Genomic DNA, 129,173 nt, shown 5'->3' on the forward strand with positions numbered 1-129,173 from the left:
CGGGCCCATCACCCTACTTTATTTTCTTCACTGACTTTATCATTATATAAAATTATCTTATTTATTTGTTTCCATATTTAGGGGCTGTCTCTCCCCACTGGAATGCAAGTTCTGTGACGGCAGAGATCTTCGTGCCTAACTCATGGCTGTATCCCAGGACCTAGAATAGAGTTGGCTCAGAGTAGGTACTCAGTGCATAAATGCTGAATGAATTAATATTAATTAATATAAACAGTGATGCAGTGAGAGCTCTGGAAATATAAAGTATACAGGTGGTCTTGTGTGTGTTATCTCAAAAGAACTTAATATTATCCCATTTCTACTTAATGAATGTTTGCTGAACGAATGAGGGAATGAATTTGTATGTCCACACACGAAGGGAAATTGTCAAAGACTGAAAAAGCCAACGTCTGAATGATTTCTCACGCCAGGTGCTCAGTTTCATCCCCACAGTAATAAAGGACCCGAGAACTTCCAACCAGGATGACCAACCCAGCAGTGGCGAGATCAGCGGCCTCAGCAAACAGGAACCTGAGAGCTGAGTCTTGCTTCAGGATTGGCCATCAGCGGGCTTTGAAACCTCAGGAAAGTGGCATCTCTCCGTGATTCCCATTCCTCCTCCAAAAACTGGGGCATTTGAAGTAGATTACTTCTGAAGGCCATTCTACCACTAACAAGAAATCTGGTGATTCCAACCTCTCATAAAATCCCATACTTTGATTGAAAGCTGCTTGCTGTTCCCTGAAGGAACCCCACACTCAGCGACCTGCCCCTCCCACAGCTGGAGCCTTGGAGCCCCAGCCTTGCTGCCTAACACTGCAGCAGGGGCTCCCCATGTGCAGAGCCCCCCACTCAAAAGGGCAGCACCTGTCATCCAAGCCCCACGGCCTCAGAATTAATTCATATGTTTGTTTGGCTTTGGATTTCCTTTGTGTGACTCTAAATAGCACTTAAAAGAAAAAAGTCAAACTCGACGACAAAGTTTTCTTTCTCTCTAGTGGAATAAGACTGTCTCCCTGTTTTTCAGCTGACCCAGAATTGCTAATTCTGCTGATTTCCGACTGTAACTGCCTCCTCATTTACCGCGCAGTGGAGGTCTGATTCCTTCCTACTGAGACAAGTAGTTTGGCCTGCTCCTTTGGGTTTTTAGTATTCTTCCAAATTATTCTGATTGATATAGACCTCCATCCATGCTAATTATGCATAGCTTCTCTTATAAAGTGTGGTTTCCATGGCAACAGTGAAGGCAGAACAGGTGTGCGGAAAGCTGTGATATATTAAATGACAGTTACCCTCTGCCTCTCCTATGCAGATTGCTTTTCTCTGCGTTTATTTATAGCAGGCAGTAATTAATCTGTGTGAATCTCATTGCTGGGGGTGGGGGTAGGGAGAGGGATACAGAATGATTAACAAGAGTCCTAATTATCCTCATACCTTTGAATCTGAGGATTTTGTCACCATTGGATAATTCCAAAGTGGAATTGTTGAATTCTCACTTGTACAGAGATGCTGTTGCACAGAACTTGAGGCTATCATCTGTAAAAGGAAGCATTCTTCTAGCTGCCGTGGTGCTGATGCCGGCACCTGCGTCAAGGCATTTTGCAGAGGGCTCCAAAAGTAGACCCCCAGGCTCTCTCAAATGACCTGTCAAGGTATAAAATTAAAGCAGTCCAGTGACCCAGACTCCGGGGACAGCCTGGCCCCACACACTCCACAGCAGAAATACTACCAAAAAGCAGAGAGGAAAAGCAGGGCAGCATCATGGGAGGCTAGCCTCAGGTGGGGCCCAGCATGCTGTTCAAGGAGATAGCGGACCTGGGTGCCAGTCCAGGACCAGTACTGACTCTTTTTGACTTACGCCATTTCCCCTCTCTTAGTCTCAGTGTCTCTATCTGTAAAATGATGGTCTTAAACCACAGAATCTCTCAGGTTTTCTCTAGCTCCCAGAAGTAGCAATCTATATCTCAGATTGAGCTGAGATTTGCTGCAATAACAGACAAACCTAAAATTTTAATGGCTGAAAATAAAGCTTTTCTTCTCACTCCCACTTCCTGTCCATCGTGGGTCACTTGGGGGCTCCTCCGTGACGTTATCTCGCTCAAGGAGCAAGGTTGATGGAATAGCCATGGAAAGAGCATTCTGGAGGATCAGTCATGAATTGATCATTGGCCAGAACTGATCATATGTCCTTACTTAACCACAGGGAGCTATGGATTATAATCCTGCCAGGAAGGCAGAAAACTGGACTATTTGGTGAGCAACGTTAATGACTATGATGTAGCCCTTTGCATCAGTGCTGGGAAAAACCATGTGCTCTGGTTGGACCACTGGGGTAACAATGACAACTTTGTAAGCCACGTAAAAATAGAAGTAGGTAAACTAATGAGAGAATATACCAAAGTGATTGGGACAGCATGCTCGGGTGGTAGATTTACGAGTGATTTTTCTTTCTTTCTTCTATTTTCTAAGCTTGTGACAACGCAGTCAGACAATCGCAGACAATGCAGTCAGTAATTCAAAATATTAATTTCTTCAACTCAATAAATAAGTATTGAAGGCCTATTAACATGGGCATGGTGCTAGTCACTGTGGGAAATGCAAAAACGAATGTCAGGTTCACCAATGACTATTCTCAATGACCTGTGAGTGTGTGGTGCAGGTAGAAGGGTGGAGAAAAATTGGAATGCCGACAGAAGCAGTCAAGGGTAAGGGTTTAGGCAGTGGGAAAAGAATAATGGAAATGCTAGTGTTGGACCAAGAGGCAAAAACATTAAAACTGACCACTACAGCAGGAAATAGCAGGAAGAGAAAGTGATTTGGGGAGAAACATGGCAATCTTGGTTTGGAGCTATTGATGTGTAAAGGCCAGAGGGAGACTGGGCGTGGAGTACATGTTAGAGCTGGATACACAGATGTGGACATTGTCTGTTCATCAATGGTAGATGAATCAATGGAAGGGTGTGAGGTTCTCAAGGGAGAAGAGGAAAGAGGATACACATGGGCAGGATTTAGAGTCAGGGATGGAACAAAGAGTCAATTATGGAACCAGGAGAGGCAGAGCCAGGAAAGTTTTCTATCATGGAAGTCAAGGAAGGTGGAGAGTTTCAAAGAAGGGTTTCAAAAAACACCACAGTGTTTTCAAGACGCAAGAAGGTCAAAGAGGATGAAGAACAGGGACAGTCTTTGGCTGAAGCAATTACAGGACTGCTTAAAAACAACAGAAGCAGGTTCCAGACAGTAGAGAGAGGAAGGGTCAGATGGCAAAATACTGAAGAATGAGTTGGTGGTGTAGATGTGGAAACAGTGAATGTAGACAGCTCTTTCAAGAAGTTTAGGACTCAAAGGAAGGCAGTGTCAGAAAGAGGAAAAGATGTGTTTAAGATAGGTAGGGTAACCCTTGGTATATATAAGCAGAAAGAGTGGAAAAGAATGAAAATGCTCATGGAAATAGAAAAATATATATTTGAGATGCTGGTATTCAAGCAGTTTTGACTTATAAAAACAGCAATTTCATATGATTCAATCTAATAAAAAAGTAATGAAAGCTAACTATTCACTCAGAAAAGAGTCCATTATCCAGGTTTGTTTTGGACTAGCAATATGCGAAACATATATCAAAGATCTTCCTGCCAGGCTCTGGAGATGCTAGATGAATAGTATCCAGTCAACTAGGACTGGATACTATTCATACAGGGAAATTTACAGATACAGAGAAATTTAGGAAACAGACATGAAACAAATCATTTTGATTCACCATGGTAAATGCCCAATGTATGCCACTTTAGACTGACAGTAAGGACTTCCAAGGAACCAGTGAAAATCTGAAAAAATGTCAAGAAAATGCCCAGGCAGGGCATCTGATCAGCCTAGAGGGACAGAGAACATCACCATGTGAAGGATGTGAAGGAAGCCAGCGTCTTCCCTTGAAGATGAAGCAGGAGAGCACGGTGAACTCAGGGAGTTGTAAGCTTTTTGACATTGCTGAAGTTAAAAGTACAAGGGGAGATTGTTAAGAGATTAAAGTGAAGATCAGACAGGGCAGAACATGGAGGTGCAGTGGGCAATAGGAAGGAAGTACTGCAATACACACGCTCCAATACAGCGTCCTCAGTGCACCCACCAAAGACTAGAGTCTCAAAGCTTCTGCAACATTCATGACTCACCGCATCTGCAGCTCTGACCAAAGCCACCTGAAAGGGGCTTAGACTAATGGCAGGAGCATAAACTAGTTGGAAGTGTTTTAATCTGTGTGATCTTGCTGATCAGACACAGATGACCATATGTGTTTGTGGAGATAACACAGCACAATAACTGAAAGAAAGATTCTAGAGGCCACATGACTCCCTCCAAATAGCATTTCTACCACTTACCAGCTGGGTAAGGAAGACGAAGGAAGACTGTTGCCTCAGTTTCCACAATGGCCAAATGAAGATAATAATGCTACCTACAGCAAAGGGCTGTATTCAATATTAAGTGAGATGATAAATGTAGACGTACATTGCCTGACACCCAGTAAGTACTTGACAAACATTGGTTAACAGTAATAAGCATGGTTACAGTAGTAAAAGCATGTGACATTATGTCTCCCACACTTTTTGGCATGAGTTCTGATCTCCCTCCATAATAGTAACCCTTGGACGAGCCAACACGTCCCAAGCATCAATAACGTAAGGAGAGTGTGAGGTCCAATCAGAGCTCATGTTCCGCCCACATTCATCTTTTGGAATTCTCCCACATGCTAGTAGTGTTCTTCCCTCTCCAGGCAACTAAAAGTAACCATAATTAATTGCCTGATTCCGTTGTTCCACACCTCTTAGATTCCATTTTTCACTCATGTTTTGAAGGGACAAAAAAACAGGCTGAGGAGTGGAAATGTTTTCTCACCCCAAAACTCACAGAGAGCATCCCTAAATGGTGATGCCACTTGTGTAAACCAATATGCAAGTGAGAGAATTGGACCTGAACAAAAATTAATGTACTACTACACCCAACAAACACATTCAGACGCACATAAAGAGTAAAGACTGGCGTTTAAAGCCTGCTGTGACAGTGAATAAAGGAAACCATTTAAAATGGAGTAGGGAGGCCAGAAGGGGGAGCTCTCACACACTACCACTGCCTGTCAAATACAGACCCGAACAGGAAGAGATATACATTGCATCCCCAACAAAAAGCGACTACTCCAGCAACTCAGCCAATGAGAAAGTATTACCACCTTTCCACCTATGGATTTTTGTTCAAAACAACAAAATTTTTCTTTCATCAAAGAAGAATTGGGCTTGGTGGGGAGAGAAGGCATGGATTATTTTCAACTTTTCCAAAATCTTAATACCAATAATTTATTTATGATAAGGCCCCACAGAACTCTAAATAATCCTTAACCTATGATCCATGAAGCAAGTAATGAGAGATTCCTTTTAGGTCTAAAATTAAAACATTTTGCAGTAACTAGGTAAGAAGCCTCATCTTAAGGTAAAGAGAACAAGACTCAGAGAGGTGAAGCAGGTTTTCCAAGACTGCACAGCTCCTCAGTTGTAGAACTGGGCCTGGTATCCAGAAGGATTCACACTCCTTGCAAAAACTTTCCACTCCTTTGCACTACTTTCTTCAAAGATGAAATTGGAGCTCATGTGACATAATAACAGTACTACTTGCAATTCCTTTGTTACTCTCAAGCTTTTGGGAGTCAATGCAATAGAGCTGATAAAGTTTTGATGACCCAGTAATCAAATAACATCAGGTAAAAAACGCTTATATCCTGCTACAGCCATGAGAGCAATTCTCATGGGGAGACTGTTTGAATCTTACTCTGGTGGTTTTATTCCCACACCTTTTTTATTTCTAAAATGACTTGGGAAAATGTAATAAAGAACACTATAGCAATAAAAACAAAAGGAGAAAATAAGGAACCGATACATGTACCCTCTAAAAAGGAAACTTGACTTCAAAGTTAGCCTGCTTTGTGCTTTAAAAAAAGAAAGAAAAGGAGAAAATAAAATTCCTGTATAGTTTTAGCACAGAGTTTTAGGACAGAATGGGGAAACACTGAAAATACATATATTTCATCCTCGGTGGATTTCCCAAGCACCACAAGAAACATCAAAAAATTATTAAATTCCCAATTACTGCCATCTGTACATATGTTTTTCACAGCTAGAAAACAAAGTTGAAAATCAACCAAGACAAGTGAGCAGAATATAGATGCTCTTGAGGCCTTTACCAACCCATGTTCCCCAAAGGGGTCAAGCAATTCAAAAGCTGAGCTAACAAGGGAAGATTTCCCACGGGAAATGCCTGCCTTGGAGCACAGGAAACACTGTTTATTTGCCGTTACTCAGAGGTCCTTCAGAGAAACAACGGTCCAATGAGCCAAGCTCAAAACTGACCCAAACAACAAGCAAGGGCCCAGTGTAGTCTAACCAAATGACCCTCTATTGGCGGAAGTGGCTGACACTGACATCCCTCACTCCCTGAATCACTGACACACACCAACTACAGAAACTCACAAGGATCACCTTTCTTTTCTCCCTATGGCTCTGCTGCCTAGAATAGAACAGGCTTAATAAGGGTTTTGGAACCTTAGGATAAAACTCTGAGGTTCCAACAGGTTAATCATTTTGTCCAAGGCCACACTGCTAGTAAGTTTTGACTCCTCGTCCAGTGTTCTCTCTACCCCTTCCACCTGCTTCTCCTCCTGCCTCATGTCATACACAGGCAGATCACATGCCCAGATCACCACACTCTATTAATCACTTATTTTCCTTGAAGATCCCAGAATGAAAAACAACTTGCTTCCAACAATTCCCCTCTCTCTTTCCCTACCTCTTCTCAGTGTCATTTTGCAGTCCCTCCCATTGGGCTGGCTTTGTGACTTGCTTTGACTGAATGGAAAGTGACAGAAGCAGCATTGATACCGGCTGCTTCCACTTGCCGTCTTGGAACTTTGTGCCTGCCACGTGAACAAGCGCCAGTGAGACTGAATGCCTACCACTCCCACCAAATTCGTAGTCTTTCCAGAGTCGGACAGGTTAAGTGAGTTGCCCAAAGGTACACAGCAAGTATAAAGGCAAAACTCTGTATAGAAAGCTTGTCTTGACTCCCCTTTAGGGCTTCTTCCACTGCACCTATGAAAAAATGCCATTTAATGAAGTTAAACAAAGAGTGTTGGATAAAAGAATGAAGCTCACAACAGAAAATTCTCACAATTAAATCTCAGTTCTGCACTTGTCACCCAAGTTCCAGGCCCACATTTCCAATTGTTTACTGAACATCACCACTGGAATGATCCTCCATTCCTCAAATTCCAAGTCAAATTCCATTCCAAGTCAAATCTTATATCCAAAATCAAGCACTGTGGTTTTGTTTTTGTTGTCATCACTGTTGTTTTGTTGTTGTTGTTCATTTTCTTCATATTTCCTGGAATATATGGTGACAGAAAGACTAGGGTTCAAATCCCAACTCAGCCATTTAATTGGCTGTTGCAACATTCTTAAGCCAAGGGCAGAATTTACTGCAAAGAAATACAAATCTGTTTGACCTGAACTTCCCTACAATTAATTTGCTGTCTAAAAATAGTTTCCACTAGAAAAAAAAAAGGGGGCAGGGGGAAGGTGTTAGCCTAACTAACATCTCTGGAGAAACAGCCAGTGGGACTTCATGGAGACAGTTCCTAAAAACGTATCTGCAAGGTACAGGATGTGGCTTTTTCGGATGTGACACGCCACAGGAAAAGCACCTAGAGCCGTTGTGTTTCTGCAACTTCTTCTTCTGTTTAATTAGAATTTGTCTGTCAAAGAAGCAGCTTAAGCAGCAGTTATAAAAAGGGCATAAATATCTCCATATCAACCCTTCTGCCCCAGAATTTAAATAGAACTTAAAAAAAAAAAGGCACAGGAAAATGCCAGAGTGTCATTGCTACCTTATCATGTGAGCCTGTGGGTGGGCCGGTGCACAGCCACCAGGCGCCCGGAGCAGCCCAGGATGGAGGCAGGTTGCCAGATGTCTGTCTGGGGAGCTCCATTCCACTATCACTAAAGCAATTAGTTTAATGTGTCACTCCACTGGTCTCTACTTTTCCTTAAAATTCATTATCTGATATATTCAAATTTGCTGTATCTTCTCTGGCCAAGAAAACTCACAGGTGACAATAACAGATGATCCTTTGCCCATAATGACAACTTTTTACCTTTGGCAGCTATAGCAACAACAAAACGACATAGCCAGATATAGTCTGTTGCTGTTATGTTGTCATTGCTGCTTCTTAAACAGGGAAGTGGATCTTCTTTGTCCCACAATGCATCACTTCAGGGCCTGTCTAACAACATCTTTTTTTTTTAGTAACTTAGCAAAAGCTGCCACTTTATTGGGTTTGCAGAGCTGGAACTTAAAGACTAAGTTTAAATAAGAAGACTGGACGTTCTAGATAGGAAGCAACCAAGACCCCAGCCTTGGATGCTCCAGATTCAAAAGCAAGACAATTCATTAGAACGTCTTCAGGGGCTCCAACCAAGACTCATAGTAGGGCAAGTCAATAATACCTGAGATGAAATTTCTTCTGGAAAGGGAGAGGCCCGTGTAGCATAAGAGCCAGAACACTCCTAGGGAGACACTGATCCCGGCACAGTTAGGTCCAATACTGGACACCCCTCCCCTCACAGAGCCATGCTCTTTCAAGTGCTTGTTGTCTATGGAGACTTTTGCTCTACAAAGACAGAGTTGGGTAGATGCAACAGAGATCATATGGCCTGCAAAGCCTAAAATATTTACTACCTGGCCCTTTCTAAAAAAACTGTGTTGATCTCTGCTTTAAGGAACGGTGGCTGAGCCTATGACATGATGGGGAAAGCTGTAACTTTGGAGGCCAATCCTGGAGCACCAATAGCACATACTGGTATGTGAACTAACATTGACATCACTGCAGATTGTCCAAAGTCATAGAGCTGGTGACTGGCAGAGCTGGGCTCAAATCCACGTCCTTGTGATTCCAAGTCTGTAAACCAAACGAATACAAATTACATTTCATGAGGGAAGGGGTGAGTCCAAATGACTGCTACCAACTTAGGCTTGCATCTCAGGTCTTCCTCTGGGGAGGGTCGGCAAGGGAGTCCTCTTCTCTGAAGGATTTGCTCTCTGGAAGCCTTTAAAGAACTTTCCTGCTTTGCAGCCAGTGAAGCCACTTTGGGGATGGTTGTAGAAGTCAAATATATTCAAAGATTTTACAAGATAAACTACAACCAAGATAGCAGGCCAACTTGGTTGAGTTATTTATTTATAGCCTCTCAGGTCCAAATTCACCCTTCAATACCTGCCCTGTGACGATGGACTGGACTCTCGAAGCATTTCTCCTTTTCAGTGAGCACAATGTTAAGGTTTGTCAGTAGAGGGCACTGGTGGGACATTGCAGGAGGTAGGGGCTTCTGATTCTGCTTGTTCTGTTTTGCTTTTTCTAGCTCCACCTGCATGTCTGTCAGTGGTGCATGTGGGCGGGGACATCCAATGGCACTCTGTCCCAGATGCATGCGCAAATTGGGTAGTTCCCCAGTGACCTAACAGCCTCCGCCTCAGCCCAGGGACCATCTTGCTGCAGGTCTCCGCATGCTCCCAGCCTCCATCCCACAGTGGCACCTCCCCAAGTCCCTCTGCACTTCTAACTCCCAGCCTCAGCTCACTCGCACCCCACAGAGTTGTTGCTGTTTGTCCAGTGACTGTGGATTAGCTCTGGCTTCTACAACCCAGCAAATTCTCCATCACCCAGGGACCTGCACCTCGGCCTTCTTCCGTGAGGTCCGTTCACCCCCTTCCACATTGTCATTGCTTGGGTACCTTTTAGAGCTCTTTTCCATCTTTACACATATTATCTTATTATAGCTTAATAATTCTTTATATTAAACTTCCTCGGTGTTGAAATCACTGAATACAGTGATTGAATGCAGACTAATTCAGAGGGAAAGGTCAACCAGTAACAGGGATGTGCTACTGCTCTCACGAAGTCACCCTGAGAGGCTGGCCACCTGTTTTACTTCTCTGAACATCCCTCAGAATATATGCTATCAAAAGCTATTTGTTAATGAATGAATGAATGAACAAATAAGTAAACAACCCTATGATTGAGAAATAAAATACAGAGGGGATTAAATGGACAACCTAGAAAACAGAAGCCAGTATGACACAGAAACTCAGGAAATTTTACTGACACCACGAAGCCCTCTACACAACATCTCAAGCCTGTTTCTAAAAGGCAGCATTTTTTCTAAGTGTATATAAGCTATGCCTGTCCATATTGGAATATCTACTTCAATTCTTTTCAAATTCAGCATCCTCACGTCACCATGGCAACTCACAGCTCATAATAAACAATCAGCTTTTATTAAGAGAATTATAAAAAGGAAGCTTTTGATATTTTTCTTTAATACTCTTATTTTTCCGTTATGGAAAATCTGGTATTTCACAATGTACACCTTCACAAATTAGGCCACATGAGCTCTAGATGCAGCCAACAACAGCCCAATGTTTTGGTGCCAGAATATACAACTTTAATCCAACTGCGTCCTGCCCCAACATCCAGCAACTACACATCAAGAGTCTCCATTACATGAACGCTGCACGGCAAATAAGGGAAGTGAGAATGCATCTTGCCCTCGCCACGCGCTAATTATAATCCCCAGAGGCCATTGTCATAAGAGCCTCCTTCCAGGTTTTAGATAAGGAGGTGTGATGTCCAGGGAGAGCAAATGCCTCTGCCGGACACAGAGCTGTCACCAGCTGACCAGCCACATTGCCCATGAGCATTAAGACTCCACATTGGTAACAAGTATTTTATTTTCTTCCCTTGAAATAAAGAAAATTGATATTTGTTGAGCTCTTACTAGATGCTAGGCAGTGTGCTTGGTACTTTACATGATTATATCTAATCTTCACAATAGTTCTTCGAAATAGGTATTATTATTCTCATTTTACAGTTGAGAAAACAGGGGCTTGGAGAGATCAAAGAACTCTCCTGATGAGAGACACATCTGGACAGCCCTGAAGGCTCATTTCCCCCCCCACCCCATTTTAGGGGGCTTAACAAAGAGCAAGCTCAGCGGGCTTGAGTTATTTCAACTGAAGAACAGGTCGCTGCCAGCCCAACTCCTGGGCTCCCCAGACCCCTCCTTCCTCATAACACCAAGGAGCTCCCATTGCCATGTAGCTGCACAGACTCTCTCCCCCAGACCTGTCAGTATAGGGAGCCTCATGGAGGGGGTGTCCCTCTCCTCTGGGACTTGGCTGTGGGCCGCGTATCCTAGACCTGCCCCACACTGCAGGAATATGGGAATTCAGGGGATTACCTGCACTCTACTTCTCTGCTTACGATTTTCCCCCAATAAACTCTATTTTATTTCTGCCCCTTGTGGTGCTACAGGTGTGTGACTATGCCCCTTTTACATGGTATTTCCCAGGATTCCAGGATTAGAACAGTTTTTCTGATCTTTGAGCTCATCTTCCTTCCACAATGCTGTATGTGTGTATGTGTGTGTGCAAAATTCTCAGAGATTATTATCCAAGTTATCCCTACCACTTATAGCTCTTTGTTCTAAATAAGGCAAGTGATGGCATCCTTAAAGGTTTCCACTCCGTCATGGGGTGGACTGGGAAGAAGGGGACAACTGTACCCATTGTTTGCACTGATGACTCTCTCTTACTCCGCACTTTTTCTAGCTGCATTCTGCCACCCATCCCCCAGATAATATTCTGATTAATCCATTCTACCTATAAAATCAAAATTTTGTAATGGGCAAAATATTTAGACAGACACTTCACAAAAATTAAAGTAATATGAATGGTCAATAGGCGCAAGTAAAAGTGCTAGCATCATTATTCATCAGGAAAATGCAGCTTAAAACTAATTTGAGATACCACTGGACACCCTCCAGAAGGAATAAAATTTTGAAAGACTGAAAATATTCTGTGTTAGAATTGTCAGGCAGTTTCTGATAAAGTTGAAGATATGTCTATCATATAACTCAATAATCCCATTTCTAAGTATTTATTCAAGAGAAATGAAAACATAAGTCTACAAAAAGATGTGTACAAGAACAGCTACAGCAACTGTACACATAATAGCCAAAGTCTGGAAACAGCCTAGGTGTACATGAACAGGAGAATGGATAAACAAATTGTAGCATATCCATAAATGGAATACTACTCAGCAATGAAAAAGAACAAATTACTGATACACAGCACACCACAGATAAATCTCACAGGCATTTTGCTGGGCAAAACAGCCAGATACAAAATAGTAGATGCCATTTGATTATTTTTACATGAAATACTAGAACAGACTAAAGTAATCCATGGTCTCAGAAGCCAGGACAGTGGTTACTTTAAGGGGTTATTGATTTGGGAAGGGGCACAAGAGGGCCTTCTGGGGTGGCAAAGATGTTCTATGTCTTGATTGGGATGACGTTCATTTAGAGAACATACTTGTAAAATTTCATTAAGCTGAACACTCAAGATAATACACTTTACTAAATAAATAAATATGTGGGCACAAATTTTAGGACAGGCTATGAAGAACAGGTGAAAAGATAAAGCCCACAGCAAGTGGCAGAGATGCAGCAGGAGCCTGGACCTTCTGAAACGCACACATTCCCTGTATATACTACCCTTCTTCTGCAACAGAAAGTAGGGCTTTCTCATCACACAGAGCAAGGCAAGTAGCAAGGTAAGCTTGTTTCCCTAATGGAGTCGGAGTGCCTGCTCAGCAGGCTGTGTGGAATTTGGGGTGTTCATTTGGACAGTGAATCATAGCTCATGGGGATGAGAGTCCTTCAGCAGCTCAGGATTTAAATAATGATGTGTCAACATCTGCCTCTGATGACTCAGATTTAATCTTAACAGTGACCTTGTAAGCTTGCAGGATTATTAGAGCCAGCCACACAGACACAAAGAATATTAAAGTTGTTTGTCAAAAACCTCTCTGCTTCTGTCAAGAAAAACTTCCAGAAGAGAGGAACACACATGCTCAACACAGAAGAACCTCCAACTGGAACCGGAAGGCAGAAGATGCCATTTAAGCCTATTTTGCCAAGAACAATCAATTGGAAGGAGTAAACTTCTGGTGTTTGCAGCTTTAAAGGAATTCAATATCTTTCATGTCGTTCAAGGATCTACTGCGTCGCAATACTTTAAGATTAAAATTATATGCCTCTTGGATACTCTCCTATCTTCTCCACCCTATGCTGAAGTCAAAAATCCTAAGTGATTGCCTCAAATCATATTGGACTTGTGTCCAGGAACCCGATTTCTTATCCTAGCTCCATCATCGCTAGCATAGGTCCTCAGGGAAGCCACATCAGCTTCTCTGTGCCTCAGTTTCCCATCTGTAAAATGGAGATAAATATTAAGGTAGTAATACTAAAAGAGATAACGTTGAGGCTAGAGAGAGACCGGGCACGTGTAGTAGGTACTCAGCAGGCATGAGCTGCATTCAAAGCCTCCACACTACGCAGCCTTCCTCCATCCCATCCAAAACATAGCATCCTCAAGTTCTGCTGGGAACAAGCCTCACCAGGGCTGTGGGGTTGATGGACAGGTGACCCACAGAGCCTCAGAAGGCTCTTTGATTCCCTTATGCCTGACAGTGTACTAAGGGCCAGACACACCACAAGGCACTTTCAAATGGATTGGTTCCCTGCAACCTCACCACACCCCTAGGAGGCCTTATAAGGTCCTATAATAGATGCGAAAGCTGAAGTTCAAAGTTATGTGAATGCACAGCTAATAGGTGGCCGAGGAAAGATTCACACACTACATCACCAGAGTTGTGAAAGCCGGTGTTTTTCTCAATTCAACACAATTCGCAAGGCCTTGGGGAAAAGACACAGAAACCTGGAAGAGAAACAGAGGACCATTTAGTTTTCTATCGCTGGGTTACCAACTACCCCCAAAACTGAGTCTTAACACAATCATTATTTTTTTCACAATTCAGTGTGTTGGGAATTCACAATTCAATGGGTTGGGAATTCAGGAATTCAGTTGGAAATTTCAGGAAGCTGGAGCCGCAAAATTCACTTCCAAGATGGTTTCTTCCCTTGATGTTGACCCAATACAATTGAAAGTAACTTGCAGTGCATCTGGCCCTTAGTATGCTGTCAGGCTAGGTTGGGTACATCTTTCTGCTCTTGGCCTTTCTTTCTCTCCACAGGATACATTATCTGGGAGTCTCAGGACAGTCACACTTCTTGCATGGCAGGTGGCTTCAAGAGTCAGGAGGCAGACATTGCCAGGCTGGCTAAGGGCTACACCCAGTACTGACACAGGGTCACTCTGCCATATGCCATTGGTCAAAGCAGGCATGGGGTCAACCTAGAGTCAAGGGGATGGGGAAATCAGCCACAGTCCTTGAGGGGGGAGCGGTAAGGTCACCCTGAGGAAGCACATGAGTTGGGAGATATTGTTGTGCCATCTTTGGAAGACACAATCCACCAGAAACTCCCTAAGAGTTCTATATTTGCAGAAGTGAGAACCAAGGAATTCATTACTACTATAACCAAGAACAGCAATAAGTTCAGTGGTTTACTGATTATCGAATGCTTTTTATGAGACATGTATCATTAAATGCTCATAAAACCCTGTGAGATCAGCATTGTTTGCAGAAGAAGAGGAGAGAAGAGGCTTGTCCAAAGACCTACAGCAGAAAGGTCTTTGGGGCTCCAAGCCTGCTATGATGGGATGGTGGGGGGTGAGCTGGAGCATGGGGTCTCAGAGGCCTTCCATGTGTTACCACAGGGTGTTTGGGAAGAGCTGTGAGTGTGAGCCTCCTGTACGTACAGGCTAAATCACTATGCCACAGACACTGAAGAATAAATAATGTTTGTGGCTCTTCCTACCTTACTTATGACATAAAACATCAGAACCCCGTCCTAGCAGGTGTAGGGCTCAGGTTTCCAGGCGAGGACTGGAGCTACCAGGGATATAACAAAACCACTGACATCAGTGAGAACAGGAGTCCCAACTGTGGCTGGAATTCACTGTCCCCCAGCTGGCCTTTGGTTTTCCAACAACATAGCCTTGAAGAGCTCCATTTAAAAAAATCTATACCCCACCCTCCACCACTGGTCCCTTGGGTTTTCTTGGTGATAAGGAAGAGTGGTCAACAAAGATGCAAGACATTGACGTGAGATTTGTGTTTCCCACAGGAAGCTGCCTCCTCTTGAGAAGAAATGAAGAAGGAAACATACACTCTCCTTGTTACACACACATATCCACAATCATTCTGTGCATTTCCACAGTACAAGGTTGAACATAGTTACAAAACTTGAACCAGTGAGGAAAGATACCCATGTGGACTGGACCAGTAAGCATCCTTCAAACTGTGTCATCATATTTTTATTTTATGAACTTCTCTGCTTGGCATCTCTCCCCTCTCAGATTATAACCTGCACCAAGGCAAAGGCAGTATCCGTCTTGTTCACCCCGGTATTCCCAATGCCTAGCACAGAGACTATGAAATATCAGGCACTGCGTGAATGTTATTGAACAAATAAATGAATGAATGCAAACTTCTGCGCTCCTATCATATCTATACTAGATGGATATGGACTATATCTATCTTGTTTATCTGGGCTTCCCAGCTCGTGCATAGTAGATGCTCAATAAAGGTCTCATGAGTGAATGAGGAAGGGTGGGGCAGGGGGGAACAAAGGAACTTGGACTAAGAAACAAGAACTGCATCACATGTGTAGCAATAATGTTTTGCTCAAGTCATTCACGCCTGCTCTTGAATTTCTTAGCTTTTGAAAAGCCGAACAGCCACTGCCACTCTGAACAAGCTGCCTATTTTTTACCCTAAGTGAAAATATGATCACAGCAACTGAGAAATATCATTACTGAAGAATGTAGTCTCATTTGCAAAATTTCACAGCAAAGACAAATATAACCAAAGAAACAATTAGAACCAGAAGTTTGTGAGTTTCAAATAAAATGTGGTTTTAAGAAAAAGCCACGAAGCTATTTGCATGTTGTTTAGATGTTAATAGCTACATCTCTGCCTCTCTGGCCCTCCCCAGGGTTTCATCTTACTCCTCTCTCTCCTCTGCCCTCCTCCACCCTCATCTCAACAAGTCTAGTGAAATCTGGGGCTTTTTCCTCTCACAATTTGTCTTGGAGCTGTCTCTCCTCGCCACTTCTATAGGATCGCTGCAGCCCATCCATGTCATTCACATCCCACCTCTGCTAGCTGCCTCCTGGGGGAAGATGCAATGATCCAGCTAAAGCATCCTCCTCTGCTTAGTGCAGGAAAAGGGCATCCTGTGCGATGGAGCCTGTTCTGAGTGAGTCACCTTTCCCCAGAGACCCTCCCCCATGGCTGAGGGAGCTGACACCGACTGAGGTCCTAGCAGCTAGCTCATCTCCCTCCCAGCACAGAGACCCAGCCACAGGGCCCAGCACACAGCGGTTGTTCACTGCCTGGGTGCCGAATGGAGATCAGGGTGGAGAGACCCACGTGAAGCAACTCAGGGGAGGACATTACCCAGAACCTGAAGGGTTTCAAGTAGGCTTGTAATTCCAGATACTGAACTCTCTGTCTTGGTGAATACATTTTACATTTACTCAGATCATTCTCCAAGCTTCAGGGAGAAAAAGGAGGCTGGATCAATGAAGCTATGTGGCTCCACTTACTTAGGCCAGAAGCCTTTAGCATTCCTATTACTAGTGCCCAGATTTGTGCCTCTCCAAAAGGCTGAGGAGGCTTCCCTGGGCGGGGGGCGGGGAGTCACCCCAAGTAATCACGCTCGAGCTAGGGCACCCAATGTCAGAAGAGAAGCATCGGCAGAATGGATCCAGCTGGCCTAGCCATTCACCCACAAACAGTTATTGGGGTCTACTAGGTGCCAGGGTGCACAGATGGCCCTAGACATGCAACAAGGAACAAAGTCCAGAACCCACCTTCATAGTCTCAGGCAGGGGGCACAAACATAAGCATGCAAGTTCTGCACAGGGATCCCAGGCAAGCGTGGCAGGGCCACCTACCTTGACAGCAGGAGGTCAGGAAAGCTTCCCAGAATGAAAAGAATGTTGTACTACCTGGCTTAGAAACTGCCTGCTGCCCCTCATGGAACAGAAGACTTTTGGAGGTAAGGAGTGAGGGCCAACCGTGCACTCTGAGCCAGGAGTTCATTCACAAGCACATGCTCTACTCCCCTAACAAGTGGCAGCTGGGCCAATGCAGGGACACAGGACAAGGGATCAACTCCTAGGCCTATCACCCATCAGCTGTGAGGACCTGGGCAAGTCACTTCAGCTCTCTGGATCGCCTTCTGTTCAACCTGGGCGCTGCACAGTGTGGGCCCTTCAATTCCCTCCTGCCACCGAATTCAGGCATTTAGGACCACCACAAACTGCCAACAGAGGCTGGCTTTTCCACAGCTGAGTCTCCCCAGCCCCAGATCATACGTTGTGGCTGCTCCAGAGAGGAAGTGGGTAGTTCTCATCTTTCCTTCCAAAACCCAGAGCATTCCACCAGCAAGGCAAGGAAAGAAACAGACATTTATGGAGCCTCTTCCATGTCTGGGGGCTTTACCTATGTGATATCTCATTTAACCTTCACCAAAATCCTGTAAGGTAGGCATGGCTGCCCCCATTTTACAGACAAGAAAACTGAGGTTCAGACATGTCCAGAAATGCAGAGCTTGAAAGTGGCAGAGCCTGAACTGAACCCAGCGCTTTCAGGCTCCAAAGCGCCCTATACGGCCAACTCTCTGCGCTTATAAGGCACAGCACAAAGCAGCTGGGACAGGAACAGAGAGCCAGTGGTGTTTGCTAAGGGGCACCCTGCTGCAGAGAACACAAACTCTCAGGGCCCCTTGGACAATGGATTGCATACCTGTCAAAGCCCCCTCAAACCTCCCTCTCTCCACTTTTAAACACCACTTTGGCGTCTTGCTCTCCTCCCTCCACAGCACTCACCTCGGATGAGCCAGGTGGGGGCAAGGGTTGTGCTGATGGACCCTCCCACTTCCTTGTAAATCCTCCAGAAACAGGAGACGCAGAAACATCTCTGGGACTCCTCTGTGATTGCTCTGTAAGGACACTGGGACCTTCTTCTTTTAATATCTTGACCTCAAGGAACAAAAAATAACACTCATTTCAAAACCAGAAGACTGAATTTCTTTCATTCACTCATTCAGAAGATTTTTGTGGGGAGCCCACTCCCCCTCTCCTTCAAATGAAGAGGGAAATATAAAAGTCTCGGACTCTGTCATGTGTTCAAAAGGCTTCCCGCCAGACTGACTTGTCAAAGCTGTTAACCAAGAGGAAGGCCATGTTTCCAGTGCCAGACTGGGGGTCCCTGAAGACAGCAGGCACCAGCTCTACCTCTTCCAGCTTCGCCACAGCCCAGCATGCAGCCAGTACTCCATGCACGTTTGTGGACTCAACCAAACATCTTTCCTACAGAAGGCCACACAAAATAAGTGCAACAAGATGTAAAAAATGGAGGTTTATCCTGAGGCAGATTCCAAAGGAGGTGGGAGAGCATCTGCAGAATTTATAAAGGAGTTGACCAAAAATAATAATAACCACAAGACTCTCATATAAAAGGGCGAAGGGTCGACTCTTGGAAGAGAGTTTTTGAGGATTCCTTGGGAGAGAGCTATGCTGTGACTCATTGAGGAGAGCCCTCTACAGTCTGGGGTCACAGTGGACTGCTGTCTGACTCCTCCTTGATTATTCCCAAGACAAAGGAATGTGCTGGCTAGCAGCTGACAACCAAGTCAAAGGAGGTAGGGCTGGGTAGGGTGGCCTGCACTCCCAAAGATGCCAAAACAGAAAAGCCACCACTGAGTGTTTGCTGGGGACCAGTGGGAACTTTACAAGAAAGAGAGCAGGCAGGGGGCCATCTGATCCTTCCAAGAGATACACCCAAAGGGAGGAAAGAGCCCTCAGAGAGAAACTGGAGGTTTTGTCAGATGCCTGGGGTCTGAGGAAAGAGAACACCGAGAGCTAGGTGAGTGTCATCACCTGCATCAGGTGAATTGCAAGTGAGTGGTCCTCAGGGAAGGGGAGGTGTGGGAGATAGTCAGTGCATCACCATAGTCCTTGGATCCCTTTTACCGTTTCTGTCCGTCCCTTTCCCAGCTTCTGTGTGCTTCCACTTTTAACAGCCCACACCTGCAACTCTCTTTGGAGGCCTTCCCTGGAGCTACTGGAGCTGCTTTGCCTGCTGAAGAAAATTGCAGCAAGTGCCCAGGAGTTTATGCCCTGCACACCCGACTGCCGTGATGGCTCCTAACGAACATCTGTAGGGTAAAGAAGGATGAGAGTCCAGTCCCCTGACCTTAAGTCAAGAGGAACTGAGGTGTAATTTACACTCCAGTGAGGCCCCCTCATGATCAATCTATGTGACTCTCTCTGGAATTTTGCCTGAAGTCGTACATTTGCCTGGCTCCCTCTCCTTGCCCATCCAACTTCCCTTCACTAACATGCACCCAACCTAAGACAGGGTGTCTCTGCAGAACCCCAAGAGAAAGTCAGAAAGAATATCAGCGAGTCTACACTGGTACCAGCCAAGTAAGATATTCCTGTGCCCCCTACCTCTTCTCCGTCCTCTATACCCAAGACCTGTGGAAACTGACATTAACAAATTAGGGTAGTGAGAGTAGACACTGAAGTCTCAGGAAGCAAGAATTGGCAAGCCACATTCCTTTTCTTGACCTCAGGCTTTCTTGTCCTCGGTAGCCCTTAGCTGGCAGAATGAAAAATGGAAAAGACATAACATTAAATCAAGTTCAAAGTTTGGACTCCTACATAGGAAATGGATATTGAATTACTTGTACTACTCAAGAGGGACCGGAGAAGTCATGGACTCCACCTGGATTGTCAACGAAGAGTAGAGGAAGAATTAGTCCCACCAAGTGTATTTAACAAAACAGCGAGGAACAAAAGGAATTCTAATTTCTTTATGATTCTATCCCACAAACATGCCGGTTCAACGCACGCAATTTTATAGGAAAGATCCTCATAGAGATGAGGCCCAACTTTGGAAGTGGAAGTCCTATTTTAGTACATGACACTGTTCTTCCCATTCTCTACAGTGATTCTGTTAAGAGACGTCCCCATAAGAGGACCACATATTTGCCAACCACTGACTTCCCCATGTGCCAGCTGCTGGAGGCACACTACAATCTGGGTTTGGTTTGCCTTTCCAGAATTCTCTCCAGCCACACCACACTGTGTTCCAACACCCCTTAGCTTCCCTGCCTCCAAGCTCTTGTTCCAGACATTCCCCCGCCTCCTTCTCCTGAAGTCTTGCCCAACCTGCCAGGGCTCGCAACCAAGTTCCACAGGGCCTTCATGGGGGTCCTGGTCCCATGGATCATTTCCCCCCAGGAGTCACAGTACACATGGCTTCATTGACAGTTGAAGAGGCTCAACTCATTTCTTCTGGATCTGAGGAAATGGGAAGCAGGCAGAAGGAGGAGCATTTGGGGCAAGACCAGCCCAGGCAGCTGGTAATCTCATGTCTTGCTGCTCTTTGCTTATGTCCGGTTGTTTTCAAACTTCCCTGAGCATCAGAAAATCCTGGGGAATTGGCTGAAAATGCAAATGTCCTGAGCCCTAGAGATTGAGAAAGTCTAGGGCTGAAGGGTGTTGTGGTAGACCGAGAGCTTTAATAGCCCCTGTTCCTCACCCCCTCCTGTATCCTACCCTTTGCCCTGTGATTTTTGCAGTCCCTTCCACTACAGTAGCAGAATCTGGATCCCACTACTACCCTCAAATCTCGGTTCAGCCACGTGACTTTCTTTGGTCAATAGAATAGACAAAAGTGAGGATGTGCCACTTCTAAACCTCGATCTCAGGAGGCCTTGCCGATTTCCCTCTTGTTCTTGCACCTCTGCAATGTCCTAAGAATGACACACCCAAGCTAGCCAACTGGAGGATGAGAGATGGGGGGCACAGCTAAGGATATGCCCTCCAAGGATAGTCTCTTTTGGCCACTAGCCAGCTAACCCCTAGCCATGAAAGCACACCCAGCTGAGGCCAGAGAAACCACCCAGGTGAGCGAAGTCCGAATCTCCAATCTTAGCCTCTTAAACTAAATAAATACTTATTGTTTTAAGACACTAAGTTTTAGGGTGGTTTGTTACATGGCATTATCATCGCAATGGATAGTTGATACACAGAGAAATCTGCATTTGTACCAACTATCCCACAGTTTACTACGGGGCTCATCGAGAACACCACAGCCTCGCCCTCACCAAGCTCGACACAGTCTGCCTTGAACAGTGGTTACTTGTGGCAGGAGAGGAGGCCAGTCTCTACCCTTCCCACACAGATAGGAGCCCCTGGCAGGTAGAGATGCACCTGCAGTATTTATTTGTGTATCCTCCACAGCTTTGGCCCAGTGAGCAGTGAAGCTCCATTTGCTAATTCATTGGGAGGGTGTCAGTCTCTCACCGACTGCAATAAGGATGAAGAGAAAACAGAAGGTGCTAACTTTTACTGACCTCTGAGTAGTTAGCAACTCTGAACAATGCACTGGAGGGAAGGGAGGAGGGGGTCACAGACAGAGAGAAATTAAAATGGAAATTTAAAAGGGAATTTTTCCCCTTTTATTGGCAGCATAATTAGCGAGAGGAGCCCCAACTGATGCTGTTATGACTACTCTGATATGAAAGCGAAATCGAATGGGGGAGAATCAGATGGAAAACAATAACACTTAGCATTTATATGACTTTTTACAAGCAGCACTTTTTGTTCCTTTTGTACCTCATGAACATTAACTAATTAATTGCCATAGCACCCCAGAGTAGACAGGCGGTTTTCCTGTCTATATTTAACAAGGCATAAAAACAAGCGCTTCCTAAGCAAGATAGAAATTGATTCTAAACTCCGGGTACTCATTTTGGGTCTTTTGCATCTTGCCACAACTCTCAGGGCTCACACTTTTTTATGTCTTTGAATCCAGAATTCTAGAGATTCCTATTTATAGACTTAAAATATTAGTATATTTGAACAGGAAGGGACATTAGGGAAGCGCTGATCCAAATCTCTTATCTTACAGATGCTGAAAAGAGGCTTATTTCAGCCAAGGACTGTTTAAGGTCACAAAACAATTCAGGGAAGAAGCAAGTTGGATCTGTGTTGCTCAGTCTGGGTCAACCCTTACATCCCCAAATTCTAGAAGATACGGTTATTAATGTTAGACCCACAAACGACTTTCCCCCAACCTATGTTCACCAATGATTTTGTATATCCTAGTCATTCAGTCATCAGACCTTTATTGAGCATGTGCCATGGGATTCCTGGGGGACTAGGGATTTAGGAATGAATATGGCTTGTGTCAAGCCGGGTGTGGTCAGGAGTTAGTCCTGGCAATGAGCAGAGCACAGAGAAGCTCTGCCCTGGTGGAGCCACAGGAGTCCATGACCTGGGGAACTGTGGTATTTCTCAGCCACATATATTGTTCTGAGCACATAGTAGGTTCTCAGTAATATATGGTGACTAGTCAAAGTGGGTATATTCCAGAACTAGTTCAGAAGCAGCCCAAATTAAAAGCTAGGGAAACTTCCTTGCCCAAGAAAAAAACTCACCCACCAGTGTTTGACTCCTGAAATCCAATCATTGGGAGTTCGAATTCATTGTTATCCCCACTCCCAACAATTACAATTACAATTACAATTGAGAAACATTGCACCTTCGCCCCTTCATATGGATGATCTTAAGGCCCTTTATGGCAGGATCTCTGCCAAGCTCTTCAGCCACATCCTCACCTCAACCCTGACTCCATTCTCCAGCATATCAAACTGTCTGGACAGCCCTGCCCCCTGATGCTGGTTAGACTCCCAAGCCTTTGCACAGGCTATTCCCTCTGCCTAGAAAGCCTTTACCCTACCTGTCTGCCTGTCAAACTCACCAGACTCTCCTGACTCTACCCCCAGCCCCAACACAGGAAAGAGCACCTCCCTCCCTGATACCCTGTGTCCCATGCCCATATCTACTGAAGACACATCTGTCTCACCTATAAAACTCTAAGCTCTGAATCTTCAGCAATTAGCCAATGTCCTCACACACAGAGGTGCTTAACACATTAGAATTTCATTTTAAAATCGAATCCTGTTGTAAAAACAACATGTAAGACAGAGGGATTGAGTGTAGGCAGAAGACACCTATGAGCATTGGCAAAGGGGGAAGAACACAACAGGAGTCTAGAAGCTCCTAGGACACTCATTTTACCTCCTCCTCACTTACCCTGAAGTATCAGATACAGAAGACAAATGATGCACAGCCCCTCAGATTCCCCAGACCCTCATTTGGCTGGTTGATGGGCGTATTCACTCATTTCCCACCTTGCAGCTGCAGCCTCAGAGGCAGCCAGGAAAAGTGTATGCAGTTCCTCAAGTTTCTTTTCTTAGAGACAAGGAGAGTTGATCACCTGGGGAGGCTGTGACTCAACCATCATTCATCCCAGGAAGTGATCACAGCACGTCCCCAAAAGGCTGACATATCCTGGGTCTTGCCAGCTTCTCCACGGCTCAGAAGCATAGTGGGGAGGTCAAGGGTGTCAAGCTGTGCTTGTCCCTGAGCCCCCAGGTAGTTGCCAATAAATGCTGAAATCTCTCTGAAATATCACCCCATTCTCCAGGCTTCTGAGTCTCTGTCACTTCTTTCCTTTCTCTCCATTCACTTCTCTTTCGTTCCCTAAATCCCAAAGTGATCCTCTCAGGACCAAATCCATGCAAATGGCATTTAAAGGAAATTAAACAGTCAGGCTCTCCCAGTAGTACCTGTTCACTTCAAACACACAGTACTGATTTCCCACTGATGGAAATAATTACTAAGCTTAAAGATCATCCAGGTTTTTCTTCCCTTTCCAAGAGGAGCACAACAAAGTGTCTTACACTGTGCCATGTCGGGGGTAAGGAAAAGAAATTTACCATACACTTTGTTTTAAATAAACTTTGTAAAGACATAGATAACCAAAAAATAAGGCTGAAGACTTTCAATTCAGCTGATTGTTGCCTAATTTTCACATGTGGCTCATCAAAGTCTCCCAAGGTCATGATTTAGTCAATGAGTTTGACTTGAGTCTGTAGAGTGAGCAGAGGGCAGAGAGAACAAGGATCACTGAGGCAGGAGACCCAAGACATCAGAGAATGTTGCACATACCTCCGTGTGCCAAGGATGGTGCCAGCCTCCAGGGCTGAGAGGGACAACAGGTGGTCAAGACCAGGTTCCTTTCTCAAGGGGCTCTGTCTCATGAGGCAGACAGGCAACTAAAGAGTCAATGACAATGAGATGACAATGGGATGGCCAAGGGACTAGGGGGAAAGGAGAGGCCAGCTCAGGCTGGATGGCCCAGAAAGGCCTTCACATAAGAAGGAAAAGTGGAATTGACTTTGAGGGACATCCCCTCCAGGGGCAGGAGCTGTCATGGATGTACTATGCTCTAACTAGATCCTGCTTTTTTTACATGGGTGCACCCATGCCCCTGCTGCTGTAAATAATGGCTGGTAACTTCTCACAACTGCCCCTCCTCCAGGTAATTGCTCTGGGCCAAAGGACCTGCCTTGTCCAGGAAGTTACACTCCACGGTGCCCCACAGGGGACAACCTGCACCCAATGGTTGACTGACAGAATGACACAAAATGCTGCCTCGAGAGCTGTAGGGAACTTTATTCTACACTTCCTTCCTGTCACCTCCTTCTGGGTTGGCCCCTCCAAGGACATTTTCCTCTTCTTCCCTATGAAGGTTATCAAAATTTTGCTTCAGAGAGGAAGGAAGAGACTACAGGAATCCCCTGTCTTCTTGCTTTTGCTTTCCATGACATCCCAACACAAAGATGCTCCTAGAGCTACATCCGCCAAAATCCTGTTGGAGACAAAGCATGCCCACTGTTCTATTAAGATGTTGGAAGAGGAGGTGGACAGCCAGGGTCTAAATACACTCTGAGTCTGTCATCACCTGACTGATTAGTGGTCAGCTTAACCTCCCAACCAATGACCTTGCCGCTTTCCGGCAAAGCAGCCACTTGAGCCAGAAATTCCACGATTGTGTCCCTGCTTCTCACCCCGCCCTCTGGGGAATCCTTTCAGATACACTTTAGCTGCAGACTTCAAAGAATGGGAACAAAGTTATCGATTCACTGTTATTAAAAATCAGAATGGGGAGTCACAAGACATTTGGTTCAGTAACATACAAAGTAAATCCGGGACAAAACACTGAATCTTTGAAGGAATCTAACATTATTAAATAAATCTCTAATGGGTTCAGATGGAAAAGTTCAAAAACAATTATTTTGGAGTTCCAAGAGTCAGTATGGTCTCTGGCGTTTTTCCTGTTATACTTTCCCTGAGCTGCTAAGAGTTATTGAACTCTTCCAAGAAGCAAATTCCTGGCCCTTTATAAGGGAGCCACAGCCATCATGGGAACCATCTTCCACCTCAGAGCCATTAGCAAATGTGAGACCCTTTCTGCTGTGCATACACCATGAAATTTTAAAAAATGAAATTAAAAAATCAAACAAAACTAAGAGCTGAATAGAAGAGTATCACATGGGAACTGACTTTAGGTAAAATAGATGGAAACACCTTGCTGAAGAAATCACATTTAAGGTGATGTTTTTAAAAATGGAAGCAGCTATCCAAGCAGGGAGGGCTGAGAAGAGCATCCAAAGTAGAGGAAGACTGTTCGAGAAACTAAAAGAAGACCTGTAAAGGTACATTGAGGCAAGCAACGACAGGATCATCTATGATAAGGCTGACAGCAATGGCTGGGGCCAGAGCATGCAGGTCCTTCTAGGTTTTGGGAAGGGATCTGGATTTTATTATTGAGATAAAGCAGTTGAAGGATTTAAGGCACGAAGAGCACCATGATCTATATTGTATTTTGTTAGAAGAGCAGTCTGAGGGCTGGGTGGAGGAAAGAAAGAATGAAGCAGGGCCAGCCAGGAGGGTTTTGTAAGAATGCAGACTGGAAATGTTAGTGATACGGGTCAAGAAGATGGTATTGGACGAGGAGAGAAGACTGGCCCCCAGTTATGGTTTGCAGATTGAATCAATAAAACTTCCTAATGGATCAGACCCAGGGAGTGAAGGGGAGAGGGGACTCAAGAGTGACACTTTGGTGTCTGGCTCGAACAGCTGGGTGACTGGTGGTGCTGTGAACAGAGATAGAGACAGCTGAGGGAAGTGAGAGGGCAGGTGGGGGGCAGATGCAGACATCTGCTTGGGCAGGTTAAATTTGACATGTCTGGGAAACAATACACTGGAGATGTCAGGTGAACAGTTGGATATGAGAATCTGGAACACAGAGAGAAACATAAATCTGCGACAACACCAGCATAAAATGACATGTAGACCTATGGGAATGGAGGAGATGAAGAAAAAGAATACAGAGAGGAGAAGAAAGACCAGACTAACCTGAAAGAAACCCCAACTTTTTGTGATCTGGTAGAGAAGGAAAATGAAAAAGATAATGAGAAACAACAGCAGGAGAGGGGGTACACAAGAAGCCATGCTAATCTGGTTTGCACCATCACCACTCCACTGAAAATGACCTGTCAAGGTCACCTATGGCCTCTGTGTAAGCAAATCCTAGCACAACCTTCAGTGCTTATCATTTACAGAGTCAATCGCTCCTGGCTTCTTGAAACATTCGCCTCTCTTGGCTTCCGTTAGATGTTCAACTGCAATTAACAACCACCTCAAACCAAACAAAGAAAAGTATTATCTCACATAACAGGAAGCATCTCTAGAGGGAGATCAGCCTTCAGGGCTGTCTGATTCATCAGCTTAACAATGTCTTCAGGGACACAGGCTCTGTCTGTCTCTCTGCTTTGTTGTCTGTGGTACATGAACCTCTGAAAGGAAGGGATAAAAGAGAGAAGTAAAGCAAAAGGTTAGAATCCTCGGATCTCTCCCCAATTTCATCTAGCCATTCTCTGGAGCAACAGTTCTTGAATGTTTAGCCTCAGGACAACTATACAGTCTTCAAAATTATTGAGGACCCCCAAAAAGATTTTATAAGAATTATATATATTGATATCTATCACGTGAGAAATTAAAACTGAGTCATTTAAAACCATTTTTATTTACTCGTTTTTAAAATAATGGCAATAAATAGTAATTATACATTAACAACACATTTTATACAAAAAATTATATTTTCTAACTCAAAAAAATTAGTGAGAAGAGTGGCATTGTTTTACATTTTTCAAATCCCTTTAATATCAGGCTTAATGTAAGATAGTTGGTCTTCTATGTGCTTCTGCATTCAACCTCCTGCAATATCACACATCATGCAGCCTCTGGAAAACCTCACTGTATACTCACGAGAAGAATGAGAGTGAAAAAGGCAAATGAAGTCTCGGTATGATTATGAAAATAGTTTTAATCTTGATGATGCCCTGAAAAGGTCTTAGTGACTCCTAAGGGTCCTCAGATAATACTTTGAGAATCAACGCTGGAAAGAGGGTAAAAGTGGGGAGCTGTGGATGAGATACATCAGAGACAACTGATAGACAAACTTACTGTACCAAAAATACAAAAATTAACTAAAAGATCCACACTGACTGTTGAAACTCCACCCTCCTTCCCCAGACCTCTCAGTCTACCTCAGCTCCCCAGATACTGCCAGTCAGGATAAATCCTCCAACCGGGAGACTAAAACACCTTCTCTGAGGAATCTAGCCAGCCTCATGGAAAAAATCTAAAGATACTGATATTGGGAGTTCCCCAGTGAAACAGTACAGTCTTCACCCTATGGGGAAAGCCATGAAGGGCAACACAGAGCTCCAAATGAGGGGTTTTTTTGATGCTCCTCTTAATTACCAGCAGACAACCAAAGATAACAAGATATTTGAGAAAAGCCTCTAAAATGAATAATTAAAAATAAGACAAACATACAGGGGAAAGAAATAGAGAAAGCAAAGAGTATGCAGGAAAATAAAAACTTTGAAAAACTATGATTAATATCTTCAGAGAAAATACCTAAAAATAAAGGAAATACTAATGAAATATTACCAGAACGCATTTTAAAATATTCAGAGAACAAATAAAAGAGCCCTTTGGAAGTTAAAAATATGACAACAGGAATGAGAAGCCATTAGAAGTGCTGGCAGATAAAGTTGAGGAAACCTCCCAGGTGGTAGAGTAAAAAGACCAAGAAATGGAAAAGATGAAGGTTCAATTCTAAACAGCAGGCACTCTGGAAAGAGAGAACAGAGAACATCAATGGAAAGAAATCATCAATAAAATTATTCAAGAAAATGTCCCAGCACTGAAAGATTTGCATTTCCAAATTGAAAGGCTCACAAAGTACTCAGCACAGGAGATAAAAATAGACCCACACTGAGACCCATCATTTTAAAATTTCAGAACAAGGGGGACAAAGAGAAGATGCTAAAGTTCCTAAGTAGAAAAAAAAAATTATATACAAAGCATCAAGAATCAGAATAGCACTGAACTTCTCAATAGCAACACTGGAAGCTAGAATTCAATAGGCAATGCCATCAGGATTGTGAGAGAAATAGTTTCCAATAGAAAACTTTATAACCAAACTTTAAATGTGAAGGTAAAATAAAGACACTTTCAGACATGAAACACTCTCAGTAAAATCTCTATCACTTCTCAGAAAGCTACTGGAGGATGTGCTCCACAAAAATAAGAAAGTAAGCCAAGAAAGAGGGAGACATAAAAACCCAGGAACATAAGAGAGAAGGAAAGGAAATCCCTAAGGTGATGGTGAAGGGAGATCCCAATGTGATAGCTAGGCAGCAGTCCTGGAGAGCAACCAACTCAGTTTGGTCAGGTGAGAAAATTTGAAGATATTTCTTCAGGAAGAGAAAACTGATAGAATAGCTAATGTGGCTGAGCAAACTGAGAATAAAGCTACACAAGTATGGGAGAGTTTTAAGTTGAATTGGTGATAAATACACAGAAAACTATGCACTGCTAATAAGAGTGTCCACTGGTACAGAATTTGGGAGATCAAACTAGCAGTATTTAGTGAAATCAAATGATGTTCATATTTTATGATCCAACATTCCCATTTTGAGGGACACATCTCAGAGAATGTGTCCTCTCATTGGGGAGCACATGTACAGTGTTTTTTACAGTGGTAAACAACTGGAAACTACAAGGTAACTACAAATTGAGAAATGGATAATTAAAAGATGTAGGTACATATGATGGAATATTATGCAGCAAGCAGAAGAAATGAACAAGATACACATAGCAATAGGGAGAGATCTCAAAAACTTAAGTTGAAATGAAAAATGTAAAGAACAGAGCAAGATCTATCGCACAATACCATTAATTCAAATACTTTAAAATACAACGAACATGGATATATTTATGCAAATAGATGTATGGAAAGTAGAATGGAAGAATATACACAAAGGATAAATACACCAAAATGGAAGTATATGGGAGGTAGGGAAATTGGATTGGAAATGGAAGATAAAATAGGAAAGCAATATATTTAAAATTTAAAAGAGAGCAGCCACAGACCAGCAATGATAGGGTATAATAAACTGAGGAGGAGGATGAACTCAATTTTGTGCACATAAGATACAAACAACCAAATCAACAAAGGCACACGCATACCTCACAGATTCATCTCATCCAGTGTCACCCTCTGCACTCACTGCTCCAGCCACTCATGCCAACCTTCTATTCCTTGAACATTCCGTGCTCTATTACCACCCCCAAAGACTTTTTGGACTTCGATTTCTTCTTCCTGAATTGTTCCTCCCCTGGTTCTTCGCATGGTCAACCCCTTTTCACCTTTCAAGTCTCAATTCAACATTTCGCCACATCAGAGAGGATCTTCTTCACCCTCCTATGCAAATTCATCCCTTCAACCTTATTCATCCCTATCTATCTAGCCTGTCTATTCCTTTAATAGCAACTATCAAAATGAAATTTTCCTGTTTGCTCACTTATTGTTTGCACCCCTCCACCCTTATAAAGTAAAGTCCATGAGGGCAGAGACTATGTCGATCCCATTGCTCCTGTAGCCTTTGAATCTAGAATAGTCCCTGGCAAGCAATCAATGTTCTATCATTTATCTGGAAAATTAAAAGTTCACTGAAGATGAGATCAGGAACCAAGAAGTCGTGGTCTTGGATGAGTCATCAATATGGATGCTAAAGACACTGAGAATGATAACAGTGTTTAGGAGAAGAATAAGAGAGTAAACCAGGTACTGAATTCTCCCATGACTAAGAAAGAAAGATGGGGCAGTCAGTGGATGACACATTAAGGAATAAGAAAGAACATCATTACCAGATGGCACGAGCTTCAAAGGAGCAGATTTTTGTGGGGAGGATGAAAAATACCTGTCTCGATGCAGCAGTGAGGAGAAGGGAGGACACCTACTTCACCTCTTAGCCTTTATTTAGGTAGGTAAGATGTGAGAGCACAAAGAATCTCCATTCGAGACAGCCAAAGGATAGCCAAGTTTCAATTAGAGACATGAGACAGGAAAATTCAGAGAAGGTAGATAACTTTCCTGATGACATTTTAAGAGGGCACAAAGGAAGGCGTAGGTTATATTAGAGCATTTCTCAGTCAGGGCAATTTTGTCCCCCTTTGGAAATTACTAGAGACGTTTTTGGTTGTCATAACTAAGGGAATATTACCGGCATCTTGTGAATAGAGGCACCTGGTGCGTGCTGCTAAAAATGCATGGAACAGCCTTGCATAACAAAGAGTTATCCAGCCCAAAACATCAATAGTGCCAGAAACCCTGGGTTGAGAAACAATAGAATACAGGACGAACAGAACCAGCAAGGACAAAAGACCAGCTGAGGATAGAATGCCAGGGAGCTCAGGCATTTAGCAGAGTAACTGAGGCAAACCAGGTTGGGTGGCATGATGAGATTAGTCCTGATAGATTCTGGGATGGAAATTGAAAACCACACCTGTTGGGGAAGTTGATTCCACATATCTAATGGGATGGCAGCTCCCCAAGGCATCTCCATCTAACATAATGGAGACCCTGTGCAAGACCAGCCCAGGGTAATGGAATGCACATGTGGCATCTCATGGATGTTTGGCTTGGCCAAGTTCCCAGGATGCCCCAGGTCTAAATGCTTGAGTGTCATCTTCTGAGGAACTTAGAAATCCTTGGAAAACATTAACACTCAAGATGCCTTGGGTTCTCTTAATTACCATATTGTTTACTGTCATTTTCTTCAATTACTTCTGTTAACAAAATGGCAAGATGGAAACATTATGGTGAGCTCCATTTAAAGTAACCTTTCTTAAAGGTGCATATCAGTTAATCAGGAACTAAATAAGGAAGATAAAACAAGAGAAACAACTAGTATTTACAGAAGCCTTAAGTATCAGGTATTGTTCCAGGTACATAACAGCCCTATGAGGGAGGGATCTGGAAACCTGTTATAGAGATGAGCAACAGGAGGCTGCAGAGATTGTGAGCTTTGCACATCACACAAACAGCATAAACTTATAGCTGGGATTATAACTCAGGCCAGCATGGCTTTAAAGTCTGTAAGATTTTTATTCTAATATGCAGCTGCCATATCCAAGCTCATGCCTTGCATATATAAGCACACGAAATATTGGATGGATGGATGGATGGATGGATGGATGGATGGATGGATGGATGGATAGAGAGAGTGATGATGGACAAAGCACCTGTATGGTTCACTCACATTTTTTTCCTCCTACTTCATCCCCTAGTTGTGGGGGTAATTTTTGCTCTGTTTTGGCTTGGTTTTTTGAAATATCAACTTCTGATTACCCATGATAACAGAAGAGATAGATAACAGAAATAATTGAAAAACAGAAGACAATCCAGAAATAATTTCTATTTAGTCTGGGGATTTTGCTCATGCCCTTTCAAACAGAAGATTTACCAACCTAATTATATTCTACCTTGACAAATATTAAAATTATTTTTATTCTTTAAACACACACCAACTGGTGTTGAGTAAGGTAAAGCCAGACACAAGCTGGATGGCAGAAAAAGGCAAGCTGGGACATCAAACTTTGGAACACAAAATTTGCAAGCTTTATTACCTTCAAGTGAGTGATGAAGAATTTATTTATAACCCCAGAAAAAACCATTTACATTTAATTAGAAATGATGAGTCATTTCTCTCCGGATGTTTTTCTATAGTACAATCTGTAAAGAGATATTATTCAGAATGTCTTTAGAAAGATTTTGACTTGCCCAGTTCCTTAATAGTAGGTCCCATCTCAATCTTTGGATGAGCACGTGGGAGTATGAAAGAAGCCAAGTTATCTCAAGCTGAATTCATGTGCCTTCTGATCATCCTAACTCAAGCCAGTCCCTCTGGTGATACTTTCCATTCTCTCTCCCATCAAAGTGTAAGTCAGAAGTCTCCTAGCTTTCCTAATCAATGGGCCAGAAGAACACAGGGAGATTCTGGGAGGCAAAGACTAGAAGAGCTTCCTCTTTGTAGAGAGACCCTCTAGATGGCAATGCAGAGGCCCTCGGGAACAATTAAGCAGTGCTGTAAATGAGGTGCAGTGGTGGAACTGGATGCTGGAACACAGACAAATTAACCACCAAGTGCAGAGGGATTGTGGTCCCCTGGGAAAGCAGCAAGGCATGTCCTCTAGAGAAAGGCAGAAGAGGATTGTCTGGGTTCTAAAGGCTGTTGTGCAGTCCAGTGGGCAGTGTGGCCATTGCTCTGTGGCCCACACTGCCCCAAGGAACTTTCACCGTGCTTTTCCCAGCACCTCTGCTCAAGACACTGACAATTTCCACGTCACATCACCACCACTAAGCCATGCATCCATGACTTTTCCTCAAAATCAGGGAGGGAGGGAAGGATCTGGCCTCATTTGGAGCCTGGTTAGGTCCAGGTACTTGAGGGCTTGACTTTATTTCCCCATGGTACCTGCCCAGCCCCAGAGCCTGACCATGATATAGGCTCAGTAAAGATTTGCCAAATGTCTGTTATGAATGTGGGTCTTGGCCTTGAAGAGTTAATTTCACCTTTTGTGGTGGTTGTTTTGAATATGTTGCACAGCAGGAATGAGCTAGCCAGACCCAAGCTATGAGATGATTATGAGGTGATTCCTGTCTCTCCCTGCTGCTTGGAAGTGAGATGAGGTCTGAGACACTCACTCGCTCACTCTCCTGCTAATGGGAGAAGAGGAGAACTTGCCAGGGCTAAGACAGATAACGAGGAACACTCTAGTAGAGAAAGGATTTGGGGGTCCAAGAGGCCATCTGTAGAGGTTTGGGAAAACCAAAAAGGCCTTGGGGCATGAGAAGAGGTGGAATGAGACAATAGAGAGTGTGCCAGAAGATGTTCTGTTTGAATGGCATACACATCATTTCTAATTACATTTTTAATCTGTTGATCAAACTTTATTTTTAGACTGAAAATAAATCAGGGTGCATGTCACAGTAGGGGCAGCTCCTCTTGTGTTCCAGACTCCTAGGGGCAGCAGCTGCCTCTTGCCAAGCCCTTTACCTCTGAGTGTTGTTGATGGCAGAACAACAGCCTCTATCACCCAGACAAGCAGCCATCCATTAGGGAAAGAGATGCTCCAGTGAAGAAAAGATAATGGACAAAGATGTGGCCAACCTGTCCCAGGAATGGAACCAGAGAGTGGGATTGGTCATGGCATCATCCATTTTGGCACCTGTGTTTCAAGTCCCCCTTGTGACTAAATCGTTCATTTCTCTCCAAGATTGGAGGAGGAATACAACACCTCCATACTTCTGCTTTGCTTGGTTCCTTCTTTCTGTAGGTTTACCTCTTCTTTGTTTAGCTTCTCTTAAGCTTCCCCTTTCATCATGACCCAACCTCATCCAACAACACGGCACATCCCAGATGTGACTGTACCATAAAAGGAACAGTACAATGGGAGTCCCCTGACTGTGACTCTGTGAGGAACCAGCATGGGGGCAGGAGTGAGAGTGGAAAGACCTCAGAGCTTTGAGTCAGAAAACCTACATTTGAGTCTCCTATTTACTGGCTTTGTGACCCTGGAAAATCCCTGTTCTGACTTCTCTAAGCCTCGTTTCCTTATTTATAAACTGGAGAAAAAGTGCTCATGAGCAGCTGACATCCTGCAGGCATCTGAAAGGCTAGGCTAAATTATAAAACCAATAAATAATGTATGAGGTCAGTTGTGCAAATGGCACCTCAGAAACAAAATGTTTCCTGTGCAAGCTGCAAAGAGAGAAACAAATTAGCTTCATTTCTATCCATGGTATTAATTCAGAACACCAACAATAACATCAACAAAAGAAGTGTCCGTCAGAAGAGGGAGGGAACTCCACTTAGAATCCAGGAGAGCGAGACTCAGAGAGGCAACAGTTGACAGCCCATGTGGCAAGAAGCGGAGACCCTGGCCCTGAGAGTGCACCCATCCACTGGCTGCCCAGCTGTTAGCCTGATGCCATTAAGCACTAGAATTGTGATCCATTCTCAGTGGGAAAACTTACAGTGAATTGATTACCACATGGTTTCCCCATAGGGAGAGAAGGGACTAGCCAAGTGATAGGTCTGTCCAATCTTGACAATTTCACCTCAGAGGTTCACTATAAGACCCTATGAGAAATCACTTTATAAATTGCCCAGTGCTGTGTACTGCTCTAACATCCTCAAATGCTGAGTTTCACTGGACCTCTATAAGGATAGGTTTATCCATCAGCCATGACATCTGGGTCCATCTGACCTGTTCCAACAGGAGTCCAAACATCTCAATGAATCCAGAAAGGGGAGAAATGCAAAAAAGTGCTGTTGAGTCAAGATCTGCAGCATGCAGGAAGAGCCATCTCTTTGTCCTCAGTCCCTGCTTGCTTGTGCACTCTTAATCCATTTTGCCACAGACATACCACCAGTTTATCTCTGGTTCAGCTAGTCATTTGCCTGCTGGCTTTAATCCCATTCATCTTTAAGGAAGGTTGATTAAAAACCCTGCCAACAGTTAGCTACTTATTCCACCATCCAAATACTACTCTAATATTCCTCTCGAATTTGTGGCAGTCTTTCATACAATTCCATAATCTCTCTTCCTGGGTTCTGGCATTCCAATTTCTTAGATATTGTTTTGAAGCTCTCAGTAGTAATGAAGTCTGCTTTGTACCAGATGGGAACAATTCACAAAACTCGATCTTCTCTCTTGGGTCCTACACCTAAAATTCAGAACTCTCCTCAATGATTAAATATAATTCAGCTTTATTCAACCAAATGGTAATTTATTTATTATTTATACTGGATCAAGAACTAGGACCAGAGTTTGGGTAAAAGCAGTTGTTGTGTGACCCACATCTGTATTCATTCATTGATTCATTCATTTAGCTCTTACTTAATACCTACTAGGCTCCTATGTCACAGAGCCTATGGTGCACTCAGAGAATGGAGAAATGAGGAAAGTGGCTTCTGTTCCAAGTAAACCTGACAATCAGGCTCAAATCCTTCCACTGTCACTTGCTAGTTACTTAATCTTTCTGTGCTTCTAGTTACTTAAACTTTCTGAGCCCTAGAATGGAAATGAAATACTATTTGTAGTCAGCACCTTCTGATATGGCTCCCCACCTCCTGGTGTTCCTGACCTTGTGTAACCCTCTCCCCTTTGCGACATGCTGGACTTAGTGACTTGCTTCTAACCAACAGAAACTGCAAAAGGTAATGGGATGTCACTTCTGTGATTAGGTTACAAAAGACCGTGACTTCCATCTTGTTGGTATTCTCTCGCACGTGCTCACTCTCCCTCTCTCTTGCTCTTATTGCATGCTCTCTTTGATGAGAAGTCCACTTGGCAAGGAACCAAAAGCGATTTCAGGCCAGCGGCCAACAAAGAGCTGAGTCCAAGAGGAAATGAATCCTGCTAACAACCACAAGAATGAACTTGGAAGCAGATCCTGGTCCAGTTGAACCTTGAGGTGATCGCAGTCCCAGCCAACACCTTGATTGCAGCTTTGTGAGAGGAGAGACCGTGAAGCAGAAGTCCCAGCTAAGCCATGCCCAGATTCCTGACCCACAGAAACCACAAAATAATACCTAAAGCTTTGGGGTAACTTGTTATGCAACAATAGATAACTAATTATTAAAGTTTGTGGTACACCTGCGGGACAAGGAGCAAACAGTGTGTGGCAGGAACAATAAGAAAGGGTATAGAAAAGGAGGTACACTGGCAGCCAGATCATGGAGAGCTGAGAACCACATGCTGAATATTTGAGACTTCTCATGGGGTCAAAGGAAGTCACCAAATATTCTGTAAGCAGAGTAGAGACTCAATTTCTTCTTGAACAATAAGACAAATATGGAGTCATAAAGAAAACATCTTTCAAGAAAAGAAGCCACAATGACATCTTGAACTGGTGTTTTATCCAGGATATAAAACTGGAAAACTTCCAGAGAATCGAGATCTCTTATTTTTAGCCCCTTCAGCTGTTAGGCAAATCAGTTGGGATTTATATTACCAAGTTTAATGGTGAAGAAAAGAAACGAAAGTGAAGTTACTGAAATAAACAATTTCATTAACTTCAAAATCAGTGAGTTCAAAATCAATTAAATTGTAATACCCTTATTGAGGACACAAGTAGTGAATTAATAACAGTGAAAATGAGTTTTTAAGAATACAAAAGGCGTGAGGCTTTTGTAAATAACATTTGACGTTTCAGCTTCCTAAATCAATAAAGATACATCATTTTTTACCTGCACACTTGTTTTTAAATCCCATATAAAGACTTTACATATACCTGCCCTTGGACTAGTCCCATAAATCAGCTGGAAAGTGACCCAGTTTTTGTACATGAGCCATAATATCCATGTATCTAGGTCTTGTCATTTTAAGATAAAAGTATGGTCTATAAAATAAGTAAAAGGAAAATATCTCTGAAGTATTTACAATAAGTGTCAGGTTCAAAAGGGAGGGCATAGGGGACGAGGAAGAATGATTGCTAACTTGTAATCCATGAGACAAATCCTAGACCTTACTATTTAAAGTTATCTCATTGACCTTCACACATTCATTTCTTTGACCAGCATTTCCTGGGCACCTACTATGTGATGGGTGCTGTGCTAGGCCTCAGACAACCTCCTACATAACACTGGTACTGGAAATCTGTAGAACTTTGACTTGTTTTTTTTCCTTTAAGGTGTAAGGAAGCCTAGTATAAGAGGAAACTCTCAAAGTGCCCAGAGTCTAAACCTAACCATTAATTTGCTAAATTGTCCATTTCACCTCTCTAGGGCTCATGAGAAAAATGAAGGGGTTGTACACAATTATCTATAAAACTGCCTCCAATTCTAAAAGACTCAAAATCAATAGCTCCTGGGTCCAGCCCCATGGCAGAGGGGTTAAGTTCACGGGCTCCCCTTCAGTGGCCAAGGGTTTTACTGGTTCGGATCCTAGGCGCGGACATGGCACCACTCATCAAGTCATGCTGAGGCAGTGTCCCACACAGCACAACCAGAGGGACCTACAACTAGAATATACAACTATGTACTGGGGAGCTTTGGGGAGAAGAAGATGAAGAAGAAAAAAAAAGATTGGTAACGGATGTTAGCTCAGGTGCCAATCTTTAAAAAAAAATCAATAGCACCTTGAATGCCCAAATTTGGCTCATTCTCAAACTGTGGAGACCATGACTGAAAAGTCAGAGGCTCCATCTCACCATCTCGACAGCCCACTTCAGGAAACAAGAGTCCCCAGCATCCCCAGGACCAGGCTGAGTGTGTTCTATCACCAAGGTGTGGCACTGCCCAGGGAATCCCATAGGATCCTCTCTCAGCACAGCTGCTGATGGAGGACACATTTGGAAGCAGAGGACCTAGAGCCAGAAGAGCAGCCACCTCCTCCTTATTCTAGAGACAAGTCAAGTATGGTCCAGAGAGGGTTTTTGACCTGCACCAGGTCACACAGGGCATCTGTCCCCAGTCTATGCCATCACATCAGCATAGAGCTGGTCTTGAGCTAAAGCATCTGTCTAGATATTGCCACATCTGGTGACTACACTTCTAATTCCTCCAAAACACGGCAATATCCAAGAACCATGGAATATCTATGATCCCCAACCTACCTCTGCTCGTCCTGTTTCACAGAAATGAAATTCAAGGCCATGGGACTCATGTGCTGGGATGCTGAGCACAGATAAAGAGCTAGAACTCAAGTTAGCACTCCATGCAAACTTCACTCTCCTTCCCAAACCCTCTCCCACCTGCTCATTGCAGAGTCATCTACTGAGTGTCCCCTGAGTGCCTAGTATCATGTCTAGTGCTGTAACCAGACTCAAACCAAGACACTGAGCTGAAGCCTCTCATTCTGTACAACTGAGCTGGCCAGGCAGAACCCAGCCTGAGCAAGGCAGGCTCTAAGAGAAGTCCCAGTGGAAAATCTGAAGAGAGAAAGTGACGACAACAACCAAACAAGGCAAACCTATTCCTTTAATATCCCAGATAATTCCTTCCAAGAGTTGAGGACCCTTACTCCAGTTTTCACCCTTCTCCTTTTAGTGTTTTTCACAGCAGCAGGTCAAATCTAATCTTTGCAGATTCCTCCAAGGGAAGTAGCTGGAGAGGAGAATGATATTTGCTGATGAGCTGGAATTAGTTAAACTGATTCCTTGGGTGTGTAACGCCCTTTACTAAATCAGAGATAATGAATTCCACAGAGAGCACATGAGGGGAAGGAAAAAAATAAGCACACAGTGTAAATACACTCCATTTTAAGGGAAGAAAAGGGAGAGTCACAGAAAGTTCACCTTAGAAAGGGCACAGTGCCCTGACTGGACAGAGGGGAACAATGGCCTTCATGATTTGCCTGACTGACAGTGGTCTCTCTTGGCCATCTTCTCCACTCAAATCGTTTTTGTCCTTTCAAAAGCATTTTGGCTTTTGAGAGCCATCCTTCAGTCTCGCTAGGGTCAGCGTTAGCTGTAGCCTGTGTGAGATGAGAACTTCCCTACCAAGGGGAACAAAGACTTGGTCAATGAGAAATCATTTGTCTTCTGCATTCCCCTGGAGTTATTTATCACCATGATGGGGGCTGTCCCTGCCTCAGAAATTACTGAAGGGAGAAAGAATATGTTGAGTGACCCCAGGAAGAACCCTTGAAATACAGACATGGTCATTTTAAAGTGTCTGCAAATCTTTTGACACTACTCCCTTAAGAAGGTGAAGGCTGGTTCTCCTCCAATTGAAAGTGGGCCGCACTTGGGGTTTCACTTCTAACAAAGAGAATGAGGCAAAAATGATGCTATGAGACTTCTGAGGGTAGGTTATAAAAATGACAGCTCCTACCTGGCTCCTACTCTCTCAGCTTGCTTGCTCTGGGAGCCAGACTCCATGTCATGAGGACACTCCAGCAGCCCATGCAGAGGCCCACCTGGAGGATATGGCCTCCCACCACTGTCCCCACCAACTGCCAGAGCCACCTGTGAAGTGGATCCTTCATCCCCAGTCAAGCCTTTAGATGACCTCAGCCCCAGATGACATCTTCATGGCTGCCTCATGATATACTTTGATCTAGAATTGTCCAGTTTGGCTACTCCTCAATTCCTGACCCATAGCAATCATGAAAGATAAATATTTAATGGTTTTTTTAAGCCACAAAGTTTTAGGATAATTTGTTACACAGCAATAGATAACTAACACAGTAGATGAGCCTGGTTCACTCTCACCTTAGGAAGATCCCACACCTAAGATAAGAAGAAGTTGGGTAGAAAATAGGAGAATAGAAAGGAGGAAGGGAAAAAGAGGGAAGGGAGGGAGGGGAAGAGGGCGAAAAGCAACATCTCCACCTACTCCAGCCTACACTTCTCCCTCCTCTGAATTTCTATCCCTCCCTTGCCAACATGCTCTTGCTTGTTCTCATGTGTACTAGCTTTACCTCATCATTTGGCCAGCTGACTTCTTAAGATAAGAAAAGAGCTCATATTTCTTCTATATTGCTTACAATGCCTGGCAGTGTCCTGCACAATGTGAACCAAGACCAGTGGGTAAAACTGGCAGGCCAATTATGACTCAGTATCAGAAGGAACATTCTAACAGAGTTTGGCAAAGAAATTGTGGTTAGGGCATGAAGGTTCAGAGAGGAGCTGAGCCATGTACAATGTTTTGTGTACTGTGGTTACAAAGTGGATTCTTAGAGATGGTAGTAGACTGTTACTGTCACTATTACTTTGGTGGTCCCAAATGAACCACATCTCTCAGTATTTATGTCTTTATGTAGGCCCCTACCATATTGTCTCTGAACTTGGCCATGTAATTACCTTTGTCCACTAGCAAGCATGATGCAAGTGGAAGCTTGATAAATATTTGCATATTAAGGCTTGAAACACCCTTTCTTAGAACCCTACTACCATGCTGTGAGGAAGCCCAAGCAGCCATGTAGAGAGGCCCACATGGAGAAGAACGAAGGCTCCCAGCCAACAACCCCAGCTGAGCCTTCAATCAGCAGGCAACACCAATTCTCATCCATGTGAGTGAAGCTATTTTGGACCTACTTGCCATCCTAGTACCCTAGCTTATATCACGTAAAGCAAGAGAACTGTCTCATCAGCCCACAGAATCATGGGAAATAAATTGTGGTTGCTCTTAGCTGCTAAGTTTTGGGGTGGTGGGTTACACAGCAATGGATAAGCAAAACGAAGGTCAATTTCGAATCTGGGGCAGGACCATTTCTCAGGCCACACAACTTGCTCAGGTGTGACTCAGGAATGGGCTTCAAACCAGAATGTGTCTGTTTGCAAACCTGAGTTCTTTCCACCACTGCCTCCCAAATCATGAGAGTCAGTGGATACAAAAGAACTTTGCAAACTCTAAAGTGTCTGGCAGATATTCTCACTGGTACAGATATCAAAGTTGTTATTGATTTCCTTCCATTGCTGCCTCTAGCTTTTATTTTTGCCTTGCATTTCCTTCTTTTTCTCCATCTTTCTTGCTAAGATCTTTCAGCTTCCTAGTGCACCTTCAAGCATCACTGGAGGCCAAAGGCACTGCTGACCCCTGATAGGGCTCATCTTCTTTCCCAGGCTTGAGTTTGGGACTCAAAGCACAACTATATGGCCTTGAAAAGTTACGCTCTGAGGCTTGGTTTCCCCATCTGCAGAGTCTGGAAATCACAAGCTGTTTCACAGGGTTCCTAAGAAGACCCAGCAAGAAAAAGAACAGAAAACCCTACCCATAACTGAGTCTCTTGGCTTCCTAGGTTTCTCCCCTTCTTCCCCGTCTCCCCTTTCAGCTGCTCATCTGTAATGCATTTCCCTGCACTTGAGTGCCTTTACCACGACAAGACTCAGTCAACTCCTCTACTCCTCACTGGAATCCAGGAACAAGGAAGTTGCAGCTTTCGACGAAGTGATATTTGAAGTTCTTTTACAAATTTACAGAGTGTGAGCCATCCTGAAACCTTTCCCCTTTCCAGAAAAAAACAAATTGCATCCATTTTCCATGACTGCAGAATACAAGTAAACAGACCTCTCCTTTCACTCAAAAGATAGAAGACATTTTGTGACAAAACAATAATGGAAAAGGAGGAGAGAGAGGCGCAACTAATAAGAAATATATTCACAACAATCTGTATTATGAATATATATATATATTTATATCTCAGCAGGCCCTGTGGAGTTACAGATGAGCTAATTAAAATGCTTATGCTTTTAGCAATGATGTTTATTGAAATCATTTTATAACCATCCAAATCGAGATTTGTTTTCAGCTATAATGCAATGCTACCTGTAATATTCCGACCTAAATTATTTATGTGCCTAAAAATAGATTGCCTTCCCCCATTACTGATTTTGTGAATATATCTCAGGATGTGGAAATTTTTGGTGAGCTCAAGTGGCTCCTACAGGCTTTCCCTGCATCTCTTGTGCCTACTAAGACAGGCACTGAGCACACTCATGCAGTAGGAAGCCTGTGAAAGGTTAAGAGGTTGAAATAACCCTGTGGGAAAGGCTGGGCCTTGGTAGATGCTCCTGAGTACAAAAAGATGATCGTAACACAATTGGGATATAAACGGATAGTAATAGTTCTGTCTGGGTTCAGGTTTCCACTCTAGCTCTTCTAGCTCTGTTAGATATGGAAGGAGAGGGTGTGACTACAAAAGAATAGCACTAGGAAGTTTTTCGAGGGTGATGGAACTGTTCTGAATCCTGATTGTGGTGCTAGTTACATAAATCCATAGGTGTTAAAATTCCTAGAACTGTACACTACAAAAAAGTCCATTTTATTCTATGTTCATTTAAAAATAAAAATGTAAAGGGAAAAAATAAATAACACTTAGTATGTTTAGTAATTGATAATTCTACTTTCAAATTTTATCTTGAATCGGTCCACTTCCCTCCATCTCCATCACAAGCAACACCTCTCTCCAGACTTTTGCAGTAACCTCCTAAGTAGTGTTCCTCCTTCCACGTCAGCCCCTATAATCCACTCTCCTTGCTGCAACTGGAGGGTTCAGGTCACCTCCAGGCTTAAAACTTTCAAAGACTTCCCAGCATGCTTTGGTTTAAACCCTTCACCTGCCTGCGGGGCTCAGCACAATCTGGCCTCTGCTTCCCTCTCCGATCTCGTCTACCCACAATTGCACTGGACTCACTAGGTTCCTTTAAATAGCCAAACTCATTCTGGTCACAAGGCTTCTGGAAACAGCTTCCTGGGATGGTCTTCCTGCTTCCTCTTCCTCGCTCTCATTACCTAAGTAAGTCCTCTTCATCTTTCAAGTCTTAGCTTAACTGCCACACCTTCCCTGACCAGCCGCCTAAATTAACTTCACCAATAGCACCTTCTCAGGATCAGATATATCTCATGATATGCATCGCTTAACAACAGGGATACCTTCTAAGACCACGGCATTAGGCGATTTCATCATTGTGCAAACATCATAGAATGTCCTTACACAAACCTAGACAGTATGGCCTACTACACACCTAGGCTATAATGGCACTAATCTTATGGGACCACCATTGTATATGTGGTTTGCCATTGACTGAAACACCATTGTGCAGTGCATGACTGTACACATAATCATACATTTTTTCCTTTCTCTCTTATGTACGTATTTTAATGTATTGATTCACCTCTATACCAAAGTACTGCAAGACCCCCAGAGGATCCTCTAGTTTACAGACATACTCTACCCGGCCTCCTATCATGTAACAGCTGCACCATTTCTCCTGAATAAACTGGATCAATCACCAGCCAACCAATCTGCCTGCTCATTGAGAGGTTGAGGGAAGCATAGAGCAAACCCAGCCTCTCCAGGCTAGGGGTTTGGGGGTGAAAGTAGAGGTGGAGGGCACTTTAGAAATAGGTCCTCTGACTCAAAATACTTCCCCTAGAATCCTCATAATACCTGAAATTCTACTGTTAGGAAAGAGCTGCTTTTTCAATGTCTCTCTTGGTTCATAAACTTTCTAACAGAAACAGCTTCTAAAAAGGAGTTGATTTGTTGCCACAGGGTTTCTTTACCCAAAAAATTAAAACAGAAAAATGGGCGAGTCAAAAACTCAGGAATGGCTTTATATTGTGAAACAGAACAGAAAAGAGGTGCAGCTCTGTGCCTCTTGGGGCAGAAGCCTGTGAGTAGAATAATAGATGTCAAGAGTATGTGAGGGCAGAAGAGAAATCCTTCCCTTTATTTCCCTAGAGACAGCAGCTCAGAGGCCTGGAATTAAAGGTGACAAGCCCAGGTGTCAGATGGCAGATTAGCTTTGTTTGAGGGATCCAGCAGGAATAAGGGATTTACAGAGAGTGACAGTCTGCGGGCAGTGGCTGGTACCAAATGCCATCCAGAGCTCTTGCTATCTTAAAAGCAGACTCCAGGGAGAAACCTGCAGCGGGGAGCCTGAACATCAATAATGGCCACAATCATGGATTATAGTAGGCTGGGTCCTCTGCGAGTCCCTCTTATTTGGAAAGCTTAGCATTCGTCCAAAATTTGATCAGAAACTCCAATTCCACGGGTCTAAGACACTTCTCAAACTAGTCCTGATAACCTAGGAAGTTTATTTCCTGATTAAGATTTTGTTTGGCAGATGCAATCCACTGACATCTCTTAGTATGGGAAGGGTGATAGTCCTGATCAAGTGATCCATACATCAGAAATAGGGAATTTGCACCGACAGCTTAACTTTCCCCCTCGGTGCCTTGCCCAACTGTTCTTCTGCCAAGGGAAAGAGCCTGGTCTGCATGTCATGCAGGGAACCTCACAACTTCTACAATACCTTCCTATGTGGTAATCCCAGCTTGCCCAAGCTCTGCTCAACTCTCTGCCCTAAATCAACTCTGTACCTTGAGATTAGCAGCCTCACCTCCCTGGATGTGCAGAACAGCAGAGACCTGATTCCCCATAAGGACCCAGCCACCTCCATATTTCCCTAAGTCTATGTTTTACTGAAGTTTCTCCACAGCCCCCCACACACACTCTTCCTTCTCAAAGCATATTCAACCATTCTCTCTTCTAGAAATGCAGATCTGACCTTAAGAAACATAACTTAAGAGAAGACCCACACCCAAATCTGGTTTGCTTCTTACCTTTGGCAAAGTTAATATGAGAAATAGTCCATGGCAGCAAATTAGGCCACTACTTAATGGCCTGGAATTCCAATTAAAGGAAGGAGCTTTATGAGGCTGCCTGACAGTGGGGAGGAGTGTCTGACCTAATCTTGGATCCCAGAAAGGCCACCTTAAGAGGGAAAGCAATTGCCCATCAGATTTGCCGTGGGTGGAAGGAAGCCATAAACTACAGGGAGACTGGGCTCGTTAAAATGGTAATGCTCCTGTCTCCACCGGGAAAGCACTCCCTGGACACCTCCAGAAATGAAATTTGGAACAATCAAAGAACCGAGTATTTCCGCCCCTGATCCAATCTAATTATTGTCATTTTATGTTTTGATGCGCAGTGAGGCCCATTAAATCTAGACTTACCACTCCTGAGTGCGTGTCACACTTCCCAGACGCCTGCAGGAAAACAAAAGGCCTAGAATCTCAACTATAGGTTATTAGACGGGGATGTCAGGGAGCAGTCAACAGAGCTCCTTCTCACTGACACCATCTCATCAGTCATTTGAAACTCACTGAAAGGCTAGCCACCCCAAGAAAACTATACAATGTGTACTTGGAGGGGACACACTGTGTAGTCTGTGGTGGGGGAGAAGGCACGGAACCAGGCCTAAGAAGAAACCATGGGATCAGGCAATAAACAAAAATCAGAGAACCTGCAATATCTAAATTCATCATATTCCCCCCAATGACCCATCATCTAATCGATATTCAAAACCAGAATTGTGGTAGTCATCCTTGACTTCTTCAAATGCATAATTCCTTCACTCACTCAACAAGTATTTACGGATTCCTATTATGTGCCAGGCACTGTGTTGAGCACTGGAGACAGCACTGAACACTCCCATCTGTTCTGTCACAGGTCCCATTGGTCTCTGTCTTAGATTGGGCCCTCTAGAATCAGATTCTTAGATAAGAAATTGCATGCAGAAGTTTACTGGGGAGAACTCTCAGGAGCTACACCTGAAAGAAGGGAGGACAGCAGGATCGGGCAGAGGGAGAAGCTGATCCACAATACAGTTGTCACTGACGCCTCAGCTGATCCTATATGGGGCTCTGGAGCTTGGATGGCCCTTCAATGTTGTCCCAAATTGAAGACTTTGTATCCCTACATCAGACACTGGCTAGGAGTGTATCCCTCGGAAGCAGCGTAACCTAGGGCAAGGCAGTCTTGAGGCATTCTCTGTCACTGAGGGTAATTCCCAGCGGCTGTGAGCCATGAACACGATATTCCCAGCAGCTGCCTAAAGAGGGGATCTTGGTGGAGCACGACAGTAACCCCTGGAATGTCACCCATCCACCCCCTGCCAACCTTAAACCTTAGCTCAGTTACTGTCGCTCTTTAGGATGTCTGTCCCAGACTCCTCACTCTTCTCTGCCTGTAGTACGGTCCCCTCCCCTGGTGATCTTCAGGTCTTGTCACTTGAAGTATCCTAAATACCTAAATCATCTGTGGGATTGGCATTCCTAGCTGGAGACTGAAGGTCTTCAGACATAGCAAGGTAGGACTTCAAAATCTTTATGAGAATATTTTTCCTCTTTTCATTTCAATAAAATTTAAATTTTTTAAATATAATTATATTTTGGATCATCTGGATTTTCACTTTAAAATCAAGTACTATCCTGAAATTTTAGTGCCCACATTTGCATTTGCTAACAACTACATGGGCTCCAGGTAGTACAATTTTAATTTCCCCAGGCTAATGAGGGGAAGTCCAGAGACAAACGCTGAATAAATGATGCCTTGGGGCCAAATGAAGGTTGAAGCACTTCACCTCACTGCCCAGATTAAGGTTTTGCAGTGTTTAACAAGAGAAAAATGGTGAATGGTTGAGTCATTTCTGACACACAGCCCAAGTAGGTCAGACTCCAAACACTCTGCCTGATAGCAGTATCATTGTCACATTAAGAGGGGCAATTTTGTTTCCCCAAAACAACTTGATCTGACACATCGAATTAAATTTTTATTTGATATTCTGTTTAGTTTGCAGTTTTGTTTGAATGCAATTTATAAATTTGCTTTGGTTTCATAGTTGCATAAGAGCTATAAATATCAGGACACTAAGCCTAGTTTTACAGTTGTATATATTTAAGTAAAATTACAATGAAATCATTTAAGTCAACACTGGGATATTTTGAGACTTTTTTTTTGCTACAAGATAAAGTTGGAGGGTGTCAAAAATTACTCCAGCGGAAAACAGAGATCTCAACTCCTTCACATGGTCTCTGAGGGCCCTCATGGTCTGGTCCCCGCTTACCTATCCAAACTCTCACACAGCTTCCAGCAGACTAGAGGGTGAGACGATTATGTAATACCTAAAGGGACTGCAGCCACTTTGCCTTCCAGTGGGAAAGGGGCCACATTATTTGTATAACAAGGAATTGCTCAGTTGTTCTATTCCATCTCACTTACAAAAGCTAAGGCTGAAAGGAAAATGGGAAGATTGAAATTTCAAAGCCCCTCCTACATCTTTCTGTGCTTCTACAGCGTGAGGCCCCAAGCATACAGCTCATCTGGTGGAGCTCAGTAAGTAGGGTTTCTCTAACAGGCCTCTTCGCCAAAGGGAAAGCTGATGTTGCAGTAACTCTAGCAATAGGGAGAATCAGACCCAGGAACAATCTAGATGGGTTTTTAAACTGTCCAAGGAGGGTGCCAGACAAGGCCTGTGCAAGTACGGAGTTAGAACAGAGATCCTTTAGACCAAAGCCCTTCTAAGTGTTGCAGGCACAGTGGGAAGCAAAAAAATCCCACCAGTACGTAGAACAACAAGGAAGCTTGTTCCTCCTCAGACTCAGAGTGAAAAAGTCGCCCACGAGGCATCAAAGCTGCAGAGCTCGTGTTGCGCATAGTCTGAGAGGCCAGATTGTCGCTACCCACATTGCTTTTTTACTTTCCACATATAAGTGATGTCATGTGGTATTTGTCTTTCTCTGTCTGACTTATCTCAGCATAATGCCCTCTAGGTCCACCCGTGTTGTCCCAAATGGCAGGATGTCCTTCCTTCTCACGGCTGATTAATTTTCCATTGTGCATATATACATACGACACCTTCTTTAGCTATTCGTCCACAGACAGACTCTTCGGTTGTTTCCATATCCGGGCTATCGCAGATAATGTTGCAATAAACATGAGAGTACAGATATCTCTTCAAGATCCTGATTCATTTCCTTTGGAAATATACCCAGAAGTGGAATTGCTAGATCATATGGTAGTTTTATTTTTAATTTTTTCCATACTGTTTTCCATAGTGGCTGCACCAATTTACATGCCCAGGAGCAGTGCACAGGCCCCTTTTCCCCACGTTCTTCCCAACACTTGTTATCTCTTTGTCTTTTTCATAATAGTCATCCTAACAGGCATGAGGTCACATGTCATTGTGGTTTTGATTTGCATTTCCCTGATGATTAGTGATGTTGAGCAGCTTTTCATGTACCTGTTGGCCATTTGTATGTCTTCTTTGGGAAAAGGTCTCTTCAGATCCTCTGCCCATTTCATAATTAGATTGCTTGTTTCTTTCCTATTGAGTTGCATGAGTTCCTTATATATTTTGAATATTAACCCTTTATCAAATAAACAGTTTGCAAATATTTTTTCCCATTCTATAGATTGCCTTTTCATTTTATTGATTGTTTCTTATGCTGTGCAGAAGCATTTTAGTTTGATATAGTCCACTTATTTATTTTTGCTTTTGTTGCTTGTGTTTTTTGTGTCATAGCCAAAAAGATCATTGCCAAGACCGATGTGAAGGAGCTTCTTCCCTACATTTTCTTCTAGGAGTTTTATGGATTCAGGTCTTATGTATAAGTCTAATCTATTTTGAGTTAATTTTTGTGAGTGATGCAAGACAGGGGTCCAACTTCATTCTTCTGCATGTGATTCTCCAGTTTTCCCAGCACCATTTATTGAAGAGATTGTCCTTTGCCCATTGAGTATTCTTTGTTCCCTTGTCAAATATTAGTTGATCATATATGTATGGATTTATTTCTAGGCTCTTGGTTCTATTCCATTGGTCTGTGTGTCTATTTTTATGCTAGTACCATACTGTTTTGATTATTATAGCTTTGTAATATAGTTTGAAATTAGGAAGTGTGATGCCACCAGCTTTGTTCTTCTTTCTCAGGATTGATTTGGCTATTTGGGGTCTTTTGTGGTTCCATACAAATTTTAGGATTGTCTTTCTACTTCTTTGAAGAATGCCATTGGAATTTCGATAGAGATTGCATTGAATCTGTAGATGGCTTTGGGTAGTGTGGACATCTTAACAATATTAATTCTTCCACTCCCTGAATATGGGATATATTTCCATTTATTTATGTCTTCTTCAATTTCTTTCATCAGTGTCTTATAGCTTTCACTGTACAGTTCTTTCACCTCTTTGGTTAAATTTATTTCTAAGTATTTTATTGTTTTTGATGCTGCTGGGAGTGGTATTGTTTCCTTTATTTCTTTTTCAGATGTTTTGTTATTAGTGTATAAAAATGCAACTGATTTCTACATGTGGATTTTGTATCCTGCAACTTTACTGAACTTGTTGATTAGTTCTAACAGTTCTTTGGTGAAGTCTTCAGAATTTCCATATATAAGACCACATCATCTACAAACAAAGACAATTTTACTTCTTCTTTTCCAATTTGATGCCTTTTGACTCTTCTTCTTGCCTGATTGGTCTAGCTAGGTCTTCCAGTACCATACTGAATAGGAGTGGTGAGAGTGGGCACCCTCATCTTGTTCCTGATCTTAGAGGAAAAGCTTTCAACCTTTCACCATTGAATATGATATTAGCTGTGGGCTTGTCATATATGGCTTTATTACGTTGAGGTATATTTCTTCTATACTCAAGTTGTTGAGAGCTTTTATCATGAAAGGATGTTGTATTTTGGTAAATGCTTTTTCTGCATCTATTGAGACAAATTATACGATTTTTATCTTTCATTTTATTAATGTGGTGTATCACACATTGATTTGTGTATGTTGAACCATTGTATCCCAGGGATAACTCCCATCTAATTGTGATGTATGATCCTTTTAATATGATGTTGAATTTGGTTTGCTAATTATTTTGAGAATTTTTGCATCTATATTCACCAGGGATATTGGCCTGTAGTTTTCTTTTCTTGTAATGTCCTTATCTGGCTCTGGTATCATGGTAAAGCTGGCTTTAAAGATGAGTTTGGGCGTGTTCTCTCCTCTTTGATTTTTTGGCAGAATTTGAGAAGGATTGGCATTATTTCTTCTTTAAACGTTTGGTAGAATTCACCAGTGAAACCATCTTGTCCTGGGCTTTTCTTTTTTGAGACATTGTTGATTGCTAATTCAATCTCCTTACTCACTATTGGTCTGTTCAAATTTTCTATTTCCTCATGATTCAGTCTTGGTAGGTTGTATGTTCCTAGAAATTTCTCCTAGGTTGTTCAATTTGTTGGTGTATAATTGCTCATGGTAGTTTCTTATGATCCTTTGTATATCATAGAATCAGTTGTAATGTCTCCTCTTTCATTTACAATTATATTTATTTGGGTCTTCTCTCTTTTTCTCTTGGTTAGTCTAGCTAAAGGTTTGTCAATTTTGTTTAGGTTTTCAAAGAACCAACTCTTAGTTTTGTAGATCTTTTCTATTGTTTCCTATTCTCTATTTCATTTGTTTCTACTGTAATCTTTATTATTTCCTTCATCTGCTAATTATGGGCTTAGTTTGTTCTTCTTTTTCTAGTTCCTTGAGGTGTGAAATTAGGTTGTTTATTTGAGGAGGGGTTTTTTTTGTTAACATTGGCATTTATCACTATACATTTCTCTCTTAGAACTACCTATTAGTTATTTTTAGTGTCCCTTTACACTATGAAGTGTCTCTGTTTAGGGGCCTGCCCAGTTGCATAGTGGTTATGTTCACGCACTCTGCTTCAGCGGCCCGGGGTTTGCAGGTTCAGATCCCAAGCACAGACCTAGCACTGTTCATCAAGCCATGCTGTGGCAGCATCCCACATAAAATAGAGGAAGATTGGCACGGATGTTAGCTCAGCAACAATCTTCCTCAAGCAAAAAGAGGAAGATTGGCAACAGATGTTAGCTCAGCGCCAATCTTCCTCACACACACACACACAAAAAAGTGTCTCTGTTTGAATGATAAATTATATAGTCACCTTAATTACAAAGGATAAAGAAGGATATTACATAGTATCAAAAGCACAGTTCACAAGGAAAACTTAATTGTTGTTCCTCTATAGTGGAGAAAGAAGGGTGCCAAGTGGCTGAATGATGTTCAAAAACAACTCTTTCTTACTTGGGGTGCCTTTATGGGATTCAAGGAAGTTTCCCCACTAGGACATTTGATTGCATCTCACTTCTTGCAGGTAATACCCCTTCTGCTCCTAGTTGCTTGTGACTCCTTCCTCTACCCATGGGCATCAAGCAGTCTGTCCACACCCTACCGATGGTTCCATAGCTCATCCATGAACCCATTCACCCTCTTAAGCAAAGTTTAAAATTTCACTCCCAAGTCAAGGCACCTTTGATACCCATTGACATTGGTGGAAAGGCTGTTATTTCCCAATATCATCATCTGTCTTCACTCCACTGCCAGGTAGGCTGCTCCACTGATCTCTCTTCTGTTGACCTTTCAGGCATGAGTCAGCCACCAGTCCACTGGAGCCCCAGGAATACATATCAAGGCTCCATGGGGGTCTCCTTAAATTACCTCTCACTAGACATAACCATACTCTCCCTCTTCCCCATGGGGAAATACCAGAGCCCTCCATTGCCTTTCTTCAAAGATATTCTCTCACCCAGCCTTTCCAAACTCCATCATGTTTTATCCTCAAGCTGGAGGTTGATTAAGGATCACAACTCTTGTTCCCAGTTACCTCCTTCACACCCTGTATAGGTGGTCTAGCACCTCATTTTAGAAAGTAGGTTTAGCATGCATTATTTTGTGATTAGATTTACACAGCCTCTACTGAAACTAAGATAGAAAGAGTTCTATTTTAACACCCTCTTAACAGAAGTGTAAATTCTATAAAACCTAGGTATAAATTGAGTAACAGAAGGCTGTCCTCTATAATTACATAGCAGATGATTTCAGAAAGCTTAAGATTCCTTTCTTTAACTCAAGATGAGAATTCTATTTCTAAGAGGACGTGAGACCCTGCCATGAACAGTCAGCATAAGGACTCCAAGAGATCATCTGGAGAGAGAAAATTATACTAAAATGATGGTGGGGTGAGAGAAGGAAAGGGGATCATTGGAGCAGAAGGTAATTTCCTGCTGGGCTGAGAAGGAGGCAACAAATATGGCATATGAGCTGCAAGAGCTCAACATACAAGCAGCACTTCTACACACAAAGTGGCTTCTCATGATGAACAAAACAGCGTAGAAACGGATTTATGGGCGAATTTGGGATGACAGAAAGTAAAATAGGCTTGGAGAACTATGTTTATAACAGCCCTAAACAAATGAGTCTGAACAACAGATGTTCCTCCACACAACAAATAAAACAAAGAAATTGAACTTTACACCATCTCTAACACACAACTACACCCGTTGGGATAAACAAGATCCCTGACTTCCCTGGAATATTCGTCTGAGCCACAAACATGCTCATTAATGACAACTTTCACAGTTCTTAGGGAGTATTCAGGTTTTGGATTTGGAGGAAGACAAATGTCTATGTGGTCAGGGTCTAAATTTCAGAGTTTTCAACAGGAGCAAAGGACACTTAACTTTATTTTTCCTATTTCTGATTGATTTTTTTGTCTGTTGATGTTACAAGAAACTATTTGTTTTCAGTAGAAGATGCTTCTACCGAAGATGCCCCTATTTCTTTGTGCTTCCAAGAAGAGACAAGAGTCTGACTAAATTTGAATGTGGGCCCTTCATCAAAAAACCAAATAAGCTAGAAGGAACCTGAGAGTTGCAGCCAATTCTCATCATTGTGTAAGTCACAAGACAAGTGACCTATCCAGGTATATAACGTATGTGCTTGCAAAGTATTTTCTGAAATGAGAGGGACGCTTCAGAGATGCCATCTCCACATGTGCTTCCCTGATGGCAGCAGCAAGAGAAAGGAAAATGGAGAGTCATACATTGCTCTGAAAAAGTGTGCCTGGAAGTGACAGACGTCCCTTCACATTTCATTGGCCAAAACAAGTCATATGGCTATATCAATTTCCAAGGAAGTAGGGAAGTTTATTTTTACCATGTGCCCCTCTTTGTGGTCTCCTGCAATAAAGGGTGTTTTGAATTTCACCTTATTATTCCCACGTGTGGTAGTAAATGCTGCTGGCAGAAGGGCTCAGTCTTCCAGCCTTGAGTCAACAGTCTCTCTTAACCTGAGGTCCTCCGCTCATTCTCCTAAGTCCAATTCAAATCCACTCACCAAAACGTCTTCCTTGCTACACTCAACCCAAAGTGATTTCTCAAGCCTCTAAACTCTTACTCAATGTATATGTTGTGGGCACTTTTATCAGGCAGTTTCTGCAGACTACCTCATTTTGGTGTGTTTGTCCCACTGCCCAGTTAGACAGCAGGCAGCTTGAGAACAAGATGCCTTCTCATGCCTGAGAATGTGATCCAGTGAACATAGACAGTGAGTCACAGTGTGGAATGATCATGGGAGGTAGAGCTCCCTAGAAATACCCAATTTACATTTAATGCAGACAGCCATAGATTTTATTATTTTTTTTATTGAGTTAATGATAGGTTACAATCTTGTGAAATTTCAGTTGTACATTATTGTCTGTCAGTCGTGTTGTAGGTGCACCCCTTCACCCTTTGTGCCCACCCCCACCCCACCTTTCCCCTGGTAGCCACTAATCTGTTCTCTTTGTCCACGTGTTTAAATTCCTCATATGAGTGGAGTCAGACAGAGATTGCCCTTCTCTATCTGGCTTATTTCACTTAACATAATACCCTCAAGGTCCATCCATGTTGTTGCAAATGGGACGATTTTGTTCTTTTTTATGGCTGAGTAGTATTCCATTGTATATATATACCACATCTTTATCCAATCATCTGTTGATAGGCACTTAGATTGCTTCCATGTCTTGGCTATTGTAAAAAATGCTGCAATGAACATAGAGGTGCATGGGACTTTTGGAATTGCTGATTTCAGGTTCTTTAGATAGATACCCAGTAGTGGGATAGCTGGATCTTATGGTAGTTCTATTTTTAATTTTTTGAGGAATCTCCATACTGTTTTCCATAGTGGCTGCACCAGTTGCATTCCCACTAGCAGCGTGTGAGGGTTCCTTTTTCTCCACAACCTCTCCAACATTTGTTACTATTTGTTTTACTTATTTTTGTCATTCTAATAGGTGTAAGGTGATATCTTAGTGTAGTTTTGATTTGCATTTCCCTGATGCACAGCGATGATGAACATCTTTTCATGTGTCTATTGGCCATCTGTATATCTTCTTTGGAGAAATGTCTGTTCATGTCTCCTGCCCATTTTTTGATTGGGTTGTTTGACTTTTTGTTGTTGACTTGTATGAGTTCTTTATATACTATGGATATTAAGCCTTTGTCAGATGTATTACTTGCAAATATTTTTTCCCAGTTAGTGGGTTGTCTTTCTGTTTCAATCCTGTTTGCCGTTGCCTTGAAGAAGCTCTTTAGTCTGATGAAGTCTCACTTGCTTATTCTTTCTATTGTTTCCCTTGTCTGAGAAGACATGGTGTCCGAAAAGATCCTTTTAATACTGATGTCAAAGAGTGTACTGCCTACATTTTCTTCTAGAAGCCTTATGGTTTCAGGTCTCAGCTTTAGGTCTTTGATCCATTTTGAGTTTATTTTGGTGAATGGTGAAAAAGAATGGTCAATTTTCATTCTTTTACATGTGGCTTTCCAGTTTTCCCAGCACTATTTGTTGAAAAGACTTTCTTTTCTCCATTGTATGCCCTCAGCTCCTTTGTTGAAGATTAGCTCAGACAGCCATAGATTTTAGACCAAAGTTTCAATCAAGAATGTTATGCACAAAATTAATAGTCATCAAGACCAAAGAGATCGCAATTGTCCTTAAGCATGCATTTAAACTGAACGTCAGGACCACATGGAATAAACCACACCCCTTCAGTCTGAGAACAAAAAGCTCTCTGCAAGATCTTTGAAGCAGCTTGAGATGGACCCTGTGAAGCTGGGTTTCCTAAAAGCAGAGCCTGAGACAAGGATTTGTGTCCAAGCAATTTACTGAGGGAGTGCTCTCAGAAGAAATGTATAAGGGAGTAAGAGAGCAGAATATAGACAAGGCAGAAATAAGCAAGAATGAGGCTTTCAGGTGAAATCTCGTCTTAACTTGATCCCATAGGGAGCTCTGGAACACAAATTCTACCTTGGAGTCTGTCCTACCTTTAGACAAGAGAGAAAAGTTTTGTAAACTCCCCCTCACCTAACCCCAGCCAGTTGGTCAGTACTACATGCTGCTCCAGTGTAAGCAAGGGGGCTACAATTCCAAGGCATCTCCAGGTGAAGTGACTCCAGTCATCTAAGAGCAGTCCTCAGGAGAAGGCTGCTACTATGTGCCAATAGCAGCAGCACCCGCAGCAGCTGGAGATGGGCACACCAAACTGAAAAAACAGAACCCAGTGAATCTGGAGAGGCTACCATCATTGTCCGCTCTGTCCTAAAAACCAGGCTGAACATACACAGAGGCCTTAAGATTATCCCTCACTTCCCAAAGTACACAAGAATGAGCAAGTGACCCAGCTGTAAGCTAAGAGTGTGGCAACAGCTTCACTCTCCTGTGGAGGGAGCCTCAATAAGTATGTTCATTATTAAGAGAGTCACTAATTTGAAACCACTGTGTCAGATAGACTCTCCTCTCTGCTCTTCTTCATATCCAGATAACCACACCTGGGAAAGGTCACTCTGACCCTGATAGTCCCTCCTAATTGCTAAGAGGGCAGCAGAGGGCTTTAGGTGGGAAATTCACTGAAAAGTGGGATGAATTTTGCCTTTGGCAGCCACAAAGGATTAGCTTCCATTGCAGGCTATGCTGAGGGATGATATTTTGAGAGAATGCCTTGAATTGATACCTCAAAGGGCTTCTTTCACATGGATGATTTATACATCACAAGACAAAGAGGATTTATATTAAAGAAAATGGATTCCTTTTCTGAACTGTTTTGAGGAAGATGGATAGTTTCCTGTAAACTGCAGTTCCGTGTCTGTGAGCTGAGTGTTTCCAGAAAATTACTAAGGTAATGCTGCCTCTGGGACCCACTACAGCGTCCTTGCCACCGCCCACACTCCGTGTGTGTGGGTGTGCATGTGTGGGTGTGTGGGCATGTGAGTAAAAGAGGCTGTAGAAACAGTTACCTAATGAGACTGCGCTCTCCTAGGCAGTCCTCCGGAGAAAAATTCATATTATTCAAACTAAACATGCATAGAAATTAATGATAATGATGATGAAGGAAATTTTCAGCTTCCTGAGTAGTAGTAGCTGTGGTTGTTGCTGTTGTTGTGTACATATTTGCCCATCCAATTCCTCCTATAAAAGCATTGCTCTTATCTACTAAAACTCTCATTATAAGGGTCATTCTCCATATTTTAAATAATTCTGATGGATTCCCAGATAATCTTTATACCAGCTTTCATACACGTGTGACGGAGAAAACCTAACAGAGTCTAAGATTTGTCAAAGTATGAATAAGGTAAAGGCTTATCATTGCTTACAGGGCCTAGATCCCCGACCCGTGGGGAGGTAGTATCAGAGAAGACACAAGTGGAATCATAGAGGTAGTGAAAAATTTTCCCTGAGAAATAAGAACAACTTCCACTGAGCAATCCAGAAAGCTGTCTGGGGCTTTCTGGCAGACATGGCATCAGCCTTGAGAAAGCAAGAACTACAACTCCCTTTCTTTCATTGAGAAACCAACTACTGAGCTCTCAATTTCATTTAATCCTTACAGTGACTCTCATCCAGTGTTGTGCTGGTAAGCTAGGTTAAGACAGAGGGAAAAAGTTCTGATTTGTAGTGTTTGCTGACTTCTACAGCGTAAATATTCTCATTGTGGCCAATTACAAGCTACCAATGTGATGTCACCAAACAAGGAGTTGGAAAGAGATGCACATGATCAGCTCTCACAAGCCAGAATAAGCTGGCTCTAGATGGGCACAATGAGAGGCACAAAAAAGACGGAAGTTTGGATTGGCAAGCTGTGCAAAGACTTCTGTTCCTGCCTTTCTATCTTCCACCTGCAGTTACACAGATCGCAGAAGAACCCCACTTTCAAATCACGTGCCCTGAGTGCAGGGGTGAGGCTTGTAACTTCCATTAATATGCTAAGCCCACTTTGTCCAACATAGGAAAAGCTTCTTGAGAACTGGGACTATGTGTTATTCAATTCTTTGTAACTCACATACCTAGCACAGTGCTTTGCCCATAGTGATCACTCAGTGATGGTTACTGAGGGAATGGGTTAGTGACCCTTTGTTCTGAAGGCCTCACAAAGGCTGATCACCCAAATCCAGCCTTCCAACACCAGAAGATTTTTTTCCAAAGTTATATGAGAAGTTGAAGACCCTGAAATTTGGAAGGGACGATAAACCCGTATACTCCACTGAACACAACCCTCTATCCAGTAAACAGTCTTTTTTTTCTGTCCCTCTAATAAGTGGTTATTCAGTCTGTAATTGAATATATCCAATGACAAGGAATTCACCAGCTAAAATCATTGCAACTCACTGATCATAGCCAGCCATTGTAGCTCAATGCTATTGATTGTAGTGTACCAAGAGCTCAAACAAAGAAGGTATGATCACCAATGACACCTACAAGAACAAATCCCTCTCAATATGCTTTTGTAGGCTCATTCCTCCTATCATTCCTAACAACATCCCTGCCACTCATATTGAGAGGTGAGTTTTTAATGCTGATAGGGGATGAGGGGGGTGGAAAGTGAACTGAAAAAAGATGATGTGATACCCTGAGTAAAAGTGTGTTACCTAACACACAAAAATCAGTTGCATTTCTATATACTAATAATGAACAATAAAAAAGAAAATTAAGAGAACAATTTCATTTATAATAGCACCAAAATAATGAGATATTTAGGAATAAATTTAACCAAGGAGGTAAAAGACTTGTACACTAGAAAAGGTAAAACATTGCTGAAAGAAATTAAAGAAGACATACATAAATGGAAAAATATCCCCCGTTTATGGATTAGAAGATTGAATATTGCTAGGCTGTTAATACTACCCAAAGAAATCTACAGATTCAATACAATCTTTACCAAAACCCCAATGACATTTTCTGCAGAAACAGAAAAACTCATCCTAAAATTCGCATAGAATCTGAATAGCCAAAACAATTGTGAAAAACAACAGCAAGATGAATAAACTCTAGAGATCTGCTGTGCAACATTGTAGCTATGGTCAACAATAATATGCTGAACACCTAAAAGTTTGTTAAGAAGGCAGATTTCATGTTAAATGTTCTTTCCACAATAAAGAAGAACAAGAACAACAAAGTTGGAGGTCTCACACTTCTTAATTTCAAAATTTACTACAAAGCTACAGTAACCAAAACAACGTGGTCCTGGCAGAAAGACAGACCTAAAGACCAATGGAATAGAATAGACAGCCAATAAATAAACCCTCACATATGTTCAAATGAAGGGTGCCAAGATCATTCAATGGGCAAAGGACAGTCTTTTCAACAAATGGTACCAGGAAAACTGGCTATCCATACGCAAAAGAATAAAATTGGACCCTTACCTTACACTATATACAAAAATTAACTCAAAGTGGATTAAAGACCTAAAAGTAGAAGCTAAAACTATAAACTCTTAGAAGAAAACAGAGGGAAATCTTCGTGACATTGAATTTGGCAAAGGTTCCTTGGATATGACACAAAAAGTACAGACAACAAAGAAAAATTAGGTAATTGGATTTCATCAAAATCAAAAACACTTATGCATCAAAAGTCACTAACAACAGAGTGAAAAGGCAACTCAGAGAATGGGAGAAAATATTTGCAAATCGTATATCCAATAAGGGATTAATGTTCAGAATACATAAAGAACACTTACAACTAAACAACAACAATTTACAAAATCAGCAAAGGACTTAAATAAAAATTTCTCCAAAGAAGATATACAAATGGCCAGTAAGCACATGAAAAAATGGCAACATCACTAATCATTAGGGAAATGCAAACCAAAAGCACAATAAGATACTACTTGGTACCCATTAGGATAGCTAGAATAAAAAAATAATAATAACAATAAAATAAAAAACAGAAAATAACACGTGTTGATGATGATGTAGAGAAATTGTAGCCCTTGTGTACTGCTGGTGCACTCACTGTGGAAAACAGTCCCTCAAAAAATTAAACATAGACTTAACATATGACCCAGCAATTTCACTTGTGGGTGTATACCCAAAAGAATTGAAAGCAAGTAGTCAGACAGATATTTGCACATCAATGTCCATAGCAGCATTATTTACAATAGCCAAAAGGCGGAAATAACCTAAATGTCCACTAATAAATGAACAGATAAACGAAATGGAGCATATACATCACATTAATAAAATGAAAGAAAAGAATCATATAATTATCTCAATAGACACAGAAAAAGCATTTGACAAAATTCAACATCCATTCATAATGAAAACACTTAACAAATTAAGCATAGTAGGAACATATCTCAACATTTACAGGCCACATATGACAAGCCCACAACTAACATCATACTCAACAGTGAAAAATTGCAAGCTTTTCCTCTTAGATCAGGAACAAGACAAGGGTGCTGATTCTCATCACTCTTATTCAACATAGTGCTGGAAGTCCTAGCCAGAGTGATCAAGCAAGGAAAAGAAGTAAAAGGCATCAGAATTGAAAAGGAAGAAGTAAAATTGTCTCTATTCACAGATGACATGTTTTTATATAGAGAAAATCCTAAAGACTCACCAAAACACTGTTAGAACTAATCAAGAAATCCAGTAAAGTTGCTGGATATAAAAGTAACATACAAAAAATCAGTAGCACTTCTATACATTAATAACAAATTTTCTGAAAAAGAAATCAATTGCATTCACAATAGCATCAAAAACAATAAAATACTTATCAGTAAATTTAACCAAGGAGGTGAAAGATCTCTATTCTGAAAACCACAAGACATTGATGAAAGAAATCAAAGAAGACACATAAATAAATGGAAAGGTATCCTGTGTTCACGGATTGGAAGGATTAATATTGTTAAAATACGAACACAACCAAAAGCCATCTATCGATTCAATGAAATCCCTATCAAGATTCCAGTGGCATTTTTTACAGAAATAGAAAAAACACTCCTAAAATTTATATGCTGAAGCCACAAAAGACCCCAAATAGCCAAAGAAATCTTGAGAAAGAAGAAGAAAGCAGGAGGCTTCACATTTCCTGACTTCAAGCTGTCCTATAAAGCTATAGTAATTAAAACAGTATGGAATCTGAAAAAAAAACCTCATATAAAAAGAGATGAGACTTGTGGTTATAAGAGGTGGAGGGTGAGGGCAGGGTGAATTGGAGGAAGATAGTCAAAAAGTAAAAAATTCCAGTTGTAAGATAAATAGGTACTAGGAATGTAATGTACAACATGATGACTATGCTTAACACTGCTGTATGACATATATAGGAAAGCTAAGAGAGAATATCGTAAGAGTTCTCATCACAAGGAGAAAGTTTTTTTCTTTCCTTTTTACTGTATCTATATGATACGATGGATGTTAACTAAACTATTGTAGAAATCATTTCACAATGTATGTAAATCAAGCCACCAAGCTGTACACCTGAAACTTATACAGTGATGTATGTCAATTATTTCTCATTGAAACTGGAAAAAAATGGTCATGTACAGACAATGAAATAGTATTCAGCCTTAAAAAGGAAGGAAACTTTAACACTGCTACAACATAGATGAACCTTGAGAACATCATGCTAAGCGAAATAAACCAGTCACAAAAAGACAAATACTTTATGATTCCACTTATATGAGGTACCTAGGGTAGTCAAATTCACAGACAGAGGTAGAATGGTGGTTGCCAGGGGCCAGGGACTGGGGAGGAGGGGAATGGAAGTTACTGTTTAATGGGTATAGAGTTTCAATTTTGCAAGTTGAAAAGAGTTCTGGAGATTCATTGCACAACAATGTGAATATACTTCACTACTGAATTGTGCACTTAAAAATAATTAAGATGGTAAATTTTGTTATGTATATTTTACAACAATTTTAAAAAAGAAAAGAACAAGTAATGAAATTCTGACACATGCTACAATACAGATAAGCCTTGAAAACATTATACTAAGTAAAATAAGCCAAAAGGACAAATATTGTAGAATTCCACTCATATGAGGTACTTAGAACAGGCAAATTCAAAAGAGACACAAAGTAGAATAATGGTTACCAGAGGCTGGGGAGGAGAGTGGAGTGGGGCGTTATTGCCTGATGGGTATCTAAAAATGGATAGTGGTGATGGCTGCACAACATTGTGAACATAATGCCATTGAACTGCACATTTTCAATGGTTAAAATGGTCAATTTTACCTTATACAGATTTCATTACAATAAAAAAAAATGGATAAAAAGTATGTTTCTCGGAACTGGGCTTGAGCCTTTTCAAGTCTTCTCTCATGATAGCCAAAAGCAACATAAAGTCAATAAGCTTCCCTAAGACTCGGTAAGCACCAATCACACATTAAGTACTCAACAAAGATTATTTCCCTCCCCCAATGTAATGCATTCCTCATTCTGCTTTATGCTGGAGAACAGGACAACTGTTTTCCATTTAACTCATTTATGTCTTCCACCCCTTCTTACATCAAAATTCAGTGATATTCTATAAAAGTTCCTCGGGGAAACTCTTATCAGTCACCACTTTGTTTCAAAACTGCAGTCTGATCTCTAAATGTGCCATCCAAGACCTCTATGAATCTTGCTGTGGGTTTCCTGGGAAGACTAACAGAACATTTGAGAGTTTCACAGGAAAAGGGAACAAGGTGCATTATCATATCATCACAGCAACACAGCTAAAAGATAAAAACGTCTTATACAGGAGCTCGTCTAAGCAGGAAGTAGTCCATTTGGGGTTAAACCAAAAAAGGGATATTTTCTTTTTAGTTTGCAAAAATCCCAAAGTAGGGGACTGACCCAGCGGCATAGCGGTTAAGTTTGTGTGTTCTGCTTCGGCAGCCCAGGGTTCACAGGTTCAGATCCCAGGCATGGACCTAAACACCACTCATCAAGTCATGCTGTGGTGATGTCCCACATATAAAAGTGGAGGAAGATTGGCATAGATGTTAGCTCAGTGACAATCTTCCTCAAGAAAAAAGAAGATTGGCAACAGATTTTAGCTCAGGACCAAAATTCCTCACCAAAAAAAAAAAGAAAGAAAAGAAAATCCAAAGTAGGTGGTTTTTTTTTTTTTTTTTTGGTTTCTTTGTTTTTAATGTGCCAATCTTTACTATATCCAAAATATGTTGAAATAGCCACTTGCAAGCATGCTCACAGCAATTCTAGCAAAATCTAGTCTAATTAAAGTAAGTTTTTAAAAGAAAAATCCAATTCAACCTAGTGTCAAATACTTAGCTAAAATGTTCTATTCAATTAAGCTGGATATCCTCCACCTCTCTCTAAGGTATTACCAAAAATTCAAATATACTAAATTTATTTTTCCTTTAATCCACTAATTTCATAATCCCATCAGTGAGAGGCTATCAGATTTTTTGGCATGATTCTTTTTTTACTGACCTGAACTGCTTGTTGCTGGTGATTCTATTGTCCTCCACATGACTACAGATTTCTTTTATCCCGGTATCTGCTCCATTATTGTACAAGGAAATTAAAATCTATTCCAATAGATATTCATTTTCAGTTTTCAGTATCTTTCCCATTTTTGAAAAACTGTCATTATATCTACCATGATTCCATCTTCCAGCATCTTCTTCATTTCATACCTGCTTCCACCATGATTGCAGGAGTTGATGAGCTAGACCCAGAAAACCTGAAATTAGTCAGAAATGAGCTCAAAGCCCTAGTCCATACCTTCTCAGCTGTATCCACAGAACTTCAGGGACAACGTTTTGTCAGTTTTTTGCTGTTTTGTTTTATTATTTTTTGTTTGCTGTTCTTAGAGGAAACAGTGTTTGACAAATGGTTCAAATTCCCTTTTTGTCTTCACACAACATGAAGCTCAGTGCTTGGACATTCTAATACACTCATTTATTTCATTTTATTAATTTTAATATACTCATTTCTGTTCTTTAATTTTCCCTTGAGGAGGAAAAGGAAAAAACTTACCAGAATTCTGGTTTTATGGGCTGTAGAATTAAACAGACTTGGGTTCAAATCTCAGTTCTACTACCTAATCACTGAATAACCTCTGGTAAATTACTTGACCTCTCAAAGCATCGATCTCACCTGTAACTGAGGGATAACACCATCATCCCTTCAGGACTGTTCGAGATTAGATGAGCTAGCCTCTGTGAAAACCCTTGGAACATAGCAGGTACTTAACACTTTCGCTTAACCCCGTTCCAACTTCTGGTTCCCCAGCTGCATACACCTCCACCTCATGCCAAAATCCCCACTCCAAGGCATCAAACAATCCTTCTAGTAACCTCAAGAAAACACCTATCTAGCCACCACCCCTCCAGTCTATCTGCCTCCCAAACAAAACTTCAATGAGACCAGGAATCCATTTTTACCATAATTAATTCCAATAGTTCTGCAGTGAAAATGGTTTTTCAGCTCCGTGATTATTCCCACTTTTCCAATTGACTCTTTCCTATCCTTTTGCAGTAAAGTTCAGATGACTTCCCATACAACTGATTTATCACACTTCTAGAACATACACTTGCTGTCTTTATTGCTTGTTATTTATAATCCTCCTCCGCTTTCCTAGGAGCTGAGCAGCAGAATTACTATGGAAGGTCTTCTGGCCATGAAATATCTTAAAATATATTCAAGAGGACCTGAGAATTATTATTTGAAGGAGAGATCATGATAGTTACATCCAGGAACTACTTGAGGAGGGCAGCTTAGTCTACTAAAGTAGGCAAATACCACCAGACAATTCCAGCTTGGAAATAATGACACCCCCATCCTCTAATATCAACAGAGTATTTACAATGGCTGGGCATCCTACTTTGTATTTTACATTCACTACCTCATTCTATCCTCACAAAAACTTAGCATATAAGTACAATTATTACATCAGTTTTACAGATAGGAAACTAAAGCTTTAAAAGGCAAAATAACTTGCCCAGTGTCACACAGCTAAGTGATGGATCCAGGATTCAAATCCAGATCAGTCTGACTCAAAAACTCAAGCCCTCAAGCCCAATGAATTTATGTATCCGCAAGTAACCCAGACTTTTTCATAATGATATTCAGGAAGTTCATGGAAGTCTATTTGACATTGTATACCAACAACTACAAGTCTCTCACTTGCAGAGAAAAAGAATAAATTCTCTTTAGCTTATTAGGTGCAAGAGTCTACAAAGCAACTTTAGGGGCCTGGAAATGAATGACAGACTGTCCTCAGAAGACAGTGACTGAATTTTGAAACATGAACACTCCATATGATGTGTTGAAAGAAATGCAAAGATGTAACAGAAGATGTGCCAGCAGCAGAATCCAGAAAATGTTATTACTTTTTTAAATGCCCCTTATCAAAAAAAAAAAAAAAAAACCTGTTAGTTTGTGATCCAGACCAAACTAAATGCTAAATGAAAACTATCGTGAATTTTTCTCCAGGCAATGTAAAGTCCTAAGGCAAAAGAACCCAACTTTTAGCTGAATACACAATATTTTTTATTCATATGAGGCAAGGCAAGTGTGAGCTCAGGAGGCAGTGGCAAGACTAGCAGCTGTGCTCATTCTCCACCAGGAATTCCTTAGGACAGGAAAAGAGGGTACAGACAGAGTCACAAACAGCATCAAGCTCAAAGGTAGGTCACAATCAGCCGGTTGGGAAGTCTTTGCATCAAGCTGTCATCAGAGACCTGGAAATGAAGGAGCAATAATAGCTCCAGACCTATCCTTTGCTGTGTCTCTCCAAACCAAAAGTTATATTGGAAATGGTCATAAATATAGGACACATGTCTCATTGCCCATCTTGCAATAAAATTTCTGCTTTGTAATAAAGCTGCTAAAGTGTTCTTTATGGAAAATTTCCTTTTTCTGTTGCTTTTATCTCGTTTTCGTAATTTCAGTGGTGACACGTTATGAAAGAGCTGGTTGCACTGCTAATAAAAGCATTGCTTCTCCGGCATTTGAGTGACTGCAGTTGTCTCCAGGCTGCTGGCGGGTTAACGCAGCACAGTTCCAACACAGCCTTGAAAAATAACAATAATGTGATTTAGGTCTAGTGTCATTAAACTTGATTAGCTGAGTGAGCTCATGAAAATCTATAATTAACTAGAAAAACAAGAAGACAGATGTTTTTGCCAGGAAATGGAGAGAACCTGGGCTTCTGTTAAACTGCTTTTCTTCCAACCAAAGGCCCTAAAACAATTGCACCTCTCTTCCTATTCATATGCAACTGGCAAACGATACCCCCAAATATGACTCATCTCTTATGGAATCATCACTTTTCATGGGGAAGTGGGAGAAAGGGAAATGCAATTCCTTCAGATGTGTTGACACACATCAGACAAGTTGGTAAATGCCTTGAAATATGTTACCATCAGCCCAGCCCAGACCAGCCACTCACTCCCACTCTGAAGTCCCCTGGGCCCAGGGGTTCTCAATTAGGGGGTGATTTTGTGCCCTTGGGGCACATTTGACAATGTCTGGAGACATTTTTTTGTTACAACTGGAGAGAGTGCTACTGGCATCTAGTGGGTAGAGGCCAGGGATGCTGCTAAACATCCTGCGATGCACAAGACAGCCCTCCACAGCAAAGAATCTGACCCAAAATGTCAACAGTGCTGATGCTGAGAAATCCTGCCTGGGCCAAAATTAAGCCCAGAGTGGGAACATCTTCTGACGCATACCAGCCAAACCCCCTCACTGGGGAGTAGGATCCTCAGATCCCCGGGTGGGTCAACACTGAGCTGCACATGTTGGTGATTTTAAAGCAAGAATCACAAGCAACCAGTATGCAGTGGCCCAGCAGAGATTCACACAGACCCTGAAAGAGTCACCATTTCAGGAGAGCCGGCATCAGCTCAAGAAAGCGTGCTTAACATAAGAACCACTTCTTATGATGGTATTTGTTATAGAGGCTGTGACCTCTCATATTGCAGTCTGCTCAACTTCTGGGGAAAGTGACTTCCCATCACATTCTTTCTCCAGCTTCTCATTTTCAGCTCAGGACTTTAAAGAGCAGGGCAGGGTCAAGAAACCACAGACTGAGTAATGGGAGAAAAGGTTCCACTCATGGATTTTTATACAACTTTGTACAAGTAACCTTTGCAACCTAGATTTCCTCAGGTGCTAAAATAAGGTTGTTTATAATCTTTCTGTCTCACAGGGACAATTCAGAGAAGTGAGAAGAGAAAGACTTTCCAAAACCTCTTATTAATATATTAGGCTGAACCATATGAAATGGCCATTTTTATAGGACAAAATTGATTATTGATATTTTCAGTTGATTCAACCTATTTCTATCAGTCAGGGTTCTCCAGAGAAACAGATCCAACAGGACATATATAGATATATAGAAAGAGATTTCTTATGAAGAATTAGTTCATGCAATTATGGAGGCTGAGAAGTCCCATGATCTGCCATCTGCAAACTGGAGGCCTAAGAAAGCTTATGATACAGTTCCAGTCCAAACCCAAAGGCCTGAGAACCAGGTGAGCTGATGTTGTCAATCCCAGTCCTAGTCTGAAGGTCTGAGAACCAGAAGCATCAACGCCCAAAGGCAGGAGAAGACAGACATCCCAGCTCAAGCAGAGAGAGTGAGTCGTCCTTCCTCTGCCTTTTTGTTCTAGTCAAGCTTCAGGGGATGGATTTTGACCACCACATTAGTGAGGGTGATCTTTTTTATTCGGTCTACTGATTCAAATGCTAATCTCCTCTGGAAATACCCTCGCAGACACACCCAGAAATAATGCTTTACCAGCTATCTGGGCATCCCTGAGCCCAGTCAAATTGACACACAAAATTAACTATCACGCTAATACTCCAGATATTTGGGAAATACTATGGCTCTTTACATTTCCCTAAACACTCAATTCTATCCCATCTGAATTCCAACCACCCTGTGAGAGAGGTATTACTTCCAATTAATATTCTTATTTGATAAATGGGGAAATTGAGGGTGGGGAGGTTCAATAACCAGTCAAATGCAGCATAGCTAACATGCAGTAGAACTAGGCCTCAAACGCAGAAGGTAAGACTCCAGATCCTAAATTCTTCCTGACGGCTGCTCAGCCCTAAGCAAATACAACCTGCTGCCATCTACTACTTGATGAGACCATTATACTCTGTGCAAGAAAAAAATTTTACAACTGTGGCTGGGACTAAAGTCAAGGTAAGAGTTGGCTTTATTCTCAGCTAAGAACACTTGCCAAGAGGGAAAGGCAAGTCCAGTCCAGGCTCAAACAAGAGTTACATTAATTCAGAGGAAAAGGGAGCCCAAGATTGGTAAGAAAAGACCTCTCTGACTGGCAACAGCATCCTCGCTTCATCCAGCCCCCAGGCCCAGCACACTCTCCTCTCCTGCCTCTCAAGCCCACAGACACACAAACACATTCTTAATGAGCTTGGTGTCAAACAGCAAGCATCATGGGAGCAGGGCCCGGGATTCTGATCAATGTGAGCAATATTTAGCCTTCCCTGCCAGTTGCCCTTGCTCATTCAGCAGTTCTGCAGTGTTATTTTTAGTGTGTTAAGTTAATAGAGATCCCTGGAGTGATGTGGAAAGAGGAAAGTCACCAGAGAAGCACTGCTAAATTCGTAACCTGAGAGGGGCCTGCAGCTACAGGACTTCAGGAGGGAGACGGTCCAGGAGCTAGATGAACAGCGCACTGCGGGTTCATATCTTAACTGAGGAACACTGCGTAAGGTTGCTCCGGGCCTGGTTGGAAAGAAAGGAGATCAGCACAATTCTCCTCTGTCTCAATGAAAAATAAATAAATGATAAAATACAATAAAAATAATAGTATTCAGGGAGGACAATAAGCCAGTAAGTTTATGTTACATTAAAATATATGTTAGGAAATAAAAATCATTCACTCTTAACTGATGTCAAACCTTCAGTTTCATATTTAAATAACCTCTACCCTAACATTCCCTCTGAAAATCTGTCACTGTAATTAGAGTTGTAACAAAGGACATACAGACTTACCCAGGAAAGAAAATTATGACAGGCTTGATCAAAATTACCCTATAAATATCACTTTACTGTTTTAACTACCATGTTTTAGTTCTAGGGCCATGAAAATGAGTCATGTGCTACCAAAACCAGGCACAGAGCTGAAATTTGATTCATTCCTTTTATGGCAGCCACAAGTAGAGACGTACCCTCTAAGAGACTCACCCTGTGATTAATGGATACAGGGTCCCTAGTGGGCATGGTCCATAAATGTGAAAGGTATACTAAAGGGGAGTAGAGGAAATAAAAATAGAAACCAAGAACTTTTCCTCCACCTTCTGCTGCTAACTCAATTACAATTCGAGGAGAGGCTTCCCCAGCCACAGGGATGGCAAAGGATGGAGCAACTCTTGACCAAGGAAAGTGCAATTGGTGCCACCACCTAACCGCTCAACTTTGCACGTCATTCTGGCTTTTTATTCCTCGATAACTTTAGAAGGTGACAGCTATTCACCAACTTGGAAACTACAACAAAGAACACAAAGGCAAGTTTGGGAGAAAAAAGGAAGAGAAAGAAAAAATATAGTTACCTCTGCCTTCTTGGAACAATAGGATGACTAACGAACATTTTCAAGTGATTATTTTTTTCTATCATTTTTTTATGTCATTTATTGAACTTCACTATGAAGATTGAAGTTACAAAGGAAAATGTCTTAGAAAGGGGAGGAAAATAACTTATTTTCCATCATCAAACAAAATGAAGAAAGCATCATGCCATTCACTAGATTGTTTCACATAAACACGAATCGTTTTACCTTGTTTCTGAGCAAGGACACTGTCGTACATCACCTCCTCTGGAAGTGGGAGTCAGGCTCTGAAAGCTGCTCATTGAAGCAGGATTTGATTCTGACTGACTTGCCAGAGGAAGACATGAAATTTTTATCTCTCTAGGCCCAGGGGAAAAAAGGCTAGACTTTCTTTCATAAAGGCTTTCGTTTAAAATATTAAATATTATTAACTAAATTGAGCAAGATGGTTTTAAAAGAAAGATTTCGAGTTTCCAGAACCACTAGTTCAAAAAATTTGGAATATCTGATAGGTCAATCCAGGTAATTTACTTCTAAACGATATTGCCCAGATTTGTTTTGATTTTACAGAGACCCACTCACCATCTACTCTATTCCTCTTTGTTAGGTGGATTTGGGGAAGCTAGGAAGACTAGAAGAGGAGGAAATGTCCCAGAATGCATTTGACGTGCACGTTCAGCCTCATCATCTCAGGGCAGCAGCTGCTGTTCTTACTGGCTGCTCTAAGGAGCACTGACAGAAGGCGTGGGGAGGACAAGAGGATGAAAGGTGGGGCTGGCAGGAGCACATACCAAGGGGCAGAAGGATCATCAAGGCAGACTGGGGAGGTCTTGCGCAAACCCAATCAGAGACAACAGGGGGGTCGGACTTATGACCAACATACCACCACGAGCTGGAATTGCCTTCATATTTTCCTTTATCACCACAGGCCATCCAGCTGTTTTCCAAGTGTCATATAGGGCTGCTGTCGATCTGTCCTACTGAGGAGTTGCTGGTTTTGCCGCCAGACTTTCTACACTATCTGTTTCCACCATAAGTTGGCATTTTGGTTATAACAGCTAATGAAAACCAAGCAGCAGTTGTTTTTCAAGCCAGCCATTATCTCATTAACGTCTCATCAGAAGCCATATTATAAGCCCTATGTCTAATGAACACTTTCTTACAGTGAATAATTGGAGATTGTCATTATCATTATCCCTGAGTACCCAGTGGAGACTTTTGCCCCCATTGATGCCATCTGAAAAGAGAAAAAGCTTGAGAAGGACTGTTCTGGGCTTTTTCTAACTTATCAGCCTCCAGTATCTTAGCACATCAGTGGACTAACCTATTCTTAAAATTCACCAACAGAGATTTCAAACCTTCTGGGTTCCATTCATATAATGAGAAGGTCCTTTTTCACTAACAGCTGGCTTGAATTCCCCTGACTGCAATTTAAACTTATACCCTCTTGGCCTCCCCAACTTAAGCACTGAACCACAAAACTAGGGAATACAACCCGAACGGGCCAAACTATTATCTGACCTTCGGCATTTCATTTTTACATTTCTGTCTGAATCTCAAATCTATCTGAGGGTGGGGGAGAAGCAAGCATTAGATTAATAAGATTCACAGGGAAATAATGATTACCTAATTTAGCAGTGGAGAGAGAATGGGAACACCCTTCAAATGTCATCATCGGAGGCACTGTTGAAATGCCTCCTTTTTCTGACACAATTCTGTCAATTAGCTGAGCAGAGCAATTACCATTCCTTTCTCTTTTTTATTTGCAAAGAACCAAAACTTTCTAAGGATGATAAATGACTCCCTGGAAAATTCAATGCTGGTTCTGCTAAATTTGCACTTTCTGTATTGTAAAGGTTTGGATGGACTTTTTTTTTCCAGTTATTTCTCATAATCAATGGGGTGAGCAGTTAAAAAAAAACACCCTGTGTAGAATTCAGAGATGAGGGCCTTACAAGAAATCAGACACACTCAGATCTGTCCAAATGACCAGTAAATGAATACATATCTCGGTGTAATTAGCACAGTTGAGGACGTTGTTAGCCAAATGATGAAGTAAATTTCATTTTAATTGTTTTGAATCCTATCCCCTGATCCCCTAAAAAGAAGAAAAGGAAATGTATTCCGATTATGACCTTTGAGAATTCTGGACTCATTAGCGTTTCATATAACACAGCACAGAATTAAAGCGGGAAACGGATCCACAATGTGCCCCTAACTGTGGCATGTACATCATTAATGGCACACAATTAAGGAGGTGTCAGTGTTGGTCCCGGGTCTCAGATGACAATGGCTCACAAACAGCATTTTCAGTCCAAAATAATAGCCAGCTTATAGTGGTTAAACCTGTTCATTTAAAAAAAGACAAAGGAGACCTAATTTTGCTCCAGTGCTAGGAGATGGGACAAAGGAATAGGAGGGTAGGCAATGATGCAGATCCTGGACCAGCTTTCAGAAGTGTCTGTAGCCTTGAGGGCTCCCCACAGCCGCAGAAGAGGAGGAAGCAGGAAGGAAGTGAGGAAAACCAGGCATAGATCCAGACCGTGGAAGGGATGGTGAAGCGAAAAGTTGGAAAGAAGGGAGACAGGGAGAGCCATTGGCAATTGCCCTCTGGTGCCACCTGCACCCCTAAGACAGACCACCTTCTACAAGGCTATAACTGAAGTCAAAGTAAAGGAAGAGGTGACAACAGAAACTTTATAGGCAGAGGGTCCTAAAATATGTCTGTTTTGGAGACTCTTTACCCAGAAGAGCCTAACAATAGCCTGATTTCCCCATTTCAATCTATCTGCAGAGGTCTGTTTCAGTTATCTATTGCTGAATCACAAACCATCCAAAACCTAGTGGCTTAAAACAACAACAATCTATTCTTCTTCACCGTTCTGTGGATGGACTGGGTACCGCTCCACGTGGTGTGGCTGTGGTCACTAGTGTGGCTGCATTCAGGTGGAGCTTGGCTGGGGCTGGAACTTCCAAGATGGTCTTTCATCCCCTGGGTGTCTCTCCAGGGTGTCTCATCATTCAGCGGTCTACCTGAGCCTCTTTACAGCATGGCAGCCAGGTTCTAAGAGAGGCTTCCAGGAGACAAGCCCGAAAGTGCAGGCACTTATCTGGCCTCTGCTCACTTTACGTTTACCAGTGTCCCACTGGCCAAAGGAAGTCCCCCTGCCAAGTCCGGGGTCAGTGTGGGAGGGGCTACCCAAGGGCATGCATACAAAGATCCATGATTCCTTGGTGAACACCAACCTACCAATCTACCACAAGGGCACAAGCCTTCTCAGAATGAAAGCCCTTCTCAGAGGCTTCACCTTTTATTTCCACCGAGGCTGCTGAAAGGTCCCTAACGCAGCAATGCAGCAGAACCTATCATGGATCTGAGGTTCTCTCCTAGCCCCCACACACATACACACACACACACAACACACACCCCTCCAGGGTTCCTTTACTCTGTGAATGTACTACCATCCATCCCATTGTACATGTCAGAAACCTGAGATCCTCCCTTGATATTACCCTCCTCCCCATACCCTAACTGCCACCCATTACCAAATCCTGTCCATTTGGAATCCTGAATGGTTCTTGAATCTGGTCACTTATCATCATCTTCAGGCAGCTCTCCAGACAACCACAACAACCTCCTAATTGGTGACCCCAAGGCATTTGCCAGGCTGTAGCCAGAAAGAACTTTGCAAAACACAAATCAGATCATGTCATTCCCTCCTGCCTCTCTTCCACTCTTAAACCCTTCAAAGTCTTCCCTTCCCTCAAGATGAGGACCAGGGTGCTTTCATGGCCTTGGATGTTCTGGCTACCCCCACCCCTCAGTCACTCTCCCCCTGGCTCTCAGCCACACCTGCCTTCTTACTTTCTCAAACACACCTACACTTCCTCTCACCACATGACCTTTGCACACTCCCTGCCTGGTCAACTCCAACTCCACAATCCAACCTCAAGCATCTCTTGCTCAGGAAATCCTTCCTTGGCCTCCCAAACCAGGTGAAGTCCCACTTACACGTACTCTCCTTCTCTTAACACCAGTTGTTCTTTACCTCGATGTGTGTCAGTTACTAGAATAGGAGCCCAGGGAGCACAGGGACTGGGTTTGGATTCGGTTACCTAGCATAAGATAATATTAACAATAAATAGTTATTGAGCCCTTACTATTTGCCAGGTACTACTGAGGTCTACAGCAGTAAGCACGACAAAGTCTCTGCCCTCATAGAGCTTACAATCTGTTGGGGAAGCAAGAAAAAAAAACCCAAATGCACATTCACACACTGTGATGTCTGCTGGTGATACATGCCAGGAAGAAAATTAAGGCAGAGTGAGGGAGTAGAGAGTGACAGAGGAGATGCTCTTTTAGATAAGACATCCAGAGTCAGTTTCTCTGAAGAAGTGACATTTGAGCAGAGAACTGAGTAAAGTATGGGAGCTAGTCATGGGACTATCTGGGAAGAATGTTTCAGGCAGAGGGAACAGCAAGTGCAAAGGACCTGAGGACCAAATGTGTTCAACACATGTGATGGGCAGTCAGAAGGCCAGGGAAACCAAGGGGAGAATGGTAAGAAACGAGCCTGGAGAAGTAGCCAGGAGCTTTCTAAGCCATGATGAGTGTATTACTGTCCTAGGGCTGCTGTAACAAAGTATCACAACCTGGGTGGCTTAAAACAAGAGAAGCTCAGGGACCGGCTCCGTGGCCGAGTGGTTAAGTTCGCGCGCTCCGCTATGGCGGCCCAGGGTTCGGATCCTGGGCACGGACATGGCAGCATTCATCAGGCCACGTTGAGGTGGCATCCCACATCCCACAACTAGAAGGACCTGCAACTAAGATATACAACTATGTACCAGGGGAGGGTTGGGGGAGGGTGCGGTTGGGAAAAAAAAAAAAACCCAAGAGAAGCTCATTCCTTCACAGTTTCAGGAGGCAAGAAGTCCAAAATAAGGTGTCAGCAGGGTCAGTTCCTTCTTGGGGGCTCAGAAGGAGAATCTGTTCTACGACTCTCTCCTTGCCTCTGATGATTGCCGGCAATCCTTGGCATTCCTTGGCTTGTGCATGCATCATTCCAAGCTCTGCTCTGTCCTCACATAGTTGTCCTTCCTCTGTATATATCTCTCTCTCTGAGTCTCTTCTCCTCTATTCTTCTTTTCTCTTCTATTCTTATCAGGACATGGCCATAGTAGATGAAGGGCCCACTATACTCCAGTATGACCCCATCTTAACTTTACTAATTACAACTGCAATGACCACATTTCCAAATAAGTTCACATTCCGAGGCTCAGGAAAGGACATCAACTTTGGGAGGACACTATTCAACACTTAGGACTTACGGTTTTAGTCTAAGTGTGTGATAGCAATGAGTGAAAAGTGAGTAAACAGACAAACACAGGAGTGAATGGTCACCCAGGTGAAGCAAGCAGCTATCGCTTGCCAAGACCACCAGATGGGCCTTTGTGAGTCCCCAAGGGACACTGCCTTATGAAGGGGGAAAGCTTTTGCTACCTTGGGTCTCTGGCCTCTCTTTCTGAATGGATATTCAAAACCTAGTGTTTCTCAAAACTTGCCAGAAAGCATGAAGACACCTCTCAAAGTGAAAGGCAACAATGCTCATAGTAGTGACCTTCCAGATTCCACGGAGGGGAATTTTTGCAGCACACCTATTCCCAACAGGGGGCTACCACCCTTGTCTCTCGGACCCCCAAAGTCAGTTCTCCCAGGTTATCACTTTTCATAATTCGGCCTGAATTTGGGTCCATCCAACATAACGACAAGTGCCCAGAGAGGGCCAATCTTATTTCCCTGCTCAGCCCTCATTATAAGTCTCTGCTGATAAGCTGCTGAGTCCTGACACTGCACATTTATTTAGAATTGCAAACACCTGTGCACTAGAAAACCAGGCCAGCAGAAAGTCTTGCCTCCTCATTCCTCATCCCCTCCCCCATCCCCAGCAGCCTCTATTCTCAGGGGCAGCCTGTCCTCCCACCCCACTCACCGCCGGAAGCCAGAAGTCATGGTGATTCATGCACCTAATGAAGGCAAACCTCCCCCAGCTGCGCACCTGGAACAGCCTCATTAAGCTTCCCCGGCAGTGCAGTCCCATCCCACGCTAAGGTGCCGTCCCACCAAGGGTTAAAGAAATAATTATTGTGGGGCTGGGAGACTTGGTAAATAGTATTAGCCTAAGGAAGAAGCAGATTTCCTGAGCCCAGCTGAGAAATACAATTAAGTTGTAATATTTTGTCAGGGCTTTTTCCTCCTCCTTACTGTTTATCAGTGTTAAGAGACAATTTATACTTTGCAATTCTCTGGGACGGTGAGTGTACCTCACAGCAGGCAGGTAAGATTAAACTGTCTGTCATGAGGCGTTGGCCTTCTCGTGTTGCTACACACACACAGCCGGGGAGATGAGAGCCTTGGGCACTGGAGGATCTGCTGACTTCAAACTCCAACAACTGGGAGCAGGGCACACCATCGCCTCCTCTGCCTTAACTGTTGCTCAGAAACTGGAATCAGGACCAATAGGAAGATTTAGGATCCCCCTTACACACTAGCAGTGGGGCAGCCTGTGGTCCCCTCTTCAACACAGAAGATTAGAACTCTTAGCTTTATTCCCAAGGGTCTCTGGTTCCCCAACAAGTCAAAAGTATGGTCCATTGCAGGCCTCCCTCCCTGCAGGGAAATCTGTGACTAAGCTGAAGGCACCATGATTAAGTCATCTCCTCACACAACCTTTTGTAATAGACACATTCAAATGAGATGACGCATCTCAGAAGGGACATATTTAGCCTGTCTCGAAATCCAGTCAGCCCTGGATCTCTCTCTCTGTGTTATAAAGGGTTTCATCACATTGAATAATTGAAAATCCGTTGACTCTCCTTATCTTCCTATGTTTCATTCACTTTAAAATGAGTACCTATGTCCACAAAAAGACTTGTACATGGTATTCACTGCAGCTTTATTCAAGTAATATTCAAATAGCCAAAAATTAGAAACAACCCAAGTGTCCATCAACAGGAGAAGGGATAAACAAACCCTGGAATATTCATATAATGGAATATGACTCAACAAATAGGACAAGCCACTGACATATGCAACATGCGGATGAATCTCACAGACACTGTGTTGAGTGAAAGAAGCCAGACCCAAAAGCACATACTGTATGATACCATTTCTATGAAGTACAAGATCAGGCAAAACTGATTTTGGTAACAAGTCAGAACAGTGGTGATCTCCAGAGGTGGGGGATTGACTGGAAGCATACTTTCTGGGATAATGGAAAAGTTCTGGTGGCCACATGAGTGTAAAAAAGTCATCAAGCTGTACACTTAAGATTTGGTCATTTTACCATATGCAAATTAAACCTCCATAAAGAACTTCTAAAATTCACTCATGATGTCATTTAACTTAAATTATATCCTCCCCTCCAACATTCCAGCAGTCTGCTCAAAATACTCTTCTTTCAACACTCTAGGGCTGTTGGATCCTCCACCAGACTGTGAACTCCCACCTCTTTATGGGGCCCTCAGATGTTTGCTGGATGGATGGTTGGATGCCCTCCAACATACAGAAAGAGAATGAGCTATCCCGCAACGCTGAATTGCTCTCCTGGAAGAGGGGCTTGATCTGTTCTCATTCAACTACCCACCCTCAGCTGATTCCTCAGGTGCCAACAACACAGATGACCACCCAGAGTTAGGCTGTGTGATCAGATGACAGACTTAAGTCAATGGGTCCACAAGGTGATAAAACCATAATTGTTCCATTCATCTGAGCTACTAGGAAGCCAAGGTTATAAGCTATGATGAAGGAAAAGCACTAACTTGGATAATCCAAACTCGATCCAAAAATGACTTGTATGTGTCTTGAAAATTGTTACTGCTGCCTTATTGTTTAGTTCAAGATTTTCTTACTTGTTAAACGGCTACAATGGGCAGGAAGTACACCAAATTAGCTAAGGAGATGACAGGCTGGGGAAAAAACTTTTATAGGCAATTAACATCTGAGAATAGTTCCAGAGCAAATGCAGTTAATCTTTGGGTCTCCATTATTGGTAGTATCTTGTTTAGACTGAAACCTGCCCATATCAGGATCCATGTTTCTGCTTTGAACCAGATTTCAGAGTCTTTATCCTTTTAACGCTGAATTTATGCACAGGATTCTTTTCCCAGAGGGACAAAGAAAAAAAAATCTTGGCTATAAAAGGCGTTCTCAATTGCTTCAGAGAAAGAAAGACCTCAGATCCCAAGGGAAGGTACCAAGGGGAGAAGAGGGGAACTGTCTTACTTGAAAGAGGGGTTCCTTTAACCCTTTGGGAGATTGCAGATATGAAAAGGTTAGAAGATTTATAGTGCTGAAGTACTATAGGGCATTTATTTTTTAAAGATTAATACTGAACCAGTTTGCCACATATTTCTTAGTACTGGGTCTACGATACTTCAGATACAACTGGCTAGGATTTCAAAAATGGAGATTGCTGTCCTGTAAATCAACAGAGCACACAGCTGTAATAGATTATACAGCCTCCAGAACCCCGGCCTTCATGAGCTATTGCCTGTATTTACAAAGCTACCCTATGCAGGGTACTGTCCTTAAACAGCCAGAGGCTCACAGCCTGCAGGTGCAAAAGTCAGTCAGGTGACCGACTTTAGCAATTCCCTTAGACAAGCACACACCCGCACATTCACACACACACACACGCCATCCTGGCACCGCCAGCATCCCATCACGAGGAGCCAGACAGCACCCACGTATAGCAGGTGCCCTTGGTCTGGATGTCCTACAGAGAGTTTAGGGGAAGACCTTTGAAGCTTGCATCCTAGAGCTCCAATACACAAACCCAGTTTCCCACAAAGCCTTCCTCCACTTGACATGGAGAAGCCCTGCATCTGGTTTGTCCTGACCACAACCTGGGGCTGTCAGAGGGAGGGTGGCCACTAGTGACATGGGCCTCCCCCCATGCCTTTTTCTGAGTTTCACAAGTTTCTGACAAGCACAGCTACAGAATGCCTGCACAGCATGCTTCACACTTGTCTCCTTAAAAAAATTCCACCCTCTCCCATTTGTCATATTCCCACAGGGGATATGAGGACGTGATCCACAACTTATGGCTGATGCAACCAGTTTCGTGTGAGCAAGCTGGTGAGATAAAGGGACAGAGCCAAACTGAAATTTGGGCATAGCCAATCCAGTCTGAGAAGGCTCTGAGAAGAGGTGCTCCCCTCCAGAATGAGCTGAGGAATCAGGGGACCACAAGAGAACTGATCCCCTACAGAGCAGGACAACAGGAAAGAGAAAAAAACAAGAGGCCCCCAAGGTATTAGCCGTCTTGACCCTCAGCTTTAATCCCAGCTTCCAGCCTGTCCTCAGCCCAGCCCTGGCTTCAAAATGGAAAGGTGGTAAGAGCTGCTCCAGATCGTGGGCTCTGAAGCTGGAACCTTAGCTCTGGCACTCAGCTGGGTGACACTTAGGAGACAGCACAGCTCTTGGCCTCAATTTACCCATTTGTGAAGTACGGATTATAATGGTACCTACCACATATATTTTAAATGGGAAATGTATGTAAGGCCCAGAGCATCGTGGCTGGTACATAATGAGTAGTACTCAAAAGTACATTGCAGATTAACACAAAGATAAATAAGGAGTTCAACAGAATTTGGAGCACTGCTCTTAGCCCAGAACCACTACTGCTAATATGGTTTCCAAGAGAAAGGCATTCTTTCCACCCATGGGCTCATTTGTTACCTCCTTCTGAGGGCACCATAGTGAACTCTCCTCAGTCTGGGGCTGGAGCAGGATGTTCCCTGAGTCTTCGTTATCAATATCCATTTTCCCTCCATGTGAGAGGATTAGAAACAGAAAGGAGGGAGAAAATGGAGGGATTGCCATGAGCACCCTACTTTGTGCCATTACTACTTTCTCACTCAGAGGCACTGACTGGCTTGCCACTCAGGGCCTGAGACTAGCTCATCCCAGGGAAAGCCCCAAGTTCAGGCCTGCCCTCAGACATGGGGCCAGCTCCCTCAGCAGCATTCTCTGCCCACACCACCACCGCCACAAGCCCATTCTTGGGGTTTCATGTACACACACAGCCCAGAGAAGTGACACCTCTATAGCCAGGATACCTGGTGGTTTCCAGGCCCTCAGTCAGCACCTTTTGATGAGATCAATTCTATTTTAAGTCAAAATGGTGCTGAAAGAGTCACGAAATCCCCCAGTCTACCTCTTTCTCCTACAAAAGGCTGCTATCTAGAAAAAAACCTTTTGTTCTCAACCTGAAAAAACATAGTGTTGGAACCTGAAAGTTTATGGGCCAGAAGAGATTTGAAGAAGATGGAAAGACAGAAGAAATAGCTGCATATGGTAGATTTGTGGTAAGAAGCTGAGTCCAGCCTGGGAAGTAGGAGTCTGGATAGTGATGGTAAAAAGAGAAAGGCACTGGGAGGGCGAGGGGCAGGAGGGTAAGAAGTCTGGGGTCCCACGGTAAGCCAGGGAAGGAAGACATAAAGATAAACATTAACATCGGGAAAGCCCAGACCAACTCTTGAGTCTCTACCTCACATTCCTCGTGTGAAAAATAGGGTGCCAGCTTGCCACCTTCATCCCAATCTTGACAGAAAGTACTTCCAAAATATGCCATTCCGTAGAGGTGTTTGTGGTAACAATAACTCTACCTTTTGCCAGGCCTCCTCCTCAACTCGCTCCTTTCTTCGTGAACTGCAGCTAATTATATAAAATAAGGGTGATTTTGTTCCCAAGAAAAACTCATTTTGAGCACCCTCAATGTTCAAGGATTGATGGCATGCCTTCAGGTTTTCATCCTGAAAGAAATGTTTTTGCCAAACATTTGTGAAAGGCAGATAACATAAAAAGGGAAAACGCTGAAGGCAGAGCTTACGAGGGAATAAAGAAGAGAAGCTGGGTGAGTAAAACAGCTTCTACATCCCAGTTTCTTCAATTAAAGTTTAAATGGTTGAACATTCCCCCAAATGCCCAGAATGCTTGCTCCTTAGAATCCGTGTGCTTACTCTCCACACATTCCAGGGAGTGACACCCCATGCAGAGGGTGCTGGAAGGTGCTGGAAGGTACTGGAAGGTGGGAGTAGGCCCTGTTGACTGCGAGGTACCAAGAGTTTCTGGAGGACCCTCAAGCATTTCCCTTCCCATCTTCATGATCCCACTTCTGGAACTACCCCACTACAGCACCAGCTACGTAAATCTTGTCTGTACCTTTGTCCTCAGAGCCTGTCATTAGGTACACACTTCTGCTTCAGGGAGTTCTCATGCACTTTTTTGGAAAAGGGGGGTTTAGGGATTCAGTTTCACACAATGATAGATTACTGATGTAACAGGTTTGGTTGACCCAGAAACTTACAGTCCCTCTCTATGTTATAAATACAGAATTGCAAAGAGCAGAGAGAGTGAACAACCAAGTAATCCAAAAAGATAGTAAATAGGGAGTAAAGGGTGGGAGAAAAATATAACAATCCGGAGGCATCTGGTGCGAAACTGGGTGCAATTGCTCAAAATGGCTCCTGAGCAAAGCCACAGGAGATGGTGCTGAACCTCAAAACAAGACAAATTCCATCATATTTATGCAACAAATGATGTATTGGGTATACTTGGAATTCCTCGTTTATGTCTCAAAATCTTTCCCAAAAAGGAATATTTTTCCATTTCTTTGCATCTATTAATAATGACTTCATTTTCAAAGAAAAAAAAAAAGCGCACTGTCACAGCACAATAAAACACTCCCATTTTCATGAGAGGAAAAGTCCTAAACCTCAACCCTCCAGAAACAGCCTGTGAATGCCCAAGATAAACCCAATATTAAAATCCAGGTAGGAAAACTCTCTCAAATCCTACATGCTCATACTTAACACAGAATTTTAACTACCTTAGCTATATACCTTTCCAGACTAGATTATGGGAGACAAACCAGGGAGAATCCTCACAAAGGCGAGGATACAAATATGAAAAATACACTGAAAAGGGATGTGTATTAGATGTACTACACAAATAATGTTCATAATGATGACCTTAGGTCAGCATAAACAGGGTGAATTTAAATAATCTGGGGTAGAGGGAAGTGGGGAACGTGGAAGAAACATGGCTGGTCATGAATTGATCATTGTTGAGGCTGGCTTTGGGTACACAGGGTTTATTCTATGATTCTCTCACTTTTGTATATGCTTGAATTTTTCCAAAATAAAAAAAAAAGATATTTTAAGGCTGAATTGATCTTAGGGTACTCTGCTTTAGAAAGATGTAAATCACTTCATATATTTTAAAACCATTCCTTTCAAAAACAATTTAACAAAATACAAAGTTACCTTAAAGGATATACTCTGGAAAATGCATATTTATCTAAAAATATCTCATTTCTTGGCAGAAGTTTTTTATGTAGGGGGAGGGAAATGTGTGTGTTTCAAACTCTCTCTCTCTCTCTCTCTCTGCCAAGGCCCAAATCTGTTCTTTCTGCACTGATAACCTCTCTCTCTACATAGACCAGCCAATCCTGAAACGTGCAGCCCAAAGCACTGGTAGCCATGACCGTGGAAGGTGAAGATGCTGGGCTTTCCGCCAGATCCTGCCTGAGGAGAGACACCCTCCCATGCTGTCCACAGGTGCCTGGAACCAGGATTTCTATCTGCTGCTGGCTGCCTAGGTAGCCTGGAGAGGGCTAAGCTGGATTCAAGTTCTCAGATTTGGGCTTGGACACACATGCGTCACCACTAGCCTCTTCCTGGAACCTGAAGGGTCTCACCTCACCCCCTGTGAGTCGGCCATTAGAAAAGATTGGTGCTTCAGAGCGATGCACTCTCTCAGACTAAAAATAAATTGAGCTTTCAGGAAACACAGGCAATCGAGTCTGAGTGGAATCCAATCATTCGTTCCAAAGCATGTTAATTTATTCTTCATTCGTTCCCATCAAGGATGTGCCGACGGCTTGAGTTCAGGGCTGGGAACAGCAGCCAGCCTTGGCATTCCAGGGGGTGCCCTTTGGAGGCTCCAAATTATTTCCTGTTTGTGAACACTCAGAGATGCCAGCCTTTTCGGTATGCTCTTGTCAAGGACTATGTGAGGTGATTATTCTTGAGGAAACAGTACATCGAGATGGTTAACGATTGATGGACAGAGTCATTCAAGGCAGTAGTGGCCATCCACTACTTTTATAGCAGTCCCCATCTCACAAAATGGCACCATGAGCCATCTTATTTCTCAAAACAAAACAAGGGCACTCTCTCTACCACCTCTCACATCCAATACAGTCCATTTTCATTCCTATATATTTCTCAAATCCATTCAACTCTCCATTTCCACCTCCAACACCCTCATCCACTCTAACTTCCTTGAGCTTACTGATATCTGTGAGAAAGTTCAAAAGGAGACCAAGGAAGGGAGGAAGCACCTCTGCACTCCAGGAAGGAAGATGTGCCCTCCCTGCAGGGGAACTTGGCATCACAGAATGTCAAATCCTCCCTGTGTCTTAGCATCTGGCTCAACCCATCACCCAAATATGGAGCCAGTCAGGCCCAGCATCCATGAGGGGAATTTGCTTGAGGGGTTGTCCCTGAAGGTCACTCCAAGTGGGGAGCAGAAGATCAAAAACTCTATCCCAAGGAGCATGAGGAAGGGAGTTGGGGGCCCCAGTTAAGAATTTGGCATGGGTTTATGGGGATAAAAAGTTGATGATTGCATCTTCCAACAAGTCAGGCTGGCCTCATGTGAAACTCACTGTAATCCTTGAGGGACTTGAAGAGGTAGCCTGTTGACCTGACCAAAAGCAGATTTTGTTCATGGTATTTTTCAAAATTGGACTGAAAGCCCTTTAGCTGGAACATGCCATCTCCATTTCTTCCCAGGCCCCACTATACCTGACAATATGACGCCTGGCCTCATTCACATATTTCTGCAACCTTCTGAACCCTCCAGGCCTTTAAGTGTTTCACCCCCATAACCTGAGAATAAATGGCAACAGAAAGCCCCAGGGTAGCACATTGTAGAGCATGTGACACTTTCTCCCTGACTCAGTGTCTCTGGAGAAGGAGGGAGCTGCAAGCTGGCCCAGGACCTCACGCCAAATCCAGGGAGAGAGGCAAGTCAAGTGCCCAGCAAGTATTCAGACTGCTAAACCAAAAGAGAAAAGCAAGAGTCCTGAAAGCCAGACAGTTGAGAAGTAGGCTGTGTAGCAAGCTTCCACTCCCAGGCAAAGTGGGAGTGGGGTCAAAGCCGTCACTCAGCTGAGGAGCTGCTCTCTGGAACCGGCTGTTGTTTCAGTCCCTCAGTACCAGCACGTGAACAACCAAGTTTGAGGCACTTCTACAGAGGCCATCATGTGGACAGCTGCAGTCTCCTGCACAGACCCTGGTCTGGCCTGTGCCTTCTCGCCAAGGGCCGAGCAGCCCTGGATGAAAGGGCAGCTGAAGAGTTCAGGATGCAGCTGACAATCCCTCTGTGCTCACTCCAGAGGAGACACTGCTACCACTGGACATCATGGGGCAGGAGGCCACAGTCAAGTCCTCCCCATCCTAAGTGGAGTTCCTCATGCCCAGTAAGGCGCTGGCATTTCCATCTCCTGCCTTTTTAAAGAACAAGGTTCAATCCAATTCTTTTTTATGTTTGAAATCCTTTTTTGAAATCTAAATCATTCAGAAGCCGAGATGGAGCAAACCTATTCTTGGGCAGTCCTGGAGGAGGTAATGACCCCTCCACAGGCAGAAGTAGTGCTATCCAGGAAGACCAGAGGACCCATCATAGACTTGAGCATCAGGAGGAAACTCTCATATTACTCATAAAGAAATGGAGCCCAGAAAAGTTAAGTGACTTGCCCAAGGTCATACATCTGTTTTAGAACAGACTAGAACTAGGAAGTGTGTTTTCTTGCAGGACTATGCCTGGAGCTCTCTCCCCAGGCATCATGTTCTCTTCCTAACTTTCAGCAACATCCTCATCTCTCAAAGAGGGACATAACCTTGCATCATAGAGATTGTCTGAGACTGAAACATAAACACGAATTTAACTAATGATAGCATAACTATGCTTAGGTGAATAATGTTCTGTTAAGAATATTAAAAGGGTAGGAAGATTATTTGGCAAGTTATATATGATCATCATATGTCATCATACTTTCTAAGGAAAGTTATTTCCAAAAATACTTATAATTTTGTTTATGTGCAATATGCACAGATAAAATCATAAACCTTTATGCCAGCCACATGAATTAGAAAAGGCCCCCTGGCATAGAAGAAATTAAGCAAATTTTTAAAAAATCAGTTTCTCAAAAGAAAGTATTTGGGTAAACTAACTAAATAAATAGATACACTCTTTCCCTCATACTCTGTGATAGACTGCATGCAAAAATAGTCACAAATTCTTTGCTATATGATTTCACAGCTCCTCCCAGCAAGCGGTGTAGTCTATTTCCTCACTCCTTGAATCTGGACCAGCCTTGGGACTTGTTTTGGCCAATGAGACATTAACAACAAGCATAAGGTAAGCAGAGGCTGGAAAAGCACTTGCCCACTGGGGCTTGCCCTCTCTCGTTGCACAGGGCACCAAGCGAACACAGCCCTGTGAATGAGCCCAAGCTAACCTCCTGGAGCCCAGGAACCCATGTGGAGGAGAAGTGAAGTTCCCCAGCCGACAGCCTGCCAACCACCACCCAGGGAAGTGAGCCCATCGTAGGTCAGTCTCAAGCCAACCCACTGACTGCCGACAGACTGCATGAAAGCCCAGCTGAGATTATTCAAAGCATCCCAGGTCAGGAGACTCATGAGCCATTAAATTTCGATGTTGTTTTTTTTCAGCAAAAGCTACCTGATTCATTCTCCAACATTGCAGGTACCTTCATATTATCGAAGTCATCAGAAATCTGTTTCACTTTTTTGAGGAAAGGGAAAAACTCTGTGGAGCGGGCCAGCAGAGATTTGGATATGGGACTGATGGTTATTTCTCTGAGTTTTCTTCCACACCAGCCCAAGAAGCCCTGTGGCGTAAGGCCTCTCATTTATTTCTGTTTGCTCATAACTGCCACCTCGCTGTGGTTGAACCCTTAGTGAGGGTATCAGAAATCAAGTCAATATCAGAGTTAATTGGATGTCCACTGAGAATTCTGAACCAGGAAAGAAAGCAATGGGGATCAGGTTATATGGTGCCCACAGCCTGGTGTCTGTTTTCTCTAGCTCTGTTCATTGGGACCTGAGCCTCTCATGGAGCAGCATGGGTTTTGCTCTTCTTTGAGTTTCAAATCCCAGGCGAGCTGTCCATGGCAAGCAGTGGCTGCTCATTTCACCTGTTAAAAAACCTCTGCTTTCATTTTCCCTGGTTGATCATTCATTCCTGCATTCGTCTGTTTACTCATTTGTCCCTAACACACACTTAGAAAAAAACTTGAAGTCATCATCATGACTTACAAGGGTCCTGGCTGCTTCTCCAGCTTCATTTCTTACCACTTTCCCCTCGGCCTGGCCTCCTGACTACTCTTCATACACATTAAACATCCTTGGTCCTCGAGGCCTTTGCACTTGCTAGGATGACTCATCTGCTCCATTCGTCTGTCACCCTCCAGCAGGCTAGCCTGGGCTTGCTTACATGGTAACCCAGCAAGTTTCTGAGAGAGAGAGACAGGAAGTTCACAAGGCCTCTCAAGACCTGGGCTGGGATCTGGCACTTGGTCATATCTGCCACATTCTACTGGCCAAAGCAGGTCACAGGGCAAGCCCAGATGCAAAGGATGGGGAAATAGACTCCACCTCTTGATGGAAGAAGCTACAAGGTCACAGAGCAAAGAGGTGTGGATAGAGGGAGGGAGAAGAAGTGTGACCATTTTTGTAATCTACCATATTAGCTTCGCTTTCCTATAAGGAGGCCTGTGAGAAACCTCCCAGGGGTGGGAGATAGACTTCTCTGTGTATGCCTTCTCATCCTTTTTGAATTTCGAACCCATTAAATAATAAATAAGTAAATAATGTCAACAAAATCTTTTTTTTAAAGATCTAGGAAGCAAGAAGATGGAAACTTTTAGCTAAAGAAAATATGGGGCTGCATGATCCCTGTACCAGTTAAGATGGATAACCATATGTTGGCTGGGTCTGCATTTCCAAAAGTCACTTGTTAACTTTCTAATAGTTTGATTCTTTCTAAATTCTGTCCTTAAAGTACAAGGTGACTGAAGTGTCATTCCAGAGGGGTGATATCTTGCGATGCTATGCACATGTGTTCTGAGGTCACACTTCACGGGTTCAAATCCTAGTTACGCCATTTCCCATCCGTGGAATTTCAGGCAGCTCATTCATCCTATTTAAGTCCCAGTTTCCTCCTCTGTAAACTGGAGATAATAACACCTATTCTGTAGGATTTGAGTAGTAATGAGAGAAGACATATACAAAATGCCTACAGAAATGTCCGGCTCATAATAGATGCAAGAAACATTAAGTATTATTTAGAAAGTAGAAACTTCTATTTTCTTTCCGCAAACCATTTCCCACATTATTTTCAAAATAAACCCTTTCAGATCAGATAACTGGCTCATGCTCCCACAGGAAGCCCTGCTAGTCGACCCTTTAAAAAGACATGACAGTCTTCTTATTGGTTACGATTTTCAAAACCCAGGTCTCCTTAAGGTAAACAGTGCCAGTGTTAATCACTGTCACTCGGAAAGCAAATCTATCCCCCAAACCATTAAATACACCATCAAAAGAGGCTGGGCATTTTTTACATCCACAGATGAGTCAGGCCTCCAGCAACCAACAGAGAGGTAACCTCTTTCTAAATAAAGTGTGGGGTTGGGAGAAAATTAAGACTTTAACTCAGAATTTAGATGGCTAATAACAGCATGGTATGACGCCATTTGCTCCGGGAGGTGCTCCTGTGAACCCTGGAGAGATGAGGCTCAGGTTGACAAGATGCCGCCTGGGATTCGGGCAGATAACTGGGATGGATCAAGTGGATTGCCACGGCTTTAACTAGGCTGATTGCCTCCTTGCCCACTAAATCACAGAGGCATGTCTCTGGAAGAGTAGGCCTCCACCCTTGCTAGCAGTTTAGAAACAAAGCTTATGGCATCCAACCAGGGGTGTCAACACAGCCTGGGAGCCAAGACATGGTGCAGCTGCACAAGGTGCCCGCTGAGTGGCTGAAGACGGCAGACAATCACTTTCCAAAGACAAGCTCCAGCTCACACTTGCTCACATATACAGATTGATGACCCAAACACTGTCTGAGAAGCAAAACGTTATGTCTTTGACAAAGAAAGAGTATTTTGAACTAGGGATTTACAACAACGAGGAACAACAGAGAGATACAGTCTTTTGCATCCAAGCAGGCAGCAGTCTGAGAAATGATTATCACTGTGTTTCTTGAGGGCATTCATCAGAATTACAATGAGAAACTGGAAACTTCCACCGTGGAAGGGCTGGCACAAATGTAAAGAGGACTGAAATGCGCATCCAGATCTCCTGGCTGCTTTCTCCTCCCAGCCAGCCTGCCAATGACTCGCCCCTAGACCCTCTATCTCTCCTGTACCCCGCTCCCCTAGCATCAAAGGTAAACCCCCGGAATGATCTAATCCAGCAGCCAGCTAACTTTTCCCATCAAGGGCCAGAGAGTAAATATTTCAGGCTTTACAGGCCATCAGTCTCTGTTGCAACGACTCAACTCTGCCACTGTAGTGCAGAAATAACAAAGACAATATGTAAATGAGTGGCATCATCGTGTTCCAACAACACTTTCATTTGTGGGCACAGAAATTTGGATTTCATATAATTTTCATGCGTCATGAGATAGTTTTCTTATTTTGATTTTTTCCCAACCATTTAGAAATGTAAAAACCATTCTTAGTTCGCAGGCCACACAAAGACAGGTGGGCAGGCAGAATTTGGTTCTGGGGCAGTAGTTTGCCCAGTTCTGATCTAATCAGTTCACACTCACTGAGGAGTAAATGACTACTAAGGTTGAAAGCGTTACCTCTCCCAGGGTAACCTGCATGTAAGGGAGTCAACAGAATCCATTCTTTGGATAACTAGTTATATTGAGCACCTTCTAAGTGCCAAGTGCCATGTTGGACAGTGGAGATATACTGGGTGACCCAAAAGAGACCTGGCGCCTGAATTCCTATAACTGATGGGTTAGCAGGGAATTTCCCTAATCATACTACATGAAGGCATCTCTGACCAGGGAGAGAGGATCTTAGAATGACCAGAAGGCACCCCAGGATGCCAAATCCACAACCCTGAGCCCAAAGTGGATCTTTGCAAGCCCAAAGGCTGACCTGGGCATGGCACAGGCCTGCCATTCCAGACGGCTGTCTTCTGGCTCCAGAAATCCCTGAGGAAACCACATCCGCTTTCTCCCTGCAATGCTGTTAGATTTCAGGATGGCTGTAACAGTGGGTACCTTGGAAAGACAGATGCATTTTGGGGGTTGGAGTACAGTACAGAGGTGAGGGGACCAAGCCATGGAAATAATTGAATGATAGTAAAGCTCAAACCACAGAGATGTGATGGCATTAACATCTGTTCCCAGGCAAATTTACCGATGATAATTCAGAACTTCACACTTTCTGGGCAACAAGACTCATTTACGCAGAACATTTGAAAATTCTGTTGTTCTGTCTCCCCAGCCTGTGAAGGGCGCAGAACACAATCTGCACTTGCTTATTTTGTATCTAAGCAACTGTCAGATTCCATATCTACTAATAAGAAAGGGTATAATTATACCCTGATACTTTAATTAGTAGCAGATGCCTGTGTTTGTGAATAAAATGTAAGATTTTTAGAGGCCCAGAAGCTCAATTATATGCAAACTTCAGGTGCCTGATGTTCAGGTCTCTAATTCTGGTTGGTCAGTGAGGACACAGAAGCCCAGACGGTGGCCTTTACCAGGCTTGGCCATAGTGAGCAGGACTGGGGGCCTATTTTCGTATGACCGTGTAATATGTGCAAACATTCTCTAGCAATTTTCCAGTTATGGCTGGTAACATCTTTATTTTTAATTCACCATTTCTTCCTACCCACAAAATCTGCTCAGAGAAGGAGAGGTGAGAACATGGGGAGTTAGGGCAGCCTACCATCAACTGGGGTTGTGTGGTGGTTTCGACAGCATCATCCAGAGGGTAAGTTTGAGCTTCTCTATTGCAAAAGGTGTGTTTCCTCAGGCAAAAAAAAAAAAAAAAAAAAAAAAGAAAGCCTTTAAGTTTACTAGTTTGGTTTATTTCCCCCTCTCAGAATTCAAGGCAAGTTCCTACAAATAAAAAAAATAAAATTTGCTTCCTCAGGTCTGAAAGCACTACCTCTTGTATTGAGGCCTTTGGGGAAGGACATAAGTGATCAAACACGTCCTTGGAATTGCTAATATTGCTGCTTACTCCCTTCCACCTGGTAAATACTAAGTCCCCAAGGGCCTAAAAAATCATCAGACTGCACACACACACACACACACACACAAAAGGAAATAAGAAAGAGAGAGGAAAACTAATATAATGTAAAAAAAAAAAAAAGAAAAAGAAAAAGAGAAAGAGAGAGAGAAAGCCATCCTTCTGCATCTGTAAGTCATCACTCACCAGCAGGATGACCTGGGCCATAAGCCTGTCCACAGACTAGATAGACAAGCTGATCACTGATCCGTAAACTGATAGAGACTGTGTTTCATGCTCCTCATATGGCCTCAGTCCCTGGCACAAAGTGGGTACTCACTTAAGGCTTGTCAAAATAAACCAAATGGAACTTTCTAGGCCTCAGTTTTGCCATCTGAACAAGGCAGGAGAGGGACAGGACAATCTCTAATATCCATTCCATAATTCTACAATCTTATTACCAGAAGGCCTGCAGACTTCTGCAGGAGTCAGCTGTCCAGCCAAGCCTAAATTTTGGTAGAAGAAAGAGAATAACTTGAAAAAATTCAGATCCTGAACTCAAATACTAAAATCTCTAAGAATAAAGCATATCCACCCACCTGACATGGGTCTAAGATATTTTCACATAGCACTCCCACCAAATGGTCAGGAAAACATTACTCTTTCTCGAATGGATTTCCATTAAAGTTCTCTAATGTTTGGGTCCACTGACCAAATGAGAGAGTCCCACTGGAACTAACCACTACAGGATAAAAGAGCCGGGCTCTAAAGGGGACCTCACAACTTGAGGAAGTTCATGCAACGTTCCTTTGCCTTGTTTTCTTAGAAGCTAAGTTCCTCAAATCTAAAGATGGACTTTCGCCTCTCCAACATGGGTATTACAGGGATCCGTCCTAGAGTTTAGTCCCAGGGCGCCTCTGAAGGATGACAAAGAAAGAACCTTAGGAGCCAAGATAATTCTGCATATTCTTTTTCCAGTCTGGATTTAGCCAAATAGCTGGACACAGAGGGGAAGCAGAGCTTTGATCTGAACACTTCTCCGAGTCTTGCTCCATCCCCTTCAGAGCTGAGAGGGTGTTGCCAAAGCAACTGGGCAGCATATGGTCATATCTCGCGAGCCCAGTGCATGGTGGGAAAGGATGCTCTCATTCCCTGCAGGCTGGCTTTGACTGATCCACGCTGCAGACAGGCTGCCGCTGCCTCCCCTGACCTCGGGGAGCAAAACGAAGTGGATTGGGAACTTTTTACCCACAGTTAATTCCCTTCAGCTTCACCATACCCAGCTGCTGACATCCCTCCCCTGTGGGAAGATCGTGTGCATTTAACATAGCTAGAGGCAAAAAAGAAGCAATTACTCTTGCCCACAAAAACAGCCTTCCCAGACTTGCTGGTGAAGTCCCAGTTTCTTTAATATCATCCCAACAATTTCCTTTCACTACCCAACTGTGCTTAGCCACCACCCCCCACCCCTACGCCTTTATCATTTTGTCTTGACCCTTGGCAGTGACAGAGCTTCGCAAGTTTTCTGCCAATGCCTGTCCATCCATTGCCATCTAGCGTCCGCACGCTGTCAGATCTGCCAACTCACAGGCAGTTACTGAGAGCATTTCTTTGAGCTACTTTGTTCATTCCCCTGGAAATAAATACTAGTAGTGGATCCAGCTTTGCCTACCATTTGCAGGGCAATTTCTGACACTGAGGATGCAACAGTGTGGAGCTTCTCGGTGTGACAGCTGACCCTAGGCCTCGCTCTGAAAAAGTCTCCTGAACTAGCTTTCTTAAGCCCTTAGTTTAGGAAAGGCATCTCTCCGAGCGGTGCTTCTCAAATTTTCATATGCATTCGCATCACAAGAGGATCTTGTTAAAATGCAGAGTCTGAGGCAGCAGGTCTGGGTGGGGCCTGAGACTCTGCATTTTTAACAAGCTCCCAGGCAATACTGATGCTGTGGGTCCGGAGACCACACTGAGTAGCGAGGAGCTAAAAGGGCAGCAGAGACTCATCAAGTATTAATCAGCAGGAAAGCATTCAGAAGGAGCCTTAACCTGTCTCTAAATTGCACAGCGCCCCCGCCAAGTCCACAGGACAACCCCGCTTCAGCCCGCTCAGAGTGCGGGAAAAGCTCACCCTGGTGGGCAGTGGGAGAGAGTGGTTACGTGCTTGAGTTTGGGGTTTAAAATCTGACCCTACCACTCGTTGTGTGGCCTTGGGAAAGATGCTGAACTCTCTCATCCTCAGTTTTCTCCTCTGTAAAATGAGGACAAGAATACCAGTCACTGAGATCATACACACACGGCGAGAATTAGCCCATGCCTGTCCTGAGTGGCTCAATATTATTCTCATTCATTGTTAGGAAAACACCACGTTCCCTCTCTTGCTGCCCCTTGACTGTTACTTTGTTCTAAGAGAGATGAGGAGTATTCAAAAAGACAGGATCTGACCCAGGCCGAAACAGCAGACCCTTATCCTAAGAAAAGCTGGGAGGTGGAAAGGAGGGTGGTGAGGAGCAGAAGAGGTATTATTGCTGCTGCCTTTTGATTTCTGCTGAAACTTCTGGAACCTGCTTTGCCTGTTGGAAATGACTCTCCAAGGGAATGCAACCACTGATAGCCCAGCTCAGGGGGTGTCATCCGGCCATGTGCACGCACAGCCCCACCCCACCCCACCCTTCTACTTGGTGGTGACGGCTTTTATTTCTGCACAACCTTCCTTGCTCCCACCCCACTGGGCATGAGGCAGAGGGAGAAGCAGGTGTTCAGTCCCGGCCCCGGGGCCTTTGTGCCCTCCAGGGAACAGCAACAGGTCGGCACCATGGGGGGCGGGTGCCACCCAGGACAGTGCTCAGTTCCCAAACTGAGGCCTCAAAGAGCTGACAGTGTGAGGACTTAGGGAGGGCAAGAGTTATTTTGTTTATGCAAGACCATTGTTTTGACCAAACTAACCTCCATCAAAATTTCCATATAAAGGAATAAAAGTTACAAACTCTTTTAACATTGTTTATTCCTACTTCCAACTTGCTCAATTTGATAGCTAAGAAGAGTTTTCTACCTACTAAATCCCTTTGTTATTTGAAGCCCGAATCGGCCATGAGAAGCAGCCATAAGCTGAAGCTTTAGAAATACTGAGAAGTAAATACATTTGATTGTTCCAATTCTTTCCAAGGCCTTTTCCATTCTGTTTTTCTATATTTGAATGGCAATTCTAGATAAAACGATTAAAAAAAAAAAGGTAGCAAATCTTTGGAGGGCCAGGAGCATTTTACAGTAAGTCTCCCAAAAAGCCTTGGGAAAAATGACTTCAGGGTTACAGAGGGGACACTGAGGCAAGTCCTTCAAAGCACTAGTGTGAGAACCTGTAGATGAGCTGAGCTCAGAGAGGCCAGTGGGCGTTCCCCTACTGATGATCTTCTGAGATAATCGGAGCTTCCCCTCGCTTTCCTTCCTACCTGCTTTCCTGTTATTGAACATAAACTATGTTCCTGCTGACTCTAAGATACCTTCCTCCATCCTTACCACCGCTGACAGCCACCTGAAGACTGCACTGGAGGACACTGCCATTTGTCCCTCCAGAAGTCGTCCCATCCTGAGGCCTGAGGGGAAGAGGCCTCTCAAGCTCCACACGAGGAAGAGCTAGGTCAGAGGAGCCTACCCCGCACCTTGCAGCCCTTCTGGTGAGAGGCCAAGGAAAGAGGTCACAGAGGTGTACTCTTTCCCACATGTAGGAGGCCAGGGTGGCTGGCGTGGACAGAACAAGGTAGACAGTGGGAGGAAATGAGGTCTTAGGGACCAGAAACCAGATTACCCAGGTCTGGTGGGCCAGAGCAGGGGTTACTGAACATGCCAGGCACAACTCTGCCTCAGGGCCTTCGCACTTGCTGCGTGCTCTGCTCCGAAAGCTCTTCTTCCCTCAGAGATCTATAAGGCTCTCTCCTTCACTTTCTTGGTCCTCACTCAGAAGTCTCCTTCTCAGCGAGGCCTTCCCAGACCACCCGCTAACACTTTATATCCACCCTCCTTCCTTTATTGTTCTTTGTTAGCATTTATCACTACCTACTAGACTATATATTTTTCTGATTTGCCTTATTTATTGTCTGTCTCCCCTACCGGAATATAAGCTCCATGAGGGCAGAGACTATTGAATCCCAAGTGCCTAGAATAGTGCTCAGCACATGGTAGATGCTGAATAAATTTGGGTGGAATGAATGAATGAGTTGTGAGACTGGGTGCACGATCAAGCCTAAACCCCCAAATCACACCAAGTGATCATGGAGCACTCACTGTCAGCATGCCATGTGCCATGTGCTGCTGCTACAAGGAGTCAATCCGCCATGCTGCTTCGTCCCTATTTCAGAATACACGCAGCCTTAGTTGGTAGTCAAGTCATAATGTCAGGAGAGTTATAACAACAAAGGATTTCACGCTTAGCAACCCAGCAGGATTTTCTGGTCTCTCTAAGACAAAATCCCTACGGTCTAGGATCCTGGACTTCTGGTTTAATGGCATTAGTGATTCTCCACTCACTGAAGAGTCCTCCGTCCTCCCCAAATGACAAAATCTTCTTAGTACACACAGGAGGCAGGCTTACAGACATGATGGGACTAGTGGAGAGGTGTGCTGGCTCAGGAACCCCTGCTCTGGCCCACCAGGCCCTGGATAATCTGGTTTCTGGTCCCTATGACCTCAGCTCCTGCCATTATCCACCTTGTTCTGTCCATGCCAGCCACCCTGGCCTCCTACATGTGGGAAGGAGTACACCTCTGTGACCTCATTTCTTCCCCTCTCACCAGAAGGGCTACAAGGTGCGGGGTAGGCTCCTCTGACCTAGCTCTTCCTTGTGTGGAGCTTGAGAGGCCTCTTCCCCTCAGGCCTCAGGATGGGACCACTTCTGGAGGGACAAATGGCAGTGTCCTCCAGTGCAGTGTCTTCAGAAGATTGTCAGCGGTCGTAAGGATGGAGGAAGGTATCTTAGAGTCAGTAGGAACATAGTCTAAGTTCAAGCTGCCAATACAGAGAAAGGAAGACAGACAAAGTTTCAGTGTATTAAGCGCTAAATAAGAATTTTAAATCTTCCTAAAAGATATACCATGAGCAGGTATATTTAAAGTTTCCATGTGGACCCTAGAGAAGATTATTACCGAGAGAGTCAGGGAGCAGCAGAGGCCCCTTAGGGGCACTTAAAGCAGGACAGGTCAGAGAGGAAGCACGTTGGAGCCAGACTGTTGGTTTCAAGCTAACTTGAATACTGCCTATGGAGAGATCTGGGCTCCCTCAGAGGAAATGGAGGAATTTCCCAGAGAGGGAAGGAACCCTCTGACCCATTAAGGACCTCAACTTAAACCCCACAACACCATGCTCTGGAAGCTTCTCCTCAGAAGTGAACTCTTTCTCAGGAGCGCCTCGCTGTAGCATCCCGAGAATTTCAACCCCTTGGAACACCCACGCCATGCTTGATTTCAAGGATAGCAGCCTTCATTTCCCAGAATTTCCTCTTGTCCTTGTGTCTAAGAAAAGCTGAGCCTCAGGTGGCTTTTAGGACTAACTTACAGCTCATGCCTGGTGGAGCAGGCCTGTCTTCTCACCTACTGCTTCACTTTCCATCTTTCATTCATAAGTCACTCTCAGGCTCACTCCCAGGCGTTGCTCCTTGGCAAGGCTCTGCCGTGTTGGAAGACTGCAGATGTGAGCAGGAGTCATGCTCAGGAGAGAGGGAAGACAATCATCTACCAAATGTACAGCCGCCAAAATAGCAAAGTGGTGAGTCACTGAAAAATGCCAACCATGAGGATTATGTCAGCGATATCATCACAAAGAGGAAAAAGTAAGGAGGAATAAGAGGAAATACTCTAAATTCATCTTCTCCTTAAAAAAGTTGGAATATGAAATGGGAGCGAGAGAGCAAGAAATTGCTCTCAGCCATGAAGATCATTCAGCAGAACATGACAGCATCCTCACTCCCTAGCAGCCCCTCACACACTTCCTCCTGGAAAAGGGGGTCCTTGCCCCCAAAGCCCCCCGTACATAGTTGTATATATTCTTCGTTGTGGCATGTGGGACGCTGCCTCAGCGTGGTCTGATGAGCAGTGCCATGTCCGCGCCCAGGATTCAAACCAACGAAACACTGGGCCGCCTGCAGCGGAGCGCGCGAACTTAACCACTCAGCCATGGGGCCAGCCACTGCCCTAAAGGAAATTCTTGAGGTGATGCATTCAGCAGACGTTTTCCGAGCACCTACTACATGCCAGGCTCTGTGTTCAAATGAATCAAGTAAGCCTCTAAAATAAAGGAGTCCAGTCTTTGCAAGGTACTCAAGTCTGATTTCAAAATTCCTACTCACAATCTTATCTCTTGGCTGTTTTTATCTTAAATTTGCCTGAGAAAGAGCTGCCATCTAAAAATCAACCCTACTTGACTCAGTTTCCAAAGAAAGCAGCCTCCCGCACCCCTTGGAAGAATCTGTTGTATCCAGTACATGACAACACGGAGCCTCGAGGGCATAGGGTATTCCTCTAAAATCTAACAATAAGAAAGGTCTGCCCTGTGGCATCTCTTTGCACCCTGGGGAAGTAGAGATTCCATCTCCATCTAGCCGCCCCTCCTCAGGGAGTCAAGACAGCAAAAGACTAAAGCTGTGGCCACACTGTGGGGCCTCGTAGAGCCAAGGAGGGTCCTTTCCCAGGAAGAGTTAGGCCTCAAGATCACCACCCCCTTGTGGGAACAGCCTTAACATCCTGTTGAGTCCCTTATTAATGAGTTAAACAAAACTTTGAGGGTCGGGCCCGGTGGTGCAGCGGTTAAGTTCACATGTTCTGCTTCTCAGCAGCCCAGGGTTTGCCAGTTCAGATCCCATGCCATGCTGTGGTAGGCATCCCACGTATAAAGTAGAGGAAGATGGGCATTGACGGTAGCTCAGGGTCAGTCTTCCTCAGCAAAAAGAGGAGGATTGGCAGTAGTTAGCTCAGGGCTAATCTTCCTCAAAAAAAAAATAAATTAAATTAAAAAATAAATAAATAAATCTTTGACACTTCTTCATCTATGTTTGAAGGTTTGGGAATATTTTTTGGTGGAGGAGGGGGCAGTGATGACGCAGTTGGAACACATGGTTGCGGGGGGGTGTTCATTTGTTTATAGCAGCCCCTCATTATAGTCCAGGATTCACTCATCACGCCCTCCCAAGCTCTTTTTATTTACAATTCTTTTTTTATTCCTTCCTACCTTGCAAAGATCTCAATTCATCCTCTTTCACAAAGAAAATTTATTGTAAGTTCCTGACCTCTTTTCACTGAGGATAAAGGAAAAATCATATTGTTTCCTGCTTGGAGATGTATCAGGAAATCCTAGAAAACAAAATTAAATCTGAGATCAATCAAAACCTCAAAGAAAGAGAAGAACCAAATTGCAGGGCAAAGGTCTGTAGTGAGCCCTGCCACCCTTCTGAGGATGAGGGCCATGGGGCAGCAGGGACTCAAAGGCCAGGAAGCCCCACAAGGTGACTCCATCCCCTGGCTCTGAAAGGGTGCCCTCGCCTGTCCTTCTGTCCCAGGGCCTTCTCTTCATCATAATGTTAATTTTCTCAAACTTGCTCTGATGCGTCGTTCCTGGTGTGTTTTTCTGTTCTTTTCTCGCCACCTTTCCCTCGGGAGTGATATCACTGATGAAAAGTGAGGAGTTGAGAACGTGCTTATTTTAACCAAGCTGAGGATAGCCTTCGTGGGTTGTCAAAGAATGGCAATTAGCAGCTAAATGTTGTGTCCTTCTCTGTCATTTTCTTTAACTCACTAACAAATAAGTCAGGTTGATCTGGGATTTTCTTTTTTTGCTTTAAATTGCAAGTAGCTGAAGCTTAAAATGTCACAAATGCAAAAATAACATCTCTTTACATTTGCAGCTTAAAGGCATTTCGCAGGGAGAACTATATGTTCTGTTTCTCTCCATTTGTTTAGCTTACATCACTCTTTCCCATCCATGTCCTGCTGATGATATCACCGATTTCTTTCCTATCCCTCTGTTTTGGCTGGCTTTCTCATCTTCTGCAGAACTTTTCCTTCCAACTTCCCTCTCTCTTCCAGGTTCTAAACCTGCGCATCAGAGTCTCCCCAGCAGCCATGTTTCCAGCAGAAACTTTAACCCAGGAATGCCCACCATCTTGTACAGGATCCATCTTGTACAGGGGTCTTTCGTCCTGTTCTCAGACCCATCTCCATCACTGAAGACCTGGGCTCAGCTCCAATGCCTACATTTATCAATTAGGTGATAGAAGTAAATCAATGTCTTTGATTCTGTTGCCTGGTCTATGCAATGTGAGTGATGATAGCAGCCACAACTTTGGGTAGCCGTGGGAGGCAATGAGACGATTTATGAGAAAGCACATCAAAGGATCTGGAAAGCACTAAACAGATGCTAACTGATTTCTTTCACCAAACGCCTGGCCATGATTTTTCTCACTCAGGGATTTCCTGCAAGGTTTTCCTAAGACAATCCAACAGGTCACCTGCCCCCAGAATAAGAAAGACAGCTCTGGCTGCTGCCTAGAGGACTGGAGTCCTGGCTTCTTAGCAGCTGTGTGGCCTGGAGAAAGTGTTGAGTCTCCCAGAGCCTCAGCTTCCTCATCAATGAAGCAGGGACAACAAAGACCTGCCCTGTCTTTCTCATGAGGTATCAGGAGGATCAAACGAACATTTTTTTGTAATCATAAATTTTATAGAAACAAAAGGCATCATTGTGTCCCAGCTTGGAAAAAGGGGAGGAATGTTTGGCTTCTGTTCAAAATTTTTCCCCTGACCTCCTGCGCCTCCTATAAGGACAATTTGACTCAGAGATTTCTCCTAAGAAAGTTTCTTCATTCATTCATTCATTTAATCAATCCATCAACAAAAATTTCCTAAGCACCTGTAATTTGCCAAGACCCTCTGCTATGTGCTGGGCATCAAAGATGAATAAGACAGAGTCTGTGCTATCGAGACAGTCACAGGCTAGTGGGAGAGACAGACAAACACCAGGTGGGAAGGGTTGCGATGGGACAGGAGCTACAGAAACACAGCGGAAGGGGGGCCAGCTCTGCCGCAGAGACCAGGGAAGCTGGGCCCACTTCACTGGCTGGCTGAGGCATGGCCAGTTACCTTCCCTCTCCGGACCACAGAGGGCCCCTCACATGAAAAATGAGGAGCTTGAAGTAGACAAGCCCTAAGGTTCATAAATAAGTCTACCATGCCCTGTTACCCAAAATCCTATTACCAAAAAAAATTTGAAGATTAAAAAAAAGTTCTAAGCCTCAGGAGGCCCATGTGCTCTAGTCAAATTGAGATACCACACAAAAATTCTCTCTCTCTCTCTCTCTGTGTGTGTCTCTCTCTCACACACACACACACACACACACACACACACACACAAGCATGCAGGCACAGCCCCTTCACCATTCGCTGAGGGGATTTGGCATGGAACTCGTAATCAGTCAGCCTTTCCTCTATCTCCTCCCACTCTTTTGGTCATGGCTGAAAGGTATTGCAGGGGTTTTCTGGATGCAGCTGGAATAAATTCAGTCGAGCCTGGCACAAAGCTGCTGAAGTTAATATGGACAATATCACAGCTTCGGGAGGCAGTTCAGGACTTTGAGCTATTTATAGACTTTTCAATATGCGGAGCTGTTGCCTTACAATTTCCATTAACCCCTCAGAGGTTTGAGCCGTCAAATTAATTTCCCAGTTCCCCAAGGAATGTTGACCTTTATTAACCTCATTAGACCATTTTCTTTTGGGGTTCGTTTCTCTGTATGTGAAAAACACTCAACAACTTCAGAGACCTGCTCAACTTACCTTGTACTTCTTTTTTTTTTTTTTAAAGATTTTATTTTTTTTTCCCTTTTTCTCCCCAAAGCCCCCCAGTACATAGTTGTATATTCTTCGCTGTGGGTCCTTCTAGTGGTGGCATGTGGGACGCTGCCTCAGCGTGGTTTGATGAGCAGTGCCATGTCCGTGCCCAGGATTCGAACCAACGAAACACCAGGCCGCCTACAGCGGAACACGTGAACTTAACCACTCGGCCATGGGGCCAGACCCTTACCTTGTACTTCTTAAGCCAGAAAAGTGAAAAAGAGTTTCTGAATTATAAGAATCCTAAGCACCCTTCCCCAAACAGCTGTCAAAGCAAAAATTCACCACGGAGACATGCAATTATAAGAAATTATCCATAAGCCATGTATGAGCATGGTGTTTTACATACATACATAAATAGTAATATGCATGACTTTATAAGTATATACTTAATCAAACTGTACAAAAGACTATATATGTGTGTCCTGAGTTCAAGTTCTAGCTCTGCCACTGACTCTCTGCATGACCTTGGGCACAGCTTTCTGTCTCTCTGGGTTTAAGTTGTCTTGTGTGTCAGATAAGGGAGTTGGACTAAATCAGCAATTTTCAAAAATTTTGAGCACCAGATTCCTTTCTTCAAATGATATTGTAGAGGTGCTCCATATATAATAGAGATGCTCTAATATATAAGGGAGGTACTCCAGCGGCTCCTGTGGGTCCTGAATCCTACCTGATTAGCCTCTCTTATCCCCATCCTGGAGCGCCCAGGGCACCTCATGGAACCTTTGGGGATCCCTGGAGCACAGGTTGAAATCTCTTGGAAAGAGTGAGTTTTAAGTCCTCACCAAATCCCAAGTTTTGTTATTCTCATTGCCAAGTTTTTGCCTCCGTTAGCCCAACACCATCCTAGGATGTTCTGCTGTTTTAAACAGGTCAAACCTATAGTAGAGAAACCTTCACGACAAAAACTCATAATGGTCACTTCCCTTAGGGTAACCACACATGACTCAGTTCTCTCACCCCACAGCACTGGAGCATGGGTAAGAGACGACCAACAGAAGCGACCCCACTCCACAGGGAGATACTATAGAGTGGGGAAATTAGACAAATAGCTCAAGATCTGAAGTGATAATCCAGATCTCCCAGGACACAACAAAGCACTTCTCAAATACATGGGTCCACCTACCTGATGCCAGGCACTGGATGAGAATGCAAAAATGAAGGTGAATCCTCAGAGGAAGTCACCTCCACTGGGAGATGTTCAGCTCTGAGTATGAGCAACCCACTGAGAGAACCTTGGCAGTCATGGGCAGAGCAGAGAGAGTGCCATCCCTGGGCCCAAAGCTTCCAACCCAACCCTCCTAGATGGGGAGGGACCACTTTAACTTCCATCCCAAGTGCATAGCACACAAATGAGAGCCTCTAAAACTCTGGGGGTTCATTAACCCCTGCAGAGTCTCTACAGCTTCCATAGCTATCAGTCAAGAGATTAATTTAAGGATGTGTCTGCAGGCTTCATTGACTGTCCCGCCAGGTAGACAGTCTCCCACCGGACACGATGAGGAAAGATAGCAACTTGTCTCTTTCTTCAACAGACACTGAATGCCTACCATGTGCCCTGAAATCCACCAAGAATTAAGCAATAAATAAGACAAATATATTTCCTTCAAAGCCACCAAATCCAACAGACATTTATCAGTCTTCATGTTGCAGAACTTTTCAGCATTTGACACAATTGACCACCTTCTCCTTGGGTCAGTTACTTCCCACGGCTTTCACGGACAAAACTCTCATTTTTCCACCTCTCTCTCACGGCTCTCTTCTGCCCCTTTGCAGTCTTATCCTCCTCTGCTTGGTCCTAGACTCTGTCCTAGCATCCTAAGCACTCTCTTCCTCTCACTCTAGGCCAAGAGTCTTAACATGGGGTTCCCAGGCCTCTTGGGAATCAGTGAACCTGGATGTGATAAAAAAAAAACTGCATCTTTATTTTCACTCGCCTCTTACCGAAATTTAGCAATTCCTCCGATTACAAACGTAGACAACAAACCACAGCAGCATTTGCAGGACTGTGATAGTCCCCAGTAAAAATACCAGGTATCTGCATCCCACAGGTCTCAAAATCTATATTCATCCGTACTTTGAAATTATAGTAATTTTTACAACCGCCACTGGGTATTGTTATTTAATGAGTTGATAAAGAAACATACATTCTTCTTTATCACAAATTTATTTTTAATATTTTGATAGCTATATTTCAGTGTAATTGCTTTCCATTGTTATCTTATCCATTTTATTTCACACATTTAAAAACATAGGCATCCTCAGACTGCCAAAGAAATTCAAAGCACAAAAGAAATGAAGAGCTGCCTCCCTAGGGGGTCTTACGTGAGACTGTGGCTTTAGTTATCACCAACTCACACATATGTATCTTCAGCTTAGACCCCTCCTCTGAGCTCCAAACCTCTCTATCTAATAGCCTACTCAAGAGCAATGTTTGAATATCTCAGTTACCTCAAACTCACCGTGTCCACAGCCAATGTCATGGCAGCCCCCTCCCAAACTCCTCAACCTTGCAGAGAATACCCTGCATGCTCTAGCCCTTACTCCCCAGCCTCGTGCTGTGTCCATCTCCTCACTCTCTGCCACCCAGCTTCCCCCTTCAGTCCTTTGTACCCCACATTCTCCCTCCCACCAGGAGTCTGGTCACAGCTGCTTCCTTCCACTCCCTCCACCCTCAGCTCTTGCCCAGTCAACATTTGTTCTCCATATCTCAGCTCTTAAGGAAGCCTTCCGCGTCCCAATTCCCCCATCAAACTGCCCTGCCAGCAAGACCCACGGCATCATGTAACCCTCTTTTGTAGAGCTACCTCTGCCGCAATTTTACTTTTGTTTCGGTAATGATCTTAATGATGGTGTTCCCATCTGATTATAAATTCCCTGAGGGAAGGAACTGGCTCTATTTTTATCTCCACCATACCCTCAGCACCTTAGCACAATGCCTAGCATTCCATAAACAGTCGTTAAACAGATGACTCAATTAATTAAGGTCCATGGAATCTACAGTCTAGGAGGAGACAGACATTAAACAAACATTCAAAATAAGAATTACGTAATTCTGTCAATAGTGCTAGTAAGAGAGAATGACGTGCACTGAGAACCTATAACTGGAGAACCCGATCTAGTTTGTCCAGGTTAGTCAACAAAGATTTTCCCAAAGTTTATGCTGAGACCTGAAAGGTGAGGAGCAATTGTGCAGCTGAATGAGGGAACAGCATTTTAGGCAAAAGAATCAGCATGTGTGTAGTCTCCAGTGCAGGAAGAACTTGGTAGTTTCAAGGGACTGAAGGAAGGCCTTTGGGACTGGAGTGCCAAGAATGAGGGGACAGGACACCACGATGAGGCTGGAGAGGAAACCAGGCACCAAATCACAAAGAATTTTACAGCCAGGGTCAGGGTTTGGGGCTGTAGTAGGTTGCAAAAATGGCTACAATTTTCCCCCTACCTGGATCTAGCCCCTTTGCAAGATGACTTTGCAGCTCCTCCCATCAAGAGGTGGAATCGTTTCCTCATCCCTTGAATCTGAGCTGGCCTTTTCCCTTGCTTGGGCCAAAGAGATGCAGAGGAAGTGATATGCCCCTTCTGAGCCTGGGCCTCTAGATGCCTTGCAGACTCTATTATCTCTTTCTCTTAGAACCCCTCCCAGATCCTGGAGGATGAGAGATGCTGTGGAGTAGAGCCCGGCCATGCAAGCTGAGTCCCTCCTAATCCAGCTAGTTCCCAGCTGATCCACCAGCTAACCTCAGATTCATGAGTGAGCCCAAAAAAGGCTGGAAGAACCACTCAGGTGAGTCCAGAATAAGTTACCCATCATAAGCCATAAATGCCTGTTTTCGGTCACTAAGTTTCACACGGTTTGTCATGCAGCAAAAGCTAACTGATGCCATGGTTTATCCTGAGATCCACAGGAAGCCATTGAAGGAATTTAAACAGCTAATTGACAGGGGAAGATGTGTCTTTGTAAAAATTACTCCAGCTGCTGTGTGGACAATGGGTGGAGAAGAGGCAAGACTAGTGGGTTAGTAGGTATTGCTGTCATCCATGGGGAGGTGATGGCCACCTGGCCCAGGAGGTGGCAGTGGATGTGATGAGAAGTGGATGGATATAGAAGTGCTTCAGGAAATGATGTCAATAGGACTTGGTAACTGATTTGATGCTGGGGGTGAGGAGAGGGGGACGTCTATAATGATTTCTCAGTTCTGCTTGAACAACTGGGAGGATGATTTGTGTTAGTCAGGGCTCTCCAGAGAAGTAGAACCAATAGGATGTGTGTGTGTGTGTGTGTGTGTGTGCGCGCGCGCGCGCGTGCGCGTGTGTATACATATACATAGAGAGACATTTATTATAAGAAATTGGCTCATGCAGTTATGGAAGCTGCCAAATACAAATCTGCAGTGTGGGCCGGCAAGCTTGAGACCCAGGAGAGCCAATGGTGCAGATGAAGTCCAAAGGGAGTCTGCTGGAGAACTTATTTTGCTTAGGGAAGGGTCCATCTTTTTGTTCTACTCAGGCCTTCAGCTGGTTGGGTGAGGCCCATCCACATTATGGATGGCAATCTTGTTTTAATCGCCTATGCTCTACCAATTAAAATGTTAATCTCATCCAAAAACAGCTTTGCAGAAACACCAAAACAATGTTTGACCAAATATCTGGGCACCCCTTTGGCCTAGTCAAGTTGGCACATAAAATTTACCATCACGAAGGTGCTGCCAATTACTGGGAGGAGCAGGCTAAGGTGATGAGCTCAGGGAAGCACAAGGCTCAGTGGACAGAGGGCATTCTGGCCAAGCCCAGGGTGTCCCAGGGAATCCTGAGCAGTGAGGACTGGTTTCTTCAATCCTTGCTGACAGTCCATTATTAGCTCATGGTGTGACCCTAACACCACGGCAGCCACTGAAAAGACCAAGGAGAAGCAGATGGCACAGCCCCCACCCTGACAGACCTTAGCAACTAGTTGGAGGGGAAAAAAACGGAATTCAAAGAGAAAGGACCCCAACTGGACTAGTGGAGTAGACCCCAAGGCTGCCCTTCCAAAGCAGCCTCGCACTGCAGCCCTGGGGCCTCTGCAACGAGCAGCCCAACTCCATGCCTGCCCGGCCTCACAGCCCTTGGCCTGTGTGCTGCATACAAGGCCCTTCAAGGTCTGAGGCCTATCTACTTTTCTCTCCAGACTCACCTTCCCTCATCCACCCTTCCAGGAAAAGAACAATGATTAAGAACACAGGCTTGGGGGGTGGCCGAGTGGTTCAAGTTCCATGTGCTCCACTTTGGCGGCCCAGATTTGCAGGTTCAAATCCAAGGCACAGACCTACTCCACTCATCAGCCATGCTGAGGAGGCATCCCACCTACAAAAAAAATAGAGGAGGACTGGCACAGATGTTAGCTTAGGGTTAATCTTCCTCCAGCAAAAAAGGAGGAAGATTGGCAGCAGATGATAGCTCAGGGCAAATCTTCCTCACCAAAAAAAAAGTGGGGGGGGGGGGGCTTGACCTTAAGGCTGCCTGGGAGCAAATCTTCACCCCACTGGTTATGGACTGCTCTCCCTGGGCAAGGCACTTAACCATGCCAAGCTTCCTCTTCTGTGAGGTGGGGATAAGAGGACACGCTTGTATGTGATGAGAATTAGCAGAAATACTGCTCAGCACAGTGCCTGCACTTTGTGAGTATGCAGCAAGTATTACCTACTATTACAAGATTATTGCTATTATCATTATATTGCTATGGTCTTTCAAGTCCAAGGAACCTGGTCCACTCCCTAGTAACTACTTATTAACTGTGACTCTTGGACACTTAACCTCCCTGTGCTCTAGCTCCTGAACTGTGAAATGGGACAATGGTTCTTACCTCTCAGGGACATTATGAGGACCAAAAGAGACAAAGCAGAGAAAATACTTAGAACAAAATTCCCTGGCACTTGGTAAATGAGCGATACATTTTAACCAGGAGTAGCAGAGCAGTACAACAGTTCTCAAAACGCTCTCGAAACGCACCATGCTATTTGGTACTTCTGTGACTCTTCTGTTTGGAATGCCCTTGTCCATCTCCCAAGCATCCATTCATCTTGTGAAGCCTGCTCATGCCCCTACTCCCCTAGAAGCTTCTCTGACACCTGCCTCAGCCCAATGCCCCCTCTCCTGGGTACATCTGCTATTGAGGATATGCCTCTGTCACTGCGCATGTTTCTTCACGTTGAGGGTACCTGCTTACATGTCTGATCTCCATGAGTGTCCTCCACACCGCTGGGCCTCAAGAGCCCAGCACAGGGCCTGCAACACAGCAGGAGTCCAGTACAGGCTGATAACACTGAACCAGCCTGGCAAGAGAACATGCTGGACTCATAGGAGGTCCATAGCTGCAGAGCACACAGCCCCTCTGACACGTGGGTCCCTGAGGAAGGTGAGGAGACACCGAGACCTCAGGGAGGCAGCCTCTATGCCCTGTCTTCTCCCCACCACCCCACCCACCCTCTGTCCTCCAGCTTCCCCGTAGCCCTCCCCAAGAGAGCAAGAGGGAGACCACGGGGAAGTGAGAGGACCTGGAGGTGAGGCGATGCCTTTGTGCCTTCTCTCCCGCTACATGGCCCGAGTCTGCAGGTTTCCTGAGGCTCCAGCCCAATCCTTAATGAGTTGGCAAGAAAAGATTTCTCAGCCCAGTTTGCTGCTCCTGCCGCGGTCAAAAAATGCTAAATGGCATCTCTCTGCTCCAAAGGCAGGAGGGTCACGCTGGGCCTGCCGTGTTAGATAACACGCCAGCAGGCTGGGGCTCGTGTGAACCTGAGCGCACCTTCCTGCCACTGCACTCCCGGTAATTGGCCAGGTCTCTCCAAGCAGGCCCTGTTCCCTGTGCTAATGGCCTCACAGCCTGGCACCGCCAACGGCTTTGTGCACTTTACCCAGAGCTGTCTGCAAAGGCTCTCAGGGCTCTCCTCCACGATTAATTCAAAGTTCCTCATGTCCACGCAGACCCAGGGAGGTAGGCCTGGAAGCTGCAGCCTGCACCCCAGGAGCCACCTACCTGTCGTAGTAACTGTCTCATCAGAACTGCTGTGTGTGGGAGGGAGCAATGGGCTAGGCAGGAGGAGGCAGACAGATGTTCACTACTTTCTTTTAGAACCCTTACACAAAACCGGAACTGCTCATTCATTCACTTTTTCTTTAGAAATTTACGGAGCACTCTCTAAATGCCAAGTTCTATATTAGATGCTAGACTCACAGTGGTGAGCAACACAGACATGGCCCCCGTTCTCTCTGGTGCTGTTTATAAGCTGGTGATGGGACCAGATGGGAATCAAGGAATCACAAAAACGAAAGCTTAATTCAGCTCTCCAATAGCTGCTGGGAAGTTCAGAGTGACAGTGTGTGTCCTCCACGACAGGACAAGAGGCCCAGACTGAGTCAGGGCCTACAGGTTAATCATCTCCAGAGATGCCTCAAAGGCATTTAATGAAATTGCATATATTCTTAGGATGATTTCATTCTTAATAAAAATTGGAGCTACTTTACTGACCAACTTATAAACCTTTAGAAACTGTTAGTTGCCCCCAATATTCATCCTTTCCTTCAACATTAATTGTTCACCTGAACATTAGCTGGGTACTTGGCTACCTAGAATAAAAACCACATCTCCAAGCTGGGTATGACTATGCAATTAATTTCCAGACAATGGGATATAAGCAGAAATGGTATGAGCAACTTCCTGGACAATATACTTATATGGAGAGAGAATGTCCATTTTATTCCCTTCCCTCCTTCCTGCTGGTAGAGAAGTAGTCCTGGCTCCTGGTGCTGGCGCAGCCACCTTGGACCACAAATGGAAAAGGAACGTTGAAGACAATGGAACAACTCCAATAATCCTAATTTAGACAGAATTTGGTAACCCGCAGGTGCGGAGTCTCAAGTAGTGAAGTTTAGAATGCGGCATTGTCCAAGTGGAAGGAGCTGGACAGCAGAAGGCAAGGATGCAGACATGATATTTTATTGCATCTAGGATGCACATTTCTTGCCCATTTTAACGTTTATGAAGTTGATTTGCATCTTACAATAGAGAGCATATTATGATTGCCAGCCATTTTTTTACATTTTAACATTGTTGAGTAAGATATGTCTGGCAATCACTAACATCTTACTTAAAATATGACCTCACAGGCTGGTCATCTGGTGACTCTTATTATTCCATACAACGCTCTTAGTTAAACCATCACTCGTGGTACCTTGGAAGACAAACAACCTGCCAATGGAGGTGAAGCATTTAGGAAGATTCCAAATTTTGGTGGGCATTGGCTGCCTTTTTTTTTCTTCCACTCAACGTTACAAGAGAGATTAACTCAGTCTAGAGCCAACCAGTCACAAACAGAGATGGAAGGGGACAGAATTCTGCTAGGAGAGGAGGTGCTTTCTGTCTGTGGCCGGCAATCTAAGTTGACCGGGAGTGCAGTACTTTTATGGATTTGAAGAATAAAAGACAAAGAGAAAGTTTCCCACAGGCAGAGTTGGGGACTTTAGCAGACGATGAACAATAGCACTTTTCCCAGAGAGCAGAAATAGGTAGTCTGAAAGGACTAACCATAAAATATGTTCTACAGCCAAACAAGGGAATGTCTTCCATTACAGCTCAATGTCCTCTCTGCCATGGACCAATGTCTGCAGCATTTGCCATTTTCCCTTTTCAACATGGAGTTCCTGTTGCATCCACTGAGTCACAGTATATCAGCCATGTTGTGATTAGGTCATTTTCCTTTTAGTTTAAAGACAGTCAGATCAAGGGAAGCCTATCTTGATCTGTTGGTCAGAATTGTGCATCACCCAGAGATCCCAGCCTTTGACCCAGATGCAGGACTCAAAAGGGACTCTGTTCCTTTTAGGAGACGATGAGTACATTCTACATAGGGAAAAGGCACACACAGGTACTAGCCTGGCTGAAGGAATTGGCTCCAGCAGAGGCTGCTACTGATGGATGCTTCCCTAATGTGATGGATATATCTCTCAATTTTCTAAGCCAGCCTCATGTTTAATGGGAAAACACAAGAAGCACTCCCATTAAAGTTGGGAACAAAACAAGAATATCACCCTTACTATTTAACATGGTTCCGGAAATACTAACCAGTGCAATCAACAATGAACAGAAATATAAAGTACAAAAAAATTTAAAAGTGAAGGCAAAGTTATCCAGATTTGTAGTTCGTATGTTTATCAACTAATAAAAGTCCAAGAGAATTACATGAAAATCTACTGCAAACAATAAAATTTTTTGTAGGTTGGGTGTATACAAAATTAATATAGAGAATTTAATAGTCAGTTAGAAGACATCATGGAAGAAAATATCTCATTTGTAATAACCAAAAAGGATAAAATATCTAGAAATAACCTAAGATGTGTAGAATCTGTGTGAAGAAAATTTAAATTATCCCTGAAGAATCCACACAAATAAAGGACTTGCATCAATGGGGAAGATGCACCATATTCTTAAATGGGATATCCCTCATATGGAAAAAAAAAAAAGCTAAATTTTTCAAGAAAAGTCATCTTTAAAAAACAATGTGAGTGGACTGCCAGATATTAAGATATATTACAATACTATAGTAATTAAAATAATAAGGTACTGGTGCATAAAAGGACAGAGAGATCAAAGGAACAGAATTCAAAGCCCAAAAAAAGATTCATGAATAAATGTGAATGTGTATAAATAGATAAACATTTAACATATGATAAAGATGATATTTCAAATCAAATTTTTTCAACAAAATAATGTTGGGAAAACTAAATAACCAGATAGCAGGGCTGCCACATTGCAAATATTTTTACCTAATTTGTTTTTAGTTTTCTTATTTTGCATATGGTGTTTTTTGCAATGCAGGCGTTTTTTATTTCTGTTTCTGTTTTATGTAGTTGAATACATCAATCTCTTTTACTATGACTTCTAGGTTTGTATCATTCTTAGGAAAGAAAATCTTACCCATTTTGAGATTAAAACAATTCTCACATTTTCTACTAATACTTTACGACTTAATTTTTTTTTATTACTTAAATCTTTGATCCACCTGGCCCTTATTTTTTTTTAATGGATTTGTTGGTGTCCTTTCTTTTTTTTTTAAATTTTATTTATTTATTTTTTTTCCTTCTTCTCCCCAAAGCCCACCAGTACATAGTTGTATATTTTAGTTGTGGGTCCTTCTAGTTATGGCACGTGGGACGTCGCCTCAGCATGGCTTGATGAGCAGTGCCATATCTGCGCCCAAGATTCGAACTGGCGAAACCCTGGGCCGCCAAAGTGGAGCACTCGAACTTAACCACTTGGCCTAGGGGCCAGCCCCACCTGGACCTTATTTTGTTGGAAGATGCGAGGTAAGGCCAAATTTATCTCTTCTATTGTGATTTCTCACTAGAATCACAGCAATCTCATGTGCTGTCATCAGTGGCCCTGAATTGCCACCAAGATAAAGGTCAAAGGCAGGCTGAGGGCACTTAGGACCCTGCCCTGCTTTTCACCCCCATCTCCCTCTGGCTTGCTCCCTGCCCAAAGCATCCTCATTTTGTTGTTGGTGCCTTCGAGTCAATTCTGACTCCTGGTCCAGCTGAGTGGAACCCTGCCTGGTATTTCTGCGCCATCCTCCGGCACTGGATCAGACAGTGCTCCACTGCTAGTCACAGGGTTTTCACGGTCAATTTTTTCAGAAGTGGGTGGCCAGTTCCTTCTTCCTAGTCCATCTTAGTCTGGAAGTTCTGTTGAAGCCTGTCCACCATGGGTGACCCTGCTGGTATTTGAAATACCAGTGGCATAGCTTTCAGCATCACAGCAACACGCAGCCGCCACAGGACGACAACAGACAGACAGGTGGTCTGGTTCCCAGACCAGGAAACAAACTCGGGCTGCGGTGGTGAGAGCACTGAATCTTAACCACTAGGCCACCAAGCACCCTCATTACCTGGGATGAAATGCCTTGTGCTCACCAGAATTCACTCTTCACCACATTCGTTACCTAGCTAATTTATTTTTCAAATCCAAACCCAGCCATTACCCCTGGGCTGGCTTGCCTTACACAAGACACACACAAGTTCCCCACCAACATCCCTTTAAGCCATATGTACCTGTCTCCAGACCCCTCCACACACACCACTACCAAAAGAGAAATTACATCCCACACTGTGCTGTTCATTATTATGCATCTTTCCTGCTGGACTCCAAACAAATGTGTCTGCTGCTTCTGTTTATCCCTCACCTAATGTGGAGGGATGCTGAACAAATGATTCTCGAATGAGTGAAGATCTTCCAACCCTGCTCCATTAGTATGTATTTTTCTAATGCCAAGACTGGTAAAATCATCAAGAAGAATGTGATGTTCATAGCAGCGGTATATGTAATGCCCAAAAAAAATGCAAACTATAAATGCTCATTACTAACAGAGCTGATATTCAGCCAGCCATTCTGGTATAAACAGCATGGTAGTTTTTTGCAAATATGGTCCAAATTATTCTTGTCCCTGTATCAACACTCTTTTCGATGTGATTTTGCAGTGCCTTCCATCCAGAGATGGAATCTATTTCCTTGTCCTTGAGTTTGACCTTGAGACTTGCTTTGGCCAATTCAGTGTGGCAGAAGAGACATTGCGCTCATACCAAGCCCAGGCCTCAGGAATTCTTCCATGTTTTTGCTTGCTTTCTTGGAACTCCATCCAGCCATGTGGAAAGCCCAGGCTAGCCTTCTGGAGGATGAACTACGCACAGCCAAGTCATCTGCATCACACCAGGTGACCCTGCAACACCCAGAAGCAGACTGTCTACCTGTCCAGCACAGTCCACAGACACATGATTGACCCTAACCAAGATCAGAAGCATCACTCATCTGACCCCAGCACAAATTGCCAACCCACAAAACCATGAGCTAAATGTATTGTTTTTTAAGTCACTAAGTTTTGGAATGGTTTGTTACACAGCAAAAGCTAATTGATGAAATTGGTTATTAAATTGTCACAGTTCTTCCATATCAGTTAGTAAATATTCACTGCTCAACCACAACACCGACAAATTGACCCCTGGGCCACTGTACGACCAGCAACAAAAGAGTTAATGCCCAGTCCAGCAGGGGCCTCCAGGACACGTTCCGCTTCAACAGAATAGCCTCATCTATTCTGATTGATCGATGTTAATGACACATCAGTTGTCAAGTACTTTTAAAATACCTCTGATCAAAGAGGAATGGCTAAGTCAACTATAGCACATCAGAATATTATATTGTCACTAAAAATAACTGTGTGAACTGTCAGTCTGTAAAATCTTGTCTATAAAATAATGTTAAATGGAAAAGAACAGATCACTCCTAACTTGTATGCACCCATTGTAATAATGTTAAATGCCTACATGCACCTTGACAAAGATGAGAATTGAAATTATAGTACCAAGAGCTAGGTGTTTTTATTCTCTGTAATTATTTTATTTTATCACATAATAAGAGAAAAACAACCATAATCTTTCTAAGTAGAATGTATTGGGAAACTCGTCATCTTGGAATTGAGATATCTCAGAGCAAAGTACTGATGTAGAGTATAATGCATTAAGAAAAAAATATTTGGTTCCCTATAGGCAATACATCTTAAATGTCTATTTAAACTTCCAACCTATTTTTAAAGGTTAAAAATTCTCAAAATGAAAACATAATCAATGTGTTCTAAAATGGATCATACTCATTTAAGTGAATATTTATTCATGTATGAATATCTTTGTTTAATCAGCTTTTCTTCCCCACTCCTATATGGAGAAGAGCCCTGTTTTTGCCAGATCAGCCCCTCAAATTCCTGTGATGCAAAATCTAGAAGATGAGTATACCAGGCATTGCCAGCTTCTTATCCAATATTTATCTCCCCTTTTTTATTAGCAGGATCCTGATTTTTTTTTTTTTTGAGGAAGATTAGCCCTGAGATAACATCTGCTGCCAATCCTCCTCTTTTTGCTGTGGAAGGCTGGCCCTGAGCTAACATCCGTGCCCATCTTCCTCCACTTTACATGTGGGACTCCTACCACAGCATGGCTTGCCAAGCGGTGCCATGTCTGCACCTGGGATCTGAACCGGCGAACTCCAGGCTGCCGCAGCGGAGTGTGTGCACTTAACCGCTGTGCCAGCAGGCCAGCCCCACAGGACCCTGATTTTTTTTTGCAGGGTTGCAAGGTGACCAGTTAGACTTACCTCCCCAGATTCCCTTGCAGAAAGCAATGGCCATGTGACCTTTTCTGGCCAATGAGATGTAAATGGAAATGTACTGGATGGGGCTTCCAGGAAAGTAACTGTTTTTCTGATATAAAGAAACTGTTCAGAAGGCACATGTCTTTTGCGTTTGGCCATTCCCCCTCTTCTGGCCTGGAATGTAAACATGATGCCTACAGGTACAGCAGCCATCTGTGAGAATGAAGAAGGAAGGCATACCCCATAAATGGCAGAGCAGAAAAGCAGAAGGAGCTGCTAGGTCAGCCATGGAGCATCTTCTTATGGACTCCTGGTCTGGGGAGAAAAAGAAACTTACTTGTTTTAGCCCCTGTAATGGGGTTTCTGCAACACACAACCAGACACAATCCTGACTTATATAAGAAGAGAATGGGTCCTGAGAAACAGGACGAAGGGAGAGAGGGAATGGTAGAGAGGCCAGGCCAGTCTATTTGATAAAGAACTAGACAAGAGAAAGGAAGGAGCAAGAGAAAATTCAGCTCCAGATTGTTGTTCAAGAAGCAGTTGGGTGTTGGCACAAGAGACCATCTGCAGAAGCTGAGAGAAGAATAGAGGAAAGGGCCTTTAAAAAGTGTTACTATAACTCATGAATCATATCCCCTTAAAGTTCTTCAACAGAGTCACATAACAAATGAAATTCCTTCTCAATTCTGGATGCTGAATTTAGCTTTTGTGTATAGTTGGGGCGGGGGAGTCTCACTGCAGTGACTGGGCCATGTGGAGCCCCAGGATTTATTAGGGTTATTTAAGCATTAATTTCAGAAAGTTCTGAATGACTAGTAGAAGGGTTGCTGTAGTGAAAAGAACAGAGACAAGGAGCAGGAGATGTGAGTTCAAGACCTCATCCTTTCCCCATTTGCTCTGGAGCCTCCAGCAAGTACTTTGGCAAGTCTGGCTTCAGGTCCTCCTTTGTGAGAGAAGAGAGGCAGACCAAATGTGCCATAAGAACCCTTCTAGTTCTGTGACATATTACTCGAAGAGATACTGTAAGAGAAGGATATCTGGACTCCTAGAAGGAAACCCTTCCCTCAGGTAGCTTTCCTTTTTGACTTTGATGGCAATATTTGGTGTGGAAGAGAGAAGAGTGTGCAAGGAAAAGAAGTCCATCCCATTCAATAAACATCTGTTGACCAGCTCCTTTGAGTTGAGCGCTCAGATGAAGATGGCCAAAGGATACAATCCCACAAGCCCTCCACATCTGGCCCTGTCTGACTCCTTGGCCTTTCTCTCCCTGGTTCTCCACATGCACCCTCACTTCTGGCATCCTGAGTGGCTCACAGTGTCCTCAGCCTCTTGTGACTCTCAATGCCACCCTGTCTCCACTCTACCTTTACCCTCTCCCTGCCAGGGATACCTTCCCCTTTTGATCTGGGAAACTCCTACTCATCCTTCATTGCCCAGAGCAAGCATTTTGAGAAAAGTAAAAGCAGCCCTGAGAGCTTTCAGCAAGCAGGTGGCCTATTTGCTACCAGCTGGGCTGCAATGTTCCCCTTATGAAATAAACAATTTCATAGAGTATCAACACCAGTTGAGAATTCCAACAAAACAAAAACAATACCACTTCATAATCACATCTGAACAGAGAGTTTAAAAAAAGACACGGTGCAACCACAAGAATGACCGAACGTCCCCTCCCTAGGCTACCATGAGTTGCTGTTGCTTCTTTTCCAATGACATCTCTAACCCCACTCCATTCCTCCACCTCCCAGACTGAAAGTATTAAGATGCGCAATCACCCAATTTCCTGGCTTTCTAACAATGACTTCCACTTCCTTATACTCAAAACACCAAACACAAGCCCAGATCTTCTATTAAGCGCCTCCCAGCTCCATCTTACCCAGGCATTTCATGATTCTCTGTGGTGTGCATTCTCCTTTCGTGTAGCGAGTTACAAACCCAACTTTAACCACCTGTGTATTCCTGGCAACCTTTGGCAGGTGGTCATTGAAAGTCTCTCCCTCTCTGCCTTTCTTCAATCCAGCAGAGAAAAACTTAGCCCTCATGTATTTCTACCTTACCTGGGTGCACTTCTAGCTTCCTTGAATCCTATTTGGAACAACATTTTGTTGCAGTATTTCTTCCTCTTATTGCACTTCTGAGCGTAACTGTCTCTCTACCTCTCTCCCATAAGACTGTTCACTCCCCGATGAAAGGATTCACGTCTTCTCAGCACTGAGCAGGTCCCCAGGATGTCTGCGGAATAAACACCCCAAGACTCCACACCACAAAGCAGCATGGCTAAGCCTCTGAGCATCTCGATACCAAGCACCAAATCGTTCATAACTCTTCCTCTTTCGCAGCTCACATCTCACGTGGAAACACAGGCTGGGAATATTAGGAAGTTCTTCTTCATCAGCACTTCAGATACTGCTTCTCATTTTTGCCTTATGTGCCATTCCTAAATGTGCAAACTTGCCATCACTGTTGATCATCCACGAGGCCACCTCTGTGACTGCAACATCCCCTGACAGCGCTATGCCCCTTTATTGAAAGCAGAGGACTGCAACTCCGGGAAAATAACAGGAACACAAGTTAATGAGTTGACAACACCAAGATCTTTCACCGGAGGGAAGGAAGGAAGAGTGCTAAGGTTTAAATCACCTCCATAAAACATCGGAAAATAGGAGTTGGAGAGGCTGCTGAGAGCCCACGGTTCCTGTTTAACATGCACTGTTAGCAGTTGTAGGGAGCAGCCTTTTGGAGATAAGTGTGTCCTGAAGTGCACCCTTTTATTTCTTTTTCAGTTTAAACACATCGGCTTGAAGGCAAGCTGCCCTCGTGCTGGCTCACGCGCCACACCACACGGCCTCTGACAGGAATGGCGGCAGCCCATCTTCAAAGGCTTTCTGGAAGAAACTGCAGATGCTTTTACCAGTAAAATGTGATTTGGCTCAGTTTATTGAACGTGAAGCAAATACGTTTTCTAAGTGGTCAAAAATGGCAGGTGTTTTTTTTTTCTTCTCTCTCCAAAATGGTTCCCTGGATGACAAGGGCAGCACAAACACCACTTGCTCACAAAGTTTAAAATGAAAACTTCCTGTTCTACTTCTGTTTCCTCCCTCATTCCTGCAGCATCAGCCCCCACTCACCAGGACCTCGCTCTCCTCAGAAAGGAATTAGGGTCACAGACAAATACACAGGAGAGAAGCCGCCCAGCATGACTCTCTGCAAAAGAAAAGAAAGAGCTCCTCTTGTCATCTCTTTTTCCATAGCTGAGAGGAGGTTGAAATATAACAAAATGGCCCTTTTTTCCAACAAAAATTAATCCCGCCAGCCACAGGAAGGGTTGTAGACCAGATGCCACTTCTCAATAGTTTAAGAAACATGTGACCTGGAGAATCACCTCAATTTTGTAACTCGTAAAGCGAGCTTCCTTTATCTGACCCCAACATCAAAGTGATGTTATAAGAAACATTTGTACCATATCTTTAAAGTGCTTGTGGTTTCTCAGAGAAGAAAAATGGAGTATGAGGTAAGACTATAAAATAAAGTGTAGGCATGTCCAAAAATGAATGAAATAAGTTCTTAGACCACATGTCAAAACCGACTTTACTACTTAGAATTCACCCAGGACTGATCCTGGCTGAGGGAGCACTTGCACCCTCTGGGAGCACAGTCAGGCATCCTGAGGAGCCAGCTCTTCTCCCGACAACCCAGGATTCAGGGACATACCTCGTTCCTGAAGTTGCACTACTTTGTTAATTACAGCACGGACAGCTTCCAAGGAGTCAGAGAGAAGGGTTGGCCCTCCTACCTCACCACCTAGTCCTCTTGCTAGTGCCCCCCCACCACCACTGCTGCCCCCATTGCTCCATCCTCATCATCAACTACTCCATCATCACTCTCTACCTAGACTACCAGCAACTACCTACCACCACTCCACCAACACCCATCCATCATCACCCACCACCCCCAGCACCACATCCACCACAATCCCACCACCCCTAGCACCACATGTTGGTTGCAAACTGGCCCCCATACACGAAGGGCAGGAATAGAGTGAAGAAAGGCATAGGCCACTCCAGATTGCTAAGCGGCAGGTTTAACAAGCAAGGGAACTTACATACAAGGCTTGTCTTGGGCGGCCACAAGACGAGTAGATCTCTGTACCCCCCTGCCAGAGTCTTAAAAGTTTATAAAGAGGCCTTAACAAGGCTCAGTCATATACACAGTCCAGGTGGTTTCAACAATACCTTGCTCTCTCAAGGCTGTGTCCTTGAAACCAGCTCCCACTGTGGGGGTGGCGATTAGAACGTATGTTCCAGGGATAGGGTTAGGGATGCGGAACCTCTAATTGCCCAGGTCCAACTCAAAGGTCAATCCACTGTCAGTGACCTCCCCATACCCCACACTACCACCATTCATCCACCCCCAACCCATTCTCATCACAGCATGTTGAGAAACAGGATCCAGGGACGTAAGACCACTGATCTAGACTGTCTAGTAGATTCACACAACCCTTTAAATTCATCATCAGAGAACATTTAACAAGTGGCCTAGGGAAATAACAACAATAACAATAGCTCATAATTCTGAGTGCTTACTATGTCCCAGGAACCTTTCCAACTGCTTTTCATGCATTAACTCATAATAACTTTATGCAGAAAGTGCCATTACTGCTCCCATTTTGAATATGGGGACGCTGAAGCACAAAGGGGCTAAGTAACTTGATTCAAGTCTTGCAGCTGATAAGTGTCAGACCTGGGACTTAGCTCAGGCCATCCAGCTGTAGAACCCATGCTCTTGACCCTTTTGTCACACTGTCATCTCACAAAATAATTCTACTGGCACTTTAATGAAGGTTGTCAGCTAGGTACCAGTGCCATCACGTGAAGCAGGATGCTTACATTCTTGGCTACTAACATTTGCCTACCCCGTGTTCACCGCGTGCTCAAAGAACAAAACTAGAGCCTCGATAAAAATAGCCAGGCAGGGTGCTAGGTGTGTACACCCTTCATTTTCTTAATTCTCACAATAATCTTGGGAGGTAGGTAATCTTATTCCCATTTTGTATGTCAGGAAACTGAGGCTCAGAGAGAATCAACAAGTTGCCCCATGGTCATGCTGTAGACATACATGAAAGGACCCCATTCAGAGTAGTCACATTTACCCAACACGTGCCAAGCGTTCTGTGAGTCACCAGCGACCCATAGCGCTTGGGTCAGGTCCTGTCCTGGGGCCGCAGCATCCAGGATGGAGCCTGAAAGGGTGGTTTTCAAAAACAACTGGATAAATGCATGCAGGCATGAAGGAATGAATGAAAGTGTTACTCATAATTAAAAGTGCAAAAATAACAGCCAACAATCCTTAAAGGTCAGAAAAGCAGATAGTGTAACAAATGTTAATATTAGAGTCACTGCGGGAAGTTCAAACACAGAACTAGCTACTGGGTGGTTAGTAAGCGACTCCGCCCAGGTAGACATTTTGGCCCGCTTCGTTCAGCCTGAACCTATTGCAGGGCGAGTAAGGGAAATGTTTGGAGAGCTATTCCTTGGTTCGATGCTGACTTGTAAAAGTGGCTGTTGCCCTTTGCAATTAGACACTTAAGACCTCTATTCTGTGCCCTAAATATATACAGTGACCTATGTGCTGATGTGGCCAAAGGACAAGGAACGTGTGAAATTGTTCCCATTAAAATCAGCCCTGGGGCAACCACTGCACAACCAAGTGGAAGGTCTGGCTAGGTCCTTGGGTTTTTATTATAGGATCACGGCCTTTCTCCGCCTATGAAGTTCTGATCTCGCTCCCTCCTGCACCATCTCCCGCCTCCGCCCCCTCCCCGCTCCCACACGCAAACACAACACCTTTTAACAGCCACTGAATTCATGGAAAACCTTCAGCTAGGTTTCTACCCTGAGAGAGGGTCTGTTCCTACCAAAATAACAAACCAAATATACTCTGCTTTACAAGGTTTCCTCTAGGGGAGGGGAGGGCGGGGGGCAGGGGACGCCGACAGCAAACCCACTGGGGGCGCTAAACTTCACTTCTCACTAGAACGTGGGAGACTCACTTTTTCGAATCGCATCTTCCTCGATTCACAATACAAGGATGCATCAGCTCTTGGCGAGGTGTCAGCTACAGCCTCATCACCGGGCCCCAATTACATCGCTAACAGTAAAGAAGGAAACTTGAACCAATTTTAGAACAAGAGTTGAGGGAATTAGAAAAATCCCTGCCGTGCTCTTTTAAAACATTCGTTGGGAAATAGTTCCCTCTTGTGGTCGAACTGGATATTGCGCTCTTACCTAGAAAGTTTTCCAACGTCTGAAGGTTAGCGATTTTTTTGTGCCCTGAAGCGTATCAGGTAAAGCCTATGGCCCTCTTCCCAAATTCACAAGGTAAAATACATAGAATTACAAAGAAAACCAATTATATTTAGATTCATTTATCCAATTATTAAACGAATGGGGGCTATACTAATATACGTGCTTCTTTAACACAGCAGATAACAAGCCCTAGTGCAGGTCTAATTACCATAAACGCAAAGTAGTGATGAGCATAAATGACATTTTGAGAAATCGGTAGCAACTGTAATGCAACATGCAAATATGCAGGATTTCTAGAAGTGACAAAGTCACAGGTTCTGGTAATACTACAAAGGTCAGTATTTGACCTTTTGTTGCCATTTATAATTGAAGAAAATTCTATATTTCAGGTAGAGGTTAGTAAACACAAACATCCACTCTTTTCCCATTCTAGGATGTGGGTCTCCTGAATTCAATCCACAGACCCCTTGGGGTCGGTGGGACCCAGCTATTCTAATCTAGCTTAATCTGTTCATTGAGCAGTTTCTCCACATGAGGCAAGGAGATTACCCATTTTGTAGTATTTCAGGGAGAAAAATGTTATTGTTATCTCCAGGGTGTGAGAGAACTGGGGAATCTGACCTAACGGCCAATCTGACAAACACACTTAATGTAACTGACACAACACGGGTCTAAAAATCAGGAGCACTAGCTTCTGTCCCGTTCTGGCTGAACATGGCAGAAATAGAAGCACATTTCAGCCAGATAAAGTACAGATAAGCCTGAAGTCATAGAAAGGCCAACAATCCCACCAAATTCTCCACAAGTGAGGGAAAAGTTTGCCTGTGCTAGCAACAATTAAAACAGCCAACAGTGTTCAAGCATTGAAGTGGTCGCATCTTCTTGATGAGCTCCTCCAACCCCCAACCCCTTGTGAAGGTTCTTGCAATCTTACACTCCTCCTCTTCGCAAGGTGCCCTGAGCGGTCAGCAAGGGATTTCATTAGCGTGGAGGTGGCTCATTTCAGCGATGTCTGGCTGCGCAGGAGGCAGATACCAGAGCAACAATATAGGCATATTCAAGAGAAAACACAGGTGGAGACATGATTCCCAAAATAAGTAACAATTTTTTCCATCAAGAGCTCCATGATCCAAACCACCAATTTATGAAGTCCTCTAGGCTGGGGGTCGGATCACTCAGGGCGTTTGCTTCTGTCCTCACGTGTTTAGTAAAGATGATACACTAGCAGACTCATCAGGTACTAACACACCACGTGCTATTTGGATGATGGCATAGGCACCTTCTTGTGAGGCAGCCACAATGTGCAAGGACAATCTATTTTGGAAGACTGCTTTCCTCATTAGAGATGTTTCAATGTTGAATAAGGACAGGCTTTGCCAGCTATAGTTTAAGACTTGTTGGGTGAGTTTAGTAAGGGCTTTTAAGTGTGCTGGAATGTCCTCCGGGCCAATGGAGGGTACAAAACTGCAGCCAAATTATTGTACCAGCCAAAATGTGCCCATTTGGTCTTGAGGAGAGGGAGGTTGGCAGCTACAGGGACTTGAGCTGGTTGTGCATACCATGCATTCTGGCTAGGAGAGGCAGCACTGTCAAGTGTGAGGAGACAGACTCGGGGCGGGCTATGCCATACCAAGCACCTTTTCCCCTCTTTCCGTTGTGCCTGTTCCATTCCAAGTATAGTCTGTCTCAACAGGTCTGGCTTGCAGCAGGACACCTGGAACCCCATGGAGACTGAGTAGTTCCCCTTCACCCAGGGGCGAGAAGTAATTCACCCATCCTGGTGGGACATCCCAGTGTAAATTCCAACAGATAATGCCTTTCCCAGACATGATGGGGCTTATATTCTCAGCTGCATAGAACGAGGATCCATGGTGAGAGTTGGGGCAACGGCTATTCCTTCAACTCTTGGCCCCAAAGACTCCACCTTCTGCTCCCCACCCAGCAAACAACCCCTGGGGCAGGAACACACAGAGGGTCTAGCTACCTGGCTGGAGCTGAAACAGAGAGAAAGACAAGGAGAATCCCCTCCCACAAATTCACATCTTAAGATAACATTCAGGGCCAGCCCAGTAGTGCAGCAGTTAAGTTCACTCGTTCTGCTTCTCAGTGGCCAGGGGTTCACTGGTTTGGATCCGGGGTACGGACATAGCACCTCTTGGCAAAAGCCATGCTGTGGTAGGCGTCGCACGTATAAAGTAGAGGAAGATGGACATGGATGTTAGCTCAGGGCCAGTCTTCCTCGGCAAAAAGAGGAGGATTGGCAGTAGTCAGCTCAGGGCTAATCTTACTCAAAAAAACGATAACATTCATCTTCCAATCTATTGTTCCTAGTTCAATTTCACTCTTTCCTGGATCATAAACTCCTTGAGGGCACAGTTACATCCCAACACCTAGAACAGTAAGTAGTCTCTCAACATAGAGTTTTGAATTATTGGGGAGAAAAAAAATGAATGGATAGATGGATGTGAGGAATGAGAGCAAATGCCCTCCTATAAAAGAAATACTTCAAGAAACCGGAGAAACTTTAGAAAGACTTTAACTTTTCATCTCAATGAGATGCCAGCTCCATCACATGCCTGCCCCAGATAGTCACCCTCTCTGTGCCTCATTTCATCCTCTAGTAATGGGGTGAAATTAGTGGCCACCTCACTAGTAGCTTCTCTGTTAAAATAAGTTCATGGGTTCTATTTTTTTTTTTTTTTAAAGATTGGCACCTGAGCTAACAACTGTTGCCAATCTTCTTTTTTCTTGCTTTTTTCTCCCCAAATCTCCCCAGTACCTAGTTGTATATTTCAGTTGCGGGTCCTTCTAGTTGTGGCAAGTGGGACGCTGCCTCAGCAGGGTCTGATGAGCGGTGCCATGTCCACGCCCAGGATCCAAACCGGAGAAACCCTGGGCCACTGAAGTGGAGCACATGAAGTTAACCACTCGGCCATGGAGCCAGCCCCTAGTTAATGGGTTTTAAATGCTTAAAAGAGGACCTGGAACATGATGGGAGCTCAGTTAAATGTTAGCTATTTTTAGCAGCAGCACACAAGAGGAAGCCGTGTTTGTGGTGACAGCCGTTCAGATCACAGGCAGCAGGTAAAAGAGAGCTGTGCCCTAGCTCAGCTATTTGGCATCTATGTGTGGACAGTGATAACAAAATGGAGTAACATATGTCAAGGCTTCTAAAATGGGGCTTGGAAGCCATTAAGGAAGTGGGGCTTGGCACACTCACCACATCCAGCACCAGATGTTAAGTGAACTTTTGAACTTTACCTGACACCAGAGGTCTCATCTTGAAACATTTTCTCATTCCAAGAACAATCTGCTCAGATAGAACCCAAGGACCAACTGTGTGCTGGCAGGCCGACTCACTCCATGCTGGAACCAATCCCTAGCTGTTCACTGTAAACCTTTATGGGGCCTTTGTAAAGCCCTACCTTGTTTGTCTTCCTCAGAACACACTTTAGGTTTCTACCTGAATCTATGACTCCTGAATTGCAATTCTTATTGCCCAAATAAATATCTGCTGCTGGAATTGTACTGAATTCTTCCCCAGTCAACACATGTGACCTTGGACAAGTTTCTCAACTTCTCTTCAACAAGTTGACTCCTCTGTTTCGAGTGAGTATGAATAAAAATAATATCAATTTCAGAGGGTTCTTATGAAACAAATAATTATCTAAAGACTCAGTACAGTGCCTAGAACTAGTAAGCACACAGTTGATGTTGAGCAAGTCACTCTTATATGAAATAGAGTAGCTACCATGATGTCAATGAAATACAGCAGCGGTTGACAATGGAGTGAAATGTGAGATCAGTAAAGATTGCATCAAGAGGTAAATATGACAGTCAAATTTAAAAATGCTTTGGGGATGGTGTGTGGAAGACTCAGTGCTGCAGGAAAGTGAATTCTGAATTAGAGGACTGTCTTGGTTAATTTTGTGTGTCGATTTGGCTGGGCTATAGGGTGCCTAGATATTTGGGTAAACATTATTCTGCATGCATCTGTGAGGATATTTCTGGATGAGATTAACATTTGAATCAGTAAATTGAGTAGAACAGATTGCCCTCCCAAATGTGGGCAGGCCTCATCCAATCCATTGAAGGCTTGAATAGAACAAAATGCTAAGAAAGAGAGAATTTGCTCTCTCCCTGATGGTCTTCGAGATGGTACATGACTGCCTTTGGACTCAGACTGGAACCCATACCATTGGGTTTCCTGGTTCTCAGGCCTTCAGACTGCAGATCTGGGAACTTCTCAGCCTCCATAATCGTGTGAGCTCATTTCTTATAACTAATATAAAAACCATTTCAAGAAATCCTCCCAGAATTGAGAACATGGAAGAAAGGTAATAAATTCTCTAAGCTTAAGAAAAGCTTGAGTTTTTATATCAAAAAGTTGATCTGGTCTTCTGATTTCTGCTCTGACATGAGAAGAGCTTAGAAGTCATCACTCCATACTCACAAGAACAACAACAAAAAGCTGAACAAACTAAAAATCAGACATTCTTTTTAGATCAATCAGAGACTTGAGGTCACAGGGAAAAGAGACACTCCCAAAACTAGAGAAATAGGTGAAGACAGGGAGCCACAGCTCACCAGGAGCAAAAGCCCCTGGAGCCATGATCTAGGAGGAAAACAAACTGTAACCGACAAACTGCTGGAAACTGAGTGCAAGCTAGCTTGAGAGTTGAAAACTTCTGGGGGCCCAGTCTTAGAGGGACCCCCATTCTTCTATGAGCTTTACCTCCAGGAAGCTCATCAGGTTTTCATGATAAAGATCTAAGAAAAATCTCCTCCTGCTTTCAGGGGGAGAAACAACATGGGGGAAAGAAAATACCCAACTCCAGCCCCCTCTAGCCTTCCTGTCTCACCTGAGGGTGGGGGGCAGCGGGTCGGGGCAGGAAGCTGAGAAGCACTTGTGAAAGTTACAGCCCAGGGCCCCAGGCTCATTAAAAGACTGAGACCTAATCATAAGATTATATTACACTTCTCCTACCTCCACACCTTACCACCACATCAACAGGGCTCTTATAAAATCACAGAGGGTTACCACTGAATGAACCGAAAAGCTCAGACTCTGTTTAAGGAGGAGTTTCTAGGGAAACCCAAAGACAATAGTAGGAAAAAAACAAGGACACTAGAGGAAATTGAAGACTCAGACACCTACAAACAAACCTACAGAAAACTGTCTAACTCCTAGCCAAGTAAATATAAACCCTCTTACTAAAGATTTATTTACCTCAGTTCCTTTTACCCAATACATCATGTATTCCTTTCAACAAAATACTCAGGGCATGCTAAAAGGCAAGATAAAAAACAGTCTGAAGGAAAAAAGCAAGCAACAGAGTAAGATTCATATATGGTAAAGATTTTGGAATATTTGACCAGGAATTTTAAATAACTATAATTAGTATTTTCTAATAGAAAAGTGGACAATATTCAAGAACAGATGAGGAATGTAAGCAGAGATTGAAACTCTAAGAAAGAGTCAAATGGAAATGCTGGAAATCAAAAGCCCTATAAAAGAAATGACAATGCCTCTGATGAGCTCACCAGAAGACAGGACAGGGACAAGGAAAAAATTAGGAGCTTGAAGATACGTCAATAGAAACTTCCCAAATTGAAATGCAAAGAGGAAAAAGAATGAAAAATGATAACAATATCCAAGAATTGTAGGACAATAATGTAACATGTAACATACTCATAAGGGGAACAACAGAAGGAGAAGAGAGAAAGGAGCAAACAAAATATTTGAAGTAAAAATGGTTCATAATTTTCCAAAATGAATGACAGATATCAAACCACAGATCCTGGAAGCTCAGAGAACATCCGTCAGGATAAATATAAAAATATTTTAAAAATCTACACCTCAACAAATCATATTCTAACTGTAGAAAACCAAAATAGAGAAAAATCTTTAAAGAAGCCAGAGAAAAACACACCTTACCTATAGAAGAACAAGGATAAGAATTACATTGGACTTCTCTTCACAAAGCATTGAAGCAAGAAGAGAGTGGAGTAAAATATTTAAGGTGTTGAAAGGAAAAAGTAGCAACCTAGAATTCTGGATCAGGCAAAATTATTCTTCAAAAATGAAGTAGAGGATCACAGACCTAAACGTAAAACACAAAATTATAAAGCTTCCAGAAGATAGGAGAAAATCTATGTGATCTGGAGATTGACAGCGAGTTTTTCAATAACACTAAAAAGCACAATCCATGAAAAAAAAAATTGACTTCACTAAAATTAAAAACTTCTGCTCTGTGAAATACAGTTAAGAAAATGAAAAGACAAGCCACGGACTGGGAGAAAATATTTACAAAACACATCTGATAAAGGATTTGTATCCAAAATATACAAAGAACTCTTAAAACTCAACAATAAGAAAAAAATAAATTTTAAAAATAGATAAAATATCTCATACATGAATAAAAAATCCAATTTAAAAATAGATAAAACAGACACCTCACCAAAGAAGTTATAACATGACAAATAAGCATATGAAAATATGCTCAACATCATAAATCATTAAAGAATTGCAAATAAAAACAACAATCATATATCACTACATACCTATTAGAATGGCTAAAATCAAAAAAACTGACAATACAAAATGCTGGAGAGGATGCAGAGAAACAGAAATTCCCATTCATTGCTGGTGGGGATGCAAAATGATACAGTCACTTGGAAGACAGTTTGGCAATTTCTTACAAAACAAAACCTAGTCTTACCATCCAGCAATCATGCTCCTAGGTATTCAAACATATGAGTTGAAAACTCATCTACACAAATCTGCATACAAAGCAGCTTTATTCATATTTGCCAAAAACTGGAAGCAACCAAGATGACGTTCAAAGGGTGACTCGATAACCAAGGTGTGGCATATCCAATATATCCAAACAATATAATATTTTTCAAGGCTAAAAATAAATGAGCTATCAAGCCACAACGAGACAAGGAGGAACCTTAAAGTTACATTGCTTAGTGAAAGAAGCCAGTCTGAAAATGCTACATACTGTGTGATTCCCATATATGACCTTCTGGAAAAGGCAAAACAATAATAAGCAAAAAGATCAGTGGCTGCTAAAGGCTGGGAGGAAGTGGAGAGGGGTGAATAGATGGTGCAAAGGGGATTTTGAGGACAGTGAAAGTATTTTATATGATACTATTATGAGCATGTGACATGATGCACTATGGACAAAATTCCACAGAATGTGCAACACAAGGAATGAAGCCTAATAGTAAACCATGGACTTTAATTAATAATAATGTATGAATATTGGCTCATCAATTGTAGCAAATTTACCATATTAATGCAAGATGTTAATAATAGGAGAAAGTGTAAGGGGAGGTACGGGGTATATGGGAACTTGTACTTTCTGCTCAATTTTCTGTAAACCTAAAAATGCTCTAAAAACTAAGGTCTATTAATTTTTTTCATTGAGGTTATGATAGTTTACAACCCTGTGAAATTTCAGTTGTACGTTATTATTTGTCAGTTATATTACAGGCGCACCACTTCACCCTTTGTGCCCACCCTCCATTCCCCTTTCCTCTGGTAACCACTAATCTGTTTTCTTTGTCCATGTGTTTGTTTATCTTCCACATATGAGCAGAGTCGTACAGAGATTGTCTTTCTCTATCTGGCTTATTTCACTTAACATAATACCCTCAAGGTCCATCCATGTTGTTGTGAATGGGACGATTTTATCCTGTTTTTCTGGCTGAGTAGTATTCCATTGTGTATATATACCATATCTTCTTTATCCAATCATCAGTCGATGGGCACTTAGGTTGCTTCCACATCTTGGCTATTGTGAATAATGCTGCAGTAAACATAGGGGTGCATGGGTCTCTTTGGATTGTTGATTTCAAGTTCTTTGGATAGATACCCAACAGTGGGATGGCTGGGTCATATAGTATTTCTGTTTTTAATTTTTTGAAAAATCTCCATGCTGTTTTCCATAGTCCATTAATTTTTTTTAAGGTTCATATATAATCAGGCAATTTTACTAAAAATAGACCATTGCTAGGAGAAAAATCTCAATTCCAATGGCTAAAAATTTTGTACGAGATTACCTATAAGGAAAAACAATGATTTTGTAGCAGACATCTCTTCCACAATGCTACAATCTAAATTTCAAAGTGGCTTCCCTTGTGCAGAGCTCCCCTCACTTCCTTCTCCATTGTATTTCCCTCCTGAAAGCTCCACATAGTGATAAAAGAAACGGATATGGAAAGATTCTTTTGAGAAAACAAAATATGAAGTAAGAAAATGCATCTTCTTTAGGAAGCAAACAATCTTTCACTAAAGGGAAATGGTGAAGCTGACACTTGGGCCTACATGTCCTTTGGGGAGTCGCCACTCTTGTAAATCTCCACCTTTCTGCTCATGAGAGAAGCTAGAGCATACGGTGTGTTCATTATAACCCAGGGAGCTAAATGAGGAAGCTATTTGTTAGTAAATCAAACTGAGTATAACTCATTCACTGTTGCTGCTGTAATAAACTACCACAAACTTAGTGACAACACAAATTAATCATCTGACAGTTACGGAGATTGGAAGTCCAAAATGAGTCTCACTGAGCTAAAACCAAGAGCTGTGTTCACCTTCTGCAGGCTCTAAAGGAGAATCTGGTTCCCTACCTTATTCAGTTTATAGAGACTGCCCATTTTCTTTGGCTCACAGCCCCATTCTTCTGTCTTCAAAGCCAGCAACATTGACTGGAGTCCTCATGATGCCATCTTTCTCTCTTTTCTGTCTCCCTCTTCCACTTTTAAGGAACCCTGTGATTACATTGGGCCCACCAGAACAATCTAGAATAAACTATATTTTTAAGGTCAGCTGATTAGCAACCTTAATTCTACCTGCACCCTTAATTCTCCTTTGCCATGCAGCCTAATATACGCACAGGTCCTGGGGAATAACACACAGACATATTTGGGAGGCCATTATTCTGCCTACCATGGTATCAAAAGAAAATTAAATGTGTTCTCTCTCTGAGGTGAAGTTGTTTTCTATGAGTCAATGTTAGTAGTTTTCATGCTGAAACATTATGTGTCAACCTAAAATGTAAATCTTTGTCAAAAATTATGAGACACACTCTGGGTAATTATGAAAAACCATAAAGCATTAGTGGGGATTAGAGATTAATGATCATTCAATACATGTCATTAGTGTTAATGTCAAGTAGAGCCAAACTTAGAATTAGCTCTCTGAAGTTTCCAGCTAAAAATGCACTCTTCTGTCTCTATGAAAGAAGGAAAAGCCAGGGCAGATGTCGGTCTTAGGCCCCACTGTCATAATTCACTGCGTCCTTTCTGCAGGTCGCAACACATCTTCTTCTGGTAATTGATAAGCCTAAACACAATCCAAACTTTGTGTGCACTGGTAGCAGAGACTGTCTCCAAGGAAAGGAATTGGATCGAGTCTTTTATTACATACTTTTTACCTTTTGAAATTTATAACACGTGCATAAATTCTTATTCAAAAAGTATACTAATTTTAAAAAGAATATATCATGCAGCCCAGTCTATTGTGGTGGGTGGTCAAGGTTGAAGGGGCGAGGTTTCTTCATCCCCTTTCTTCCAAGTTCCAGCAGAGAAAGAAGGCAGTGGCCCTTTAGGGGGCCCTCATCTGGAATCCCCAGTGCTTACTGGCAACAGAGAAGCCCACAGGGCTGGAGGCACTAAGGAATTTGGTGTAAGAGAGACAGCAAGATCAAACTTCCTGAATGCTCAAAGGCCTTCCCAAGAGGGAAAAGAAAGGAGGCCCAGCTACATCCAGGTTTTAATAGACCGTGTTTACATACTTTGTAAATTGAGTAATATAAAACTGAATGAAAAAACTGACAGTAAAGGTCAACAATTATAATCAAGAGATAATGCTTAAGAATAATAGCTCATTAACAATAATACAAGTCTAAACCCTGTTTACAAAAATATATTTAAAAAAAAGACAAGATTTGGCTGAGGATGGGAGGGAAGAAAATATGAGTATCGGTGTTCTAAATACCTAGAAAAGAAAAAAGAAAACATAATGCAAGGAATGATGGATAGGAAAAAGAATTAGGACAAAATATTTATACCAGACAAAATGTCAAAGATCACATAATTATAACAAAGTTGTCAATTAGTTAAACTTTCCTATTAGACTACAAAAACATCTGATTGGGTCAAGTAACTAAAGCTACACACCTAAAACTAAGGCAGGCACACACAAGTTAGAAAATGTGCTAATGCATCCCAAAAGAAAACAACGGTGGTGGTATTAACAAAATATATTACAAGGTGAAAAAGGGAAAAGGTCACATCACATTCACAATAAAGACATAATTGACATGAATATGAATCACATGGCTTCAAAATATGTAAAGACTAAAAGTTAAAAATACAGGAAAACTTAAAAAGAAACAAAATGGTAATAGACTGGAAGCCATTCACCTGTATCACTTGGTATCCATTAAGCTGAAAGGGACTTAAGCAACTTTTAAGCAAAAAAGGAAGGATATCAGGAGCCACAGCACTGAGAGAAGCCAGGGTCCCTTGCAGACAGGAGTGCTAAGGGAGATAACTTGGATGTGCCCTAGATTATCTACAAATGCAAGACCTGCTAGTGGACGGGAACACTCATGGGCAGCAGCCTGAGGCTCTCTGGTGCACGTGCTCTAGGCAAGTTCAAGACTGCTCACAGGCAGGTCCTAAGCCAAACCCGCTCTGCAGGGCTTCTCAGTCACTTTCCTTTAGGATGCAGCAGAACCCAAGTACCAGGGAGGGTCCCTTAGGTCTCCATTGTCCTCTCACCCCATGTCTAGGTTCCCAAGCCTCACAGCCCCCCTCCAAGTGAACTCTCTATACTCTCCTACCAGGTGCCAGATAAGTGAAAACAAAAAAGATTTAGCCATGCCCAACTGTTATACATTTAAAATTTATATAATAGAGATTCAGACTATTCATTCATTCCCGGAGGCAGCTTGTCAACAAATTTGAAAGACATACAAAATCAACACTTCTTCTGATAACCTGTGTATTCTGAGCTACATAATAAAGCATCTGACCTTAAAACATGGGAGAAGTAGGAAGAAAATGTTTTAAAAGATGTACACATTTTACCATCCTCCCTTCTCTGATCAACTGAATATGGTAACCTTGCCAAGTATT

The 129,173-nt window shown here is 43.2% G+C and overlaps 1 long non-coding RNA gene across 1 annotated transcript; it reads right to left on the reverse strand.

The window, feature by feature from the left end:
- Positions 1-17,949: 17,949 nt before the first annotated feature.
- Positions 17,950-117,943, reverse strand: LOC138918062 (uncharacterized). Its single transcript, XR_011426976.1, has 3 exons — positions 117,767-117,943; positions 113,775-114,921; positions 17,950-18,102 (listed from the first exon to the last, which is right to left on the reverse strand). It is a non-coding gene; the product is annotated as an uncharacterized lncRNA (long non-coding RNA).
- Positions 117,944-129,173: the final 11,230 nt, after the last annotated feature.

The sequence above is a fragment of the Equus caballus genome, chromosome 16 (assembly GCF_041296265.1).
Source record: "Equus caballus isolate H_3958 breed thoroughbred chromosome 16, TB-T2T, whole genome shotgun sequence".
NCBI lineage: Eukaryota > Metazoa > Chordata > Mammalia > Perissodactyla > Equidae > Equus > Equus caballus.